Genomic DNA, 121,896 nt, shown 5'->3' with positions numbered 1-121,896 from the left:
ACGAAAAAAGCTCTCGATGTTGACGGCGATAGGCCATAATCTGCAACTGTGGATCGCTCGAGTTACAAACAGTTGTTTTGTTCCTATGTACCTTGTCATCAATGGTAAATACATATGTACATGTATTGTTGCCGCTGCGTTTGTTGTCCCATTATTGTAATTTGTGGTGTTGCGCAGGTCCGCTACCTTCTACTATTAAACAAACAACCATATCGCCTTCGAACACTTCAATTTTCAAGCATATGGGCGCCGTTGTGGGCGTGGGCAAAACGTTTTTTTTTTTATTTTGTGGTATCCCAACGAGTTCTTTTGTTTTCTGATCAAACCTGTGACAAAATAATTGAACATTCAAGTAAATGAACGAACTGTAGACCATGCTTCTCGCTGTGTGCTTGGCATAATCCACCGTATCACATACCTTGAAACTCTTTTAAGACTTTCCCGTCTTTGTTTTTCCAAACAGTTGCCGTTTTTATCACACTGTGCATGCGAGTAAGTCCTCCCTCAACCGAGTGAACAAGGATTGAGGCGAGAAGAGGAGCGGAGCGGAGTTTGAGCGGAGCGGAAGCAGGAAGGTTCAAAAGGCAATCCCCACCGCCAAACTGGCCACCACAAGCTATCGGCTGGTCGTGGCGCCGGCGGGCAGCCAAAGGAGCTCGACTGGAAATGTGGTTGTCACCACCACCTCCTCGGGCACCCACTCCTCGAATGGGGCTAACGGAGGATCAGGAGGAACTTCTGCCGGGAGCAGCACGTTGGGGAGCGGTCTCAACGTGACTACAATAACAGCGACCGGCGGTGGAGGAGGTCAGCTGCAAAGTGCCGGCAACAGTTCCCAGAGCAACGGAACCACCTACAAGATCGAAATGCTGGATGAGGATATCCAGAGCCTAGGTTCCGATGACGACGACGAGGATCTAATCAGCAGCGATGGCAGCTTATACGAAGGGGACCTGGGCTCCATGCCAGTGAATGATGATGTGGCCCACCAACTAGCGGCCGCAGGACCAGTGGGCGTGGCGGCAGCGGCGGCAATAGCGAGTTCCAAAAAGCGAAAGAGACCTCATTGCTTCGAAACAAATCCCTCGGTTAGAAAACGGCAACAGAATCGATTGCTGCGCAAGCTGAGAGGGATTATCTATGAGTTCACGGGCAGAGTGGGCAAACAGGCGGTAGTTCTGGTGGCCACACCGGGTAAACCCAACACTAGCTATAAGGTTTTTGGAGCCAAACCCCTGGAAGATGTGCTGCGCAACCTAAAGAACATTGTAATGGATGAACTGGACAATGCACTGGCCCAGCAAGCGCCACCTCCGCCCCAAGATGATCCATCGCTCTTCGAACTGCCTGGCTTGGTTATCGATGGTATACCCACTCCCGTAGAGAAGATGACCCAAGCGCAGCTGAGAGCCTTCATCCCGCTGATGCTCAAGTATTCTACGGGACGAGGAAAGCCGGGATGGGGCAGGGAGTCTACCAGACCGCCCTGGTGGCCAAAGGAGCTGCCCTGGGCCAATGTGAGGATGGATGCGCGTTCCGAGGACGACAAGCAGAAGGTGGGTGGGGTGGGTGTTCCAACAGCCGCCCCCGATCTCCTTTGAATCGTATTAACTCTATGCGTCCCTATTCAGATCAGCTGGACACATGCACTACGCAAGATTGTGATCAATTGCTACAAGTACCATGGAAGGGAGGATCTGCTGCCTACCTTTGCCGATGACGAGGACAAGGTTAACGCCTTGATTTCGCAGTCGGGCGACGAAGACGAGGACATGGAGCTTTCAAATCCTCCTACCATCCACACGGTGACTACAATGACGCCGCCGACGGGCAACAGCAATGTAAGTATTGCACAGGTCACAGGTCACAGGTCCCATTCAAGGTAATGGTTTCAGCTTGTTTTTGTTTCTGCTTGGATTTAACCGTGTTGGGTTGAATGCAAACAAGTGAAGAGCACTTTTACTTAATCGAAAAGTGTTTCCACATTTTGGGTTTCAAATAAATGTAAACACATTCTAAATGTATTTTAAAATAGTTCCTTAGGCTACCATATTTTACACGAACATAATTTGCAATAGTCGAATGCGACGAACTACTCTGTGATAAGTCACGCCCATTATTTATCCGCAACCGACATATATCGTCTTACTAATCCATCAACCAATCCACATCGAATCATCATCACAGCAACCGCAGCAGGTGAACGTTGTGAAAATCAATAGTGCTGGAACAGTGATCACCACCCACACGGCCCAAAGCAACACTCCTGCTCCGACAATCATCCAGAGTACCAATAACCAGCACGTGACCACGACGGCTACGCTGCCCGCCTCCACGAAGATTGAGATCTGCCAGGCGCCGGCTCAGAATCAGCAGCACCAGCAGCACCATCAGCACCACCAGACGCACTTACCCAACGCCGTGCATATTCAGCCAGTGGCCGGAGGACAGCCGCAAACAATCCAGTTGACCACTGCCAGTGGAACGGCGACCGCCACAGCGGTTCAGACGACAGCCGCCGCCGTAAGTGCGGCGCAGGCTCACGCGCATTCGCAGTCCCAGGCTCACTCCCAGTCGAATGCTAACCAGACGGTCACTGCCCAGCAGATCGCCAATGCTCAAGTCTGCATCGAGCCCATTACGCTCAGCGATGTTGATGTTCGTACTAATCCGGATGAAATGCCCCTTAAATTGCTGTTGTGCTTCCCAACCGAGCCAGGACTAGGGTCCAGACTTGTCAGACTTGCACACTAGAATAGCACATTACCGATTCATTGTGATTCATACCGACAAGTAGCTTAAACCGCGTTCTGTAATATGCTGTACTGGCTTCCTACTTTGCCATGTTTTCTCTTAATTGCACACTGCGATTGGGTTGCATTAGGTGAATTGGAGTAACGCAGATTGTAAGACCAATAGCTATCTTATTTAAATTGCATACTGATTCAAAGATTTAAATGTATCAGCCCATTGTTAATTGTTAGTTGTTAATTGGATAAAAGGGAGTAGGAAAATGGAAAAGAACAGATAATATTGTGAAACTTTTGTGCATAGCTTACAAGTCTTACACCCTTTTCCTGAAACTTGCATTAACTGAATGATGTTTGGCTCAATCTTTCGTTTTTATTGATATTACTTTTCGTTTATTCTTCGTGTTGTTGGTCCCGATGATTCTCTTATTTTATTTAAGTCAACCTAATATGACCTGATTTTTTGTTTCGTCTGTTTGTGTTCTGTTGCAGCTGATTGTTATCGAGTTATTGGTTATTTTCATCATTATTTGCATCCGCCACAAACCGAAAAATCACACCCACATGTAAATACGACTTCTGTCACTCTAAAAACACAAACAAAACATTTTTATCTTTATTTTAAGAATTATCAGTAGTGCTTGCTTAATATGCATTTCGGTAGTTTTATTCTTAAATTCAATTACTTTGTTTTGGCTTAGTCATATGCACATTTAAACAGTTAGTAACGATTGTAATTTACCATTTATACACAGTACACCACGCAAACGGTCCTCTCACAGAATGCCGATGGTACCGTCTCGCTAATCCAGGTGGACCCCAATAATCCTATTATCACATTACCGGATGGGACAACTGCCCAGGTTCAAGGTGTTGCCACGGTAAGTACATTTAGTGATCCGTGCATCCTCGTTTGAGTCCTTACCTGCAACTCTTGTTTCAGCTCCACCAAGGTGAAGGCGGTGCTACCATTCAGACAGTCCAGAGTCTCACTGATGTGAATGGTCATGAGAACATGACCGTAGATCTTACCGAGACGCAGGATGGACAAATATATATTACAACGGAGGATGGCCAAGGTACATATATATTATCGCTGAGTACTCCGAGTTGAAGTTACCCGTATCATTGCTATACGCACTTACCAAACGCATTTTTACTTTGTCTTAGGTTATCCCGTTTCGGTGAGCAATGTGATCTCAGTTCCCGTCTCTATGTACCAATCGGTGATGGCCAACGTGCAGCAGATCCAAACGAACAGCGATGGAACAGTGTGCCTCGCGCCGATGCAGGTAGATACAAGTGTCAATCGCTCCACCAGTACCGCAAACAGTTCCTCATCCTCTTTGGGAAATGGCGGCGTTCAATGCTACTCGCTGATCTCGGCGGGATCGTCAGTCCTGGGCCGTCGCAGTGGCGCGATGATTGGGCATCCGGTCACTCCCGGGGAACGTTTCTACCTAGCCACATCCACCTCCACGTCCAGCAGTTTAGGGCACCACAACAACAATAATAGCACCCTAGCAAATAACAATAATAGCGTAAAGATGCCCATGCCCTTGCCCATAGTGCTGGCCACTCCTAGCAGTGCCCAGGTGGCCAACAAGAGAACTACCAGGAGATCCACCGGGGTTAGTGGGGGAGGGGAGCCAGTGATGGTTCAGAAACGTGGGAGACCCAATTCCTCAGCAAAAAACAAATCCCAACTAAATGCCAATGAAAATTGCCACTCCTCCGCCGGTACTTCCTCTTCCATCCGTTGTGTGGACAGCGCCAGTTTAACCAGTGTGCAGCTCCAACTGCCGGCCATCAAGCTGGAGCATTTGGGGTAGAGTCTCCCAATTAATAATCCATATTATCTCGAATCTAGTCAATTGCGGCTTTCCACAAACAGAAAAATAAGAAACGCACAACTGCACTTGCCATTTAAACTTAGACGCGCACATATTGTGAATGCCAAATAACCGAAATAGTTACAGCCAAAGGAAATTCCTCAGTTACTAACTATATAAATTGAATTTAGTGCCGAGAGTAGAAAACCAAAAAATTTGTTGAAAATTAAACCAAAAATCAATTCTAAATTAAAAGTTAAAGTTGTTCCTAGTTTACAGAGCTACAAAACATAATAATTTATAGTTTTAGCCATTTGTTTAGTTGTTAAATTGTGGAGTACATATATTTATGCGCATAATCTTGCTAAAAGCGCGAATCAAACCAAATATTAACAAATTTAAGTTGTACAATTAGGTTAGTTCTAGCCTGTAAGTTATACAGCAAACAGGGACCAGCCAGCCTAAAGTTAGACGTACCTGTAACCCCGTGAGTCTTTGCTCCGTAACCCACCATGCAATCCCTTAAACGTAGTCAATGCGCATTAAGAATGCGCAAAGGCGGGAAAATGAGTTTATCATTGGAGGTATTCACCTTTAGTCGGGAGATAAAAATGTGCTATATATATATATATATATGTGGAGGGATATTTAATATATATTCTCCAGAAAGTGGGTGCAAAATGAATTTTATGTTGATCTAGTACTGTTTCCATTATTGCTATTGTGTTTCAATGAAATCAATATTGCTTTTACCATAATTATTGTGTTTACATGTTTGATTTTCATATTAATCGCATATTAAATTGTTTTAGACAAAATTTTGTTTTTAATGAAGCCAAGTCAATTGCGAAAGGAAGAAAATGAAAATGCAACAAATTTTATTAAAAAAAAAAAGTGATTGTTGTGATTTTATTATAATTTTATTTTTAAATATTTGCTTATATATTGTGTAAACTGAAATGCTAAAAATAAAGCCAGCAATTTACCTTCAAAATCATTTTTTATTTTTAATTATTGTTGGTCTCAGAATATACATTTTTTGCTTGTCCTGATTTTTTATTGAGTTAATAAGTATAGTAAGTATATTTTGCTATTATACATTTTATCTTATAATTTTATACTTTATTTTCTTTTCCTTTTAACTAGATAGAAAAAGTGGACAATTTTCGAGGACCCCTTGATCTGTAAAGAAATATTATGAATTTGCTCTTCTACTAACTAAGATAACCTCTTTTTTCAAATTCTGAAAGGTGGAAAATGGCGACCAGCTGGAGACCATCACCATGTCGCCTGGAATGCACCAGATGATGATCCAGGGAGGTCCTGGCCAAGAACCCCAGCTGGTACAGGTGGTCAGCTTAAAGGACGCCACTCTGCTCAGCAAGGCCATGGAGGCCATTAATTCCGGCAACGTGAAGTCTGAAGACACGATTATTATGGAACAATAGCTGGAGCCCATAGAAGGCATGATCTCGCCTGAGTTGAGCGATTGACGTGCCGTATTCTCTGGGCCTCGAAGCTCTCCTGACTGACTACCCGTCTATAACTTAGGGTTCCTTTTGCCCCACCAAAAGAATGTTTTCCAAGTACCTGAAAGGTGTTGCTAACGGAGACAGAAGCAATAGGAACCCCATGGTCCCGTCTACCCAAGTATAAACCATCTAGTCATCTCATGTCTAGTCAAGAGTGCTTTCTCTGTATAAAGCGCGCAAGCAGTTCAGACTTTGCATAGATAAATATCTTTAACTACACGTAACACCCTTATTCCTACTATTTTTTGTGCGTTTTTTTTTGCTCTATAACTAATTTAAATCTAAATTATATTAGCTATACAATTGTAACAAACGTATGCCAAGGTGTAAACATTATAAGCGTTACTTCTACGTGGCACTATATATATATGATAGATATACTTGTGCAACATTCGCTATAACTAACCAATAAATATTTAACGAAGAAGAAGGGTTTATAAATTATACAATTGACTTAGGACAACTGATAAAGAACGCAATGCAATGTAACCAGAGAGCATCACTTTAAACTTAAATATATTACCTAATAGCTAACGATAATGAATACTATTCATAATTAATAAATAAACCAAAGAGTGTACGACATAATCAACCTTTTTTTATATAACTTTGGTCAGAATAAGCGATTGTACATTTTTTTCCGGCCCATATCAGCATATAGTGCAGTGATGTAACAATTCGGAAATCGCAAAAAGTTTGCCCACCGAACCCACGTCTCTTGTTTAATTCACTGATCGCTTTTGTCTCGCTGACTAAACCCCAGCCTAAACCCAAAATATACACTAGGGGGAGGAGAGGACACACACGCCAAAAGTATTATAAGTTCATGGAGGCAGCAAACACGTTTTCTCTGCGCCGCATCGCAGCTTAAGCCGAGCCCACGGGACGTTGACCCGCTGATCCACTACACTACAAATGATGCCGGCACTGGTGGAGACCGAAATGAAACTGTAACTGCAGCCTACCTGCAATAGGTGGGGAATGCTAAGCAGAAAAAGCCATGCTAAAAGTCAATTTATATTTACAGGTATGTAGTTTTATAATATATAGTTTTAAAATTAAAAAATAATAATCATTTTATGGGAAGGCATTTGCCTGCAACGTAAAGAAATGATGTGACTAATGAATTTATATAGTCAATCTGTTTTTGTTTGGATTTTAGCTTGCACATCTATTGGAAGGGATATTTGCAATATGCCACGACTGCATATTTTTATAATAATCAAATTGTGCACTTGTGCAACAGCTTATAAAAGGACTATTTCCATTCTTAAATCATCATCCATATCCCGCTATGGCAAATTAGTCTTATAGTCATTTTGTTGTAGTTCGTTGGTGTTTCGCGATTTGAGCGACGTCATCGTGATTGCCTCTGAGGGATTTTGTCAAAGTTTTAGACCAAATTACCATCGATACCCCCAGATGCAAATCCAATAACCGCACAACGTCACAAGTTGCAAGTTGGACTGAAGTTGCTATTGTGACCGGCAATGTTGCGGATTATGCAATGGGAAAGGTGCACCATCAACTTGTCTGTTGGGAGATGTGCATTTACTATACAAACAAATCTTTGGCTGACTACAAAACTATTGCAGATGCAGCAATCGGATGGAGTTGCAGTTATGAGTTGTCTGCAGCTTTCGCCCGCTATCTTTTTCACCCCATCCATTGGGATTTCAAAACTAATGCCCATTGTTGAATCCTCCCCCTGACGATGATGCGGCACCATTTGGCCCATATTGCAACAATAACACGGAAAAAAAATCAATGGTAATACCAAATTCTTTTATTGTAGTTATTTAGGATAATATAATTAAAGTTGTAGTTGCATACAAACTATATTACGGTTATAGGTCTATTTTGTAGATAAACCTATTTTATATATATATAATATAATATAATATTTTTATATATAATATATATATATATATAATATAATATTTTTATACCACCTTATTCTTAGCAGTGCCTCGGTAGCACCTTCAATATCTGCCAACCCCACAGTAAGCGTTAAAAAATGTTTTTCCTTTTGCCATCTGGCAGAGCCAAGCTTTTCCGGTTAAAGTTATGTCGCGTCTGGTTTGGTATAAAAACTCTCGCTGCCATCTGTGGTCGTGTCAGTTGTGGATTTGCACTAAACCCACTAGTTAACCCAAGCGGAGTGTTTTAAGCTATGAAAGTACGGTTCGTCGTTCGCCAGGATAACTACTAAATTATCCTGAATTATCCTAAATTATTGCGCTGGCTCCCGTGCTGGCCATTTTTTTTTAAGTGATTCTAATAAAGTGTTTATGCTTTTCAGGCCTTTGTGTGTCTCCTGCTCATCGGAGTGGCCAGTGTGACGGCTAAGCCTAAGCCCGGCGGAGGAGGTGGCTGGTCCTCTGGAGGAGGTGGAGGCGGATGGTCATCAGGAGGTGGTGGCGGTGGTGGTGGTCATGGAGGCGGAGGAGACGTGCAAATTATTAAAGTGATTACGGAGAGTGGATCTTCTGGAGGCGGCGGAGGAGGAGGTGGCTGGTCCTCAGGGGGTGGCGGCGGGGGCGGAGGTGGATGGTCTTCTGGAGGTGGCGGCGGTGGCTGGTCCTCAGGTGGAGGCGGCGGAAGCGGAGGCGATGTTAAACTCATCAAAATCATAAGTCTCGGAGGCGGCGGAGGAGGACATGGTGGTGGTGGAGGAGGCTGGTCTTCTGGAGGAGGAGGAGGAGGTGGCGGTTGGTCATCAGGCGGAGGTGGTGGTCACGGAAGCAGCGGAGGTGGCGGCACCAAGGTTATAAAAATCATCAAACTGAGCTCTGGCGGCGGCGGCGGCGGCCATGGAGGCGGCGGTGGCGGCGGTTGGCAGCCGGCTGGAGGTTGGGCCTAAAATCTTAGTCCAATCCTAGAAAGTTGTCAAATCAATCTTTAACCACTTTTGTAAATACTGTACATACATATGTATCCAAAATAAAATTTTTTTTGTTATTACGTTACTTACCTAATTGATGTAGCAAATGGCACATGCTTGTTAAATCAATAAATGTACCCCAGTACAAATAGCAATACAAAAGAGGAAATGAAAGAGCCCATATTCCGAAATTATTTTATGCCAAAAAATGTAATTTCTCAATTTTTGTTAGCTGGCGATCATGATCAGTAGCAGTTTTATTGAAATAAACTACCAACTGAGCGTTGGTCGCCTTTTGGAAATTCTGTTTTCCAGGTGTTTTAAATATAAAAATCACCCAATTTGCCCTAAAAAATTCAGACTTGCATGATAAATTTGTAGTTTTCTACTGTTACCAAAAAAAAAGTTTAATGTTATAGGGAAAATTTTGTGATTTTTCGGTTTTAAACACCTGGCAGCACACGTTCCAAAAGGCTGTGCCTACAAGTACACAATCGTTTTCAGGAGCTGAGTTTTAGAACGCTGCACAAAAGTAGGTAATACATTAACTTAAGCTTTGAGTTTCCAGATAACGAAGTTGGAATATGCTTCTAATGTAATAGCTTGGTAAAAATATATACAATATTATCAACATTCTAAACCATTCTCTAACATCCACTTGTGTGTTACTGGTTTTATTCTACTGTTTTTCCTTTTTTCCAATTAAGAGGGATTTTCCAATGGATGTCATGCAAATAATTGCTACTACTCTAAGTGAGAAGTATCATCGGGTATACTCCGGTATACCCAATGTATTTCCATTAAGCTTGATATTCCGATTTTTCAACGAGAGCGGTACATCTGCTTATCCTGTTAATGAAATAAAAGAAACAATTTCATTTAGATGAACTACATTCTTAATCATATTATGGGCAATGTGTTTGTTATAGCTATTGGTAATATAACCGCTTTCTTAAACATTTTTTTTTTAAATTTGTAAACCTTTTTTTTTATTATTTCCACTAATCAATTAAATAAAGAATCTTTAATGTCCGTCGGCCACGTAATTATTGTATAAATCATTGCAATCCATGAGAAAATTCGTTGGCTCCCAGTGTTGACGACCGATCGAACAGTAAACAATGGGTGTTCATATATAAAGATGCAATTTACAGTTGACGAATAATTACCCATCTGTTTTAGCGCCAATAAAATCCGGAAGACCAATTGCAAATAGTCAAGTAAAATGAGGAGTTGGCAGCATGTTGCCTTCTGGCTTCTTGTATTAACCAGCTGCGTGAGCGTCACCACTCCAAGTTTACTCGCCTTAAAAAGGAAGCTGCTTTTCGGAAGTAGAGGTGGAGGGGAAGGCTACAACGGCGACAGTGGGGCATATCATAGTGGCGGCTACAATGAGAGATATGGATACCACAGAGCATCAGAAGGTGGTGGTTATATCAACGGAGGAGGCAGCACCATAAGACTCTTTGTCGATTACCCAGCCTATAGCGGTTACCACGGAGGAGGTGGTGGTAACAACGGAAGAGGAGGTGGTTACCATGAAGGAGCACCCCATTCGTACGCCATCAGCAGTGCTAGTAGTTGGGCATCCGGAAGAGGTGGTACTGGCGCATATGCCTCTGCTAATGCTTACGCAGGAAGTTGGTAAAAGTTTATATTTAAAATATATTTGTTAATATTTACTAAATGAAAATAAAGCAAGAACAATGTTTAATATTTTGCATTACAATGCAACAAAATTCTCCAAATATGGAGATTTTATTATGAGGCCAAACAACAGTGCTGCGGGCCAAAATTTATAAAAACAACTAAGATTTTGAAATCTTGCAATAAAGCAAGGAGGAGTACTGAGAAGAAACTCAATCAGTATTTTTTCGATAGCAATAAAAATAGTTGTCCAAAAGTGGAATGTCATACCTTGTTGCATTCGTAACAAATTTCCCTATCCATCTGCGTTCAAAAAAGAATATGCTAATTTTTTGCCATTTTTCGTACATTTAAATTTGTATTATAATAATTATATTCCAAAACACAAATTAAATGTTCTTCTGTAGTATAAGCGCTGTAGACAAGAAATAAAATAACTACCAGGCAAACAGAAATGTCAGGAAGTGGCCAACGATCTTCGATTTCTTGAAAATTTCAGCCGCCCGGATATTATTTTAGCTGCTAAATCGGCCATTTTTTCGTTTCGTTGCCAGTTTTTCGTTGCTTGTCCATTGGCTTGTTTTTGTATTTCGCTGCAGCTACGATGATGGAGAAGAAGTCAATTAAGCCAAACGCTAAAAGGCCACGAAAGATAAATGACAAATGACAAATGACGTGTCTTAAACTGAGCTCAGTACCCATCTTTAACTAAAGAGAACGCAGATCCCGACTCTTTCGTATTCCATCCACTGTGGCCGTGTGTAATTTCCAGCAAAGAAATATCGCACAACAAGTGCAAATGCAATTAGTCGCGGGCTTTATTTGTTTAAAACGAATGCCGACTTGCACTGACATACACACGATCAGCGACATATAGTGATCATGATGATCTAGATCCGATCCTCGTCTTCCTCTTCCTGGAACTTGTTGCATTCGGATCAAAAGCAGCTAGCAGCAAACAGCAAGCAGCATGTTGCAACTGCTACTCCTCTTCGTCATCGGACCAACATTTAGATGCCTTATAATTGCTCCAATGATTTTCGCTGTATTTGGCCTGCTCAGCCCATTAAGATGGCTCAAATGCCCGACTGTCTGTCTCTTGTTGTGCTTCTCTTGCTTCTGCAATGGTGCTGGGAAATTTCAAAATCCCATCGAAATCGGATAACAATTAAAAGAGTATTTTATTTATTTACTATACATCTGGTTAAGGAGAAAGCTAGTTCTGCGCTTAAGGCGTAGATCCTAGGATCAGCATGGTCATCAATTATTTTCGCACGTTCGCAGGAATCTTTTATTAAAATTGTATAATGCATTTAATTGCATTTTAAACCTAGCTTAAGTTTTTTTGGGGCTTTGACTTTGCCTGAGAGTATGCAGCGTTTTTCTTACATATTTCAAGCAATAAACAAAGCGTAGACAGTATCCGTTGCATACTTTCAGGCTGCTGATTGCAAGCGTTACAGCGTATTGCATACTTTTGGGCCGCGACATTTATGGTCGTCATCTGCTGGAAAACAACCGTTAGTTAGGTTGCACCATCGAACTGATCGCCGGTCACCTACTGACATTTCTGTTCGCCTGGTACTTCAAATCGAAAAATCACCAATTTCCTTCATTTTGGAGCGCCTCAACCAATTTCTTCGGCCAAAATTGTCAGTTTTACCGATGCTGAATACCAGGCGAACAGAAACAGATAGCAGGTGGAAACGAACAGCTGATCGCTGAAAGTAAAGCTTACTTAGGGATGGGCGATTCAAATGAACGGAGAGCTTTCGTGTCTATCGGATCAAAGCTCGTGACACGTCCATAAAAACGAAGAATTCATTTGAATCGCCCATCCCTAAGTAAGCTTTAGTTTCAGCGATCAGCTGTTCGTTTCCACCTGCTATTCGATTCTGTTCGCCTGGTACTTCAAATCGAAAAATCACCAATTTCCTTCATTTTGGAGCGCCTCAACCAATTTCTTCGGCCAAAATTGTCAGTTTTACCGATGCTGAATACCAGGCGAACAGAAACAGATAGCAGGTGGAAACGAACAGCTGATCGCTGAAAGTAAAGCTTACTTAGGGATGGGCGATTCAAATGAACGGAGAGCTTTCGTGTCTATCGGATCAAAGCTCGTGACACGTCCATAAAAACGAAGAATTCATTTGAATCGCCCATCCCTAAGTAAGCTTTAGTTTCAGCGATCAGCTGTTCGTTTCCACCTGCTATTCGATTCTGTTCGCCTGGTACTTCAAATCGAAAAATCACCAATTTCCTTCATTTTGGAGCGCCTCAACCAATTTCTTCGGCCAAAATTGTCAGTTTTACCGATGCTGAATACCAGGCGAACAGAAACAGATAGCAGGTGGAAACGAACAGCTGATCGCTGAAAGTAAAGCTTACTTAGGGATGGGCGATTCAAATGAACGGAGAGCTTTCGTGTCTATCGGATCAAAGCTCGTGACACGTCCATAAAAACGAAGAATTCATTTGAATCGCCCATCCCTAAGTAAGCTTTAGTTTCAGCGATCAGCTGTTCGTTTCCACCTGCTATTCGATTCTGTTCGCCTGGTACTTCAAATCGAAAAATCACCAATTTCCTTCATTTTGGAGCGCCTCAACCAATTTTTTCGGCCAAAATTGTCAGTTTTACCGATGCTGAATACCAGGTGAACAGAAACAGGAAGCAGGTCGCCGTCGATTGCTCCGAGTAAATATAATCAGCTGTTCTAGGCTGCTCTCCTAGAGATGGGCGATCGCGCTGTTCTTGTGGACGTGTCACGAGCTTTACACCGATAGACACGGAAGCTCTCCGTTCATTTGAATCGCCCATCCCTAAGTAAGCTTTAGTTTCAGCGATCAGCTGTTCGTTTCCACCTGCTATTCGATTCTGTTCGCCTGGTACTTCAAATCGAAAAATCACCAATTTCCTTCATTTTGGAGCGCCTCAACCAATTTCTTCGGCCAAAATTGTCAGTTTTACCGATGCTGAATACCAGGCGAACAGAAACAGATAGCAGGTGGAAACGAACAGCTGATCGCTGAAAGTAAAGCTTACTTAGGGATGGGCGATTCAAATGAACGGAGAGAGCTTTCGTGTCTATCGGATCAAAGCTCGTGACACGTCCATAAAAACGAAGAATTCATTTGAATCGCCCATCCCTAAGTAAGCTTTAGTTTCAGCGATCAGCTGTTCGTTTCCACCTGCTATTCGATTCTGTTCGCCTGGTACTTCAAATCGAAAAATCACCAATTTCCTTCATTTTGGAGCGCCTCAACCAATTTCTTCGGCCAAAATTGTCAGTTTTACCGATGCTGAATACCAGGCGAACAGAAACAGATAGCAGGTGGAAACGAACAGCTGATCGCTGAAAGTAAAGCTTACTTAGGGATGGGCGATTCAAATGCACGGAGAGCTTTCGTGTCTATCGGATCAAAGCTCGTGACACGTCCATAAAAACGAAGAATTCATTTGAATCGCCCATCCCTAAGTAAGCTTTAGTTTCAGCGATCAGCTGTTCGTTTCCACCTGCTATTCGATTCTGTTCGCCTGGTACTTCAAATCGAAAAATCACCAATTTCCTTCATTTTGGAGCGCCTCAACCAATTTTTTCGGCCAAAATTGTCAGTTTTACCGATGCTGAATACCAGGCGAACAGAAACAGGAAGCAGGTCGCCGTCGATTGCTCCGAGTAAATATAATCAGCTGTTCTAGGCTGCTCTCCTAGAGATGGGCGATCGCGCTGTTCTTGTGGACGTGTCACGAGCTTTACACCGATAGACACGGAAGCTCTCCGTTCATTTGAATCGCCCATCCCTAAGTAAGCTTTAGTTTCAGCGATCAGCTGTTCGTTTCCACCTGCTATTCGATTCTGTTCGCCTGGTACTTCAAATCGAAAAATCACCAATTTCCTTCATTTTGGAGCGCCTCAACCAATTTCTTCGGCCAAAATTGTCAGTTTTACCGATGCTGAATACCAGGCGAACAGAAACAGATAGCAGGTGGAAACGAACCGGATCAAAGCTCGTGACACGTCCATAAAAACGAAGAATTCATTTGAATCGCCCATCCCTAAGTAAGCTTTAGTTTCAGCGATCAGCTGTTCGTTTCCACCTGCTATTCGATTCTGTTCGCCTGGTACTTCAAATCGAAAAATCACCAATTTCCTTCATTTTGGAGCGCCTTAACCAATTTTTTCGGCCAAAATTGTCAGTTTTACCGATGCTGAATACCAGGCGAACAGAAACAGGAAGCAGGTCGCCGTCGATTGCTCCGAGTAAATATAATCAGCTGTTCTAGGCTGCTCTCCTAGAGATGGGCGATCGCGCTGTTCTTGTGGACGTGTCACGAGCTTTACACCGATAGACACGGAAGCTCTCCGTTCATTTGAATCGCCCATCCCTAAGTAAGCTTTAGTTTCAGCGATCAGCTGTTCGTTTCCACCTGCTATTCGATTCTGTTCGCCTGGTACTTCAAATCGAAAAATCACCAATTTCCTTCATTTTGGAGCGCCTCAACCAATTTCTTCGGCCAAAATTGTCAGTTTTACCGATGCTGAATACCAGGCGAACAGAAACAGATAGCAGGTGGAAACGAACAGCTGATCGCTGAAAGTAAAGCTTACTTAGGGATGGGCGATTCAAATGAACGGAGAGCTTTCGTGTCTATCGGATCAAAGCTCGTGACACGTCCATAAAAACGAAGAATTCATTTGAATCGCCCATCCCTAAGTAAGCTTTAGTTTCAGCGATCAGCTGTTCGTTTCCACCTGCTATTCGATTCTGTTCGCCTGGTACTTCAAATCGAAAAATCACCAATTTCCTTCATTTTGGAGCGCCTCAACCAATTTTGTCGGCCAAAATTGTCAGTTTTACCGATGCTGAATACCAGGCGAACAGAAACAGGAAGCAGGTCGCCGTCGATTGCTCCGAGTAAATATAATCAGCTGTTCTAGGCTGCTCTCCTAGAGATGGGCGATCGCGCTGTTCTTGTGGACGTGTCACGAGCTTTACACCGATAGACACGGAAGCTCTCCGTTCATTTGAATCGCCCATCCCTAAGTAAGCTTTAGTTTCAGCGATCAGCTGTTCGTTTCCACCTGCTATCTGTTTCTGTTCGCCTGGTATTCAGCATCGGTAAAACTGACAATTTTGGCCGAAGAAATTGGTTGAGGCGCTCCAAAATGAAGGAAATTGGTGATTTTTCGATTTGAAGTACCAGGCGAACAGAATCGAATAGCAGCTGGAAACGAACAGCTGATCGCTGAAACTAAACATTACATAGGGATGGGCGATTTAAATGAACTGGGAGCTTTCGTGTCTATCGGATCAAAGCTCGTGACACGTCCACAAGAACGACCGATTCATTTGAATCGCCCATCCCTAAGTAAGCTCTACTTTCAGCGATCAGCTGTTCGTTTCCACCTGCTATCTGTTTCTGTTCGCCTGGTATTCAGCATCGGTAAAACTGACAATTTTGGCCGAAGAAATTGGTTGAGGCGCTCCAAAATGAAGGAAATTGGTGATTTTTCGATTTGAAGTACCAGGCGAACAGAATCGAATAGCAGGTGAAAACGAACAGCTGATCGCTGAAACTAAAGCTTACTTAGGGATGGGCGATTCAAATGAATTCTTCGTTTTTATGGACGTGTCACGAGCTTTGATCCGATAGACACGAAAGCTCTCCGTTCATTTGAATCGCCCATCCCTAAGTAAGCTTTACACTGATAGACACGGAAGCTCCCAGTTCATTTGAATCGCCCATCTCTAAGTAAGCTTTACTTTCAGCGATCAGCTGTTCGTTTCCACCTGCTATCTGTTTCTGTTCGCCTGGTATTCAGCATCGGTAAAACTGACAATTTTGGCCGAAGAAATTGGTTGAGGCGCTCCAAAATGAAGGAAATTGGTGATTTTTCGATTTGAAGTACCAGGCGAACAGAATCGAATAGCAGGTGGAAACGAACAGCTGATCGCTGAAACTAAAGCTTACTTAGGGATGGGCGATTCAAATGAACGGAGAGCTTCCGTGTCTATCGGTGTAAAGCTCGTGACACGTCCACAAGAACAGCGCGATCGCCCATCTCTAGGAGAGCAGCCTAGAACAGCTGATTATATTTACTCGGAGCAATCGACGGCGACCTGCTTCCTGTTTCTGTTCGCCTGGTATTCAGCATCGGTAAAACTGAAAATTTTGGCCGAAGAAATTGGTTGAGGCGCTCCAAAATGAAGGAAATTGGTGATTTTTCGGTTTGAAGTACCAGGCGAACAGAATCGAATAGCAGGTGGAAACGAACAGCTGATCGCTGAAACTAAAGCTTACTTAGGGATGGGCGATTCAAATGAATCGGTCGTTCTTGTGGACGTTTCACGAGCTTTGATCGGATAGACACGAAAGCTCCCAGTTCATTTGAATCGCCCATCCCTAAGTACGGTTGTACGGTTGTAAGTAAGTTGGCCACGTCCTGACATTTCTGTTCGCCTGGTATATGGAATCCAGAATCTCTAAATTTGCCCAACAAAACTCTGGTTTTCGGCACATTTCATTACTTTATGCACCAGGCGATCATAATTAGCAGTAGGTGTCTACTAGAAACGAAATAATCGTTAGCCACTTTCTGACATTTTTGTTTGCTTGGTAATTATTTTATTTTTTGTCTAAAAGAACATTTAATTTGTGTTTTAGAATATAATTATTATAACACCATTTTAAATGTGAAAAAATGGCAAAAAAAAAAAATGCATCAAAAAATAGTGCCAATAACTTGATTATTTCAATCGGCGTTTTAACCATAACCTGGCCAAAAACGGCGGCAGAGCTAAAATAAAGACTGTTTTATAATGCCAATTTACATAGCTAACTATCCCTATCACTACTTTTATGATTTTCGAAAAATAAAATTTTAACAAATTTTTCTCATTTTTGATAAGGGGTACCATCATCAAAATTTGAGTAAAAATTGCAAAAATTTAGCATTTCCTTTTTTAACACAGGTGGATAGGAAATTTTGTTAGGAATGCAACGAGGTATGGCATTCCACTTTTGGACAACTTTTTTGATAGCTATCGAGAAAATACTGATTATTTTGTATCAAAAAAACGTATAGGTAGGTAACGAGCAACGGGTATAGAACGGTTTTTTAAAATTATTTTTCGGTGTGATATTCTTGAGTATTCTCTAATTTGTCCTGCCTTTTTTGTAAATTTTTCTGTCTTTTGGCAATCGTCTACAGAAGAGCCAGATTACTCTGACTTCTACTGGAAAAACTTGTTTCGCGCTTTTCTCGAGCGTTGAACTAAAATACTCCTTTAACTAAGGGGAAATATCTGAAAGAGGATTTCACTAGAGGGAGGCAACGAATGTCTGCCTTTTCATCAACTGGATAATATTTGGACAATTGGAAAAATTGTATATAAAATCGTTTGCCTCTATTTTCGCTACATTTACATATTTATCATGGTCTGTACATGATTGTTTTCCTAAAGCATCAACAAGTTTTCAATCGACTTGGCCGATTGCAGTTTAAGCCAAACCGCTTTTTACACCCTTTCCTGTCAAGCTTACAATTTTTTCTCGTGTTTCAGGTTTTCCTTAGTGCGAAATTGAACGGAAAATCGCGGCCTATTTCCTCCCAGTATACATTCATATTTTCATTTTTCAACCATTGGGAATTACAAGAGAAATTTCAATATTTCCACAAGAAGCTTCATCGACGGAATTGGTATGCTCGCACATTCATAGTTTAAGTAACTGTTGGTGTAATAAGGTGTATTAAAAAAACACCCACATTTGTTAGTCACTGGTCCTAACAATAAAGCCAGATTCCAGCAGGTTGTGCGCCCTCAATATGTGAAATGTAAATATAGTGGCTCGGGAGTATTATTTACATTCATGACTACGGACTGCAGACTTAAAAACCAGTTAAGGATCACCAGCTATCGTTTGACATTTTTTCGCCTGACACACGATCGCAAAAGCGTGTTTAAAAGAAGGCATTTAGGCAAGGTGGTGGGGGGGCACGACTTTGCGTGATGGGGCCGAAAGACCTCGTCTACGCCGCCTGATCTTCGTCTTTTTTTGTTCGGTAAAACAAACCCGAATTTCAAGCCACCAGTCTTGAGTTTCAGCTCAGTCGATACAGTCGCAGTGCGGAAAAATATCGCTGACTCAAAGAAGTAAAAACAACAACAAATAAGTAGCATAATACTCTCTCTGTCGCACTTAAGCACACCTGGGCTATCGGCAGGCTGTGCGTTAAATTGGTAAACCGAAAACAACAAAAAATTAAATCAACCGTGAATTTAAAGTGAATACTTGATATCGCGTCGTGTGTTTTGTTTTTTTTTGTTTAATTTTTTGTTCCTATATAAAAGTGTAATTTTTTTTTAGCCAACCAGATTTAATTTTAAAATTGGACATATACCAAAAGGTGAGCTTCAAACGTGTCTTAGGGCCAAAACCTGCGCCTTCCCATGACAACATCCCCTCACTCCCCCCTTTGCATACCGACTTTATCTTAGCTTTAACTGCACATTCTTTAGATCTCTTTAAATACATTTTAGCTCGTGCCAAATCTTCTTTATACCAAGAGATACAATAATGCGCAAGATACAATTATTCAAAAGAATGTACACAGTAATTTCCTCAAGATATTATTTTAGATATTTACTGAATAAGCACTTGGGAATAAAATAAGCAATGGCTTGAATGCAAAAAAAAGGCTAATTTAGCGGGCATTCCTGAAATGGAAAGCTGTTCTGAATAACTCTCCCTTAAGCTCGCACACAAAATTAATGTGGATCCTATTGCTCAATACATTTAACATTCTGTCAGGTTCTAGCCTTTCACTTCAAACTTCGGATGCATTTACCGACGGAATTTCAAGAACGTTCAGTGCCAGATGCGTTTTTGAGAGTGACCCAATAGAAAGCAAGGTATGGCATCAACCACTCTTGCTGTGAAATTGGACGAAAACTACAATTATTCAATACAAAAGTACAAAAACGCTCGACACCTGTTACTTAGCCCTTAACTCATTGCACACAAACTTCACCTAAAATTTTCAAAAAGAACAAAAAATCTAAATTTTTTTTTAAGTGTGTATGTATAGATATTTCGTTGTGGATTCTTCGTCAGCTGCAGTAAGCCGTAAGCACAAAGAAATGGAAACGGCGCATGCGCAACTACAAATTATTAGGCATGTCCGAACAGAGAAAAATGATTAAAATTCCCGAGGCATACGCAGATCACCCCATCGGAAAACCTCCATTATAAAGTGGCAACACCGAAAAAGGAAAGCTCGTTTCATGGCAACGTCTTATATGTTCGCAATTACACTGAAAGTGTTTTTTATTTTATCGGTTGTGATGTGCCAGCCAACGAGGGTTGAAAAGAGATGGTTGAGGAATTTAACTGGTGTTAAATTGGCAGAAATTGTTAATTATCGTTTCTATGCCCTCCCATCTGATGCTTTGCGACCTTCCTCCAGACAACGATACGTGCACGGTTATATACCTGGGAGCACTTTTAACTATCAATTGATTTGGTTCCACGTGTTTTGGTGTCTGTTGCCAATAAGAAAAGAGCTTAAAAGTGCATAGGAGGCATTCCAAATGCTTGCAAATAGAAAATAAGAAATAGTTAAAACCAAACACAGTAGAAAAAAAAACAAAGTTAGAGAAGCAGTTGCTTTTGTTGCAGTAGAAATAGCTTTGAAAGTGGCACAAAGCAATTTTAATGCTGAATGGAGCGTAAAGTTGTTCAGCTGCAAACGCAATGCATTTTTTAGTTTTTATTTTCGCTTTTTGGGCCAACAAAAGCAGACATCTAAATTTAAAACAAAGTTAAATTGTACACGATAATTCACTAAATGGTTCACAAACTAAATATATAAAATACAAATTTGTACATCGAAAAAAATGTTTACAAATAAAACTAAATAAAGCTTTCAATTGTTATATTTTACGTAAGTTTCACTCAGACTTATACCATAGATGCACATAGTCATGTGTATTGACTCAACTTTCATCACTAATTTAGATTATATATGTATACTTCAAAGGGTCTCATCACATGCTTCGTTCCTTGCGTAGAAAATATTCCATAGGGAATAGTGCTGTCAAAAGCCATGGTAGATTATCGTTTATAGGTTCTCTCTTACCACTCCCACTTCATAAGACCACATATTGATGGTCGCCAAAATGATGTCATCCGATCCCAAAATCTCGGAGTAAAGCGTCTTTATGCCCGTTCTTAGCTCACTTGACTGAAAGACGATGAGCTAATCTTAAATGAGGAAAAGCAAGATCAAACAAACAAATTCCAATTTGAGGAGCATAAAATATTTTATCAGAAATTCATTTTGTGGCATTCGACTACTAAATATCTTTAAAAAGAATAATTTTTACAAAACATGAATAAACAAAGTAAAATGTTCAATTTTTTTCCACAGTTGAAGTGAAAATTAATTAGGGCTACAAGATTTGCTTTGTTTTGGTTTTGTTTTGCATACTTTTTCTGTCGTGACTATTGTTTTTATCGGCGTTTTTCTTCCATTTCTTCTATCGCATCATCAATTATGGCAATCAGACAATAATTTCGCTTTGCATTTGCGTTCAAGCTACGAAGGGGAAAAGGCCGAGCCCAAAAATAGTTTAAGCGATTGAGACGATATTGAATATAGCATCTTACATTTATTTATCGTTTCGTTGCACTTTAACTTTTAAAACCAGCTTTACCCCACAAGTCCAGATATTAAATTGTTCATAACATAATTTAAATATTCATATAATTATATTGAATTTATCGCTTATTTAAAAAGGTTTACACTTTTTTTTAGAATCACACTTTAAAAATTGCGTCAACTTGCCTGCCAACCTGAGTATTCGGATATCTTCTTGAATTTTGAACAATACACGTATGTGTTAGATATACATAAGTAATGTCTTATGCCTTTCGAAATGTGTAACCGAGAAACAGAAAATAAAAGCCAGTCAAACAAAGTTATTGGTATTTACCCGAATTGCCTCGTACTCAATGCGAGTAAAACAAAAATCGTGGGCCGAACTAACAACAAGAGAGAACGCAATTGGCGATTTATACTTCTTACTCTATACTTTGGATACCCGTCACTCAGCTAGACGGAGAGCTGGAAAGATATTTGAAAAATGTATTGTCTTAACGATTAAAATTGACAAGAAAAGTTGTAAAATTCAAAAAAATTTTAAATTGCAAAAGTTTAAGTGTTTAGGTCAAATTCTAAAAAGATTTTGGACCAACCTCCCTAAATTGGACGCTTAATTTATCTGTATAAAGGTACTGCTTTGAAAATTGCACACGAGGTGACATCTACCGGCTATTTATGATTAATAGTAATTGATTATTAGCAAACCCGCGCCGCAGGCATATAAGAGTCCGTTCTAAGATTCGTTAGAGCTGTCAGGCAGTTGATAACTGACTCAGAAAACTGTTTTATAATCTTTATACAACACGTCTACACATATCATAACAGCTCTTGAAACAACCTAATCAAAAAAAAAATGTAATACAAGTATGACACCTAAACGATAGAGTTTTACAAATGTATATAAATGTAAATATATATAGAATGAAAGTAATGTACTTTACATCGTTGCTCAGATTTGAAAACCATAACTGAAATTTATATTAATCGGCATAGGATCAAGTTGGTCTTTAGACCATGTCCGATATATTTTCCAAAAAACTGGCAGATACCAAAACTGCTCTCTAAGTTTTCTCAAATTTCCTCGTATTGTTTGATTGCCATTATGCATTTGTTTTTTTCCGCCGTTTGTTTGTCTTATTACGCAACCGGTGGCGGATGCAGTACCGCTGAAGTGGAAGTTTGACCAAAAGCACCGTACATTCCGTTTACCCTACACTTAAATTCCACGATTAAACCCAAAATGCAGCAAATATGGCAAACCCATTTCCGCGTGTCGACTTCTTTCAGCTTAACGATGAAGGGAAACGCCGGTTCCACCAGCCGCAGAAAGTGTACTTTGGGGGACAAACAATTTGTTTTCAAGTCAGAGTATATAAATTTAACAGCTAGTTCCAGGATAAGATATAAATATCATTATGCTTTACGAGTAACGAATATTTGAAATGGCAAAAATTATGATTAAAGCAACGCACTTACCCAACCCCAAACCTCCTCCTTTTCTTCATCAGAAGTGGAAAGTCAAGAAAACGTAGGCATAGTTTATTTCCAAATGGTTGGCCACGCCTCGCTGGACACGTTCGTTTGTCGTGTCCATGGATCCAAAGATACTTGGTTAGCTATGTATCTATATGCCGTTACCCCACTTGAAAAATTTTCGATTTCTTCGAGAGACCATATATTTTTTACAGGCGTCGAAAAATGTGCGATAATTAAATCATAATAAATAGAAAGAAAGGAAATAGTGCAAGACAAGCGTAAAGTTGTTATTCGATGCGTCGGCAACCTGAAGAGTCTTAACGTAAGTAAAAATGTTAAAAGACTAAGATATACATATTTATACGTCAGTAGGTATATCCAAGCTAAATATAAATATACACTTCATATACTCTGCAAGTGCAATCTCTGGTTACCCAACTCTAGAGGGTGATTAAACTCCTCGTTTGGAAGAGAAAGTGTCCATTAGTGTATAATAGGTTTCTTACACATTTTCGTTATAAAACGTTTATAAAGTTCTTCATGTTGATCATAATATATCAAAGCTACATATATAAAAATATACACTTCATATACTGCAAATGTAATCTCTGGTTACCGAAATCTAAAATTCATTAAACTCCTCGTTTAGATGAAAAAGTTTCGATTAGTGTATATTTGTTTCAGACACGCTTTTGTTATAAAACCTCTATAGGGTTCCTAATGTTTTTTTAGCTAAACTAATATATCTTAATATCATCTTAAGTGTTCGAACACACATTACCTTTACATTTCAATTTTATTAGGTTATTGTAATTAAATATACATATTTAAATTCGCGGAACTAGCACTTTTATTAAAAAAGTTGTACTTGCCGTGCTAGGAAGTTATTATAAAAAAATAAATAAATTGCCCCATTTCCAACAATTTTCAAATTAATCAGCTGATCTGCACAAGCAGACAAATAAAGCGATTTATTTAAAAATGTCTATATCACTCCGACGAAATGCACAGATCAAGTATGCGAATTCGATCACAACGACCCATCGCAAAACTAAAAAGGATTTCGTACCAAGATTTTAAATGGTTTAGGAGAAAGTTTGGTGAAAGTAAAAATAGTAAAACGATAAAATTAAATTCGAAATAAAATTTTGAGTCTGTTTGTCTCTAATCGTTAATTCTTGAAATTACAATCCACACATTCTTAATACCATAATTTAAAAACAAGAGAGAACGCTGTAGTCGAGTTTCTCGACTATCTGATACCCGTTACTCAGCTGGGTGAAGTGCAAGGAGAAATTTCCACACTGATAGTTTTTGGTGCGGGGTGCTAAATGCTAAAAATATTATTCTAAAATACTTTTTATAATTATATTTTATAATTAAATAATATGCAAAATAATATTAAAATAAGAGACAAGAAATTTCGTGCGGGGTGCGGGGTGTTCCGAATTCAACGAGATATGGCATTCCACTTTTGGGCAAATATTTTGCTATCGAAAAAAACGGATTATTTTTTGTCAATTTTTATGCCGGGTGCGGGATATACGGTGAGCGGGGTGCGGGGTGCGTGGTGCGGGGTGCATATGATTAAATACATGTTTTTTGGCAAAACGATAGAAATTTACAAGACCAATACCAAAATGAAAAAATATCAAAACATTTTTCAAAAGTGTGGGCGTGGCAGTCTTGGGCGGTTTGTGGGCGTTAGAGTGGGCGTGGCAACACGAATCGACAATCTTGCGCTGCGTCTATGTCTTTGGGGTCTGTATGCTTAATCTGAACTTTCTAGCTTTTGTAGTTTCTCAGATCGCGACGTTCATACGGACGGACAGACGGACATGGCCAGATCGACTCGGCTATTGATCCTGATCAAGAATATATATACTTTATATGGTCGGAAACGCTTCCTTCTGCCTGTTACATACTTTTCAACGAATCTAGTATACCCTTTTACTCTACGATTAACGGGTATAGTTAACCTGCAAAGATTTTAAGGTTTGTGCTACTCTCGCAACTGTATAGCACTTTAGATAGCTTATCTATTTATATGCAAATATGACTTTTGGAAATTCGTCTATATAAATACATGATCTAAAATGTATTAACTTAATACACTACAAAATAAGTGAGCTTTACATTTTTTATAGAGCGTACCAAATGAGTAAATATAAAAAAGTATATTTATTACGGAAATTCAAGTCATCGTCGTCACAAAAGTTCATATCAGAAATTTTGTATGTTAAAGTCGCGGTCGTCTCTAGTTGTTACTTGTTTAATTGATTATAATATTAAATGGATCTTCTCAAAACTATTATACTAACAAATTACATTCTCAGTGCTACCAGACCGCTCACCTGCATCTCATCATTTTATTCTATTCCAGCGATGTTATAATGGAGGCAATGACCATGCTGGTGTTGGGCTTCCAGTTGCTGGCGCTTTTTTCGATCGCCGGCGCGTTGCTTATCTACCTGATCTGTAAGGTGCGCGAGGATAGCGTCTCTGTTAGTGCGGGTAGTCATCCCAGTCGCGTGGTCTTGATAACCAGTGCGGATACCGCTTTGGGTCTTCAGTTGTGCACCCATTTGGCCAACAAAGGATGTCGGGTTTTCGCTGGAATGAAAGAGGCCCAAGACTCGCTACCCGCCAAACTTCTTTGCGGTTGGATGAAGATCCGAGAGTACAGTGAGGAACCCATTGCAGGCACTATTATTCCGATGAGACTGGATGTTACCCGAGAGGATGTGCTTCGCGAGGCTACCGTTGTAATGGGCGCCAACTTAAATGCCGATGAGCGCGGGATTGCGGCCGTAATTAACACGAGTGGCAGTGTTTTCCGGGGCCAGGTTGAATCCCAGGATGTCCAGCAGTGGGAGCACATGCTCAGAACCAACATCCTGGGCACGTTGCGTGTAGCCAAGGCCTTTGTGGGCTTCCTGCGTCCGACACGTGGAAGACTCCTTTACTTGGGAGGAGTTGGCGGAGGTGGAAGTGCTGGAAACGGAGGTGATGGACTGGTTGCCTTTAATGCCTCACGAGTTGCCGTAGACAAGTGTGCCGAAGAGCTGCGCAAGGAGCTGCATCCCTATGGCGTCAGCGTAGTTGCGTTGGATACCTGCGGCATGACGGCAGAGTCATTGTACAAGGCACCAGTGGCACAAAGTAAGGTTTTCCATCAGGTTTAAGAAATCAGTTATATACAACTTTTTCACTTTGTTTCAGCCATGTCCTTGGCCGTTGGGGCTCCTACGCAGTATACAGCAGATGTGCTCAGTCCGGACGCCCTTCATGTGATCGAGCGGGCGTTGTGGGACTTTGCTCCGCAGCAACGCTATGCGCTCCTGAGTCACAACAAGTACCAATTCGCGTTGCCATGTCGCTCCTCGCTGCGACTTCAGAGGCCAGTAGCTTCAACAGTCGGCGAGAACGGCAGTCAGTCGGTTTAAGATTCGTCTTCTTTCATTTCCTGTATATATGGTCCTGATCCTGCTCCCATTTACAATATCGCTTCTGATCCTGCTCCATTCTCTAATTGGTATGTTTACCAATTATGCTCTGATTGATAATATTTCTTTTGTTCTTTTCGGAAGGCTTTTATAACATTTACTTTTTAATCAGTTTTGTTCACAATGCTAACGGTTTAATTGTTGAACATTATATTTAATGTTACCATACATGAAAGAATAAAGCTTTATGCTAATGTATCTGTGCTGTCTGAGTTTTGTATTATATTATGTTAATGTAGTTTTTATTCGTACTTGGAGATAAAGTCAAAGCGCAACACGGAGGCCGGGAAAACTTCACCAGCTTTCGCCAATGGGCGATCAGTGGTACGTGCTGGAAGGTGTATTAAAACATCGGCACCCACAATGCTCTGCAAGCGACTACTAATCTAGGAAAAGAGCAGGAAGAAGGTCATACTATGGGGCTTATTTTAGGAAAAGTGGCTTACTTGATTTCCATTGACGCTGGCGTATAATTCCCCAGATTTTGAAATCACTGAAGCCCGAACGAACTCCGGGCGGCTATCTAAGCTGAAGTCATTGAGCAACTGAAATAAAAATTTATCAAGGAATTGTCTTCTTCTTATTATTACATATACGTATATGGATACTTTAATGTAATACATTAACGATTGGGGTATCACGATTTTTGCTTTTAATTGCAATATTAAAAAAAACGTACGCATTATATTAATAGGTACCAAAGAGATAAGGCGACAGATAAGATTCAGCAAAGCAAAGAAGATCGAAATCAATCTATATTCTGCACTATTTTAATTGATTACCAAGATAAAACTATCATCAATCATAACAGTCCGTCGCCACTCACAATTTCACAATGTGATTAAATTGGATTGAAACTCACCTTCACGTTAAGCACAGATAGGGAGCACTTGCAGCGATCCCAGCCAGCAGCAAAGCGGATGGCGGGCAGGGCGAACAGGTGAAAAGTAACAAATGCTGACACTGGATTTCCGGGCAGGCCAAAGAAGTACTTATCGTTCCGGCTGGCGAAGGTCATGGGCTTGCTGAAGGACACAAGATAAGTGATAATGGACATATAGCATTAGGGCTTGAGAAAAACAATATTACCCTGGTTTTATGTTCACTCTGCCGCAGTGGATCTTAAATTGAAGGTCTTCCAACACGGACTTTATGAAATCCTTATCGCCCATTGAGACACCACCGCTGCAAATGACAAAGTCTACCACCTCGAAGATATCTAACAGAGATTCCTTAGTCTGTTCAAAACTGTCGCAAAGCACACTCGTGTGCATGCAGTTATAACCAAAGTAAACCAGTAGCTCCGTCAACATGGTGGTATTTGAGTCGAAGATCTTTCCCGGAGTAAGCTGATCGCGCGGTGAAAGGAGCTCACTTCCAGTGGACACTATAGCCACCCTGGGGTTGGGTATAACCAACTTATTGCCTACAGAGGCCAGCAACGATTTGACCACCACGGGAGAAGGATCTAGAGCAGGAAAAATGTGATCATTGGTGCTTAGATCGTAACCCACAGGCCTAAAGAAATAAAATAAATGTTTAATTTGGGCCCTCTTTGGTATTTCGCACAACATACCGAACATCTAATCCAGCTTGTGGCTCCAACATTATGTCCACGAGGCATTCCTGGCCGTTTTTATCTAACTGCAGCAACTTGGTGTCCTCCACTTGCACTACGCAATCTGCCTCCAGGGGTAGCGGTGCCCCTGTGTTAATTTTGTAGCACTCATCCTCCGCCAGCGGCAAAGAATTAGGCTGAAACCAAGTGGAAGTGCGTTTAAAAACAGAAGCAGAATTCCATTCATCCATTAAACATTTTTAAATTATTATCGTTTCTACCTGCCAATATCGATTGCCACTATAAATATATGCGAAACTTACTGAATCTCCGGCGGCTATGCATCCCAAAACACGCTTACTGCCAGAAAACCCAGTGGACTTCATGGCATAGCCATCCTTGATGGAAGCCCTGAAGGGAGGTATGTTAACCGGCGCTTTCATTTCCAGGAGAATCTTGTTCAGATTGGTCGTCTTCTGCACGGTGTTAAAGATTATTGAAAGCACCTCTTTAACGGCCAGCATTGGATAGGGTGAATTTCGATCGGAATCTGTGCCAGTTCCCGTTTTGTTGGGGCATATGTGACCCTTGGGTGCAGAACCTTGGACCTCTTCATGTGTTTTCCGCACCAGGGACACATCGTTACCTATAAGGTGAACAGCATGGGGTAAGAGTTCCCTAATGGTCTGGAAACACTCTTTAACGGCCTTTTCGCTTCCAGGAAGGTTTAAGATGAGGGTATTTCCTGCAATGCCACAGAGTCCTCGGGAAAGAGCCGCATATTGGGTTTGTTTAATGGACTCTAGTGTAATAAACATCGAAAGTTGTGGACATTCCTTTTCCAGCAACTGCTTAGTGGCCTCTGGGGTCACATCCCGTGGTGCAAATCCCGTTCCTCCGGTAGTCAAAATTACTCGCAACTCCTCCCGATTGATCCACTTACGTAGCTCTTGCTGTATGAGATCCTTTTCATCCGGAACTATGTTTCCAATCACCTGGGTATTGGCAAAAGTTTCAACGATCAATTGTCTTAGTACAGGACCACTTGTGTCCTTTGCCGGCTCCCGCCAACATGTGTCACTAACTAGAGGTAAGAAGCCATGTAAAGCAGAATTCTCTTGGAGATGAAGGCCCACATACTAGTCAAAACTCCAAAGGTAACCGATTCCATTACGTAAACTATGACGCTTCTAACTGCTCCCACTGACGATACTCAATTAAATTATAAAATACAATACAAAAATTAGCGTGCAACCGGTTTCGTTTTATCGATAATTTATACTGAACTCTGGAGTGTAAACACTGATTACGGGAGCAGAAGCATTAACCCTACAATGGGCATGTCATGTCAATAAATAAATACAATTAAAAGACAGCTTTAAAATCTAATTGCACCTTATTTCCGAAGTGTAGATAAAATCAATTCAATTAATGGATATTTTGGGACATGCTTAGTGTCATCTTCCAAAAATATACATATGTATATATTGAAAATGTTTTTCGTTTGTAGTCATATATCTATGTTATTAGATAGTTTATTTATTTACTATAAAACAGTATACAAATACGGATATTAGGAGGCCAACAGTACTCCCAGAATCCTAGGCGGGATTAGGGTCAATTGGCCCGCTTTTCGGCCCTTGTACGTTCCTCCAATGGATCGTAACCCTGGGCCATTTTTTCCTTAAACTGGTCATAAGTGCGCTTGCGGTCAAAGTGCTTTACCCATTGGCCGGGGCAGGATTGCTCAAATGATTTGCGAAGACTCTGGCAGGGGGTGGGTATCTTTTCCCCACTGGTAGAACTGTGCTTTGGAGCGTGCTCCTCGAGACACTTCCAATACTCGTCCCGGTTGTTCCAGCACTTTGTGCGCGCCGCCTTGTCCGGAAAACTCATCTCCCAGATGGTTTAGCAATGAATTTTCGATGGTATGTCAATTGGGGCTTTAATAGACTTCCTCTAGAAGTTGAACTTGGCAAACGCTTTAAAGTAAAAAGTTCATATTTAATTTAATTTAATAAAAAAAATATCAGCCAACAAAACCAACCTCTATATTACAAAACTAAAATCAGCTGTTTATTTCGATAACCTAGTGTATCAACGTGTGGCAACACTGCAGGGCGGATATTTGGGCGGTTAAATTTAAAATGTAGGCTTCACCAAATCTGTTTTTCGTATTTAAACCCGTGACCAAACCATAAACACCACCTAAAAATGGAGCCGCAATAAAAAGTCAATCTTATGTGCACACTGATGATATTTGTTTATTGTTTGCACCGTTTCTGCTGTGCTCTTTTATAGTGAATTTAATCAATTTAATATCTTATGATTAAACGTTAAAGTAACTGCAACAAAAAAAATTCATCTTTACAAACGTATTCTTTCAAATTTGGGTGCAACTCACAAGTTAGTTTGCAAAAGAAAAACAAAACGTAAGAACACAAAAACCACTAAGATGACAGCCTTCACCGTCAGCTATAACAGTTAAAATTAAATACATTATTTTTCTGTGTCACTGTGTGGTACGCATATAATACCCCCGGCGACACTGAACTGTATACATACAATATTATTCTTGTCGTAGGTAAACAAATAAGGATGGAAATGCCAGCAGAAAATCACATAAGCGCCTTTGTGTGACCTTTGACCTAAGAGTCTTGACTTTGTGGCTGAAAGGAAAAATCTTGCGATTTAAATTACATATTGTCGTTTTAAACAGTTAAAGTTTATTATAGATACAAACTCCACATTAACGTTTACAGCCCGATGTTAAAGTCTATATAGCACAGTCGGGGATATACTACGTGGGTTGGGACTCTTATATATATGATCGAAATCGATAAATTCCCACAAAGAGTAATCAGCGCTCGGTCGCAATAATTCTCTGCTGACTATCAAAGGATCATGTCCCAAAAGTATTTGCATTGTGAAAGCGGAAAGATTGTTCCGATATAAAACTATATTGCTTTAAAGCCAAATTAGGGTTTTCCTAGAGGGCAAACGGGTTAGGTATAATTTTCTTTCAGGCACTTGTGGCTTGGCTTGCTTAGCAAACTGAACAATTTTGATACGAGATATATTCCAGATTCGATGGGATTGGTAGAGTGCTAATCAATTGGGGGTGTGTGTCAGTACTTCACCCTGCAAAAAACATGTATATGTGTTATCCATAATATAGACAATGTTTGTTGCTAAATAATTCCTCCTTTACTTTTGGGTTTTCGTAACATTTATGTGCCTATTACAGTGCAGATTAAACGATTATTGCACCGTCTAATTTTCATGGTTAAAGGTAAAATCATGAGCATGCTAATAAAACATAAAATAAATTTACTACTTCTATAAAAAAAAATGTGGTCTCTTTCCTATTGAAATACTCCGTCTCCTTCATTCTTATGACTAGATGGACTTTTCCGCTATTACGATTCTATATAACACTGGTAATGTCCAAGTCTAATTTTAAGTTTGAAACATTTACGTTTCGGAAACACACACCCACAATCTCGGGAAGCAATTTTGATTTGCCCTTCTTATTTGATTAGTTTGTCTCTTACAGGTTCTAATAATAAAAACATTAATGATAAGGGGTAATAAAATTAATACAAATCAAACGAAATTCATAATAATAAACAAACACTATTTGTATACGTAAAAATAGATAAAAAAATTTCTTAACCATGAAACATTTGGCAGTCAAAAAAGAAAGGCCCGGTCGGACGATTCAGCGTTCATACGATAAATATTACACACATGGTTATCGAATCTGTTGATGCTGTGATGTCAGGTGTCTGTCTTATCTGGTTGCTGATGGTTTTGGTGGGTATTTTGTTTGTCGAATAAAAATGAGGAATCTGCAATCATTTCTGGTTGAGGTGGTTTTCGTCTACGCCTGCTCAATTTTTTCCGCATTTGTAGACGTTCCCGTTCCAGGTTCCGTTGCAGTTGTTGCATCCGTGGGCGAGGCATTTGTGCTTGAGGATTGGGAGGCGTACTTGCAGGTTGATGTCAGGCATCGACATCCCACACAGGAGCGATGTTCCACGCGCCAGAATTTTTCTCCGTAGTCAAAGCTAAGAAGAAACAACAAAGAGTAATAGAGAAACCCACAGGAGCTTTGGAAATTATATAGCTACAATTAAACGTTGAGTTACCAATTGAATAACCATACAAGAACCCATCAAACCACTACACCACTTCTTCCTCATTCCTAATTCTAAAAATTCATGAGGGCTCAACATTAATTTTTGCAGACAGTCGGAAAAACAATTAGACAAGGATATTTGCAAACCCTAATCATAGACAACAAATTTTTAAAGGCTCGAAAATGCATATTTTCGATTTTACATACTATTATTTATTTTATATATTTATTTTATATATTTTATTTTAGCAGCATCATAATTAAAAAAAGAAGAAATGGCTTATTTAATGTTTCTGTTTTATGTCTTTATACTTAACCTTAAAATATTTATCGTTTGACTATCTAACATGTTTACTCTAATATCGTTGAATCAACTTACCATATCTCCTCTCCGGCATCGATGTCGCGGCAGGCAAAAAAGGCAATCTTGGGGAATCTGTAGTCCTGATGTTCGTAGAAAACACGAACGGGCAAAACATTCGGTTCACACGAGTGGTTAAAAAACCGGGTTACATTGCCATAATAGTTGGCATCGATGCAGTGACCGTTGTCCAGGTCAAAGTAGTAGCTGTCATCGGTGCGTCGATCTGCCTCCATTGCGGTCAAAATCTCACCTGTATAACTGGCCACAAAAGTGCCCTTAGGGACATTGGCCAGCGCCCGTACTCCCCAGCCCTTCGCCTGCTCGTCGCACTCGACAATCTGTAGCGGTGTCCTTGTGCCATTCTGTACTACACGGTTTTTGCAGGACAGCTATTGCAAAAATTTGAAAAATTAAAAAGAGTTTAGTTTAAAATGGATTAATTCCGATGCCCAAATCTCTAACCTGATTGCAACCGCAGACGTCGTTGCATTCAAAGATTACCGCAGGATCCTCGTAGTTAAAGTCGGCGGTTAGTCGACTTTCGGCAGTGTACCAATTCTGCGAGGAGGCTCCATTGCACTGACACCGATCGCTACTGCAACTATCCAGGCAGGAGCAGATGCGCATTTGTGAAACGCGTCGGTCAATCTGGACCGAGTTCTGCTGGATGATGCATTGCGTTACATAGCGAAAATCCGGCCACATAAGCGAATCTGCCTCATCCTCATTTTCAGACATCGCCAGTTCGTTTCGAACCGCCTGGATTGGTCGCGCCTCCCTGCCATTCGAGGCATCTGCACAAACCACAAAAGTACGGAGGCCTAGAGGTCGAAAACTGCGCATCTGCATATTAAAACCTACAGTGCGACCGCATTCAGACTCCTCGTTCGGGATGCAATCAAAGGGCAGCTGTTCCGCCTTGTTCTTAATCATTAGATCAGCTCCATTAGCTATTAATGCGATGCACATGCGGGTAACAGAATGACGGCAAGCAATGTGCCTAAAAATTACATATTTGTTATCACTACTCAATAAATTTGTTGGTTAATAAACTCACAGAGGCGTGTCGCCCTCCACATTCTGTACATTGCAGTCCGCCCCTGCCTGTAACAGAACCGTAATCGTGTCCAGACCATCATTGTGCAGCGTGGACCAGTGCAGCACCGTATTGTTGTCATTGTCGGAGATGTTAGGATCAGCCTCCTGGTTTAGCAGAAAGCTAATGAAGGGAAAAATATTAATCAGCTTTAAGAGAACCTCTAAGAGCAGAGGAACCCACCTAACTATATCCGTGTGTCCCAGCTCTGCGGCCCAGACCATGGCCGTCCAACCGCCCTCATCCTGCGCATTAATAAAACTTAAAAAGCTGGTAATATTTTGAGAAGTCCGGTAGCTGTCTATAATCAACTGAGTGGCTTCTAAGTTGCCTAACTGGGCAGCAATATGCAGACTCGTCTTGCCATCGGGACCCTTTTGAAAGTACAGAGTTTTTAATCAATATTTGCAATAATTTGGAATAAGGAGGCATAAATACCCTAATGGCCACATCCGCGCCACATTGCAGAAAAAGATTTAGCATGTCGCACTTCTCGTTCATCACCGCACACATTAAAGCTGTCCGCAGTTCATAATCCACAATGTTAACGAAATCCGGTGAACTTGCTCCTTTGCAGAGCAGCAGATATGCCATCTGAAGTGTGCCCGAGTGGGCCACCAAATGCAGGCAGGTGCCATTTAAGTATTCCCGTATGGGAGTCAGCACGTTGAAGTCAGCAGCTATTTCAAAAACATTAAACCTTTATAAGATAACTGTTGAGTGCAAACAAACATACCCAGAATCTCCGCTACGCGCTCCAAGTCATCGTTTTGGACTGCATAGTACATATCCCGCGACGTAAATTCTGTGGTCACGCGACCACTGGCAGAAACCACATGACCCCGCAGAACTACATTCATTACGGACTCGGGTATAAGTTGAGCAAAGTTTATCGAATTAAGAGCATGGCCGGAGTTAGAATTGGAGCTGCCCGCCCTGCCTCTCTGGTTTCCATTTGTTTTTGAGGCAGAGCATGATGATGCGCTTAAGGTTACGGCGGTGGAAGGTGCCCCCTTGTTTCTGGCCTTGGCTCCTGGAGTATTGACTTTCCCAACGGTTCCAAATTGAGCTAGGTTCGGGGAGGTTGTCAACCTGGCAGGTTTGCTGCGTTTTTAAACAATTTATTTATAAAACATGTTGACAATAATAGATCAGAATTAAATGTAAGAAACACTGAATATGCGGTAAAATTTACTCACATCTTGTATTTTTGGGTGCGCAGAAAGACAGGGAGGGTCTGACACTTCATGGTCACCGTAGAGGTCCGCTCTGGTGTATCCAATCCACAGTGGGGGCACTTAAGCACCAACACGGGACTGCTGAATTTGACTCCCGGATCTCCCATATCGACGAGTTCTTTGTCGTATGAAGTGTTTAGAATAAATCGCTGGGCACAATCGGGATGAAAGAAGTGCTGCTGCTTGCATAACACAAATTTTCCCTGAATTAAAATAAAAATATTTGATTGCGGTTAACAATAATGTTTCTGTCCTTACCTGTGTACAAAATATGCCACATCCCGCGCAGCAATTGTGTGAGTTTAGACGCTTTTTGTGTTCGTCGCAAAGGACCATATAGCTAACGCGTTGGCTGGGTCTGAGTAGATTGTGAACCTCCGAGGACAGTTCGTTGCAGCAGCCAATTTTCTGCTCGTCGATGTGATCGATGGCACAGCAGTATGATGAATCCGGGGCATTCCTGGCATAGTACTGGGAAGTCTTCTGGCATAGACAAATAAACTTCGCCACTCTAGAGGTGCTGGGCCTCATATCTAAGTCTCTTATGGGCGTAACATCAGATTGAATCGATGTGTTCAACGAGTGAAGCTGCTCCGCATCTAGTGTAGAAATGGACACACCTGCTCGGGTTGCCAAAGTAACTTCTCCGGCTCCTCTCGCCCCTATTCTTCTCGTGAGTTTCGCTGCCTGCACGACTGGATTCCGCGATTTCTGAGCGGCAGTGGGTGTTGTGGGCAGATCTTTGGTAACACTATTCCTCACTCTCAAAGTAACACTTGGTTTTCCCACCTGCACTCTTGTAGTAGGTAAAAATTCATTGTCCGTATTGGAACTGTCGTTATCCGAGGGCTCATTTCTGTGGTTTTTTTGCAGTCCCAAATGCTTCAGGTGCTTCTCCTTCTGTTTGGCCAGTTTTCGTTGCTGTTTTTTGTTTAATTTTCTTTCTTCTGGTGATCGATTTGCATTAATTCGGGATGCCTTGATGTCGCTTAGAAACTGTTCGACATCCGGACATGGACGTAATTTGCTTTTAGCTAACATTGCAGCACCATAGTTCTCAATGTCCCGCTGGGACTTTGAGAAGAGTCGTTTTTTTATGGCACTTGTGCCCGCTGGATGTCCTGGACCACCGTCGAAGTTGCTCCCGTCAGACTTGTCGCTCTTTTGCCTTGAGGTCGAGGAATTCGAGCCATTACCGCCAGTTGTTGGCGTTTCAAAATCCCCATTTACTGCTGCAGCACTTTCCCAGTGGGTCATACGCTCAATGTGCTTTGTTTCGAACTCGCAGCGCAGCTCGTCATTTTCTAATATCTTTGGCGTTGGTTTAATTCTTCTTTTTGAACGCTTGGGCAGCTGAAGTTCGGATCCACCAGTGGAATTCGATTTCTTGGTGCCATTAGCAATGGGTAGCACGGAGGATGTTTCTGATTCTAACTTTACACCGGGCGGAATTTTTGCCTTCCGCCCTCTCTTTTTGGGTGGGGTCTTCTCATCTAGCACGGCTAGAGGCAAGATTTCAGAAGTGACCTCCGTCAAGGAAAGCTCTGTAGAAGGCTGAGGGGGGAGTGGCTCCGTCTTTACCTCCTCCCAGGTGCTTCCATCGGCGAGTAATCGATTTCCCAATCGGACACTACGACGCATTCTCTTGACATCTCCCAAGGAAGCTTCACCCAATTCCTCCTGCTCTGTTTTCACCACTACAAAGTCGCTTATTTGCTGCTGATCTAGAGGTTCATCCGGGAGTTTCCTTTTGCGTCCCGGTTTCTTCTCGCCTAATGAATACTCGCAGGGTAAAGTAACTTCAATGGTGTCCACCTCGGCATCGATTCTTATTTTTCTGGCTCGACCCCTTCCTCGTTTGGGAGCAGGAGTCAAGTTTTCTTCAGGTGATGATGTAGTCGGTGACGGTTTCTCCGGTTCACTCTTCAGCTGCAATCTAACAATAGCCGTATTTTCGTCCAGTGTAAATCTCTCCAGATGGCTATTGCAATCCGTATGCTGCTCCGACTTTTCCAGTTTTTTATTGTCCACCTGAACATGTTCATCGGTAGCTGAAGTGGGCGTGTCAGTGGGTCGGGGTGTTCTTCGAGAGCGTCGCGTTCCACCCGGCGAAGCTTGTTCCTGCAAAATACAGACACTCATTGAATTTGCCGACTGAAGAAGTCCTCGCTATTATATATACATATGCATATGTAATACTCACATATACTTATATAGACATACTGTATAAAAGTACCAACACTGAAAGAAAGCTTTAAATGGCTTCATCGGTTGCCTAGACAACGCGTTCTACCAAACACACGAGGTCTGTTGAACAAGAGGATAAATGAATGGATGGTTTAACCCCCCTTGTCTTGGACATAGCCCAACGAAACGTGTATGCAAATCCCTCTTATATTATGACGAACTGCTCATTGTATGGGATGTGTATATATTATCAACTAAAAATGGCTATTAGGTTTTGCAATATTCATGAGAGTATTAAAATACATAAATCTTTAAATAATTTGTACAGTAAATTAATTATACAAATTGTTTCTATGCTAAGAATTTTTAAGTTACTAATCTACGGATTTAAACATTTTTAATGAAATTAAACTTAAAGTTTTTCTCTTTGTCGAGTGCATGGTATTAAGCAGTGACGACTTAAATTACTAGTTAATACAAAAGTCTTTAATTTGTATGACATATCAACAAGTTGAGAAATAAAGGAACTCCCTAACCTTTGTTATGATTCTGCTGCACAAAAACGATGGCTCACATTAAGAAACTGATGTACAATCATATGAAACAATTGAAAGAAACGAACTCAACAGTCAAGGGCTAACAACTTCTAAATTAATGAAAAAATAAAAGAAACAGCTAGAATTTCGAAGCTGATACACACACTAACATGTACACTTACATTTTTATCAGCTAATGTCGCTGCCCCTGCCGACGTCGCTGCTTGCTGCTCTCCGTTTATACTGGCATTTGGGTTTGGGTTGGTTGCGTCAGCAGTGATTTTGACGCTAGCAGAACTAACAACAAGTGGAGATGCTGCTGCTGCCTCAGCTGTTGTTGTTGTCCGTAATTCTGCAATTGCCACCGGTTTTTGTGTTGCTGCTAGCATGACTTCTTCTTGCCCTGCTGCTTCTTTATTTTGCTGCTCAATTTTAAAGCTTTCGCTCTGCCATCTCTCTGTCGACGTCGTTGCACTTTCCGTTGCGTTGTTCTCTGCACGCTCATTGCTTTCCAGCTTTACTGTTATGGATGTCGCTTTGTCATTCTTCAGCTTTTCTTCCTTTTCGGAGTCTAGTTTCGCGACATCTTGGCCGTACTCCACTTCCTTCCTACTTTCTTCCTCCTCTTTTTCTCTTTTTGTATTTTGTTCGACTTTTTCTGCATTCTGCGCTTCTTCTTCTTCCAGCTTGACAGCAGCCGCATCGACAACATCTGCCAAAAGTGCTTTAATATCTTCTATTTCCTCTCGATTCCTTGCCTCTTTGCGCTCCTCCTCCTTGTCCTTTTGCTTCTTCTCTTTACTGGCGAACTGGTTATTGGCCAAATTACGCCACTTGAGGGTTTTATCCTCCGCCAAGTTCAGATTTAGCAACGTACCACCCTCCTCTGTTGAAGTAGCACAGTCGCTATTGAACGTACTAGACATGCTGTTCATCAGCTCAACAAAGTCCGTCATCTTGTCTTAGTTGTCACTATTTTTTACTTGGCTTATTAGTTTCTTCGATTTTTCTGATTTCAGAATCAATAATACATCGCTAAACAAAAAAAAACATAATTTGGGCTCCGGGACACTTTTTTCCCCGATAAGATTGGTGCCTCGGTCGAAGCCAGCAGCAGCTTTTGTAGTTGCTTTGCTGTTCTGAATTTTCAACTATTTTGGCACCTTGTTTTTTTTTAGTGTAAATGGGCAAACATAAGACAAACAACGAAATATTCAATCTTTAAAATTTAGGTTTTTCAATCAGGTTAATCTGCTTTTTATTTTGCTTCTTCTTTTTCTTCGTTCTGCCGGCAGAGAAGTCGACTGCGTTTCTTGGTGGTCACAACTCAATGTTTTTTCTCCTCTCTTTTTTATGTTTACCCTATTGTTTTATTGACTTAAGAACAGAATGTAACTATAAGAAATTTGTTACTATAATATTTATACGTTTTCCCACTTTTTCGTTTATTAATTGCCTTTAAGAAGCACAAAGTGTTTGCAGAAATCGCTGCTTTGCTGATTAGCTCACATGCTGTCAAATATTACACTCTCTCTCTCTCATCGCTTCATCACCACGATTGTTGTTCTTGTAGTTACTCTGCCGACGTCGCTGCTACTGCGTTTTTGTTGGTGTTGCATTCAGTGTTTTGAGATTTTGGAATTGTTAAGCTGGAAATTTTAAGCGAAATTCTGCGACGAATCTGCAAATGCTTGTACTTTTTGTGGCGTTCTCTTCATTAAGCCAACCAGTTCAATAAAATTATTTTAGAAAAATAAGAGGAAAAGCACACGCACACACACACAACTGCGTATTGGACGCACGCACACGCACGCACTCCGTGCTGAAAACTGTTATCCGCAAAGAACAGCAACAACACAACAACTAGAGCTGGCACGGCACAAAAATCGATGTTTATCGGACCTGGCAACGCTGCTGGGAGAGTGTACTCGCTAAAAGAAAATAGGGTGACACGGTTCCCGATTTTGCTAACGCTTATTTGATGTGTGTTAGCACTGGCAAAGGCGTGAAAATAATTGTTATTAACACATCTCTTCATTTTTATTTTTATTTTCTTTTCATAATATATACTCGTTCTAAGCATTGTGTTTATTAAAGTTTATCAAGTTGAAGCCAGCCACATATACTTAGACACGGCATAGTGCGAGGGGAATCCCACGTAGAATGTGAGAAAAATGCGCATGCGCGGACGAAGATTGCTTCCGATTATCCTGTCGCTTCTTTTGATCGTCCTGCTGAGTCTCTGTTACTTTTCGGGTTACCTGAGGGATTCAAGGCAGTCCCCTGACGACGGTTTCTTGCTGCACTTAGCGCCCGAAACTAAGGAAGATCCACCTAACCCTAATACCCCGTCAAGTAATCCTCTTCTGAATCTCTCGGATTTTCGGTACTTGCTGGCCAGTAATGTGTGTCGAAAGACGAAGAGAGAACTCTTAGGTGAGTTCGTCACTTTAAATCAACCATTGTGAGGCATCCGTAATCATTTTTGTAATCCCCGTTAAGCCGTTTTAATAGTCACATCGTATGCGGGACACGATGCCTTGCGATCAGCTCACCGACAGGCGATTCCCCAAAGCAAGCTGGCAGAGATGGGCCTTCGAAGAGTCTTTCTCTTAGCAGCCCTGCCTTCAAGAGAGCTTTTTATCAGCCAGGATCAATTGACCAGCGAACAGCAGCGTTTCGGGGACCTTCTCCAGGGGAATTTTATCGAGGATTATCGCAATTTGAGCTACAAACACGTAATGGGATTAAAATGGGCCTCTGAAGAGTGCAAAAAGCAGGCCAAGTTTATAATTAAACTAGATGACGACATCATCTACGATGTATTTCATCTGCGCAGGTATTTAGAGACACTCGAGGTACGCCAACCCGGACTGGCCACATCGAGCACATTGTTATCCGGCTACGTACTGGATGCCAAGCCTCCCATTCGTCTGCGAGCCAACAAGTGGTACGTTAGCAAAAAGGAATATCCACATGCTCTATATCCCGCTTATTTGTCGGGCTGGCTTTACGTGACCAACGTGCCAACGGCCGAGAGGATTGTAGCGGAGGCGGAGAGGGTGTCCTTTTTTTGGATTGATGACACCTGGTTGACTGGAGTAGTAAGGACGCGTTTGGGTATTCCCCTTGAGCGTCACAACGACTGGTTTTCTGCCAATGCAGAGTTCATTGACTGCTGTGTTCGAGATCTCAAGCAGCATAGCTACGAGTGCGAGTACTCCGTGGGACCCAATGGCGGCGATGACCGACTACTGGTGGAATTTCTGCATAACGTGGAGAAGTGCTACTTTGACGAATGCGTCAAACGGCCAGTTGGCAAGTCGCTTAAAGAGACCTGTTTAGCGGCGGCCAAGTCTCGACCCCCTAAGCATGGTTTTGCTGAAATAAAAGCATTGCGGCTGAGGTGACATCGGTTTAAGGACACGTAGGCTTTATCTTTCAGTAACTAGTATGTAAGGACTTTTTTATAAAAGGGGGTGGTGAAGATAGAGTCTTATCCCTCCGAAGGGATATGACTTAGGTACTCATCCTAGCATATGTATAACAATAAATATTTGCCCAGAACTCTTTTTCAACTAAATTACTGTACACCTGTTTTTTAATTATTTATAATTTCTGGTTTAAATTGATTAATTGATGGCTTTCATATATTTGCCAGAGGATCAGTTGCATACAGAGCATACGATTTGTTGTTTTTATATTGTTTTGATATTTTAACCAGAATATTGGCCTAGCGCGGTTGAAAAGAGATCAGGAATGTCCGCAAAATATTGTCACAATAAAACCTGGATGGTAGTGCTTTGTACAAAAGAAGTGTTTTCTTCCATATTTGGAAATACATTAGGAAAATTTTTAAAATATGTTATTTTTTCTTTATTATCATAAATAATTTAAATTAAATAAATGCAATACAATTAAGCACAATTCCATTAATGTGCCATTTTCTTGTTTCTGGTTTTTTGATCAGTTATTCTTATTTGCGCATTCTTGCTTTTGTTTGATGTTTATTGCGTTCCGTTTGTATTATTTATTGTATTAAATAAATGTAGACTCGTGTGAGTACGTAAATAATTGTGGAATTGTGTGAGTGTATAAGTGAGTGTGTTTATGTGCGAGTGTGTGCGGCTGCAGTCTCTATAGAAGTTACAAAAGGGATCATGATCCATCGTTTTATCTCTCTCACTTATTGCCAAGGACCTTTTTTGTTGTGTCCTTTTGTAACTTTATAGAAAGTACGCGCTCGCAATTTTTTTTCCTTTTACTAATTCGCAACGAAAATGTGATGATGTGCGATTGTGTCTCTACTAGGACGTTTTTTTTCTTTTCTTTGCTCTCTAGAAAATGATGTGTTTTACGCTTTAAGTCTAAATAAATATTAATAAATAAATTGTAGTTTAAGTTAATAATTTATATGAATATCAAAAAAAAAAACAAAAAATTATACGGTTGTCAATTATTTGTGAGTGAGACAGAGATAGTTAAATGTGTGTGTGTGAGAGAGAGCGGATGTGAGTGACAATCGTGTTGTGTACTTCCTTTTTGTTTTTTTTTTCTTTTTTTCCTACTTTTTCTCGATCGCTCCAATTATGCTACGATCTTGTGGGGCTGCATCCACTTCTTCATGTAGTAGCAAAATAAAGTCGAAATGTAGAGCAGGATCATCAGCGCGCAGGTGACCGCGAGAGCTAGCACCGATGTCTTTGTGGGGCACGGCTCGATGATGGTAACAGTTTTGTCTAGATGCAATATCAAGTTCATAAGGCGCTGACAAAACGATTTCGTTTTTCCATACTCACCTTTTGCGAAGTCTGTGCTGGGATCTGCCTTGAAGAACTCGCGCTTTTCATCGCCAAAGTCCAAAACGAGGATCTCCTGCGAGATGTTCATATCGTCCTCGCTCTTTGTATCGTTGCTGCAAAAAAAAAAAAAAAATTTATCGATGTAATGTTGCATATATTTCAGTCCATATAGAATTTTGAGGATAACTCGGGTACCCTAAGAGTCCGCATACCTCTCGATAGAGCGACGACGCCTTCTGCCCAAAGATTCGAATGACTCCATGTTCCATTCGCACACAGCCGGCTCACATGGACCCAAGCAGTACTTGACATTGCATTGGAAGATCACGCCGTAGCTCTCCGTGAATCGGAAAGCCTCATACGTGGATTGCAGAGCGTTACCGTCAGCGGTGAAGCCGGGGAAGATGGTGGGATCAGTGGGGCAACCGTCGTCGTCGATGATCTTAAAGCTGGTGCGGGCATCCTTGGCCATTGCCACACAAGACCGAGCAAAAATGCCATAGGGAGCTATACATAATAGACATTATTAATAAAGGAGCCGAGGGAAATTCACGTTAGACCACTCTTACTATCTTCAGGAATCTCTATGCGGAAATTAAGTCGATCTCCAATACGCACAGTCTCCACCTCGCGCTGTCGTGTGTCCAGGATGCGGATCCTTGGTGGTGGAGCCTCCGGTGACGAATTTATGTGGATCATCTCCGGATCACGGATCGGCATCATACCGAAGGTGATATTCTTTGAGCTCATATCGTAAGTGCACTTAACCTTATAGATCTTGTCGGCCTTGGTCATTACCACGCTGTGATGCTGCAAAACCACAGTGTTGGAGTAAACACCGGTCTGGAAAACGGGGAAATGTCATTACAATAGTAAATCATATATATTTTTCCTCATTTACCACACTCTGTGTGTTACAATCCTGCCCAGCCATGGTCAGATCCAACCGAAAAGCGTCTGAGTTAATAACATCGATGTTACAGGTCTCCGAGCGTCCCAAAGCATATATGCGTCCATTGAACGGCTTGTTGGTGCGGACCTGCACGGCAATTCTAGTGTCCTTGCAGTGCACAGACACTTAGGGAGGAAAAGATACTATCAGCTATCAGATGTCTTCTTATATTTAAATAAGCTTACCATCATAGCATGTACCGGTCTTGTCACAGTTAACGTCATTGCGGGTTAAGTTGGTCAGGTTTGGATCTTCAATGGTGTCTAGACTAACGGGTAGAGTATCGATTTTATCGAGAGTTCCCGGTGGTGATCCAGCTGCCAAGCTAGCGGTCTTTTCGCACTGATTTTCAAAGTACTGACCGATGGGTTCACCATGATCGATCAGGGGGCGCTCATGGTTCAAATAGGTGGATGGACCATCGGGCAGGGTCTTATGATCCAAATGATATAGCCTACAGTTGTACTGCGCTCCTTGGGGTTGACCCAGGTACAGGAAGGAGCGGCAGAGGAACTCAGATTCAATTTCACATGCTAAGCGGCAGGCGGATTCTGAGGTCACTTGGAGTTCCTTGTCAGTATAGTAGTGCAGGCCAACGTATTGGGCCACCTTCTCTTCGGAGACGCCCATTTTTTGGGAATTGCCAAACGAGCGGTTGTTCTTACAGGCCTGAGCCGGCTTCAAGCAGAGATTCTCAAAGTAATCCGTACCTTGAGCATCCACCAGTTGAACAAACTGTCCAGAGCTGCGTCTATCCGAATCACTGAGTACACATTTCATGTTGTTATAATCATACTCCACCGATCGGCATACGAATCGCCTTTCGTTGAGGCAAGCTGATAAACAGGCCTCCTTTGTACTGGTGTATATTAGTGCATTGTCCAGGCCCCGAATCACCTTGTTCGGAACCCTCTCGAAACTCCACGGTCGGTGGCACACATTTTCGCTGCGCAGCTGCAATTTTACCATGTAGTACATGTTTGCGCTTCTTTGCGGAGCCGCCGAAGGATTGGCTGCGGAGGAGTCGTTCTGCAATTGACAGTGGGTTTCTTGCGAGGGCGACAGGGGGTTTACCACAAAACTAAAGGCCGCCGCTTGGCAATCTGCCTCCTCGCGACACCATCCTTGACACTCATACAAGGAGAGGTTTTTCACGCTGTAGTACGTGTTGCCCGGAAAATCAAAATCCGTTAGCTTTTCAAAGGCCATACGGGCATTAATTTGGACAGGCAAAGTCACCAGGACGACCATCACGGCGCAGAGAAGTAGCGGACCCATGTGCGTCGAAGATCGATCTCTCTTACTGTGGGTTGACTGCATTGCGACCTGTAAAACGAAGAACTTAGGGCTTTAAAAATGGGGAATATATATGAAATAAGAACGTGCGATTTTTAATAATATGTATGGTAAAAAAAGGTTTCTGGATACTATAATCTTTATTCCCAGATGTGAAGGGATAGGTACCACAGCATTTGCTGCTAACCTTTCTCGATATATGTATACTTTCAAATCTTCCGTTCCACATCTCTAACTTGTAGTGCTGACAGCCTCAATTTATATGAAGAAGTGGTTGTTCAAAAAGGGGGATTATAATTAATGCAGGGGCAAAGAAGTTAGTACTTTTTGGGTAAGGTAGTGCATTGACTACTACTTCCGACCTTAGACTGGCCCATTACACGCTTAACTAAGCGCCAAACCACTGAATCACCGAACCAACAAAATGTAAGCCTCAATAGCTCTTCCTCGTTTTTATGCAGACCCAGAACAGTACTTCAGCCAAGTAATGACCACAGACATCTTCCCACATCCCTGCCTACAAACAACTCTAACTTTCTAGAAACTTAAATGAGCTGTACAAGGGGAAAGGAGATTCATTTTATTGACGATTTGCGGTCAGAGCTCCTAGCCGCCGACTCTATTTCGCAAATTCTATTATTCGGACTACCAGCAGCAACTACAACACAAGTCTCAGGCAAAACAACTTTTTAGCATTCCTGTGGTTTTCGATGGTGCAGGCAGCAGCAAATTGCTTTTTGCGGACAAATAGCTCATCCAAGAAATCCCAACCAATTAAGCTCGGATGTGCATGACGGTTCAGGGGGTTGACATGCAGGTGTACAAGGAGCTAAAGTGCAATGTGCTCCATATTATTATATATATTCATATGTATGGTATGTATATATGGTCTTCATTATGGCAATGAAGATAAATTTCACATACTAATTCTGTACGCAAAAGGATCAATGATAATATTTAATCGTTCCAGATAAGTTACGAAACAGAATATCTGGTTTTCAAGCAGTGTTATTCATCAGATGGCTCGAAACTCAACCAAGTCATTACCCTATTAACACGAAACATATTACAACTATTTCTTGCTGTGCGTAGAGAATTTGGAACGGAAAATGAAAAACGATAAAGTCAGGGCACCGAATTCTTGTTCGCAAGGTTCAGATGTTGCCCGTTGTAGGCGAGCCCGATTGCAGGGCAGAATTAGCAACATCGACAGCAACATCAGCAGTCATAGCAGCTATTCTGAGTGCAACATCGTTAACCAGGGACAAGAAAGGTTCTGCAAGCTGTACGAAATAAGTGGCAAAGACAGCGCGGAATGCCGGCTGATGTTGCAACATAAGATCCCCCTCGAAGCCACCACAGCATCAGCTTCGAGAGCGACCTGAGCAACTGAAACAAGAGCAATAACAGCGCTGCAGGCAGCAGCACTGCTAGCTGCAACCCAACGGGAGCTATTTGTCGTTGCTGCAGCTGCAAAACGAGTAGTTTTCTGCAGCAGCAGCAACATATGCGGTTGCTTTCATGTTCCTCGCCTAAAAAAATGTAAGAGAAAACTATATAGCCGAGTGCCATGACTATTAAATAGCCGTTACTCGGCTAATCAATTTTAAAATTAGAATAACTTCAGATATGTACATACATGGAGGCAAATGATATTATAGTCTTATGTTCGGTGTTAGGGGTTCGGCTTTGCGTCTTAGACTATTTACCAGTCGAGTGTCTTAATATTTTTGGGATTTTCCCACTATAGGTACCTTTCAAGGTTTAGAAAGGTCACAAGCCTACAATAAAAACTCTTCTGTTTGTGCTGCAAATTATAATTATATGGCAATGGCAAGGTACTGGAGATCGATGGACTGCAGGGTTTCTCATCAGCTGGTGCCTGGCCCATCTCGTCGCTTCTCTGCTGTTCTCTTCGGTCAATTCTTGCGGCCAGTGGCGCGTACTTGACTACCCAGTAATCAAGAAAATTTGCAGTTACGACAGAAATCGCGAAAGGAAGAGAAGGAGAGGAACGGGAACGGGAATGGAAACGGGAATGAGATAGAATTGAATCGAATCGTATATAAAGGGGAAGTGAAGTCTCTAGCAGAGTGGTCTTTGAAAGGTTATCATTAGGCACGCCTTCTACCATCTTAATCTGCCCATTCTTATTCTTGGCTAAGACCCCTAATTGCGCCACAAAGGGAAGTCGGAGAACAACGCATGCATGACCAGATACAAATATTACAAATACAATAATAATGAAAAAAGATTGCACACATTCGCTAATTATTTAAGAGTATATGCAAAAACAAAGGGTCAATGGGAATTAGCTTGGATTATTGACAATGATCGCTTTTTCATATATACAAAAGATCAGATATCAATAAGATACATATGCGCCAAAAAATGAATTTACACTTTTCTTTATAAATACACTATAAAGCATTTACTTATTCGGTTACAAATAAAAATTTTCAAAATGTTTTTTTTGAATTCTTTACGTTATGCTGGGCATCTCTCTCGCTGCATTTTGCAATTATGTAATTTTCAATCACCGCGGCATCTTTAACCGTCTGTAAAACGTGCAACCAACCAAAGTTGAAGCACCTGGCATGAACTATGCGTGTCGCAACTCCCCTTTTTCTATGTATTTCTTTTATCTGTATGTGTATGCATACGTATATAGATGAAGTTTTTTAATAGAAGTGCGAAGCGGCAATAATTGCTATCGAACAATGGAAGCGTTGATCATCTTTTTCGTGGCCAGCTCAGTTTAACCAACCAAAGTTTCCATTTTCCCAGGGCATTTCCATTCATACTCTTAGTTTTGGCATTGCATTAAAGCTTGTAAACGAAAATAATGGGCGCTAGAACAATTCAAAGTCGATGGTGATCTGAAATTGTAAAGCTTAAAATTTCTGGCTCATGCTCTCTTCGTTTTGTGGCTGCCCGTTGTTGTAATTTCTTTTAGTTAGAACCGGATATTTATTGCATAACAAGTTAGCAGGAACGATATCCCCTTCTGGAGAAGCTTCCTCAAGGTTGATGCAGCGCACACATAACAACATGTGGAGAGTTATTTAAAAGTGCTGCTCAATCGCCGATGAAGGCAACAAGATATGCAACACGGCAATTTAGAAGAGGATCCGGGCAATCTATGTATGGCACACGGTTCAAAACCACGTGGTCAAGCGATATATTCAGCAGGACACAAAAACAAAAAAATTCGCCACGGTATACATATATAGTTCTTATGTTCTTCTGTTTTCGTAAATCCGCTCTAGAAGAAGCACATATAAAACCCCGTCTACGCCCTCACTCAGTTTGCTAGTGGTCTCATCAATCGCTTTTTCACCAGAAACCACAGAAAAACAAAATGTTAACATAAAACGGATGAATTCTGGAATAGGTGAAACATAGGCTAAGAAAATGGTAAGAATACAAATACACTTTTCAATCAGATTTTCTAATATATTTGAAACCACAGAAAAACAAAATGTTAACATAAAACGGATGAATTCTGGAATAGGTGAAACATAGGCTAAGAAAATGGTAAGAATACAAATACACTTTTCAATCAGATTTTCTAATATATTTGAAACCTTTTTTGAACAGTGCAGCAAGTGGGCAAAGTAGACTTTATTCTTGGAATCAGGATGGGATAGAGGGCATTTTGGTCTCGGGTCTTTCGCGGAAGTTAAGCAACAAAAGCCATTAACCAAAGAGAATGGGAATGAATTCAAGTTGGCTTGAAAGACGGATATGGGAAGATAGGCTTGCAGAAAGAGGCTGAGAGTCTGAAACTAAAGATGAGAATGAGGAGGAGTAGAGAATTGAGGTTGGCAACAAAGAGCAGGAGTCATTAGAGGCGCATTGGAGGCCTTGGAATGTGTCTGATCCGAAGAAGCCCAAGAAACTCTCTCTTGGAAGACCGAAAGCTGAAGACTTCAATCTCATCTGCAGCTTTAAAAGCAGGTTTCTAGTGGCGGGCATAAGAACGTTGCATGATTTATGGCAATTATGAGCAGCAACTACGCCAGAAAAGAAATGATGATGACACAGGAGAAAGGAGCAGAAAACAGCAAAGCGCAAGTTTTAAAACATTACAAGTAATTGCAATTGTGGCCCCTAAAATGTGGGCATGGCCAGGAAAATTAACACTGGAATGCCTAGCGAATAGTGAAAAAAAAATCGACGTCATAACCATGGCTATCCAACAGATCACTCGGGTATTTATTTGCGGTGGACATCTTTGTTCGATGTTCCCTGTTTGGGTTTCTAGTATGCTGCACATATTTTTAGCCATTTATTTTTGCCCCGAGGAACAAGCTCATTACTTGACCAGCAAGTAACACATCTGCATATGGAATACGCATTTGGATGTGGGCATTTGACAAGCAAGCGCTGCTTGTCTCCGTTCATTGAAGCTATGCGTCGTCTCGATGAGAATGGTGAAGCAAATCGGCAAATTGGCAAATTGGCAAATTGTAGCGGCTGAAGATTAACAATTTGATGCAATACTCACCAAGGAGTCTGTTAAATGTACTATTGTTTCTCATTTTGTAGGTTGTGCATTAATAGGACTTCTTAATTATTGCGAGGGGAAGTGGAAGTACATTAGTTACGTGCACCTAGACGAGGTATTTTATTCGGTGTCTTTTTTGACTTCCCGTAGTTTTTATTGGTAGTCTGTATGGGGAAAACTTGGGTTTCGTCTAATTTCCCCAACGTTCTGCTCACTTGATGCCTTTGAGAAAGTGTAACTACGCCAACAATTTGTCCCACTGCTATAGGCGATTAGGCCAAATTACCATTGATTATGGACTATTATGGAAAAGATTAAATATCAGCGGGCAAATTAAACGTAAGCGTAAAAGAGTCAAATGCATAATTATGCATTGCAGGTGAAAATAAGATAACTTCGAGGAAGCAGCAGGTAAATAAACAAGCCAAACGAAAAGATGCCGGCCAAAAGAATTCAGCTAAGTAGGTCGGACGGGAAGAGCTATTTGTTTAAGTGGGTTATAACCGCATGCGAATGCGAGCCGTTAGTTGACCTGCTTACTTGTCATTTGCATGAGCAATAGAGCAACAGGATTGCGGTCTGTGGTAACCGCAATTTGATCTATATAAAGGTATCTTTCTTTCCGGGCGCAGCACCAACAAACTTTCATAAAACTTTTCACACATTTTACATAGGTTTTAGAAAACTTGGATGTGTGATTGGGAAAGTGTTTTGCCGTTATCGGTGCCGTTATTTCGATTAATCACACTCAATTTCTGTAGAAGTTGAGTGGCTTGGAAGCGCGTGAAATTGGTGCATGAGTCCGGAATGCGGTCACGTACACACAAATTAATCGTACATAACGACATTTTACTAATTAAAACCAACATTACAGACATTTTTATACCCGTTACTCGTAGAGTAAAAGGGTATACTAGATTCGTTGAAAAGTATGTAACAGGCAGAAGGAAGCGTTTCCGACCATATAAAGTATATATATTCTTGATCAGGACCAATAGCCGAGTCGATATGACCATGTCCGTCTGTCCGTCTGTCTGTCCGTCCGTATGAACGCTGTGATCTCAGGAACTACAAAAGCTAGAAAGTTGAGATTAAGCATACAGACTCCAGAGACATAGACGCAGCGCAAGTTTGTCGATTCATGTTGCCACGCCCACTCTAACTGCCACGCCCACACTTTTGAAAAATGTTTTTATATTGTTTAATTTTCGTATTGGTCTTGTAAATTTCTATCGATTTGCCAAAAAACTTTCTGCCACGCCTACTATAACGCCTACAAACCGCCAATAACTGTGTTTAAGACTCTCCTCCCTTCCACTAGCTGAGTAACGGGAATCAGATAGTCGGGGAACTCGACTATAGCGTTCTCTCTTGTTTTTTATTATATTCACGAAACTTTCATAATGACTATAGTAGCTATATGATAGACTCGTCCGACTTTGATCAATATAAATCTGAAATTATATATACCGAATTAAAACGCTCTTCCTATTCATAATATTAACCATGGAATCTGCAGTATTTATGTTTGGCTTTACTCGGTTGAAAGTGTTTACCTCAACTATGTTTTCTTTTGTGACGAATAATTATTAAATTTTCTTGTTTTTCGGCGACCTAATCCAAAATAGTGCCAGCTGTCTTACCCCAGTGCACCTCCCGACTACGTGCCTTGTCAACTTTTTTCCACCACGTTTGTCGCTTGAGATCTTTTCTTTTTTATTTATTATGCGCATCGCTGTTTGCACGACCTAAGACAATCTGGCCAAGAGAGACCCCCGAGTACAAAATTTCCAACCGAGAAACAACCTCATTCACATGCCACTCAGGCTATTTGGACTTGAAATTGGATATGGCTTTGGACATAGCCAGAGGAGGTGAAGAATGGGAGGTGATGGTGGGATGAGGTGAAATCGCAGGAAGCCAACATGCGACCGCGATCTTCAGGAGCTATAACTTTATGGTCACAATTGTACAACAAATTTCTTCTCTCTTTACTTCTAAATAAGAGAGAACGCTAGAATCCGGTTCCTCGTCTATTAGATACACCCTGCTAGTGATCCTGATCAAGAATATATATTCTGTGTCGATACAGCCATGTCAGTCCGTTAGGACGGAAAATGGTCTCTCAGACTTTAATTTGTATAACTACGTATCTACACAAGACTTTCCTAAAAGTTATCTTTAAGTCCTCTTTTTATTACATATACATATGCACATACATATGTAGGTCGGAAGGAAAATAGGAAAAAATTTACCTCGTCGGTTTTAATAAAGTGTTCTAATCGGTATACAGCAGTTTTTCTTGAATATTAAATGTTGGACTACATTTAATTAAAATCGTAATCACTTAAATAAATAAAATTGGCAGGGATAGTAATGGTGATTAAAAATTTATATACTTCTTGCAGTTGAAAACGTTGCTCCCACTTATCACTTAAATGTCAACAAAAACAGTATGCCCTTTTTGTCAAAGAGTAACATGTATAAATAGAAAAAAGAAATCGGAGTACACCTTTTCAGTTAGCTACATATGACATATCGACGAGCATGTTTTGCTTTGATTCGTGAAAGCGTGCACGACATGCAGAGAATTCAATAATTAAAATACTATACATTTGGTGAAAGCGAGATCTTTGTGCGGAAAAGTGAGGTGACGCCACCTCAGCAGAAGTTTTGTTGCTGCATGGCCTTCCCTGCGCCACTCACAATTCTGACATGGTTTTTCTTTCGCTATTTTCTATTGATCTCATTTCGCCGCAAAACTGGTTGTCATAAATCAATCATAAAAAAGCAAAATAGTAAACACCTATTAAGACAAACAAAAGCGCCTTTAAGCAAAACAAAAACTAATTTAGTCATCGAAATTTTTGATTCCTTACCTGGTTTTTGTTTTCGATTTGTCTTGTGTCTTTAACGTCTTCTTCTGAAAGAACAAACAGAAAGTGAAAGTAAGCATCCAAAAGAAAATAAAAATAAATAATAATAAATAAATATAAATGAGTAAAGATAAATGGCTAACAATTATTTAGCTTTTATAGTTCCTTAGATCTCGTCGTATAAACGGACGGGCATGGCCAGATGGACTCGGGCAGTCACCCTGATCAAAATTATATACAATCCAACGAATCTAGTATACCTTTATACTCTACGAGTAACGGGTATAAACACTAAATTGTTTTTGCTCTGCATACATTGCGGTCCAAAAAAGTCTTCCTTTGGCCTCTTACAAGTGTAAATTATAATAGGCAAAAAAAAAAAAAAATTTTCGAAAAAACAGAAATTCTTTTTTGACATCTAATGTCATTTACCACCCGAGAAAGGTAAACAAAAAACTGTAGAGACCAGAGTCCACGTCAAGGCCACCTTTTGTGGGCAGGGCAGGGCGTTAACTTGAAGTGAAATATATAAACACCAAATCGTGTCTTTGCTTGAGATATAAACAAAGCAGCAGGTATGGAAAGCAGCTGCAGAAGGTAATAAGCATATTTTGTAAGGCAATGCAAATTTCGCAGTTGCCCCGAGGAGGGATCTTTTTTGTTCAGCCTTCTCATGTATGCAAATTTTGCAAATGTAATGGTAGACGAATACGAATATGTCGGTTATACGGTGGCTAGAAAGTTATATTCATGCGTTAGAATCACTTTAATTACACAACGAAGACCCTAGATATTAGAGGGAAATTGATGAGGATAAAGTAAGCACCTAGTCATAACCTCGAACAATACTGAAATCAATTTGGTTGACAAAGAAAAAAGTTATACTTTACACTTAATTTATTCACTTTACTTTAGTTATGAAAAAACAATTCAAGAACATGACGAGATTAAAATAACATTTTTTGTCGAATACTCTCTTTTTTATCAAAACTGTTGGATTAACATCAAAAATTGTAAAACATGTTACATACTTAAGTGGATGCGTTTCATATCTACATATATTATTATATATTAATATTATATATTAAAGACATCCCTCAAGCTTATGTAAATATTTTTTTAGATTCCTTATATTTGTCTAGCTGCTGTTCATTCTGACTTTAACTTGACCATGTATTTCCAGCAGCGGCGACTTTATCTAAACGGCTAGCATGGTCGGGGCATGGTGTTCATGGATCTAGGATCTGGAGACCGGAATAAGGGGACCTGATTGAAATTTTCCTCAGGGATAGCTTGCGCGATCTCTTTGTTGTTTGTTGTGTTGGCTTTTTCTAAGTGTTGCTTTTCTTTGTTCTTTTGGCGTTTGCGTGTGTGATGGGTCAGTATGTATACGTATGCCTATATAATGACATCAGATCTTCTGGCCCCTTCGGTTTGGGTGTTTAACTACAATTTGAGTCACGTTTCATTACTCGTGATGCCAGACAGTAATCACTTGATTTCGCAAGCAGCTTTCTTGTGCCAAGGAGTTGCTAGTTGCTCTTTGTGTAGCTGTTCCTGGTACTGCTGGCAGATTAGACACGAAAAGCCGGCCAACTGGTTGGTCAACAGACCTTGGCCAAATGGTGCTCCTAAAAGAAGGAGTAAGATGGCAAACAAATCTTGTTAGGCAAGTACAACAGTAAGATCACGGTAGCAACAGCTGCAACATGGCTTTTTCGGTGGACTAGGGCGTATTATTTAGGGAAGTCAAAAAATAAGAGACGATCGCAACTTCAACATATAAAAAATCGAATAACATTTTGTGTAACTACTCAGTGGGATTACGAGGGAGAAATTTAACTATTTTATTTTCAAATATTCTGAGCCGCGAATGTGCTACTAGAATCTTTATGCTTTATCTCAAATCGCTAGCTTTTATATTTCAAAGACCACATACAGCCATGATTTGTTTTGCACTGTGCAGCTATTTTTTGGTGGCTTCGCTCCTGCTCGCACAAAGTGGAGAGCGGAAAGAACTAAAAATAGAATGCACTTGCTTGTGTTAGTAAACACAACCGCATCAATTCATTGTGCAAAATGCATAAGGATATATGTATGTACACACACACAAGTCGGATGTCGCTGCATGCGCACGGTTGGCTCTAGAGAGATCCCACTGGCTTTTGAATGCAGAAAGAGCCTGGAGCCAGCACGAAAAAATGATGTGCAAAAAACCGCATGGTCTGCGCTACGCAACTTCATATTCTAATGTTTTTGGACAGAGGGAATGACCAGATCGACATCGTTAGTGATTGCAAAAAATTGCATAAAATGTGAAAAAAATTTAATTTTTTTTGAAAACACAGTTCAATTGGAAATTTAATTACGAATTCAACGAGGTATGACATTCCATATTTGGACCAGTATTTCGAATGCTGTGATCAAAATACTGATAATTACTTACGCAGAAAAACAGAAAATCGATTTTCGCCAAAATTGCAATATTTACGATTGGTAATTTCGGTATAACTTGGCTAAAAGTGGTTAGAAAGTTAAAAGAATTAAATTTTTGTACTCCTAATAACCAATTCTAACCAACAAAATCACTTTTTGACCGACTCTTTTAAAATAATTTTTGGCCAAATTGTCGCATTTTTTTGTAAGGGGTAACATCATCAAAAATTGCATAAAATGTGAACAAAATTTAATTTTTTTTTGAAAACACAGTTCAATTGGAAATTTAATTACGAATTCAACGAGGTATGACATTCCATATTTGGACCAGTATTTCGAATGTTGTGATCAAAATACTGATAATTACTTACGAAAAAAAAAGAAAATCGATTTTCGCCAAAATTGCAATATTTACGATTGGTAATTTCGGTATAACTTGGCTAAAAGTGGTTAGAAAGTTAAAAGAATTAAATTTTTGTACTAATAACCAATTCTAACCAACAAAATCACTTTTTGACCGACTCTTTTAAAATAATTTTTGGCCAAATCTTCGCATTTTTTGCAAAAAATTTATATATATGAATAACTTTAATTTTATATTAATCAATAATATGTACGTTTATAATTAAATATGTATTGAGAATAAATATGTAAGCCCGTATCAAAGCGCACGTGAACATGAAAACATAATTTAATAAACTAGCTCCTAGTGTGGAACATACCAGGTCAGGTCCATGATGCACTGCATCCAGAATGAGGACAGGATACCAATATGGCCTCAGGAACCACTATCGCACACACCGACACACAAACTACTACTTTTCCTATCACATCATAACTTCCGGTCAACTGATTTATGTCCTGTCATAGCGCCTATCCCATGAGGATTGAGTCAGAACTGATTGGGAATTATAAGTATTGGTGGACGAAATGTTGTTTACATTACATTAACTATGTAAATTAAGTAAATTACAATGTATACAAAATAACTTTTGATATGTTTAATGTTTTGCGTTGAATGTTACCTATGTTTCAATGTTGCAAATTTATTGTTGCACATTCAATGTTGCACATTCAATGTTGCACATTCAATGTTGCAAATTCAATGTTGCAAATTCAATGTTGCAAATTTAATATTGCGTGTTTAATGTTGCCAAACCGCAGCAGTTCATTTTCTGTGGCTAAAACAAATATTGAGATAAGTCAGTGGGGACTATAATTTGAGTTATTCAAATGAAATAAATCCGCTAAACCAAACGAGCTGCTAATTTTACGTTGGACGCGCTTTAATTTCACGCTGCCATTTGTGGCTTCCGTTTCGTACGTTTGGGTCGATAATTTTTAGAATTAGCATTTTCAATTTGAATATAAAAAACAGCCGCCACAGTTTTGCAGCCTTAAAAGTGATCCGCCAAATCTACGCAATCTCATTTCTAGAGAGTCGTAAGAGTAAAGGCTAAAAGGAAAGAAAAGAACAGAAGTGGCTACGAAATTAAGTAAAACCGAATATTTATGCCATCGTCAAGTTTCTCGCCATTTCCCGTTCAAAATAAAAATAATTATTAATGGCCCCATGGTTTTCTTAGTGTACATGACTTACAAGTTCGTGCCCTCTGAGAATTTAATGTTACCAATGGACTTAATTTGGTTTTATGCTGTGATCTCGTGACGCTTGTCATTTAACCACTTAAATGGGGAAAAAGAGGGGTATAAGAGAAAAGAAGAGGATGACCAAGAGGGGCCAGTGCTTAAATTGTCAGGGACGCCAAGAGTAATCAATTAACCTGGCTCCCTGGGCAGTTGCCTTCGGATGTGGCCGAAATATTGCGGTTGTTTATATTGCACGTCCTTCGATGCTACGGGAATAACCACAAATGGACCCACCGCTGGAGTCTCCTCTCTACTAGTTTCCGATACTGTCTAAGATTGCGGTTGGATTATCATCGCAATATTTTCTTCCAAGTGGCTTTTTCCAATTCTCCTGTTTTGCGGTTAACCCCGAAATGAGATCCGAAGAAAATTTATCAAAAAACACAAAGCACATTTACACTTCTGTGTTCCTTTCTTATTTAAAATTTGTTATATTTTTGTAGGTCCACAAATATTTCATAAAAGGTCATGCGGTCATTTAAGCTCCCTTACTAGCTTTTAACAAAATTGGAACCAATAACAATGTTCTAAAGTACATCTCAATTGCCATATAATTGATATTTGTCGATTGATTGCAACGTCCATTCTAACGTGATTTTATGTATATTTTTTAAATATGTAATATTGCAATTTTTTTCTTACACACCCACTAGCTGAGTAATGAAGCAACGAGAAGTTCAACTATAGCGTATTTTCTTGTTAGCCTTCTGGGAATAATTAGCGTAAACTCGCCTTTCTTCTCCTTTCTTCACTTTTAAATTTTACACGGCACGTACCACAGCATCAGTTGTTAGGTTACTTTTTTTACAATTTGTAGTATTTTTTTCTGGTTTTTGGCAGAACAAAAAAGGAAAATTCAAAGACCCCGAAAAGACAACAGTCGGTCGAGTCAAGTCATCCAAGTTGGCCTCCACTTTTAAGTAGGTTAATTTTGACCGGTTTGTATTCTTGTTGTCTCCATCTCTTTCTTTAAGCGGCAGTAGAAAAACTTCTTCGTTTGTCCGTGGTCGCTGATGTTCCAGATTGACTGACGACTTGAGACCGTAGCTGTTTTTTGATTAACGGAAGTTTAATTTGGTTTAATGCGGCCATATGTTGTCTGTTTTCCCCCTTTTATGTTTTATTTTTAATCTTTTGTTTGTTCTTTCAATTTATAAGATAGAAATGTTTTAAAATTAGAAAACGTTAAAAGGTTTAATAGAAGTGTGTTTGTTGTTTTTAATCAGCAAACATTTCCCTTTTCCAAAGAGGGCAGATAACTACGGTGAAAGAAAAGACAAGACATCTGAAAATATATTTTTTCTGATGGTAGTTTATGACGCTCATACATTGTACATATGAACATGATCAGCACAGCGTGGAAATGGAACATACTGTAACGGAAGGGAGCTTTTGTCGTTTTGAATCACGCTAGAAATTTGATTCAAATTGCTTTCTATTTTGTTGTAATCCAATGGCGAATGTAATAAGAACGGAATATCAAACAAGGGAGAACAATATAGTCGAATTTCTCGACTATTAGATACCCGTTACTTAGCTAGTAAGAGTGAAAGTGGGAACTTTAAATCAATAAAATAACAAAAAATTCACCTATTTTGTTGCGTCTATGTTTTTAGAATATGCTTTCTTAATCTTTTTAGCTTCTGTAGACAGACGGACAAGCAAGCTGTAATAAATGCTTTCGCAGGCAGTAAGAAGACGACTCTCCAATAAAATTATAGCTAACTTTCAGTAGGCTTCTAATTTTAGGAACGTAAATAAATATTAATCACTTAAACAAAATGCCAAACAGTGTTTAGCGTTATGGGTGTTTGTGGACGTTATAGATGGTGTGGCAAAGTTTTAAAATAAATCTGATAGGAGGGATCAATTGACAAATATTTATAATGAAACCATCACTCAAACCGATCACTTAATAAAATACTTCATTGATGTAAGTTTTCGATACTTTTTATCGAGTACTGGCCAAAATAGGTAGATATACTACATACATAATGGGAATGATAGACGAATGGACCTTGATGACAGGACAAAGCAATCATTCTATTTAGTACTTTAAGCATCCCCTGACATAACTTTGGCTTTGGTCCGCATCTGAATGTGATGTTTTTGGCCGCGCTGCTTGGAAGGGGGAAAACGGCCCAAGCTAATACGCACTAAAAGAAAGAATACCTTAATACTATATTTTAAATAATTTCCTTCACATTTTTTAAAATTAAAGAGTAACGTAAAAATCGTGGGCTTGTTATAAAGCTCGAAAAAATGTTATTAAGGATTAGTATTTATATTTTATAAATTTTAAGCATATTTTATTAATTAGTTTTTGCTGTCTTGTTTATGCCGAACTTTCGCCAAGTGCACTTTCTATAGAGGTCCGTATATTCAGTCAGTGGTACCTTCGTATTGGTCGCTCCTTTAGCATAAAACATAAATAGCAACTGCACTGAAATGGGCCTGACAATCAAACTGAGAAACCGGAGGGCTGAATGGCGTGCATGAAAAATGCAAATGGTAGGCCATTTTGGGTTTGAGATGTCGGTTTCTGTTTCTGGAGTGGCTAACCCACGTAGGGAGCTCCATAAATGGCAATCCCATCTCAGACGATGACGATGTCCTTTAACCGAATTTGATTTGTAAAATAGCTTCGGCCCCCTTTTGGATACCGGATATTTAACATCGTTGAAAATAGTGACAGCTGACCGCAGCAATATTTATAAATCGCAATTATTTCTTATCCATCAGGATTGATTTCTTTTCACAAGTAAAACTTCCAGTTAGCAATTTTGACCGTCGTTTATGGCCTGATTGCTAAATGTGGCTCTGTTAAAGCTGGTCTTAACCTAAATATTATTGAACATTTTGATCTTTAGTAACATTCTAATTCTCAGTAAAAATGTTATCCCTGCATTCAAAGGATTGCAAAGGAATAAACCATTTTGTATCAATTCTCTATTGTAAATTGTTAAAAGTTGGAGAATTGATGTTTAATATTAAAAAAAATCAGATGACTGTATCCTGTACCATTCATACTGGAAAAATGTCTATATATTTGAAGCCGGTTTTAGATTTAAACGCTTTTATTTCACTTGACCCTTACTCAACATAGACGTTAACTGATCAAAGTTATTTTCCGGTCTCATTGAACTTTACATTTACATTTCAACGTATTTTTCTTTTTTATATTTATCTTTCATACTTTCTATACAACAAACCTATTTAACTATCGCCACGTCTGTCTAAAGCAAACCACATCTGTCTGCAGCTGTAGGTAAGAAGAATAAACTCCATACCTCCATCACGAAGAGTGGAAAAAGAGTGATGAGAGTCCAAAACATTGACTGACGAACACTAAGTAACTAAATTTGCATAAATCGTCATGTCTCGATACCTTTCCTATATTATTAGTATTTCCTCTTTTTAGTTTCTTTTGCCTTGGCTTAATGTTAATCGAATGTCCTCCTCCTAGATGATAATTTTTTGGCCCCCAGCCGCCTGTCTGTCAGTCAAAGAATTTTTTCTGGTAAGCTTAGATGAACCTTCACTTTGACTCAGTTTTTAAAAAACTAAGTAAATAAATGAAAGCTGCCAGCCGCTGGTGCTCCTGGTACACCAATAGACTACTTTTTTTCTTAAAAGAAAAAATTTCTGCGGTTGAGTACTTCTGTAAGATATTTTAAAAATGTTACTAGTTGCAAAAATACTTATTACAAATAGCTGGACTTTCTCTGGTAAGAATTAAACTGTTTTTTATTACTAAATAGCAGTCTTAAAAGCATTGTTTTTCCTGCTTAAACCTATACTTTACTATTTAGTTTATTGTTGTTGGTATCACCGTATATAGACAAAGTTCTCATAACATACTCTTATCAACGTTCCATCTAAATATTTTTTCTTTGCTTTCTACGTCTGCCTTTACATTCGTGCTCAGCTCAGCTGTAGGTTTTCTATTGCCGCTAGTGTGTTGATGTTTTTTTATTTTGCTGACTTCCGTATTAGGAAAAATTCTCTTACAGAGGTTTTTAAAAAAGGGGTTAGATCTTAGAAAGGGGAACAGGGGAACAAGATGTGACGCTGTGTGACAATTTGTAGCGAACAATGCCTGCTTTGTTGAACCTTTACCGCTACTTTGCTTGCCTTTCCAGTTTTTTTTTTGTGTTTTCTTTGTTATTATACCCATTTTTTAGATTTAAAGAGTATACTAGAATTGTTAAAAAGTATGTAACGTGTGTGTAAAAGAAAGCGGTTACGAATATGTACATACGATATATGCACAATCCAATATGTATTGGTCGTGATTTTTTAATCTTTTTGCGTGTCTGTCCTATGAACGCATGCAGTGGAAACTGCAACACCTTTGTCAGTTTGAGGCATTACTCAAAGTCATCAAAGGGAGTCAAAAAATAGGCGGCGGCAAAAGCGTTTTGTGTTTATCGCCAAATAGTTTCACTTATGGCAACCCAATGGCATAAAGGCTGCTGATAAGGAAGTTTAAGGTGCTCATAAAGGTTAAAACTAGACTACCAAAGTCTAGATGTTCCAATAGGGAATATACAAACTGTTGCGTTTAAAAAAACAACTAAAAATGGACAATTCTAAGGGCCTTGAAACCGTATGCTTATGTCTTTGTACTCCTTACACGTACAATAAAAGTGTATACTAAATTCTTGGAATATTATGTAACGGATAGAAGGAAGTGTTTCCGAGCCTATAGAGTATATTTTCTTGGTCAGGACCACTAGGCCAGTCGATCTGGTCTGTATGAGCGCTGTGATCTTAGAAAATATAAAAGCTAATAAATTGCTTGGTTAAATGGACAGTTTGATGGTCTTCCATCTGAGGTACTAATTGACACTTGGAGATTACCTTCTGCATCTAAACTATAAATAGAAGCGAAAACCAGAAAAGTAAAATCGAACATAGAGCAAGGCAACAATAAGGAATCCACTAAGATTGGATGCCCTTTATCGCCTTATTTGGTCTGTGTGCGTAATAATAACGGTAACAACAACGGACAACGGAAGACATTAAGTACACAAATTCAAGTTGAAAAGTGCCAGAGTTAAGCGGAGAAAAAAATTCTTTCTGTTTTGATAATGTCTAGTTAAATAGTACTTTTCTTTAAGAACATGTGTTTATGCACAGTTAAGCACCAACTTAATGCAATAAGCTTAACTAAGCTTCACCAAATTTATTGGAGGAGAAAGAAAACAAATGTTATTGTTGTTAAAAGTATAAATTTTTTTTAAAGTTTACCAAGTGTAATGATGGTATATTCAAATTTAAAGGAATTTCTACACTTTAAGATCGGTTTGGGATCTAACGGATCACACATTTTACTCTATCTAAGCTTAATGCCATTCGTTTATATTAACTACATAAAATGCACTTTCCAGTCAATGGTGTGAAAAACGAGTTTTCAATCGATTTAAACTGATGCTTTGCATATTTTTCTTGGCGGCCGTTTACTGTTAGTTTCTTCTTTCGCTTTATTTAATTATTGACACTTCCAAGATATGTATGTGCACCTTTTTATATAAATATTTTTTTAATATATATGAATATTTCTTCCACTGGCCATTTACAATAAGTTGATCTATCACTATAGTTGAAAATTCTAGTTGCAGCATTAAGCGCATCTCAGTGATCATTTTCTATTCTCTAATTCTGGTTCTATAAAAACATGTTTTCTCCGGCATCTGCGTAACGGTAACTACTAGTAGGTAGATACAGAGATACAAAGATACACGGCCTTTGCTTTTTTAACTAATACTTATAGAAGGTTAATGTACAGGCCCGCCGAACATAGAACTATATAGCATGTTGCCACACCCACATAGGGGTTAAAATCGTTCGGTTTGTGAATTTCCAGCGACGAAAAGATTTGCATGCAATATGCTGAGGCAAAAATCAGCGGTGCACCATGCCAGCAATTAAGGTACAGAATAAATGATTACTTTACCATATTGGCAGTCGCCATTTTAAGACCCAGAAAACAAAATGCTCGAGATACAAACGCGAATGAAAATAGCTTGAGAAAGCGAAGAAGTAACTCAAACTTTCCTATTAAACTGAATGGCTTTTGCTATGGAAATGCAAAGTGCACTGCATGGTTGGATTTTCTTCGTGTTTCAAATTCCGGGGGAGCGTAGAATCCAGATGGAGATAAACCTCGTGTTGCAAAGTAAATGATCATTCGCACACTCCAGAAACACACTTTCCATCGCTTTACCCTCCTTCAGTAGCCATTTGCATACGCATGACGTTCGTAATTAACTCTTTTTCGTTGTGAACTCATTAAAACAAGTACCAAGTATAGTGAACCCGAGCCCAACCCACCAGAACCGGAAAATAAAGAACAGAGAACAAGGTGTATGAACCTTATGGGCGGCACTCACGCACCCAAGAAAAACTCATGTCTTGGCCAACTCGTTTTCCCCTGAATGTTCGTACACCAAAAAACATTTGGAATGCGTCGAAGTGGGAACTTGAAATTGATACTGGAGCCGAGAAAAATAAAATGGGAACACTTTCACACGTTCACCGGTTATATTTTTTATGTTTATTATGATAAATTAAACCTTTCATTCAGGATCTCACCAATAAATTGAAATGGTCATGTTTTCGTTATTTACACCGATTAAAAAAAGAACAAGAAAGAAAGCTAGAAAAGCTTCAGTTTACATAACCTTGCAGAAATAATATATTAAAAAAGAGAGATATTTAAGAACTTGTCTGCCATTTACATAGAAATTGGCAAATAAACCAGTACAAAAAAAACATTTTTTAAAAGTGTGACAGGTTAGGTCGGTTTTTTTTCACAGGCTTATGTGATTATCAATAGAGACTTGCAAAAAATAATACAATTAAAAAATCAAAACATTTTTCAAACAAGTATGCCAAGTGTTTTTGACATATGTATCTATAGAAATTGGCAAGACTAATAGACTGATTGAAAATATTTTTAATAAAATTAAAAAATTGTTATATTAACTCGAATATTGATACTGAATATATGAAAATATATATACTTTATACATCTCCATCTTTGTTGCATAGCAAACTTGACAGAAATAAATTGGCCCTCTACATGGTTATAAACGGACGCAGTTAATTGGCTGTAATTATAAGGTGGTCTTTTCGTGCTTTCGGTAAATAAATTCGTGAAAGTTATAAATGCAAGAGAAAACTTTCTATCTAAATTTGTTTATTTTCCCAATCCTTATTTGTCAATAGCAAGAAAACTATATATTGTCATATACGTACATACATATGTATATATGTATATTGCCGCAATAATAGCCTTTAGGTCATATTACATAGTACCCTTTAGAACATATTAGTTCGCGTAGAAGAAGACAGACGGACATTGCGATGTAGACTCGTCTAGTAATAGCACATATTTCGTTTAGTGCTTTGCGCACTTCTGACCAAACATACGACATCTTGAACAGGTGTTGAATAATTACTGTTTATAATAAATATTTATTTATAGTAATAAAGGACACATTTTATATGTTGTATATTTTTTTGTATAATAATTATGTATTATTAAAATTATAATTTTATATTATTATAATTATGATTTTATGGCCTGATATGTATCTACGACAAAACACAAACACAACACGCAAAAATACCAAAACAAATCTCACATTTCGTTTTTTTTCTGTGCCGCAAAGAAACATCTGGATGTGTTCCAACTAAAAATCATTTCGTTTTAATCATAAGGTCAATTATGGGGTTGAGGCCAAAACAAAAAAAAACCGTTGGAATAACATAGATTCTTTAGCGAGATCTTCGCTGCCTTTGAGGTAGCACAGTTATTACAGTGTTTTCGTTTTGTTTCCATCAAAAACAACAAAATTCGTCTGGAACGACGGCACAAGTGCTAGATCATCGTCGTCATCATCATCATGATGATCACGCGTATATTTGCTGTAATAACCATGACCAAACGACGGTCACAATTTGATTTGGAACAGTTTTCCTTTTATTTTCTAAATAGAACGGAGAAAATATGAAAAGCGAATGACCACAGACCCAGTTCTTTAGAATCCCTTGTCGTGTGCATTAAAGCCAGTTGGTCCTACATATTAAAATGAAATTTAGTAAATTTAGTGATTCTTGTCAGTTTTAGTAATTAGTAAATCACTATATAAATTCGATGTCTACCAGAACAATATTATAAACGTCAATACCCTTGAACATAGCAACTCAGAAAACTCTTTCGCAGGTTTTGGCCAGTCTAAGTACCCTTAAGCCAATCTCTTCAGAATCCACTTTCGTCATCTTTCGTCACTAATACTCACTCCAGCTTCTATCGTTTTATCATTCTTCAACAGCTCCTCAAAACTCCAAGTGTTTAGTGAGAGTGTACGCTCGTTTTGCTCATTCGCCTAGCAAATTCCTAACTCCATTTGTGTAGTGTCATGCGTATGGATGAACAAGTGCCACCAATTGAATCTAAGGCGACCCACATAGGAAGAAAATATGGGGGAGAGCAAATCTGTGCCAAGCCAAGCGGCACAAGCCAAAAACAAGGCCACCAAAGTGGGGCGCTAATAAAATCTAAGATGTTAGTGCTGGAAGTCTAGGATCACTTGTTAAGTAGGTAATAATGTGTCAAATCTTCTTTAATCAAGGTTGGGAACGAAAATTGTGTTTAACAAAAGTTACGATATATTATTTTATTTGACCTCTTGGGTAATCATTCGATTCATTTGAATTTTAAAATACTCAAGCTATTTCCTTTTATCTGAGTTAAGTTAATAACGGTAGTTGGCGTTTAGCGTTTTACATTATTGTTTTTTATACCCGTTACTCATAAGGAACGAAGCTAATATTGTTGCCAAAGCCTAGGCGAAGTTCGAAATTTATCTTAAATGATTTAAGGTGGTTTTAATTTCGTTGCATTCAATAACATTTTTGATTGTGGATGATTAAATACATATGTCGATATGTTGAATATCACCGGGAGTATATCGGAAAGCAAAAATAGTTAGATTGGTATGAGGTATCTCACAGTCGAGGTACTTGACTTCGGCGTTTTTCTTGTTTTTCTTTTCTTTTTGGGTCAACTTTGAACACGCATTGGAAAGGAGAAATGTGCCGAGTAAGTTGAGGGTTTAAAGTGGAAATCCGTCTTTAATGAGGAGAAATTTTTTCCTGCCTCCATTGATGGATTGCAAGACTGGTTTAATGGCGCTGTCGCTGATTTGCATCGCGGCAAGACATTAAATGATGTTGGATGCTAATGTCTACCCCTTGGGGTCTGCATTTCGGTTCTTTGATTGCCGCTTTTTTTTTGCTAAAGTGCCGAAGTTTTTTCTGCCTGCAGGTTCTAGGTTCCATTTCCCAAATCACGTTTAATGACTCCTGTGTTTTATGTTATATGTTCTGTATTTTCTCCGCCACATTTTGTTTTTTTACTTAACAATACTTTGCCATTCTAGTTCAAATGTGTATTAATACAAAGGCGAGGGCACTCTAATGTCAGATTAATACGTTATTTCCGGGGCGCTGAAAACAATAAAGTTTTCATTCGAACCGAGTTCGTTTTATTACTAGGAACCTATTAAAACAAATGCCAGGTACACTATCTGAGAGCTCACTAAAAATGAGGATTGGGTTTTTACGTTGTGTCCGGTATATTTATTTGTTTCTTCAAATTTCCAAACACAACGCTCTTCTGCTTTTCTCTTGGCTGCGCTTTTATGCGTTTCTCATGCTCTCGGGGCCGTTGCTTTATTTTTTCTGTCCACACGCACAAGAACATGGGCCACTAAATGCTTGCTTAATGAATGGGGTGACCATACCGCTGGGTAATAACGGTTAAATGCGTTAACGGTTTAGCAGAAAAATTAAAAACAGTCAACATCTTAAAATCTAACTTAAGGAGTTACACACCACTTGCCACTTTAAAATTTCATTTTTGCATAGTTTTAAGTCTTTTATACAATTTAGTACCACTTTAAAATGTCATAATGCAAAATGTCTTTTTGACAATTTGGTAAATCTTAACTAGTTAACTGTCATCTAAATTTGTTGGTTCCACTGAAATCCTCTTCAAAATATAGTAGGTGGGCAACCTAATGTAACTTGCAGTACATTAAAAATATTAATTATATTAACACTATTTATTTCAAACTACTATTGAAAAAGTTTTTATATGTATTAATTTTTTCTTTCAACTTTTTCAACGAAACTGAAATCGTTGCTGGCGCATTTGTCTTTTTAAAGTTTTTTGCCTAAGTCTTTCGTTGGCCGGACAAATATAATATTATATATGTTATAGATGTAACAAAAAAGAATATAATAAAATATCTTTTATTTTTATTTCTTCTCGACGTTTATACGGACAAACAGACAGACATGGCCGGATTAAATCGGCAAGTAAATGCACTTTTGACTATTCCGTTCTCTGTTTGCTTTTATTTTAATTTCAATTATATATACATATTCTTCGTATAACTTTTAAATTTTTTTTATTCACTTTTGTTGAACTAATATTGCTTTTAGGTTTCTGGCTTCAGATCCTGATCTTACCTCAGTAATATATATTGCACGATATTTCTGGCTTGTAGCCTTAATCCTCTAACGAATGTTTGTCAGTGTGTTTTTGCACTTTCACAGTTTGTGTTTTGTATTTTTTTTGTGATTATTCACTTGGGATCGTGTTCACTTGATAAACTCGCAGCTGCAAGGAATCGGATTTTTCACACACGCGATTAACCAAAAAAAAAATAAGTACAGAATGTTGCTACGCTGCTGATGCCTCCGCTGGTGACTGGCGATGACCTTCTGGTTGAAAACTCGAGCGGTGCGAGGTGTTAGCACTTCAATTGCATCACGCGCAATGGCTGCTGTTGACGCTTGAGCCTCACTTTTATGCCTTTTCCAGCGGTCCGATCTATCCAAGAAGAAGAACCACCCAAGCCCATACAGAAACCCGAATACGAATCCAACACACGAAGAGCGGAAAAGAACGGATGGAGAAAGCAGCAGCACAGCATAGCACAAACCCCATTTCCACGGCCATCACACATACACACAAGAGTGCACTCACACGCTTCGGCGATCGTACACTAAAACACAAGAATTATTAATTGATTTTTACCATATAACCCCAAAGATTATTTGGACAATGAAGTTTTGATATAGGGCAATCAGTGTAAAAAAGTTTACATTTTAGTATATAGCTAGGAGAAAAATGTATATTTAACACTCCTAAACAGGTTATCTTAGACAAATTAGTTCTATAAAAACCACTTGAAAGAAGATAAAAAAATATGTTTTTCTCTGTGTGCTTAAGAAGTGAGAGAGCGATTTGAAAGAAGCCCCTCGAATGTTTAAACTCTCTTTTTTTAAGCGGACGGTGAACTGGTAGGTTTGAAGGGGAATGTGTGAGGCTTTTGTAGCATTGAACTTGAAGGAGAGACAGGCACAGAGCGACCTTCTTCTTCTTTTACAACGGCACCTGTTAACAAAGTTATTTCTTTTTAGAGTGACTAACGCTAATAAACAAAAAAAAATTCAAGACTTGAACATATAGTAAAATTAAAAACAAGAGAGAACGCTCTAATCGAGCCTCTCGACTATCAGGTACCCGTTACTCAGCAAGTGGGATTACGAAAAACCAATTTGACAGTTTCTTTGGCAAATCGATAGAAATGGGCAAAAAAAAATAATAAAATCAAAATAAAATAAAAAATTCAAAAGCGTGGGCGTGGCAGATTCGGGTGGTATGTGGGCGTTAGAAAAGCCGTGGCCAAATTATTTGGTATTCCGATTGAATTTGACAAAACTAACAATAAAGATATATATATTTAAACATTTTTTGTAAACTAACATGTGCATATGTATGTCTCTGGAATATGCATGGTATTATTACCATGGTATTGGTATTAACCAACTTTCAACGGACAGACACACGGACGGACATGGCCAGATCGACTTGGCTATTGACCCTGATTAAGAATAAGTATTTTTTATATGGCCGGAAAAGCATCCTTCTATCTCTTACATCATTTTCGAAGAACCATACCATTTTACTTGACGACTGACTGGTATAAAAATAAATTGTCAATACTTTAGTAGATTCTTTTTAGAAAATAAAAACTATTAGTTTAGTTATTTATTTTATATTGCGAGAATGGTCTCTATGCAACATTTGAAACATAAAGTACTTTATTTTAAAGTAATATTTTAACATTTTAAGATGTATATTAAGATGTCCTTAGTTAGTTATTATTGGGGAAAAGTATTCTCCCATAAGAAGGATAATTTTTCGATAATTCCTGCGAAACCAGACAGACCGATATTTTTGGCGATGGCACCAGCATGAGCTTAACACGCTTATTAAAACTGGGTCATTATGTTCCGATTTTGATCACCGCGTTAAAAGTGCAAAACGGATGAGACTAAACCAAGCAGCACTATATTTGAACTTGCTCGGTAAAATAGGTTTTGTGGCGTTGGGAGCACGAAAAAAGTCGATATACAACACATATTTGCATTGGACGTTAACAGTTGCCCTAGTCGATAGGGCAGGGGCAATGAGGAATATCTGAACGGGTAAAGCGGGATATCAAGAAAATAAATAATAATGCTGGTTGTTGTGGCGTTGGAAAGAAGTTCGTGCACTTGGAAAATTATCTCGAAATTATTTATTTATATTTTTTTGTTATAGCAATCTTTGGAAAAATATTAAAAATAAATCCTTTTTCATTTTTAATAAACGGCCCAATCTTAACCGAAATTAAAAAGAAATTTGAAATTTTAAGAAATCTGATTGTATTAAATATACTGTAGCACCCTCAGAGGATAGAATGATTCGAGTCAAAAATTGGCAAAGCAGTACAGAAGACATTTGCTACCATATAAGGTACATATATTTTAGATCAGTATCAGTAGATTCAGTAGAATCAGTATCAGTATCAACAGTCGAGTCGGTATAGCAAAATTCGTCTGTCCGTTTATTTGTTTCTACGTAAAATAGTCTCAGTTATCTGCTATCAGACATCTGTATTAAACATTAAAATATTTCTTTCTGTACATTAATAAACAAACAAAAAACAAGAACTTATCATAAGTCCCCCACTCTCTCAGGTCGCTGGCAACGCTGTTGTTGCCTAACTTTGTCCAACTGTTAAAAGTGAGCGCTAACAGTAAGCTAGCAGAGAAATTTAATTTACCTTTTCTCTTCAGTGAAATTACTCACTCCCCTTTTCAATTCGTTTAATTATAGAATAAATTATAACTATCAAGCAATATGAATGGTTTTCATAATCAAGTCTGGCTTACATCAAATGTTTAACAGTAAGCGCTTAGACTTAGCTAACATAGTAATCTTACCTTCCTCTAGCTCTAAGCCGGAATATATCTTTCCTTGTTTCACTCATGCAATCATTGTTTTAATCATTCTTCTATCGTTATCAGAACAATCATTCATAATAAATGGGTATCAAAATTAATCTTAACGCACAGAAAAAAAAATATATAAAATCCAATTAAAATAAATTTATGAAACAAAAATAAACAAATTTTCAAATTAAAAGTTAAAACCTATTTTTGGGGCTAATTATTGAAGTCATTTATTGTTGTGAAAATAAACGGAATAAATGAGAATTAATTCTGGCCTAACGATAGGAACCAAATTCGGAGCAAAATAGAAAGAAGTTTGAAATCACTTCAGTTGCCTCTAAAAGACATTCCGATTTAGTTTGCGGCCCTTCTATATTCGTAAATTGACAGCTTTTTGATTGAACACCAATTTATTATAATTAACTTAACCGAACTTAACTTAACTTTAGTCAAAATATATTTCAGCTTCAACTCCCAGAACCACAGCATCGTTTAATCTTGTCCTCTTAAGAAGACCCCGAGTTCTTTAATTAATATTAATGCTAATAAATAACGCTTAAAAATCCCCACAAGCATTGCTAATCTGCGTCAAAAATCGAATCTCTGCTTGTAGACCGCTTCTAGGTGTCTACCATGACATTGCTCAAGTCTTCTTCTGTCGGTTACCACTTTCTTTGCCATTCCTCACACCTTAGCGCTAAGTACCGGCAATTCCGTTTTTCTGAAAACAAAACGGCCAAAAAGCCATTACCAACACAATCAGCCAACGTGGCTAATTAGCGCCTTAAAGGCAGTGGAAAATGCGGACAAGCATGAATGCACTGGGAAAAATAGGGCCTAGAGGTTTTGAATATATAAAGGATAAAGAAGAAAAAGATCTAACCATAGGTCTGTAGTAATATTTCAGTTTAGAAAGTTACAATCAGTACGGGCCAGACTAATACTTTCAGACACTTTAAGCTTACTGGCATACTAAAGCCATTTACTTTCAGTGCTTACAGGGAGCGCGATGAAGACGCCAGAATGGTGGGTTGCGAGGATCAAAATTAGGAATTGTTTAATATGGGTAATGCCCATCATTTATCACGCCTGACTCTAAACCAATCCAAGTTATTAGCAAGGATTAGGAACTCGGACTTATTTGAGCCGCAGATCAGGAAGTATTATAGGGGCCTGAGTGGCAGACGTGGCCCCTTTAGGGACTTAATTAATTTGCTTGGACAATTACCTTTATATTTTAAATATCACTTCTTGGCAAGATTGCGACATGATGAAAGTAAGGAGCAGACAGTGATTGCAGTTTCACATTTTACCAATTATACTGCAAATTCCGGAGACATGCGAAGCGCACATCGATCATCATTTGCCACATGATAAAAAAAGCTTAGACGCGAAGAAAAATCAGCACAAGATGAGGAAAAAAGTGAAATGCCCTGGAATTCATGGAGGCGGTACGGAAAAGGAGAAGGAGTAGGAAGAAGCTCGCTGGTCAATTGCTGGACAAGATAATGATGATGATGATGTTCAACCATGACTTGCAGAGACTGTCTTTTGCACCCTGGGCATTAGAATTAAGTTGTAACTTCGTATCAAAATTAGATTTATACCTCTGCAAGACAGCCAAAGAAAACTCAGAAAAAAACAAGAGAGAACGCTATAGTCGAGTTTTCCGACTATTAGATACCTGTTGCTCAGCTAATGGAAGTGCAAACAAGAAGTTTTAATATTTTTCTGGCACATCGATAGAAATGGAAAAAAAAAACAATAATAAAATGACAAAAAATTGCTTCAAAAGTGTGGGCGTGGCAGTTTTGGGCGCTCAGTGGGTGTAAGAGTAGGCACATTCTGTCAGCAAGCGAAACAACTGCAAGACCATTACACCCAGATTATTATTCGTAATTGTTATTATAATAATATAAAGCGACAGCTGCAGAGCACATCAAAAATCAGTTAACTCCTAAGTAACTATACGACGCTTTCATTTACGTTAATTTTCAATGTGAATCACTGGCGGTCAGCAGAAGCAGCACAGAACCAATTTAATGTCCCTTTATTGAAACGGATAAAGATGAAACGAAAATTGGTGAATGTTTTTACTTTATCCTAGGGGGCTACAATTTAATGATTTAAATTGTTAAATGACCTATCAATAAAATTAGTGCTAAAAAGCTGATAAGATACTAGCTCTGGTGGTGACCACAAATAGAAATACATATGCATTAAGTCAATTAAGTATTTTGCCCTAATAATATAACGCGACTTCGCAAAGTATTTCTATACCATTTGTGAGCCGAAGTGTTGACTATACCATTACTATTTGGGCATTGGACTTCGGTATGCCATTAAGGCCACAAACACAAAATGGCACAAGACCTCTTGGTTGACGGTTTGACCAGGCGGCAACAATTGACCGATTTCCATTTTACTTTAGCCTCCGCCATCCACCCCAATCTCAATCTTTATTTTCCAGCTGCAGAACTCAACATTCAAGACACCACGCTCCCGGGTTTTGGCCCGTTCTGCAAGACAACTGATAACTGAATGAGACGTTGACCAACAACATGCCACAAAATACAGGGAAAAAGGTTATTTTAAAAACTTATTGATTTAGTGCTAATTTGGTTTTGAATAGTATGTTGTAGAAATATACTTTTGGAAAAATATTTGTATTAACGTGAGTTTCGAAGGAAACAATAATAGTTTTGCTTAATTTCTTTTCAAAGTTAATTATTGATAAGTAATTTTGGAATATAATTATACCCGTTACTCGTAGAGTAAAAGGGTTTACTAGATTCGTTGAAAAGTATGTAACAGGCAGAAGGTCGTTTCCGACCATATAAAGTATTTATATTCTTGATCAGGATCAATAGCCGAGTCGATCTGGCCATGTCCGTCTGTCCGTCCGTATGAACGTCGAGATCTCAGGAACTACAAAAGCTAGAAAGTTGAGATTAAGCATACAGACTCCCAAGACATAGAAGCAGCGCAAGTTTGTCGATTCATATTGCCTCGCCCACTCTAACGCCCACAAATCGCCAAAAACTGTTGAAGACTCTCCTTCGCACTTCCACTAGCTGAGTAACGGGTATCAGATAGTCGGGGAACTCGACTATAGCGTTCTCTCTTGTTTTTGAATATGGTTTCCTTATTTTTAAAATGAGTTAGCGTTATGCTGCACTTCGGCCTGGCCTGCTCTTAGTAGTTGATGACCTAGAATGCAGACTCCGCTTTAACTTGCGTCGACGTCTCAGCAGCATCAGAGTAAGACTCGAATTCAGCTTCAGCTTTTACTGTTGTCTTATTGTGTCTGACGTTCCGTTGTTGCTGTTCTGCAAACTGTTGCAAGTTGTAGTTGCTGCTGTTGTGAATGGTGACTACGTAGTTGTGGCCTATGTTTTTATACCCTGCGCAGGGGTGGTGGTGATCAAATCTATTACTGAAGCTTTTTCACTATTAAACAGAGTTTAATTAACCATACCTCAATTCTAATAAAAAATATGGTTTTTATGATGTTATATGATAGCTAAAAAAAATAAATTCTATCTATTTGGTAAGAAATTGTTTTAGAAGTTTGTAGGAGCTTTTAACAAGCCTTAATATCATCGTATTTATATATTTTGTATTTCAGAGTATTACAGTCTTTGGTTATTTAGGCCAACCAAAGAGTTGGGTTACCAATACCGTTTCAACTAGCAAAACGCGGCAGCTCCAACTTATTAACATAATCTCAGGCATTGCCATCTCTTTCGTCTGGGTCTCTCATTATGCCTGCCGGTTTAGAGTCTTGGGCAAAAGCCGAAGTTTTGGCCACGGTCTTAGTCAGAATCTTAGTCTATGTCGTAGGCTTACTACGACTGACTGGCAGCTCATCATCGGCGGCATCAATTCGCTGCTTGCTGCCGGTTGGCGTGTGAAGGCGAGCTGTTGTGCACTTGGAAAAATCTTTACCAAATAAGGCGCAGAGAAAGCTGTTTCAGAATTTCAGAGGTGGAAACAGTCTCCAGAGTTGACAATCCACTTTTAGTTTGTTCGTTATAGTTACCATTTTGAATTCCCCCAATTGTTCTGATCCCGAAGTGGTAAAGAGATAACTTATACATATGAATCACCTAATAAGATATTATAATATAATATTATATTATATTATAAAATCTTTTTAACATTCGTAAAAATAATTTTTTTTATACTGTCAAAATGAAACCACAAAAAATCAATATGACAATACCGCATAAATATTAAGAAAAAAATTTAATTCTTAGTGTACCCGCATGTTTGTAATTTTTGTGCCAGTGCAACGCAGTTCCATGATGGAATTCTTTCTCTGACTTTTCTCTCTTTGTACTTTACAGTAATTTCTGACTTAATGGCGACTGCCTTGATGCCAGGTAACGGCATTTATAACCTTTTCATTAGCTTTTGGTTTAAAGCTAAAATTTGTCTGCTATTGTGATGCGTTTCTCCCCCGATTTCCAGTAACATTTTATTTGTTCTATCCGACTTGCTTTTGCCAACTCTTTTATTTCGACCATGTTTAGTCAGCCGATTTCAAATGGGGGCGACCTCTTTTTGCCAATTCTCTTGGCTAATTTCTAGTTCAAACAAATCTGGATTGATGTAGAAAATCAGCAATCGGCTATTGTAGATTGTTTTTTCCCCATTTTATTATTTGTCTTGTCAATTTCTATTTAAATTTATATATCAAAATTTTTTTTGCCACGCCTTCAAACCGCCCAAAATTGCCACGACTTATATAAAAGAATAAAATGTATTTTCTCTTGATATTACACATTTGTCAAATTGGTAGAAACAATTATGAATGTATCACATTAAAAACATGTTTTTTATCCGTGTACCCTTATAACGCCTAGAAGAATACTTAAAACAAGAGAGAACGCTATATCAAATATCAGTTACTCAGTTAGTGACAGTGGGTGAAAAAATCAGATACCCACCGACAGGAAGTTTTTGTTTTTAAATTTAATAATACAAACATTCAGTGTTCGGGGAAAGGTCTTATCGAAAATATCTTCAATTATTTTTTTCGGGTTATAGAAAAATTGTTAGACTCAGCTTGTTTTTATCTCCCAATGGAGGTAAAATTGCTCGCCTTTTTGTGGCGAGGGCCTCTTTTGTCGACTTAGTGGTATTGATGAAAATTTCACTTTGAAAAATGGGCACAGGCCGCTTTTACGACTTGGATTTGTGCTCAGACTTCCATTATTTTTCTATTACCTTTCTTTTCGGAACTTCTCTTCGTTTAACAATTATTTCTTTCTTTAGCTTTTGTTTGCACTTACTTGATTTTATTTTAATGTCTGGCGTGTTTACCTGCTTTCTTGCTACGGTCATCACCACCACCAGCCAGACTTACTTTCATTGCGCCAAAATGTCGAATATAACTAATGGCTCCTCCAGTTGATTTCACTCAAGTTTTCGTGTTTTGGCCTGAAACGCAATGTTCTTCTTTGGCCAAGATAAACTTCCCACCAACTTCGTAAAGCTTTAAAAACAGAAGGCTTATGAAAGGCAATTGATTTATAGCTCAAAGCTCAGTTGGGGTTCTTAGACAAGAATTCCAAATAAATGGGTGAAAGTGGTTAAAGGTAAACAGACAAAGAAAAAACTCTTTTTCTAAAATGCAGATAAAGTAGATATTTATATGTTCCACAAATGAAGGGCCAAATTAATTGACTGTGTGATGTTAGTTAAGCCAAGATAGGAATCTTTCCCTTTAGACAATTTGGAATTTCTGCAAAGTAATGGCTTCTAAGTAATAGCAGAACAGTTTCAGGTTCTGGACTTTGAACACCGGAAATGCGAGACCAACAAAAGACAAAAGACGACGAACAAAAAATTACAAAACGAAAAGAACTATAAATCCAAAGAGCGCGGCAAAACGTCTGTGAAGAAAGTGAGAACAGTTATGTAGTGTAACCGATGCCGTTAGATAGCTCCCAACTCTGACTTAGATCCAGAACCGAAATCCCACCGGAAACAACAAGAATGAGCGCTATAAGCCTCCACTAAGAGATACCCGTCAGATAATCAACTAGATGACGCAAGATAATATTATATATGCATAAGTTTTAATCTACCGATAACATTACAAACTGTTATTTTTGAAATAAAATTCAAATTTTGGTACGGGCATGTTAAATAAATTCCATTTTATGTTTGGAAACTATTCCTTCATTCTTTTCATTACCAAACATAATTTTTGCCGAACTTAGTGTAACTTTTTACGACTAACATATAGGTTTAAGCCAGACAGGACGAAACAAGAAAAATAAAGAAAAATAAAGACAGCGCTGAGACGAAAGTCCAGATCTATGGGCCATATTTTTGAGTGGGCGAAAAACTTTCTTTTCCAATAGAGAATGCAAGAAAAGCGATACTTGTAACGAGTAGATAAGTCTCCGCTGTCCCCTGACGAAGGTTCTCTCCCACAAACAGCATTTGTCGCCATCGGCGATCGGATTCCATCTCTCTGACCATTGCCACTTTTTGCTAAGGCTGAGAAAAATAGTTGGATGTTCGTTATGGTTTCTGTTTTTGTTTCTGTGACCAAAGGAACGCGCACAGATAGGAGGATCGACCCCAGATGTGGTTACGAAAATTTAAATTTTAAACGTCTTTTTTTTAATATGACAATAAATTTGATTGCAATTTTATAAACACGAACTTCCAATATTTAAAGCTCAAGTAGGATTCGATCATACGATTATATTATAAGAATTAAAAGATAAGATGGTTGACAATAAAAACAATTGATATGTAATATGTACATATGTACGCATATACATATATATTAAAAAATTATAATATTACTGGATAAATATAACGTCTATAATTTTCGACTACAGTTCCACTAAAAAATTAAAATAAAAAAATATAACAACATATTAAAAAAAAATTAATTTTATACGAAGCATTTAATATTTATTTATGAACAGGAATCTCCGAAGTCCAGTCAAATAGTGTAGAAAATGGCAACAAAAAGCAACCAAATACATACAAAAATCGATTGATGGCTGACGAGATCTCGTCGCTGAATCACGTTTTATGTTCTACCTTGTGATTTTGTTTGCCTTCTGTTAAACAGATTTTCCCATCATCACATTTCACCCACTTGGAGAATGAGGAATGGGCACAAACCAAGCTAGCAAGCTGAAGTTGCGAAAAGAGCCACGAGATGAAAAAGTTTCCGATCACCAATCAACAAATGAAAGTGATTTCTTAAACATCAATTACATGGGTTTGGGAGCTTGGTAAATTATATTTCATTTTAATGTTTTAAGTGTGTTTAAATCTAACTCAGCTAGTAGGAGTGAAAGGACAAATTGAAAAATTCGTTTGAAAAATAAAATTTTTGCAGACCCTCATTATATTTTAAATCAGTATATTTCAATTCCCATGTTAAATCGAATTTTTTTTTTTGTTGAGGAAATATACTTTCCCAAGGAGGCGAGCGAATTTAATATTTGTAGTTATGACTTTAATAAGCGATTTCCATTCGAGGAGAAGACCCAAGACCCCAAGATTCTTTGCGGTTTTAGTTTACATACCCCACAGACAGGATGAGAACCCGTACACGAATCTGCTTGACTACGCCTTGAGTATTCGGTAAACTTGGAATTGTGTGCGGTGCATCTCTTATCTCTTTGTGGGTCTCCTCCGACAATTTTCTTGTGCTTTGAGACGAAACTTGCTGCGATCTGCGATAAATGACAGAAAAAGAAAAAACACTTTGAATCACTCTGAAGCATGAAGATTGAGGTGGTATTCAAGCCATCCCTTCTATTTCCTGTCCTCCAATCAGAGCACAAGTGTTTATGAACTGTTAGAGTTAACTAACTAAATCGGAGCACTAACACTTAAAAATGATGATGAATTGGATAGATATTTTATCAATTTACTGACTCAACGAAGGTTAAAGAACCCATCTTCTACCTGTGCTCCTGTTTTCATTCTTTCAACGATTACGACGTAATCAAGAATGTTCTCTGTGATCTCGGATATACACATGGTTTTAGTTCTATGCAATTTGTCTACATTTGCAATAGCAAAGTCTTCACATGACCCATTTTCATTTCATCCTTCCGATTTTCCGGGATTTTGATTTCCCTTTTTCGAGTATCCACCGCCTTTTACAGACGCAGTGTATACAAGCCGTTTTTAAGATGCAAAAAAAAAATTAACACAGAAACGGGAAGCTCCAAATAAGGATGGACTTTTAAATCCCCAAGCAAACCTTTTCTTTAATAACTAGTACACCGTTTACAGAACAATGTTTTTGCCGCAGGATAACAATTAACAGAAATTAACGAAAAACAAGTTAGAACGCTATAGTCGAGTTCCCCGACTATCTGATACCCGTTACTCAGCTAGTGGAAGTGCGAAGAAGAGTCTTCAACTCTGACAGTTTATGGCAATTTGTGGGCGTTAGGGTGGGCGTGGAAAAGTTTTTTCGTCATAACTTGGCCAAAAATGGCCGCACAGCTAAAATAAAGACTGTTTTGTGCTGCTAATAAACATAACTAACTATGTCTTTCCATACTTTTTCGATTTTGGAAAAAAAAATTGACAAATTTTTGCGTGCGGGGTGCGGGGTTTTGTGTGCGGGGTGCGGGGTCTGTGTCCTTTTTCGTCATAACTTGGCCAAAAATGGCCGCACAGCTAAAATAAAGACTATTTTGTGCTGCTAATAAACATAGCTAACTATGTCTATCCATACTTTTTCGATTTTCAAAAAAAAAACATAAGAGATCGCTATAGTCGAGTTCCCCGACTATCTGATACCCGTTACTCAGCTAGTGGAAATATTAAAACATTTTTCAAAAGTGTGGGCTTGGCAGCTTTGTGCGGTTTGTGGGCGTTAGAGTGGGCGTGGCAACATGAATCGATAAACTTGCGCTGCTTCTATGTCTTGGGAGTCTGTATGCTTAATCTCAACTTTCTAGCTTTTGTAGTTCCTGAGATCTCGACGTTCATACGGACGGACAGACGGACATGGCCAGATCGACTCGGCTATTGATCCTGATCAAGAATATATATACTTTATATGGTCGGAAACGCATCCTTCTGCCTGTTACATACTTTTCAATGAATCTAGTATACCCTTTTACTCTACAAGTAACGGGTATAAAAAATGTTGAAGCTAAGTTGCAATTATTATTTACAAGTCTCATTTGTCAGACGCGAGAGTCCATAAAGTTATATACATAGATATTGGCCAAATATTTTTTCATGTATCTATTCAATTTGGATGTTTTAGGTTTGAATTTGAACGACATCCCGACATTGTACAGGGCGTAATCTGCTTTAAACACCACAGGATCTATCTTTCCATAGATTATTAATGAGAGTTCGCTGACGGCTAAGGTTTATCTTCTGGTAACAAATAATAGATTCCGCAGCAACTTCCGTTTGGCTACCAGTAGTATGTAAAACATTACCAGAACTCGGTCATCGTCGTCATCACTGTTTTTTAGGTTATAGTAATATGTTGAGTAAAACAAGAGAGAACTCTATAGTCGATTGCCTCGACTATTGGACTGAGTTAGTGGGAGTGAGAGGGAGAAATTTCTAAACTGTTTAGTTATATGTATAGCATTTAGAAAGTAAAATGTTATTGTGCGTCAGAGTGGGCGGACAATATATTTTTGGTATACAGATAGAAATTGGGAAAACAAATTATAGAGCGCTGCGTTTACGTCTCTAAAGTCTGCTTGCTGATTAGGAATGTGAATACTTTACCAGGTCTGATACACATCTCTCTACCTTTCACGTCTTCTAACGAATCTAGTATACCCTTTTATTCTACAAGCAACGGATAAATTTGATTGCCTCTCGGGTGCCACATATAGTGAACGTCGGAATTTAAGTAAATATGCGCATCAGGGCATACAGACTGCCGTCTAACCAACCTCCTGATCTCATAAGTATCCACAATTCACTGAGGAAAAATATGGTGACACAGTTAAAACGGTAAGAAAAAAAATTCCAGTCCAAAAATATAAATATTGACGAAGAGTCAGGTGGATTTTAGGACATTTTATCAAATACATATGTACATAGCTTACAACGGCATGAGAAACACGCAAATTATCTGATGGATAACTTTTTGTTGTGTGTCGCATTTATACATTTCTCGATCTTATTATGCGCGCTTGTATTATAACGGTCCGCAATTACCATTCACCGCTACCAACTCGAGCAGCGCCCGCTGCTAATGTGGATCGTTCGGATAGTCCGATGTCGTAGTACCCCGTTCCGGGTAATTCCCTTGGCCCCGCTAAGCCCCTTCCTTTACCACTAACCCACTCGGAACCTCGGGCCGTTTGCCAACAAGTAATTAGTCATTTCCATGGAGCACCTCCCGCACCATTGCTGCAAAGTCTCTCTGCTAACTTGGCATAGTGTCGTTGTTCTCGTTTTAATATTATGTGTATTATTATTATCTCGTTGCCTGGCTTTGTTTAAGTTGAAGCCCCCGTTCTTTACACGCCTCCAGAAATGTTCACTGAGAAAATGATTATGGTTTAAAATGATTTAATAAAAAAATCTCGAATGCCGTAGAATTGAGACTAATGATTCATTTTTTTTATTTTTTTTCTTTCCGTATAAAAGTCCAATTAACACACATACAGTTTTAAACACCACGAGATCTTTACTCAAAGCGAGTTTTCATAAAATCTCCTTTTTTCTATCTGTTGTATTAGTAAAAGGCAGGGCAGCAGCTTCAAAAACCGCAACAGTTGTGGGTCTCAATTGGCTCAATTGCAGTCTTCAAGCGTGACGGAAATGGAACACAAAACTACTCGGGACAAAATGAGACAAAGGTGGAAATGGGGGTGGAGCTGGGAATTTCAGGTTAGAGACCCCAGCAAAAGAAGTGCTGTTGTAGCGGATTTAGAGGCGCTGCGACAAGTTTTAGACATTAGCCGTTGCACATTTTCTGCCTGTAATAAAATAATTTATCATATTTTTATTAAGTATTGATTAAGGTGTAATGAATTCTTCGGTTACTAATGGTTTGAAATATAAAGATGAATTTTATGTCTAAATGTTCTTCGCAATCATTTAACGTACTCGCCCAAGGCTTTTTAATAGGGCTTATTGGTTAAACATCAAATTATGGGGGTTCAACATTGGCAGCTTGCATGTCTGGGTGGGAAAAATTGTAGACTTTGTTTTCTTCTTAAATATCTTATAAATAAATGTTTATCCGTTCACATATTTCCAGAAAAATAAGCAAAGGCTATGAAAGCTGTGATCATGGAAACGTTGCCACGGCCACTCTAACACCTACAAACCGCACATACTTTTATGCTTTAATTTATTTGTAGAATAATATTTGCCCTATTTTGATTAAAAAAAAACCTATTTTACACAAACTTAACTTTCAGCAAGTTTCTGGTCCTTAAAAATAGCCTTGAATTCCGCGCCCATTTCGCTTATGACAGTTCCAGTTAAGATACTCATCAAAATCAGAAGGCTTTTTAAATTATACGTCTGTCTAGATAAAATTTGATTGATTCTGAATGACTCAGGCAGCAACCTCTTCACATACATTCTGCTAAGCAGATGGGCAGAAAACTTGGCCACCATTAAAGCTAATCAATTTCAACTGCTTGCCGTCCATCAAAATTTGTAACAAGCACCGCGGGGCGTTTGCACAGCAGATGAAGATCAGGAATAACTTTGCTTGTGATTTTATTTGTCGATTGGTTGGCTGACGCTAGCCAGAAGATAAACAACAGAAAAAATAGCAGAAGAAGCTCAACTGAGGCAGTATGATCTTGTTTGACATGGCCTGATGCCCGACATGATTAACATGTTTCAGTCTTGCTAGCTCGCGAACACGGGTTAGCTGGAAGTCAAGTGGGGCCGACAACTTGGCGTGACGAAATCAGTCATATAAAAGAAGGATCAGAAAGGCCCTAGCTCGGATCCTTGGCTTAGCTTACATAGGAAATTGTTTGGCAAAGGTGGATGCCAGGTGGGTTGTAATGGATCGTTATCCGTGTTAACAAAAAAAAACTTTTTTAAAATTTCCATAAAAAAATGCACAAATTCCAAATCTAAAAACAACCAAAAAAAGTACATACATTCCCCGTTCTTCAAAATTGAAAGTCAACGAAAATGTCAATACGGATGGTTCCCCGGACTCATGCTTTGCACTCCGCTCGAGAAACGTCGGCGAGCACCTTTGAGGAACCTTCTTTGAGTGTGGTTTGACCAGCACGAATATTCAATTAGGGCAAATTACAAACTTTAGCACAGGAAAGTGAATGAATGCCAGCGGCAATTTCCACGCTTAACGAGGAACCCCATGATTGCGACCGGGTTTAGTTGTCAAAAGGTTGAAATTAGCCTTGACCTCTCTTTTCTGATGGGTAATGACCGATGGGGATTGTAGATGCCGGTAACAGCAATATGTCCAGTACCTCAGAGATAAATAAGAAAGAACTGTATAGTCAAAGTTGTCAAATATCAGATACTTGTTACTCAGCTTGTGGGAAGAATAAAATACTATTTTTCGATTAGAGCAACCAAAACGCAATCAACGCCCGTCCAAAACCGTCTAAAACATCATTTTTAAATATATTTCTAGCACTCCCACTAGTGCAAAAGTGAAGTTTTGATATACATATATACCATAGAGTTAAAGGGTATGTTCGATTCGTTGAACAGTATGTCACAAGTAGAAAGAAGCGTTCCCGAGCTATAAAGTATATATATTCGTCATCAGGATTACCAGCCGGGTCCATCTGGCCGTGCCCGTCTGTTATCGACTTGGCAGAGTTACGTATAATTAAAAGTCCAAGCACTCTACTATAGCGTTCTTTGGTGTACTAAATATTACCTTTTTATTAACATGTTCCTCCTGTGCATTACATCTGTTAGCCACCCCCAGTCCCTGACTCTCACTTTTAAACGCCGAGCAGTTACATTAAACTTAAGTATAATTACCGGGTATAGGCAGGCACTCTAAACAAGATTGTCCCGCTATGGGCACAACCAAGCAAAATAGAATCGGGGAAGTCTTCCCAATTAATGGGAAAAGAAATGGGAATGCGATATGGATTATGATGAAACGAAGCCACTATCCAACGCGTTCCGCATTTAGTTTTTTACAAATGAAAGTTACCTTGACGAACGACCCATATAGCTACAATACCAAAAAGGGTCAAAGAAAAAATGAAGACACGGAGGCATTGGACTGCATGTTTTCCTTCAATATTAAATTATTCTCCTCATCTCTTGCTTTCTTTGGTCTGTGTTCTGAAGTGAATTATGTCTTTATGGGCATAGTGGAAGCCACAGCAAAACGGAAAAAAAAACTTTAAAAAACGTAACTCAACTAGACCGAATCCAAAAGCTCAAGTGTTTTACCCCGTATAAACGCAATCACCAAGATTAGAAATCAATATCAGAAATGTCTACGCTGTATAACCCAGATTTGGGAATCTGGCAATGAAAAATTACACATAAATTTGCCCCTGTGTAAAACCATCGATTTTAGTTTTGAACAATATAATTTTACATGAAATTCAAATTAAATTATTGAACATTTAGAAAATGTATAAGTACAAATTCTTAAAGCCCGAGAGACCGAAAATCTACGATAGGTAAGTAAATGATGTGCCTCGGTTTCCATTACCGGGTTGGAAAAAAAATACTGGAACTTATTACATTATACTCATATTATAAGCTTATATTGAAAATAAAAAACCTGAACTCAATTTCTATTGAAAGAACCTGAGTCGTGGGATGTCCAAAAATATTCGCCATCAGATTTCAGAAGGAACCCATTTATACCCATTTCTTGTAAAGTAGATTTACCCATTTACTAGATACCCATTTCACTAGATTTGTTGAAAAGTATAAAACATGTAGAATAAATAAAGTTAAATAAATATCGTAAAGCTAATTTTTTGTAAATTAAAAACAAATTTACATTTTCAATGTATTCTTTTTAGGTATTAGTATGAAATGTAACTATTTAATTTTCTGGGATTTTTGGAAACGGACAAATGAATCTCCAATAATGTGTTTGACCAGTGCACACATGTTAAATATGTGCACCCACAGAAAAGGATTTCAGATTCGATAAGACACTATATTGAAACTGAAATCTTTTGAAAAATGTTTGTTCTTAAACCCTTCTGGTAAGCCCTTTGGTTTAGTTTCTACGCTTTTGGGTCTTCAGCTGGCAAAATATCGTCGTCATTAAGATCGGAGATTATATACTGTGCTCCAGTCCGCTCGCAAATTATGATATTTTTGTTGTATCGAGTGTTCCCCACTAAAATGGGCAAAAGCTTAAATTCGCTTAATGATAATTACTACACCTGCACCTTCCTCTACTCAATCTTTAGGTGGCCTGTACCAGACAGTTTTCTGTTAATGTCTTCTGGTGTACCGTTAGAAGTCGTTAAGCGGTTAAATCTTAATAAGAACGATAATTTTGGCAAAGCACTACGAATTTGTCTATCTGCCATCTACGAAACTGCCTTTACATTCGGTACATTAACATTTTTAAATTTACTGAAGTTCGCGTTATTTAACAGTTAAAGGCGGTTTGATTGCGTAGGGTAGGCATAACTAAGTTCCAAATCAAACTTGCACAGTGTAGGCATTACTACAATTTGCTTGACTAATCCAAATATAATTAAATATTTTGACCTACTTAAAGTTCGTATAAATGTGTTAAGAACTTACGATGTTATGAATGTTAATCAAATGCGTACCCGATAGTATACAAATATTTTCACACAGAGCCCCATAAATATGCTTATTTTTTCTTCCCCACGCTGCCCAAAAGTGAGCAACTCCAAATACCGGCACGTTTCTTAATGGTAGTAGTAGGAATAGTAGGAATTAGATTGCTGACGTACCGAATTTCAAAATACTTTGTAATTTTATCGACAGCTGTAATAACTTCAGTATTTTATTTTAAAAAAATATGCGAATGATGTAGGATTCTAAGATAATATTGTCGATTACCTTACACCACTAAGTTTTAATACGGCCTTTAACAAAGAAAAAACCAATTATTTGTCCTGGTATTGCAAAGGAAAATACGTAACTTGTTTCGGCTATAAATTTTGTATTCGGTTCGTTTTTCTTCTTGGGCTAGCTGCTTTGTTCCACCACTTGGTCAGCATAACCATGGCGTTTCTGGAAAATTGCATCACAAATACGGAGCGGCGTATGCCAAGCGACACTCGCTGGCACACTCACTCAATGGTGGCGACTATCACCCTGTTCATAGATTAACCAGTTCTCAGGGCCGCTTGCTCTTAGCACAATGATAAAAAACATGAACAATATGTCGATTTGGTTAGGACTATTTTAAACATCATTTGGGACCATATATTTAACGCAAAGCAGTGGCAAAGAAATCACATATCATTTACAAGGTACATTTTCTCATATAACGATAATGCACTTTAATGCAATATTGACTATCCCATTTGCACGCCAACCGAATGTGTTTCAAGAAGCGTGCATCCCAGTTTATTCAATGGATATAGACTTTAATCCGAATGAATGGAGTTTTGATTATTGCGACAGTTTTATACCAGGTGTTTGCCGTAGTGCAGCCACTATTATTTTGGTAATTGTTTATGCCATGCATATGAAAGCGAGTTCTGCCAGTTATCCGATCCGGTTACCCCACTCTTGACCAGGCTTTACTGCAGTCCAATCCAAAATCCAAGCCCAGATCACCTCTCCTTTGCGGCACTAACACAAACTTTCAGCTTTGCTGTATAAAATTGATCATCAAAAGCATTCGTTTGGTTTCATATAGACAGTTGCTTTTGGAGTTGGTCGTTTGCAATTGCAGTTGCTAGGTTTTTGCGAGTGCATATAATATGACTACTTCTTGTTTGCTTCATGCCGCTATTTCACACACTTCGGCTGTACGATTTAGAGACTGTGGAAGTCTCTACTCCAATGGTTTAAACATTATGTAGCCACGAATCCGAGTCCGAATCCAAGACCGAGCTCCAGCTACCAGAGTTCCCACTCATGGAAGCCAACGTTGGCGGCGCTTGATCAGTTGCGGTTTTTACTTTCATCGGTTCGGTTGTCGTCGTAGTCTAGCCCAACAAATCAGAAGAGACCTGCCTCCCAAGAAAACACACTTTTAGGTTTGCTTTTTCTTTGCATAGGCTTGGTTTTGCTTGAATTGGCCTGTCTGACTTGGCACAAATGTTTGTCCATCCAATTGCCACTTGGATTGTTATTTTTTTTTTTTGTTCGGTTGGTGCTCTTTTGTTTCGAAACAAGGAATTGCAAAGGCGCGCACTGAAGAGAAAAGTGTGTTGATATTTATAACTATTGAGGGACTGACCTATCTTCTATTGGAGAGATCATCGCCCCACACGATATATGTACATATGAGTTTTATATCGCTCAAATAAATAAAAACTGTGTTTATACTCTGTATGATTAAGAACTATCAAAAATTGCAAAGATATATAATTTATGTGGAATTATAAAAGCTAAAGAGTTTAGATTAAGCATGCAAATTCTAGTGACGTCTACGATGTACAAAATTGATTCAGAATGCCCCTCTAACGGCCAGAAACTGTCGAAACCTGACACGCCCACAATGAAAAATAAAAAAGGAATTTTTTTTATTTTATTATTTGATTTCCCAATTTATATCACTTTTTTTCACTTTGTTGAGTAAAACCCGAATTGCATAATATGGTGGAAAGTAAGCAGGCAGTGGCTGTGATCATTGTCACACCATCTTGGCGAATTGATACGCGGAAGTTATATAAACAATGGTACCAATAACCTCCCGCTGCATCGACGCTTTTCCAGTTGGCCACAACCACGACTGGTTGTGGGCACAACACGTTTAACAAGTTTTTCTCTTTTGGTTTACAGGAAGTTTTGCAGATTTCCTTTAGCCGGTTAGCTGGTCTGCACAAAACAAATTTAAACAAAAATCGAATCATAAATAAGTGAAAACTACATCAACAAAACTTTAAGATTAACCAAGTCCTCAGCCGAGCCCAACGAGTCTTTTCGCGGTCACCGAAATCCTTGGCAATCCGTTTCAGTCGATAACCACAATCATGCCAATGAGCGAACTGATCAAAATATAATATTGCGACAATGTCAGCGGAGGAACACGAGGCAGTAATCAACAGTGCGCACAACTGCGTTCCTCGGATAAACCAGCAAAATACCTAAAACCATGAAGGGTAGAAACTAGTCAAATAAAGCTAAAGAGAGTTAACAGCGACCGGCAGTTTAGCACTAGATTTTTGAAATTAGTTTAAAGTAGCAAAGTGGAGACTAGTGGGGAAAGCAAAACAGTGCCCCATACTTATTGGCAAATATGTCAAGCCTCAGCATAGCCTTATTGGCTGTTCTACTGGTCAGCGTCAACTGTGTCAGCAAGTGCTCAAATGAGACTAAAAAACTTGAAGCAGTGCCCTTGACAGGACATCAGTTTGTTAACAGGAATGGTAACACCACCATTTTGCATGAAGTGCAGAAAACGGAAACAGAGTTGCCACTATTACTAAACACACACGAGGTCCTGCCGCTTAAGCCGCCGAAAAAGAAGCCTTACTTGCCCCTTGAGAAGATCATACCGATCATTGAGTATGTAAAGCCACCGCAACCACTCAAGGAGTTTGAATTGCATCCGGTTACCTTTGACTTTAATTTGGGTGATTTAGAGGATCTGGAACACGAGGTTATTAAGAAGGGTGATCTCAACAACCAAGAGCAGCGTGTCCTGGCCTTAGACACTAGCTACAATCCCTCCAATCCCGATGAGAACGATACTGTGGATGTAGACATCGCCGAGTTATCCACAGAGCCCGCCACAGGCACTTTGCCGGGAACGACGACGACTCTCTCGTCGATGACCAGCAGCACTTCCAGTACTCACATTTTAAAGATCCTGGGTAGTAAGCCGCCAATGGCACCAAAACTTAGTCGCGATCTGCTTAAGCAAAGTGGAGACGATGAAATGCAACTAAAAACCTTGGGCAGTACTATAAATAGCATCCATCGTTATCTGGGGACAAACGCGAATGGAACAGGAAACGGCAGCGCAGTTGAGAGTCTTTATGGCCAGGCCAACTATTTTCAACTGGTGGCAAATCTCTATGACCACTTCTACTGGCAAATTTCTGAAATCAGAACAAATGTTCGCACAGGCTGCGGGCTCGAGATGCAAGCCTATTTGACGGCACTCCATTCTAGCTATGAGTGGGCCCAAAAGGGTAAGTCACTGCATGAGAGTATCCATTGTTTAATTTCTAATCTGATTCCGATCTGAACCCTTCTAGCTTATGATTCATCTGGGCGCTACCGTGGCCAGCTGCTCTTTGGAAACGATAAGTGGCTGGGTCAGCTTTCATTCTGCTATGAGCTCAATCGCAAAAGTTTAACTGAGGAGCGCCAGCACTTTGATTTGGAGTTCTATGTGGCGGATGTTGCACTTCATCTGCCCAGGCTTAATCGATCGGTTGGTTTTTGATTTAAACTTAATATTATTAGTATTTATAAGCCACAAATCCTGTTCCTTCTTTAGATACTTTTGAGTCTGGGAGAGTGTTTGCCCAAATCCTGTTCTGACATTGATGTCAAATCTATCTTGTCCCTTGATCCATATGCTCGAATGCTGACTGTATTGGGCGCACACAATACCTCAATACAACAACTTCCGCTTCAGATCCTGCATGTTCGCACTGTGCCCGGACTTTATACGCACTGGCGTCAGTTAAAGTTTCAGGTGTTCATGTAGGTTCTCATCTCAGAAAAGCTCTGCAACTTATTCAAATTGTTATCCCACTGTAGCAGCTTTATGCTCACTCTTTTTCTGGTGATTTTGGTTGCTTCCTATTATCAGCTCAAAATCGACGAACGTCGCTTAGTGGTGGCTCCTATTGCAGCCATTAGTGGCAAATGCGATAGAACCTCTGCCAAAAACCATGGATTTTATGGCAAGTCCTTCGAGCTATTTCAAATGCGGCCCTTGGGCTGTACAAGTGCTTCCACGGATGTTCCCGAAGTAGATGTCAATGGAAACAGACAAAGATGTGAGGACTCATCTGACACGGAAAATGGTGTTCAACGAGAATTCGGTGACCCCAACACTTCCACGTCAGTTGGTGAAAAGTCAGAAATGGCCGATTATCAAGTGGAAACTGGGAGCTGTGCTGGAGGCACTGGAACTTATGAGGCGAAGCAATCTGTCGGTGAGCATTAAACCATAAAATTGTTCATATATTTAATACCATTCACCCTCCTCCTAATACTCATCACCCTTCACAGCTTTGCACCAACAAATACTATTGTGCTTCGCCTTGCAAACTAATGCCAAGGCGATTCTAAACATCAACAAAACCAAGGAGGTAAGTTTAGAGGTAAATTATCTACAAATATCAATTAATCTGCTACTGCTGGCATCCCTTAGCAGACCCACACTGCATGCCTGCATGGATTAAGAGTATTCTCTGTTCTTTGGACCATGATGGTGCACACCTATCTCCAAATGTTTGCAATTGGTGAAAATAAAGTAAGTTCAATTCTATATAAAAAAGAATCGCACCGTATTAACCAAGCAAAACACCAGTTTGAAAGGATCATCACAGAGCGCTCTTTTTGGTATCAGGTGATTGGCAATGCCACCTTCTCAGTAGACTCATTCTTCTTTATCAGCGGCCTGCTGGTCACTTTGCTCTACCTCAAGCAGGATCGTAAACATCCGACTGAAACATGCCTTTTTATTAAAAGAAGCTTTTCGGAAACGCTTATGATGCTGCTTTATCGCTACCTACGACTTACACCAGTTTATCTCTTTGTAGTCATCTTTAATGACTTTGCCGTAAGGTAAGCTATATTTATTGTAGACCTTCATAATACTTTCCCCTAACATGCATTTATTTTGGCAGACAGGGCCTAGACACTTCGGTATTTCAACCTGCCAAAATCGAACACAACACTTGTCGCATTTATTGGTGGCGCAATATTTTGTATATAAACAACTATTTTCCGCAAACAGAAATGTGCATGATGTGGAGCTGGTATATGGCCAACGAAATGCAGTTTTATGTGATGGCTGCTCTGCTTTTGGCTTTGGCCAGAAAGTGAGTGAAAGCTTCTCTATTTTACTTGCCTTAGAACTTAAAACTTATTGTTTTCAGGTACTTCAAAGCCGTGGCTATTACACTTTTCGTTATTCTACTTAGCTCGTGGAGCATTTCTGGTATAATATCCTTAACACATCAGTACACCCACAAAGTTTCCCTGCCCTTCGAGTCTTTTGACTTCCTGTATGACAAACCATGGCAACGAGTGGGTTCTTATATAGTAGGTGAGTAAACACTTAACAAACAACGAATCGGACAGTCGGACGGACATGGCTATATCGATACTGATGCTCTACATTGATGCAAATTTCGCATCTAAAACGTTACAAAATTCTAACTTAAATGAATATACCTCTTGCAAGAATATAAAAACATTCCAACACTATACATTATAAGTTTAAAATCCGTGAAACGTATCCCACCGATTGATTTAGAAATAATATTTGAACTACACATTGCATTATATGAGTACATAGTTGAAAATGTGAATTTAATTCTTGACTTACCCTAATCATTCACTTCATCATTTTATTTACAGGAATGTGCGCTGGATACGTTTTGTACAAGATGAAGACTCCGCCACTGATTTCTAGGCGTTTAAACCTAAGCCTTTGGGCTTGCAGCCTGTTTGTGCTTCTGATCGTGGTCTTTGGGGTTTGGGAAGGACAATTAGGCACCGCCAGCAGCGCCTTTTACGTGGGCGTAGCCCACACAGCCTTTGGATGCGGGCTAGTGTGGATCGTCTTATCCTGCTGTTGGGGGCTTGCGCCGACCGTAAATGCAATCCTCTCGTATCGCGTTATGTGGCCACTTTCGCGACTCACATACTGTGCCTATCTGATTCATCCCATCATAATGTTCATATGCTCCTCGCACATGAGCGGAACTGTCCACCTAAGCAACCCTCTCATACTGACCTTGTTTTTAGGCAACGCCGTCGTGTCCTTCGGCTCCGCCTTTGTCATATCCGCATTTTTCGAAGCACCCGTCATCCGGATACTTAAAATCTGTTTTAAAAAGTGATCGAATCTTTTCGCAACCAATTTGTTTAATTGTTAGTTTCGCTCCCACATATGTATCTTCGAAGTGTAGTTGGTTTTTCTTCCCTTTTTTTGTGTCTGCAACGAAGTAATGCACAATCAGATGACAGCTGATGCTTATATATCTATAAGCTTAAATATGTTATATATTTTTATAAATGAAGAGGGCTTCCTCAGTGGAAGTTAAGCGTTTTTTAATAAAATATTCCTTAAACCAAAGATAATCAGCATTTAATTTTACTCAATTGTTATACATGGCGTTGAGTTTTTTGTTAAATAAACTTGACCTAGTTCATGACAATATATAGTCTGTGCCTTAACGTCAGCACTATTTCAAACAGTAACATAAATATATTTTATTTATACAGAGAAAATGGTTGATGTTTTTCTTTTCACAATAGTTTTGATGGTACTCGTGGTACTCATTGTAAATACATGCAAGATACAATGGGCCGTATCAAAACGCCGATGTCATATCAATAAGTTAAAGGAAATGCAGTTCGAAGTACAAATAGTTCTGCATGAGGAACAAAAAGCTATTGATTCAGTAGCATGGATGATGCGATCAGAAATGACCACGATTGATGACGGTTCTGATGAGTTCAATGCAGAACTGGATAACTTGCAAAGGATTTTCTGGAACGCAACAAATGAATTGAAAAGGTTGGATACAAAGCTGCTTGAGTTTAAACAAAATGAAAATAAATGTAAGGCGCATTTATAAATGTTTAAGTAAAAAATGTTCTTAAATTGTTGAATATTTTAAATTTCTCAATTGAATCATTTAAATTAAAGTCTTTGTTAGTCATTTTATTTTTTTTATAACCAAAGAAAAAGTTATGGTATTGAATCCCAGGCATAAAACGCATTTTACTATGGCGACTATCTAAGACATATCGATGTTGGTGACCGGGGTACTATCGATAATACTATCGTATTTTTGCAGGTCTATTGCATGGGTTGTAATATTTTTTTTTTTTTAATTCGATTAAATTAATTATACTCAGTGAAAGTAACTACAGAAAATGCGTCGAATTTTTATAGAGCAGCTCCCTAAGCGTTGTTCTAGCAAGAGCATATCAAGTCGACAAAAATCTACAACGTGTCATTTAAGCCGAAGGATCCTTAAGATTCTTAAACTGCTGTATCATCCGTAAACCGTTTGCCTGTCTAGCTAAAAAACGGCTAATGCTACGTGGATTTCATCAATCCATTCATTGCTTCACGAAAGACAAGCATGTTTTTTCATCGAGAACAAGATGACTAAAGCGAGCCATAGTGAACAACAAGTGACACCCCCGTCGATGCGCAAATGAGAAGTAGAAGGGAAGATAAAGTGGTAAAGTGGTACAGTACCGTCGAAAAGCTGCGCTAGTTTTTTTAGTACCTTGGTCCTGTGCCTATGCTGAATTGGCAGCTTTGTAAGCTCAACCAAGAGATAGAAGGCTTTAAAAAGATAGAATTTCATGATATACTATATTAAATTGCCGGCAGTCACTGAGCTTTCGGAGCTCGCCCTCATCCTTAGTCTATTTTCTGGGGATTGTCAGGATTGGACTGGAGAGATAGTGATTTCGAAACGACAATCCTTGGGGAGAAGCAAAAAAAAAACTAAAAGTTAATAAAGAACCAGTTCCGACATTTAGGTAGCATTCACACCGTCTAAATTGCCAAGGGAAATAATCCTAATAATCCCCGGAATTTAAACATTCTGCTGAAGTAAATTACGTGACTCAAAAATAAATTTTCTGTTGGTTAACGCTTAGATCGTTTTCAAGGCTCAAGATAGTGAAGACAGTCAACGTTTGTCTCGAAAGAAAAAAAAAAAACGGGCAAAAAAAATTCGAGACGTTTGAGACATATTGAAGTATGTATTGGTCATACCTGTTAAGGATTTTTAAATACTATTTCTAATCCGTGTTCTGAGAGCCTTTGTCGAGCTGCATTCCTTACGTATTCCCTCGTATTTGTATCGTTCGGCTTTGTTATCTTCATCTTCAAGGCGCCTTTAACGCTTTCAATTGCTACTTCAGTGGAGCGCCAATGAAGACAACCAGGACGAGGAGCCGCTTTGCAAACAGACGGCGATTGAATTGGTCACGAGTCTGGGCAGCCCCTTCGCCGAAACGCAGTAAAAACTTCTTCATCGATGTAGAGGGAAATGTGCAGACAAATCAAGATGAAGAGGAAACGCAATAGTCTCCATGCCCAGCTTGAAAATGTATAAAGTACACGATATAATTTTTAATTACTGATATAAAAAACTTCTCTAAATTATAATTACATTGCCTGAATAATAATGTCGAAGTTCTATAGCAATATCTAAATAGATTATATTTTATTTTACGTTCTTTTTTTATATAAAACCTAATTAAATAAAAAAAAAATGTTAGGCAGACATATTTTATATCAATCAGCCGGAAAAACTCACTAACAATACTTCTGTAAATTAAAGTATTAATAAGTGGTAGTGTAAATATAAGTATATATATTTTTATATGAGTATATAAATATATATACAATTACATGCGCATATGTATATATATATATATATAAGCATGTATATTTAGTATATATACCTATATATTTGTTTTAAAAGTATACATATACATATACAAGTATCTGCGCATATGTACATATATATACAAATAGTAGAATATATATATATATTTATATGTATATGTATACCTATGTTAATTAGCGAAAATATTTTCAATTTTCTGTTTTCCTTTTTTTTTGCAATTGTTGCAGTAAGCAGAAGTCGCATCCAAATGTAAATAAGACAGCCTACAGATCTAGGCAAGCATGTGTAATACATGGGATTAGTTTTTAGTGAACGGAGACGCAGTGGATGTACAAGTGTTTAACACTCGGTAGTTCCAGGTGTGCGATGTGCGTGGGTGACCCGACATTGAGCTGATATGTTGTCATCCCTGGGCCCTTGAATTTATCTTGGTGTTTCCCTTTTTCTCGTCCTTTCATCATATTCGGTTTATAATTGCAGTTTCGGATTCTGGTATATACAGTAGGCAGCAACAGCGTGTTATGGGGTTTAAAGAATTTTAAGGCCTTTTCCGTAGCTTCAAGGGAGTTTGGTGGTTTCTTGTATAATATAGGGGATGTTAGAAAGATTGGGAGGTGGTGTATGCGTAGGCTATCCATCAACTTCGCTCTTATAACTGCTTTTGTTTGTAAAAAAAATATCTATAATTTTGATACATATATATTTCCATATGTAACTGTGTAAACGGCTCACGAAGTCCTAATCCTTCTTGATGCGTGCCTGAAGAAAGCAGTATAGGATTCCTGCCTGAGCCATAACGTCGACAGTGCTGGCTGCCAGTGGATCCTTTTGCTTCACCTGCGTTTGGCCCGGCCTAAGCAAGGTTGGTCCAAACACCATTGCCAGATTGTGCAACGACATCTTGTTGTCTGCCTCCTTTTCGTGGACTCTACAATAAGGCATGTCAAATAAGTATATTTTTGACATCAATGTAGCTAAAAGAAACTAACCTTATTAAATGATCTAATATCGAAGTGATGGAGGCTTTGTTGGCCTGTGGCAACTCCTCAAAAACTTTGAGAAGCTCGTTGATTCGTGTGGATTCGTTGTTGTTGCTAAAGGCGCTGAATGTGTCAAAAAATCGTGGATATAGCTGATCCGTGAATAGGGCCTCGGGGAGCTCTCTTAGAAAAGTCTTCAAAATGCCAGTGACCGAATGGATGTCCACCTCGCGTAGCAACTGCTCCGCCTCATAGGCATCTGAAGAATATAAAGTAAAACGACAAATTAGTAATAAGACATGGTTACCGATCAGAGCCGTCAATTTACCAGATTCAAAGGCCTTCTTAAGCTTCGCCAAATCAGAAGCGGAACCGCTGACGCGGTAGCAGCCAACCTCCAGCATCCCACGCCGCTCTACTTCCCGAATGCAGGCGCCTATGATGAACGGAATGTCGCGTTTCTCACGTCTGAATAAACCAGAATAAACAATTATTAATTAATAATTTAAATTGCTCACAAAGTTGAATAGTATATCGAATTTATTTTAAAATCAAGATCTTCACTAGGTTCATTTCACGAAAAGAAGTGCTTTTATTTTTAATATATAGAACTATTATTTACTTTAATACTTGACTCATTTTGGCACCAAAGAGGGCTCCTGGCTTAGTGTTGCCGCGGCAGAGCTCGCCTGGAATAAAACGGAAGCTACAGCCGAGCTCTAAGGTATCACTAAGTTTAATTGACTTCGGCTGCGTCGTTTCTGTCAGCCAACTAAGACTCAACTATAGAATCAAAAGGGAATTATTATTGATGTAGAATTTAATCACAAAATTAAACTATAAACTCCTACCTTAAGTATGTGCTTGGCTCTAAGAAGTGGCCGCTCCTTGGCCTCATACAGAAGAATGCGCACATTCTGGCTGCCCTCTAATTCTAGCATAAAGCTCTCGTTCCAAAGCGGCGTTTGACTGCGACATATCATCTTGGTGGTGGCCTTGCGGAAATAGTGGCCATATGAGTCCACCTCGACGCAGATGTACAGGTCGTCCGCCTGCTCCAGTCCCTCCAATCCGTGGACACCCATGTACAGGTCTCCAACCAGCAAACTCTCATCGTTGGTGTTACGCATAAGATATGAACCCATTTCAGTTTTCATGCCCTTCTGCATGGCCACAATGAAGGCGGTAACCTCCAATGAATTAATAGTATTTGCCCCAGGCAGGTTGCACTTTTGCTAAATAAACATGTAAGTATGTACTATCTCCTTACTAAGCTGAGGTAGGTCACAGTAACTAACCTTAAGGGATGAGATTGAGTCGATCCACTGTGTCCTCTCGAAATCCGAGCTAAGAAAGAAGGTTATGGTTTTATTATTCGCCTTGTTTCCCAGGCGGAACACCAAATTGGGCGTTGCCAGCACCAGCTGTGATTCCAGATCCGCCAGCTTGCGGCGATATTTTTCGCCGGACCGGAAGCCCCCATTTCCACTGTTAGCCACCTCCATGGCCAATTGATCTCGAACGGAACGTAAATTGCGTTTAACTTGCGAAATGTTCGCTGGACTAGATTCCTTAAGCTCGATCGCCGAATCTGCTTCCTCATAAATGGATACGTCCTTTAGCGGAATGAACCACTTGAGCTCATAGTCGATACGATCGCGGCCTAATGCCTTGTACTTGGCACATGCGATGACATCATTAAAAAGAAAGAGATGCCGCAGCTTGCGATGCCCATCGACAAGTTCCACAATAAAAGAATTACGCACCATGCGTCTCAAATTCCGATTTGATTCAATTGGCAGCCGCTGATTGACCACATTGAACTGATTGAGGAACATCTGAATAATCTTTTGTGCCTGCCTTAATGGCTGGTGATCCGGATGTGCATTTGGGGTTTCGCGCAGCAAATCGTTGAAGACCAACGCATTTATTTGCACTCTCGCCACTGGTTTGTGCAATAGATCCTCGAGAGTAAGTGATTGCTCCGTTTGCAAATTGAGCACAATGGTGGAGACGATCTTTTTGAACTGGGGATTATTTGCACTGCACTTCTTCACCGTTTCTATAGCATTTTTGTAGTTGTGCAAAAAGGCACTGTATAAGTCAAACATATCCGCCAGACGACGAAACGGCTCACCGATCAGCACATCACCGCCCTCGTGAGACACAATGGTCTTTAAGTCAGATAAGAAGGCGGTATGCAGATCGTGCAGCTCATCGATTTTAAAGAAAATTGTGTTCTCCTCCTCCTCCCTGATCACAGGCTGCGAAGTTGTTAGGGTTGCGTGGATGGCCTTCTTGTACTGTATTTGGTAGAAATAGGAATTATTCATATTAGCAATATTACCACCTTATATAAATCACGTTGTAACTCCTTTGTTATACCCTTGCGAGGTTATATAAATTTAAGTAAAAGCTTACGAAGCAGTAAAGGAGAACCATATGAAGTATTTATAGTCTTGATCAATATCAACATGTATTTAATCATACGCACCCCGCAAAAGGTTTTTGGCAAATCGATAGAAATGACGGACGGACAGACGGACATGGCCAAATCGACTCGGCTATTGATCCTGATCAAGAATATATATACTTTATATGGTCGGAAACGCTTCCTTCTGCCTGATCTTGATCCTGATCAAGAATATATATACTTTATATGGTCGGAAACGCTTCCTTCTGCCTGATCCTGATCCTGATCAAGAATATATATACTTTATATGGTCGGAAACGCTTCCTTCTGTCTGTTACATACTTTTTAACGAATCTAGTATACCCTTTTACTCTACGAGTAACGGGTATAATTATTTTAGAATATTTTTAGCATTTAGCACCCCGCACCAAAAACTGTCAGTGTGGAAATTTCTCCTCTGCACTTCCAACAGCTGAGTAACGGGTATCAGATAGTCGAGAAACTCGACTACAGCGTTCTCTCTTGTTTTAGTTGTAAATTAATACAAATCGGACGACTGTATTATAGTGCTGCCATGTGAATTAATAATATTAGAATAAAATTCATAGTTTTGTTGTTTCTGATTAATTAGTTCATATTGGGTATACTCTAGTTTGTTTTTAATTATATCATTTTTGCAAGGGCATGTTTTTGCTTGTCGAAGTTTTTTTTTCATTACTAATTTTTTTGGTTAAAAACTTTTCAATTTAATAGCAAATAATATCCCGTGATTTTTATATGAAATTAAAATGTCTTGAGAAAATAACGGGTGTTTTTTTTAGAGGTATAGAACTTTAAGTTGGCATTACTGTTCAAGATGGCGACCGATTTAACAGCTGTCAAGTGATTTATTCTCAGTTTGGTTTGGCAATTCGTCATGCGTGCTTACAAAATCCAACTCGTGCAAGAATTGAAACCAAACGATCATCAAGCAAGGCGTAGATTCGTCGAATGGGCCCAAAACGAGATTGCTGTTGTTCCCGATTTTTCATAAGCCTCCAAGATCTTGTGATTTAACACCGCTAGACTACTTTTTGTGGGGCTATGTAAAGTCATTGGTCTATGCGGATAAGCCACAAACGCTAAACCATTTGGAAGACAACATTCGCCGTGTTATTGCCGATATACGGCCAAATGTTGGAAAAAGTCATTGCAAATTGGACGTCCAGATTGGACTACATCCGAGCCAGCCGTGGCGGTCATATGCCAGAAATCATATTTAAAATGTAATGCCACAAGATTATCTTTCATGTCAATAAAATTCATGTCAATCGAATAATCCATCGTTGTTTTATTGCAATTTAAAGTTCTATACCTCTAAAAAAAACACCCTATATAAGGAAGCTATAAACTTCCCACAAAACAAAATTTATAAGATCTGCATTACTCACCTGCATCATTTTGTTAAGACATTCCACGTAGATCGTTTCACTCTGAATAATTGAGCTGAGTATGGATCGTATTTTAGCACCGCGTGCATTTCCACAAACCTAGGAAAAAACGAACCACTTGGATAAGATGTGTAGTTGTAAGGGGTTTAAGTACATATAAAACGTGGTAGATGAGGTCAACATTTTCCTAATTCCAATCCAAAGGCGTTTCCACAACTAAATACAAATGATGTTAAATAACTTATTATATAGTGTCGTCGCGCCGATACAGTTAGCCAAAAATGTACAACATTGTCTTTTTGTAAGACTACGTAAACAGTAGGAACACGCCCAAACTGGCATGAATGAGACAGAGAAAGGAATACTGTGATTAATGGACAATACGGGGGAGCAACCAGGAAGAAATGATATATGAAAATCTATCACTAGAATGTGCGCAAAAAATAATTGTGGGCGTGAGTTTAAGCACAAGCGAAGGCAGAACTTAAATGGGAAACATAGACATTATATACGTTAGAAACAAGCAAAAAAAAAATGTACAGATATGCCGAAACGTATGGAAAGATGAATAGACTATACCACATTATAAAGCATCTACTGTTGGTAAATTAAATTCTACGAAGTCAATGTAAGAACCTTTGAATGATAATTATCCGTATCCGGTACTTACAAGTATCGCCGAAACTAAGTTCTGTTGGGGAAAGAAAACAGAAACGAATAATCTTCGTTAGTTCGGTGTTAGTATTAAAAGTCAGCTTTTAGAGTATTGATGGTTATACATTTCGTTAAGGTAGCGTTTTATGCTGACAGTAAATGTTTGTGGACTTTTATTAAAGTTATAAACTTTTCCTTTTTGATTTCGAACTTTTACATACATTAATGCCTTGGTTAATGAAATACATAATTCATGATTTTTGCCACACTGTTTTGTTTTTAATGGGAATAAAATCATAAAAAACGAAAAAAAATTGTAATTATTTAAAAAAATCTGGGTTTTTTGGTTCTGAAGTTCTCCGTTTTAGAGCACTGAAAAGTTTGTTGCAATAAATGGCACATGCATTATAAGCCGAGGTCTCTAATTTATTGGCGCTTGGAATGCCTAAGACTACTTGTTAGCTTTTAGATGCCTTGCATGTAGATGTATTATGATCGAGGGTAGGTGGTTATGTACAACGACAAAATGACAAAAATAAATAAGTTTGCTTGGGCACTAAGTAACCGGATAACGAACCACAGAGGACTGCAGCAGGGGCGGTCTTCAGTGAACTGACAACGAACCTTGCGAATTGCTCCCGGGGTAGTTTGTGTTGTGGTTTGATCGTCGTGCGAAATCGTGCGCAATATGGGCGGACCCTCGTACTCCCCGTCACTGTCTAGCGAACTGGATCGCGTCTCATTGCTTTGCCTTTAAAATGAATAAGCAAAATGTAAAGATCAATAATTTGAGTGATTAAATTTATCGGAATCTTAAGCTTACTGTAGAAAGTAGTCGATGTTGACGTAGTTTGAGGTCCTGCCTGGAGATTCGGGATCCGCTACATTAGCCAAAGGTAACATGCTGCTGCCAGGCGTCGACAAATCATCGCGACTGGATGAGGATCCGGTGCGTCCGGGCTTGATAAACACGTATTCTCCGTCGCCGTTGTCTAGCGGTACGCTATCATAATACGGCTCATTGTCCGCTGAAGCTCCGCCTGCTGGCACCGACTGCTGGTTTGCAACCGCCTTTGCACTTTCCGAACTAAGCGAAGATACGCTTTCGTAGCTTTTGATCTGCTTGGAAAAAAACTGGCTATTATAAGATTACTTATAAACAGAGAAATCAATTCCGTGGTGTCCCACACAGTAAGTTACCAAAATGAGATAGCTTTGGAAAAAATATTTCTTACAGCCTACTTAAAGTCTTAAGACCTGCTAAAAAATCTTAACTTACCACCTCCGATATGCCTTGTGATGTCAGAGACTCCTTGGACCCTACACTACGCTGGTTGGCACCCGATTCTCGCGATTCCGTTCCATTGTCCGCATCGCTAGCCTGCAGGCAGGTGCGCGATCTCCTTTCCAGGCTGCTAGTGGAGCTGCTGTCCGCCATTGCCAGCTTTCCGGTTTTACTTAAACTACCTGTTGGCGAGGCACCAACTCCAGTTCTTCCAGGAGTCAATGATCGCCCGGGCGTGGAGGCAGTGCGTCCTAGGCTACCACCGCCAGAAGGCGAGGAGTCGTTCCTCCTTGTCTGTTCCAGGCTGTCTGTCTTGCTTACCATCTTGCGACCGAGCTCTTCCATTAATTCCGGATTATTTACGTTCACAAATTTAGAAAGCTCCGGTGTGGTTTTTCGATTTGCCGAGTACTTGGAATCCAAATTATCAGATGACTTTTGACGCAATATATCAGACGGCTTAATGTTCCGCTCCAGCGAATTGCCCATACTGTCGAAGGCGAGATTGCCGCTTGAACTGCTCGGCATCGTGTTGATCAGATATGTTTCCCTTTTGGGTGAAGACGACAGCTGCTGGCTGGGAATGGTAGGGGGCTCAACTCGCCGAATGTTCTTCGGCGGAGGTCTGGCAAAAGAAGAAGAAAGTGACATTAGTAGGAAAACTATGCAATTATAAGAATTAAGATTTTACTTTTAACTTGGCAGGATATGTTTATTTTACTTAGTTCTCTCACCTGGGTGGCATTTTCTTTTTCGCCTCTACGTGGGCAGCGTACGAAGTGAGCGATGGCGAAAGCGGTGGAGCGGTGGCTTCCGAATATCGAGAAAATGTAGATGGTGGCGTAGGTTGTTGCTGCGGTTCACTAGTCCCCGATGACGAGGTAGTTCCATCATCGCCTTCCTTGTCTTTGGCCTCTTTGACCTGAATGACGGTAACGTATTGGGACGTCGATTTGCGCAGCGGCTTGTCGGTATCGCCATCGTTTCCTAAACGCCCTCCTGCCACGTTATCCGGCTGGGCTTTAATAGATGCCGCCAATTCCGTGATGCACTGCTGGAGGGCTCCATTGGTGTCCCCACTACTACTTTCCTTGCCTATGTCTTCCCGCTTCAAATTTAACTCTTCTGTTCGTTTGCCGTCCGCCGTGGTCGTGGTGGAGGGCAGAGGTCCGCTCACCACTTCCGATCCTAAACAATTCCCACCTATGACGGCATTTGGGTGTGTTGTGTATTTGTTGTCCGGCTTGAGCGACAGGCGATCCTTGTCCTTGGCGCCAGTTGAAGAAGAAGATTCGCGCAAATTTAAACTAGATTTCTGTGTATAAATAAAAGAGAAAGTGACCAAGTCAGTGAATTAGTAACCTTTAAACCAATCATAACCGATTTTAGTTAACTTAATTAGGGAGAGTGAACCTTAATGTATTTGCATCGTAGAAAAGATAAATACAGAAATAAGAAATAAGGTATGCGGTGGTCTGTTTTTTAGTATGCGAGAATTGACAGTAGGTTTAGATATATTTATTTCCTCTTAAAGGTGAATATTCCATTATTAGGATTCCATTATTAGATTTTGGGCAGTTTCCTCTGTCTGGTGGTAATATGGTGGTGAACAAATATATTCCCATAAAATAGCACAAACTCTTTTATAACTACATTATTTTACAATATAAAGTAAAACAAAATATTAGGATTGGTTAAAAACTAAAAAAAAAAGTAAAACGAAATATTAGGATTGGTTAAAAAGTATTTAATTGGTAGAAGAGGTCATATCCTATCTTGATCAGGATCACTAGCCCAGTTTATGTGGGCTATATCTTGCCACGCCTACTTAACCGCCCAAAATTGTCACGACTAACCTTTTTTTAATTTTGTAATTTGTAACTTTTTCTTATTTGTTTTACCAAAATTACAACACATTTTTCAAAAGTGTAGGCGTGTATACTCTTCATATGGTCGGAAACGCTTTCCTCTACCTGTTACGTATTTTTTAAGGAATATAGTAAAATCTTTTACTTTACGAGTAACGAGTATAAAACTACACGGGTGAGCAGCAGAAACAAACGGATAACGGAACAAAAAAAATTAATAAGTGAAGAATGCAGAGGCCAGACTAGGCGCTAATTGCCAAGAAGTGAAAAATGTCCAAACAAAAACTTTCTGGTTACCGATGTCGACATCCAAGTGGGTGCTGACTTAAATGAGAGTGAAGAAAGCGTGCCCCAGTGGAACTAAAAGGCCAAAAAGGTTGAGAGTTAGAGATAAAAGTGGAAACTCCCTTTTTTGCTGCTATCGCTCAACTCTTTGATTACAAGATTGTATATACACTTAAAGATAAATGAGACCTAAAGATATAACATAGGCACGGATTCTATGTGTATACGCGTTGTTTTATAGAATGTTGCGATAAGTATTTTATTGATTTCGACTTGTCATAATACTAATAAAATTGTTGTGTTTTAATTTTATTATGTTGAATATATGTTATTGGCAGTAGAGATGTCGTTCTCAACCAATTACTTTTACGCACCCCTCTGGACCATAATTTAAACTTCTCTTTAAAAGAAGCCATGCTTAAAAATCAGCGCCACTTTGTTGAGCTATTATTCCTTTGGTGTAGCTTAGAAATTGAGTTTACAGATTTAGTGAAATTTGCTGTGTAAAAGGAAATATAGGGGTAAACATTAACGTAGTGACTATGACTGGGCGATAGGATTTCTATCAACTGCAAATACGTAAAAAAAAAACACACACTTGCGCGAAAATGAAAAACGAAATGCCGAGCTCTAAGAACGTACAAAAATTATTAATAGTTTACGTAATTGGTTCTTATTGTTTGCCCTTGGTTTTTTATTTTGGCTATTCAACAGGCGGCTTTTTGTAACACAAATATAATTGGAACTCTTTCTTTAACTATATTCACAGTTATTTATATATTTTATGTATATTATGAATGACGCGTATCCGTCCGTTTGTCCCGGCACTGATATTCACCCCAAAACTATACTGACGACAATATCTGTGGCGACGCCAGCACCAACGCTAAAAACCTTAAAAAAAATAAAACGCACACACCCGACAATCCCGCGTTCTGTAAAAAAAAACTGCTGGTGTGGGTAGATAAGGGGCCACCATTTGAGATATCGAAACGAGTGCTATAAGTGGTAGAGCCCATGGACAAAGCACACGTAACCGCAACTTTTCTAACTAAGCAGATCAAATATTGTACTCTAATGTTTAAAAGAGTTATAATTTATACACAGAACAAGTTGGAGTCATTTCTAAACTAATTAAAAATGCGACATTTAAGGTCAATCTAGATTTGACCACATATTTTCTTATAGTATTTCCTACAGTTCGCGTTATCAAAGTTTTACCGTACCTACAAAGGTTGCAGGAAAGGGTCTGATCAGTCTGACAACTTTGATTTAATTACTCAACGATCAAAACCCCTCGAGGTTATAGAACTCAGAGTAAAAACAAGAGAGAACGCTATAGTCGAGTTCCCCGACTATCTGATACCCGTTACTCAGCTGGTGGAAGTGCGAAGGAGAGTCTTAAACACTGTCAGTTTTTGGCAATTTGTGGGCGTTAGGGTGGGCGTGGCAAAAAGTTTTTTGGCAAATCGATAGAAATTTAAAAGACCAATATAAAAATGAAAAAATATCAAAACATTTTTCAAAAGTGTGGGCGTGGCAACATGAACTTGCGCTGCGTCTATGTCCCTGAAGTCTGTATGCTTAATCTCAACTTTCTAGCTTTTGTAGTTCCTGGGATCTCGACGTTCATACGGACAGACAGACGGACAGACGGACGGACAGACGGACATGGCCAGATCGACTCGGCTATTGATCCTGATCAAGAATATATATACTTTATATGGTCGGAAACGCTTCCTTCTGCCTGTTACATACTTTTCAACGAATCTAGTATACCCTTTTACTCTACGAGTAACGGGTATAAAAATCAAAATATTTTTCTAACGTATCGGCGTTAGAGTGGGCTTTTGTAGTTTCTAAAATCTCGACTTTCATACGAACGGACGGACAGGCGGACATGGCCAGATCGACACGGCTAGTAATCCCAATGAAGAATATATATATACTTCATCGGCTCGGAAAAGCTTCCTTCTACCAGTTACATACTTTTTCAGAGAATGTAGTATACACATTTACTCTACGAGTAGCGGGTATTAAAATAATAATCTTTTGTGGTTGTCTGATAATAATGAGTGATACACCAATAAAAAGTTGCCGCAGAACTAAAATTGCATCACATTTTGCACGTTTTACAAACATTTTTCTCTAAACATCCAATATTTTCCTACCAAGGAATAATTATTCTTGGTGACTAAAATGTTTAGTGTCGATTTTATGGTTGCACTAGCTTTTATCTTCATTAAAACGTATTTCGTTTTATTTAATAGTACTTAAATATTTCATTATATAAAATAAGTTTTAGTCGATATATATATACTTACAAATTCCTCGTCTACGTTGGTGTTGTTTTCTTCTGGTGGAGCTCCATTGATGCGGCTGCTGCTGGCACAACTACCGCTCGCAGCCTCAAAGAGTGCCTTTGGATCACCGCCAGAAGCGCGATACCTTTCCACGTCGGACAGCAGACGCTCTAGATACTCCACATAAAGTGTCTCCTGCTCAAGCTCCTTGCTTAGCTCAATGATTCGCACCTTGTGTCGCTCGAGACTAGCCCGAACATCCTGTTCCCAGGCATCGGATAGAGAGCTTTGTGGAAATCGCTGCATCCACAGACGTTGGAAGTCATCGAAAACGCTCATGGTGGCCCAAGCTTCTTCGGGTGCTTGCTTTTATCTTAACCGTTTTCTTTATTAATTCTAAAGATGATGATGATTATTCAAGATGATGACGCAGAGAGGGTGGGTTGCCTTTTATGTAACAACAAGCACCAGTTGTGCGTTGTCGCCTTTATCCCCTGCAAAAAATTGTGTGTGATTCGTAAATGTGTCTATTGAAATCTCAAATATCCTTTCAGATAAGCAGCACATACAACCACAGGAGGAGTACCTCTATGAGTGTGCCTTTAAGGGGCATTTGTGGAAAACTTCAGTCTGTTGGGAATCCTGGATTCTAGAGCATTTAATATAATTAAGCTACCATGAAAACCGCGTGTGAAGCAACCCATATTGGTTTAAGTATTAAACAAGTATCGAAAATGCATTACAATAAGTTCATTTCTCTGACTTTCTTATGAATATTTAATGTGTTTTATGAACCTTAAATTATTTGCAATCCTCTTTTAAAAAGGAAAGGAGAGCTTTAGTTTGTATCGCATATAATATTGGTCGAACCCTACCCTGAACTGTGATTCTTTGTACCCGATACTCGTAAATCAAAAAGGGTATACAAGATTCATTCCCATATCCATAGTACTATCTGAGTAAGGGATATCTGACAGTCAAAGAATTCTAATATAACGTTCTCTTGGTATTGAAATGTTTGATGTTATTAGTTTTAAATATTCTAGGCATAAACCTTTTGATTTAACATGAAACCCAAAACGTATGTATTTAACATGGGAAGGACAGTTAGGAAAATTCTTAGCCGCCTTTAGAAATATACTTAAAAAATATGTTTAAACATAAAAACCAATTTTAATTTAAAAAAATGTATAGGTTTGAGAATCAAAAATGTGAGATTTAAATTAATATCCGGAAAGGAAGTTACCGCTTCCTAGTTTGGGGAAGAATAAAAACAACGCTGTTAAACAATTTTAACAATTTATTGCACTTGCACTTGCTTCTTTATTTTATTTTTTTTGTTGTGCAAATTGGCCAATGCACTTGTAATACTGTTGCTTTTCTGATTCCATTATTTTTATGCCAAAATTGTTTTTTCCTGAATATTTTATTGTTTGCAAGTTCAGTCACAATGACTTTGGGAGATTTTCTCGGTTTTTGTTTTTAATTAAAACTCAAACTAAAGCGTAACACACACACACATAAAATGCACTCACGCACACAAAAGAGAGGGGGATCCCTTCGATAATTGTTGTATTTGCTTTGTGGGTAATTCCTAACCTACTCCTCTTACACTTTGTTTCTTTTGTCTTTTCTCTTTCAAGAAACAAAATCAGTGGGCGTTGCAGCCACCAAAAAAGCAATTAACACATGTTCCACTTAAAAAAAGTTGTGCTTTAACACACTCAAACTTGTCCAATTGTTTTCTATCCCGTTTTACATAAAATTAAATTTTGCTTAAAACCAATTTGGGTACACATAACTATATTTAATTTACTTTAAGCGAACACACAAATACATTTGCATATGTACAGCATAAGCGCGTTTTTGCATTGGTGTGCGTAAAACTCGGCTTTGCCTTTTCGTTTAGAACTTCTTGTTTTCCCAGTCACCACTTACGTTTCATTTTCGAACACGGCTTTCATTCACCAGTCGCACGATTTACTTTCACATTGATTAGACTTTAACAAGTAGACAATACAGAATTATATTCCCAGATTTCCAGCCGAGCGGATTTTACATCAAAATATCGCTTATCGATTGTATGTGGATATTGGAGGTGGACTAGCCACTATCGCTTCTATCGATGTGTGCTATGAAAAATACTAAAACAGCAGCCATATATGAACACCAAAACAGAATATTTATAATTTGAATGAACAAAATATTTGTTAAATAATAATTAGTTTATTTTAGCTTTTGTATTTTAATAATCTTGAAAGTAATTGCTTGTACAAATACCAATGAAAGACAAGCTGCTTATATACTGAATGACGTTTCCAGAATACTATACATGATTTTTAAGTACCCAATTTAAAAAGGAATCTTATTTAATTACACTACAAAGTACAAGTCTAGCAGACTTTCTATTGAGATATGTAATTGGTAATTTATATAAATTAGTTCTCATACACGGTTTCCCATATTTTGCGTTTTTCATTTTACGTTTTACAATTAAATCGCTACTTGTAATTTTAGACCACACATTCTACTTCGACGTTTTACAGTTTTTGATATGGATTTTTAACAGCTGACATTAAGACGATGGACTCTTGTCTTATCTTAAATTGAAGCAGATTATTGAGCTTCTATCGTTCGTCGCATTATTTTCGCTTCCTTGGCCTCTTTTTTTTTAGAAACTTCTGGATATTGTTGGGCAGCCGCTTTGACTCCATAGACTCCTTGTCCGAGTCTTGCAGCCACCAGTAGCTTCTAAATTCATATGCTTGTTTGCTGCCAACTTTGGACAAACAATACCACACCTCAGCTGGGCAATTATCTTTCGTTATCTAAGCTCATTTTCCTCGCGCTCACTCTATTTTCTACTCTCGCGCTTGCACACTTGGCTTAGCGTTCTGCTTTCGCTCTACACCTTTCGCAAACTATGTATGCGAGCTTCTGTCGTCCCTCGCATTTATTTCGCTTCTTTGGCCTCATATTTTTAAGAAACTTCCGGATATTGTTGGACAGCTGCATTGAATGCGTAGACTCCTTGTCGGGTCTCGCAGCCGCCAGCAGTTCCTAAATTCATTTGTTTGTTTTGCTGCTAGAGCTGGAAGAAAAATCGGCGATGTATTGATACATCGATGTTTTTTTACGAAATCTGAAACATCGGTATTTTCAACCATCGATGTTCGATGTTTACGTTTTACCCATAACAATAAGATCATATTAACAATCTTATTTGTGTGTATTTGCACCATGTATTTAATTATTTAATCATATTTAATCATATGCACCCCGCACACCATACCGCGCACCCCGCACCACTCACCCGCACCCCAGGGTTGATAAAAAATATTCCGTTTTTTTTCGAATAATAATAATAACAATTATTTTAGAATATTTAATCTCAGGAACTACAAAAGCTAGAAAGCATACAGACCCCAGAGACATAGACGCAGCGCAAGTTTGTCGATTCGTGTTGCCACGCCCACTCTAACGCCCACAAACCGCCCAAAACTGACACGCACACACTTTTGAAAAATGTTTGGATATTTTTTCATTTTTGTTTTGGTCTTGTAAATTTCTATCGTTTTGCCAAAAAACTTTTTACCACGCCCACTCTAACGCCCAAAAACGATAGTATTCGTTAATTCCTGTAGTATTATTCGTGCTAGTCTTGGTCACGTTATCGTTTATTATAATTCAAAACTTATATCCATTATGTTTACAAATAATTGCCAACTTGTTTTGGATTAATTTTAATTAGATGTATTTAATCATATTTAATCATATGCACCCCGCACATCGCACACCACACCCCACAACCCTCACCACGGGGTTGATAAAAAATAATCCGTTTTTTTCGAATAATAATAATACAAATTATTTTAGATTAATATTTAATCATATGCACCCCGCACCCCGGGGTTGATAAAAAATAATCCGTTTTTTTTTCGAATAATAATAATAAAAATTATTTTAGAATAATATTTTTAGCATTTAGCACCCCGCACCAAAAACTGTTAGTGTGGAAATTTCTCCTTTGCACTTCCACCAGCTGAGTAACGGGTATCAGATAGTCGAGAAACTCGACAAGAGCGTTCTCTCTTGTTTTATTTTATTTTCATCCTCGATGCACTTGGATATAAGGTTTCTCAGGATGTCAAGTTTCTTCACACGATTAGTTAAATTAGTGTTGGGGTCGTCAGAAGACCTTGCTTGTGGAAATGAATGCGTATCTATGGCGGTGGGGGAGTCCTCTGCGATTACTCTGGGCTTGAAATAAGCTCTGGCAGCTAGGCTAGTTGCCAGTGGGCTTTCCCGTCTGGGAATAGTCCATTTATTCGGCGAGTCCTGGTCTTCGCGTGTTTTCCTTTCCTTGGCATTTTACCAAGTGTTTAGCGGCCACGTTCTTAGCCTTGTTTAGTAATTGCGGCTTTAAATTGCCTTTTTTGGATGGCCGCGTCATGAATGGATTTTCAGGGTTTGTCGACCGTCGACATCTTGTTATAAGTGCAGAAGGTTTGCGCCACTCTCGCCTTGGGGCATCTTGGCGAGTGTTTGCGGGAGATTGACTAAGAAAAGCTTTACCGGTGGCGTCGAGGCGTCGCAAGCAGGGGCAAAATTCAAAACAGTTTAGTTATCGGTGGTATTTTGGGAAACAGCTGGACTCGTTTTGGAGAAAAAAGATAAACTCACGTGTCGGTTTATTATTATGAATTGAGATAATTCCGGAGGCAGTTGGACTCGCTTTGGAAAACGAAGATATCAGGACATCAGCGACGGCAACGCGCCAGTTTGCCAGGGCTGGATTTTAAAAAAGAAAACAAAGGTACCAGGACATCAGAAGCAGCATAATGCCAGTTGGCCAGGAATGAAATTTGAGAAGAAATTAATAAAAATGTGGAGAAATTAATACTAATAATTATCTTCCTCTTTCAGGGTCTAGTGTTGGTATGTCTCTGTAACAATTATTCAACGAGCAGGACTGCGCGCAGGCATCAGTTGGCACAGTTGCGAATCGTCATTTCTGTGGTCTTCATCACGCGGAAGGAGAGCGCATCGGCGGTATTTCCGGAAACAGCTGGAATAGCTTTGGAAGAACAGAGATACCAGGACAAAGGCGACGGCAGAGCGCCAGTTGGCCAGGAATGAGATTTTAGAAGAGCCATCTGTGGAGAAGATAGAACTAATCCTTGTCTCTTTCCTTTCCTTTCAGGGTATATCGTCGGTGTGTCGCTGTAAGGATTATTCATGTCTCTTTTGCTACTAATTTGGCCGGTTTGCTTACAAATATTTGAGTTTCAAAATTTTTATAATTTAATATCAGCAGAAAAAGCTGACAAAAATGTTAAAATGTTTTTTTGGAGCAGAAAATGGTCGCGTAAAAAGAGGCTGCATCTCATAAGGTTCTTACATGACCGCAAACGCAAAACGGTAGTAAAGGGAAGACAGACATAAATAAATTAATCTTATTTTCAATTAATTGGCATTTTTGATACCATCATCAAAATTTGCTAAAAGTGGCAAAAAGTTATAACTTCCTTTTTTGAAAACAGATGTATAGGAAATTTTGTTCCATTCCACTTTTGGACAACTATTTTATTGCTATCGGAAAATACGAAATATTTTGTATTAAAAATATAACCAATAATAAGTTGTCAAAAACCTGATTATTTCCATCGGCGTTTTCCCCATAACACGGCCACAAACGGTGGCAAAGCTAAAATAAAGAACATTTTGCACTGCCAATAAACATAGCTAACTATCCCCATTACTACTTTTATTAAAAAAAAATATATACAATTTTAACATATTCCCGCATTTTTGATAACAGTATCAAAATCTGGGAAAAATGGCAAAAAATGATAACTTCCCTTTTTGAACACAGATGGATAGGGAATTTTGTTACGAATGCAACGAGGTATGGCATTCCACTTTTCGACAACTATTTTTATTTCTATCGAGAAATTACTGATTATTTTCTATACAAAAAAACAAGAGAGAACGCTGTAGTCAAATTTCTCGACTATCTGATACCCGTTGCTCAGCTGGTGGAAGTGCAAAGGAGAAATTTTCACACTGACAGTTTTTGGTGCGGGGTGCTAAATGCTAAAAATATTATTCTAAAATAATTTTTATTATTATTATTCGAAAAAAACGGATTATTTTTTATCAACCCCTGGGTGCGGGATGCGGGCTTAATAATGCTGTGATCAAAATACTGATAATTATTTACGCAAAAAAACAGAAAATCGATTTTCGCCAAATTGCAATATTTACGATTGGTAATTTCGGTATAACTTGGCTAAAAGTGATTAAAAAATTAAAATAATTAAATTTTTGTACTCCTAATAACCAATTCTAACCAACCAAATCACTTTTTGACCGACTCTGTTAAAAAAATGTTAGGCCAAATTGTCGCATTTTTTTGTAAGGGGTAACCACATCAGAAACTGCAAAAAATGTGAAAAAAATTTTTTTTTTTTTGAAAACACAGTTCGATTGGAAATTTAATTACGAACTCAACGAGGTATGACATTCCATATTATTTTTATTTATTTGTGCTTTATCCCTTATATATATATGTACATTTCATTAAAGCTAATGGTATAATTAGGTATTTACAGTGTTTAGCTAAGGCTTTCATCTGAAATATTTATTAATTATGTCTAGTTGACCTGTTTTAGTTTTTTGTATAACAATATTAATTATTTATTAAGGAAAACAAGGGAGAAGAAAACCTTAATTGACTTACAACTAACTTAAAAACTAAGACTTGAAACAAAGATTGTTAATATTGTATTTTTTTTTGTTGAACTTTTGTACACCTGCTTTTATATGTAGGTACTTAGTGTTTGTGTAATAAGGTAAGTTCATTATTAATTTTAACAGCTTGTTTTGGCATATTTGAAGTTTTTTGATATGAGTTTGAGCACATCTACCCCAAACAGGTGACCCATACATTAATATTGGATTAAAAATTGTTTTAAAAATTATGATCTTATTGGATATTGATAATTTAGATTTACGATTTATTAGAGGATACAGTGTGCAAATAATTTTATTAACTTTCATAATTGTGTTGTTGATGTGGTATTTAAATGTTAGTTTTTTATCAAAAATTATACCCAAATATCGAATGTTGTCAACCCATTGTATTGGAGAGTCTAGTATTCGCAACTGTCTATCAGGAAGATAACGAGGTTTCCTTCTTTTTGTAAAAAATATAGCATTCGTTTTATTAGGGTTAATTTTAATTTTCCATTTTTTGTAATATATGTCTAATTCATTTAAGTAACTCTGCATGGATTGATTTATCTCGCTGTACGAGAAACCAGCACTGTAGACAGCGGCGTCGTCAGCAAACAGTGAAAGTACACAGTTTGTAGCTTGTGGAATATCGTGTGTAAAAATATTAAACAATGTAGGTCCTAAGACAGAACCCTGTGGCACACCTGCATTTAAAATTCGTCTAGCAGATTGACTACTGTCCAAATTAACGCTAAAGTATCGATGTGTCAAAAAATTTTGAACTATTTTAATGAGGTATATGGGAGTTCCAATCATCTTTAGTTTGTGCAACAGTCCGTCATGCCATACAGTATCAAATGCAGCCTCAATATCAAGTGTAACCAGCCCTACAGATTGTTTGGATTGGATACTTTCTTTAATATAATTTCTTAGTTTTAAGGTCGGCAGTATGGTATTTAGACCATTTCTAAAACCATACTGTACCGTTGGTAGTGTGTTGTGTATGTCCAAAAATTTCACCAATCTCAATTTAATTAATTTTTCCAGAATCTTGGACAATCCGCTTAATAGGCTTATTGGTCGGTAGCTTTCAGGGTTATCAGGAGGTTTTCCTGGTTTGAGAATTGGAACTATTTTTGCTATCTTCCAATCCCGTGGGAAATAGCCTGCCTGAAGACAGTGATTGGCAATGTTAACAATATGATTAATGGCGCTTGTAGGAAGGTTTTTCAAGGATATATTAGGTATTCCATCAATTCCAGGAGATTTTCTAGTATGGAGAGCTTTTACAATTGAAAAAACCTCTGGATAAGTGACTCTACAAATTTCTGCGATGTTGTTTGGGGTTTCAGCTATAGATTGTAAAGATATTTTGACTTGGTCAATTGTATTTTGGTTTGAATATGAATGTGTCAGATTATGCTTCAGTTGAAAGACATCAGCAAGAATATTCGCTTTTTCTTTTCCAGAAGCGTATATTTCATCAGCTTTACTTAGACACGGAACAATTTGTTTTCTTTTTTTAATTGCTTTGGTTATATTCCAAAAGGGTTTGCTGCATTTATCCAGCTTTTGAAGTTTATTGTTCCATTTTGCATTATTATAAATGAAAAGCTCTTTTCGTATGATGTAATTTAAATGATCACATCTTGATTTTAATAATGGATGACGTGACCTAAACCATTGTCTTTGGATAATATTTCTTGTTTTAAATAATTCAGTTATATGTCAGTTATTCAGTTATTGTCGCATTTTTTTGTAAGGGGTAACATCATCAAAAATTGCAAAAAAAAAGTGAAAAAAATTTAATTTTTTTTGAAAAGACAGTTCGGTTGGAAATTTAATTACGAACTCAACAAGGTATGACACTCCATATTTGGACCAATATTTCGAATGTTCTGATCAAAATACTCATATTTATAATCGCAGAAACAAAATTTTCGGCAACAATTCAAAAATCATCATCAAAAATTGCAAAAAAATTTGAAAAAAAATTTAATTTTTTTGAAAACACAGTTCGATTGGAAATTTAATTACGAACTCAACGAGGTATGACATTCCATATTTGGACCAGCATTTCGAATGCTGTGATCAAAATACTGATAATTACTTACGAAAAAAAAAGAAAATCGATTTTCGCCAAAATTGCAATATTTACGATTGGTAATTTCGGTATAACTTGGCTAAAAGTGGTTAGAAAGTTAAAAGAATTACATTTTTGTACTCCTAATTACCAATTCTAACCAACAAAATCAATTTTTAACCGACTCTGTTAAAATAATTTTTGGCCAAATTTTCGCAGTTTTTGCAAAAAATGTATATATATGAATAACTTTAATTTTATATTAATCAATAATATGTACGTTTATAATTAAATATGTATTGAGAATAAATATGTAAGCCCGTATCAAAGCGCCGCACGTGAACATGAAAACATAATTTAATAAACTAGCTCCTAGTGTGGAACATACCAGGTCAGGTCCATGATGCACTGCATCCAGAATGAGGACAGGATACCAATATGGCCTCAGGAACCACTATCGCACACACCGACACACAAACTACTACTTTTCCTATCACATCATAACTTCCGGTCAACTGATTTATGTCCTGTCATAGCGCCTATCCCATGAGGATTGAGTCAGAACTGATTGGGAATTATAAGTATTGGTGGACGAAATGTTGTTTACTTACATTAACTATGTAAATTAAGTAAGTTACAATGTATACAAAATAACTTTTGATATGTTTAATGTTTTGCGTTGAATGTTACCTATGTTTCAATGTTACAAGTTTATTGTTGCACAGTCAATGTTGCAAATTCAATGTTGCACATTCAATGTTGCATATTCAATGTTGCAAATTCAATGATGCATATTCAATGTTGCAAATTTAATGTTGCGTGTTTAATGTTGCCAAACCGCAGCAGTTCATTCAAATTTAAATAAATCGAAACATTTTGTGTAACTACTCAGTTAGTGGGATTACGAGGGAGAAATTGAACTATTTTATTTTCAAATATTCTGAGCTGCGAATGTGCTACTAGAATCTTTATGCTTTATCTCAAATCGCTAGCTTTTATATTTCAAAGACCACATCCAGCCATGATTTGTTTTGCACTGTGCAGGTATTTTTTGGTGGCTTCGCTCCTGCTCGCACAAAGTGGAGAGCGGAAAGAACTAAAAATATAATGCACTTGCTTGCATTAGTAAACACAACCGCATCAATTCATTGTGCAAAATGCATAAGGATATATGTATGTACACACACACAAGTCGGATGTCGCTGCATGCGCACGGTTGGCTCTAGAGAGATCCCACTGGCTTTTGAATGCAGAAAGAGCCTGGAGCCAGCACGAAAAAATGATGTGCAAAAAACCGCATGGTCTGCGCTACGCAACTTCATATTCTAATGTTTTTGGACAGAGGGAATGACCAGATCGACATCGTTAGTGATTGCAAAAAATTGCATAAAATGTGAAAAAAATTTAATTTTTTTTGAAAACACAGTTCAATTGGAAATTTAATTACGAATTCAACGAGGTATGACATTCCATATTTGGACCAGTATTTCGAATGCTGTGATCAAAATACTGATAATTACTTACGCAGAAAAACAGAAAATCGATTTTCGCCAAAATTGCAATATTTACGATTGGTAATTTCGGTATAACTTGGCTAAAAGTGGTTAGAAAGTTAAAAGAATTACATTTTTGTACTCCTAATTACCAATTCTAACCAACAAAATCAATTTTTAACCGACTCTGTTAAAATAATTTTTGGCCAAATTTTCGCAGTTTTTGCAAAAAATGTATATATATGAATAACTTTAATTTTATATTAATCAATAATATGTACGTTTATAATTAAATATGTATTGAGAATAAATATGTAAGCCCGTATCAAAGCGCCGCACGTGAACATGAAAACATAATTTAATAAACTAGCTCCTAGTGTGGAACATACCAGGTCAGGTCCATGATGCACTGCATCCAGAATGAGGACAGGATACCAATATGGCCTCAGGAACCACTATCGCACACACCGACACACAAACTACTACTTTTCCTATCACATCATAACTTCCGGTCAACTGATTTATGTCCTGTCATAGCGCCTATCCCATGAGGATTGAGTCAGAACTGATTGGGAATTATAAGTATTGGTGGACGAAATGTTGTTTACTTACATTAACTATGTAAATTAAGTAAGTTACAATGTATACAAAATAACTTTTGATATGTTTAATGTTTTGCGTTGAATGTTACCTATGTTTCAATGTTACAAGTTTATTGTTGCACAGTCAATGTTGCAAATTCAATGTTGCACATTCAATGTTGCATATTCAATGTTGCAAATTCAATGATGCATATTCAATGTTGCAAATTTAATGTTGCGTGTTTAATGTTGCCAAACCGCAGCAGTTCATTCAAATTTAAATAAATCGAAACATTTTGTGTAACTACTCAGTTAGTGGGATTACGAGGGAGAAATTGAACTATTTTATTTTCAAATATTCTGAGCTGCGAATGTGCTACTAGAATCTTTATGCTTTATCTCAAATCGCTAGCTTTTATATTTCAAAGACCACATCCAGCCATGATTTGTTTTGCACTGTGCAGGTATTTTTTGGTGGCTTCGCTCCTGCTCGCACAAAGTGGAGAGCGGAAAGAACTAAAAATATAATGCACTTGCTTGCATTAGTAAACACAACCGCATCAATTCATTGTGCAAAATGCATAAGGATATATGTATGTACACACACACAAGTCGGATGTCGCTGCATGCGCACGGTTGGCTCTAGAGAGATCCCACTGGCTTTTGAATGCAGAAAGAGCCTGGAGCCAGCACGAAAAAATGATGTGCAAAAAACCGCATGGTCTGTGTTACGCAACTTCATATTCTAATGTTTTTGGACAGAGGGAATGACCAGATCAACTTCGTTAGTGATTGCAAAAAAATGCATAAAATGTGAAAAAAATTTAATTTTTTTTTGAAAACACAGTTCAATTGGAAATTTAATTACGAACTCAACAAGGTATGACACTCCATATTTGGACCAATATTTCGAATGTTCTGATCAAAATACTCATATTTATAATCGCAGAAACAAAATTTTCGGCAACAATTCAAAAATCATCATCAAAAATTGCAAAAAAATTTGAAAAAAAATTTAATTTTTTTTGAAAACACAGTTCGATTGGAAATTTAATTACGAACTCAACGAGGTATGACATTCTATATTTGGACCAGTATTTCGAATGCTGTGATCAAAATACTGATAATTATTTACGCAAAAAAACTGAAAATCGATTATCGCCAAAATTGCAATATTTACGATTGGTATTTTCGGTATAAATGGTTGGCTAAAAATGGTCAGGAAGTTAAAGGAATTACATTTTTGTACTCCTTATTACAAATACTAACCAACCAAATCACTTTTTGACCGACTCTGTTAAAAAAATTTTAGGCCAAATTTTCGCATTTTTTTGTAAGGGGTAACATCATCAAAAATTGCAAAAAAAAAGTGAAAAAAATTTAATTTTTTTTGAAAAGACAGTTCGGTTGGAAATTTAATTACGAACTCAACAAGGTATGACACTCCATATTTGGACCAATATTTCGAATGTTCTGATCAAAATACTCATATTTATAATCGCAGAAACAAAATTTTCGGCAACAATTCAAAAATCATCATCAAAAATTGCAAAAAAATTTGAAAAAAAATTTAATTTTTTTTGAAAACACAGTTCGATTGGAAATTTAATTACGAACTCAACGAGGTATGACATTCCATATTTGGACCAGCATTTCGAATGCTGTGATCAAAATACTGATAATTACTTACGAAAAAAAAAGAAAATCGATTTTCGCCAAAATTGCAATATTTACGATTGGTAATTTCGGTATAACTTGGCTAAAAGTGGTTAGAAAGTTAAAAGAATTACATTTTTGTACTCCTAATTACCAATTCTAACCAACAAAATCAATTTTTAACCGACTCTGTTAAAATAATTTTTGGCCAAATTTTCGCAGTTTTTGCAAAAAATGTATATATATGAATAACTTTAATTTTATATTAATCAATAATATGTACGTTTATAATTAAATATGTATTGAGAATAAATATGTAAGCCCGTATCAAAGCGCCGCACGTGAACATGAAAACATAATTTAATAAACTAGCTCCTAGTGTGGAACATACCAGGTCAGGTCCATGATGCACTGCATCCAGAATGAGGACAGGATACCAATATGGCCTCAGGAACCACTATCGCACACACCGACACACAAACTACTACTTTTCCTATCACATCATAACTTCCGGTCAACTGATTTATGTCCTGTCATAGCGCCTATCCCATGAGGATTGAGTCAGAACTGATTGGGAATTATAAGTATTGGTGGACGAAATGTTGTTTACTTACATTAACTATGTAAATTAAGTAAGTTACAATGTATACAAAATAACTTTTGATATGTTTAATGTTTTGCGTTGAATGTTACCTATGTTTCAATGTTACAAGTTTATTGTTGCACAGTCAATGTTGCAAATTCAATGTTGCACATTCAATGTTGCATATTCAATGTTGCAAATTCAATGATGCATATTCAATGTTGCAAATTTAATGTTGCGTGTTTAATGTTGCCAAACCGCAGCAGTTCATTCAAATTTAAATAAATCGAAACATTTTGTGTAACTACTCAGTTAGTGGGATTACGAGGGAGAAATTGAACTATTTTATTTTCAAATATTCTGAGCTGCGAATGTGCTACTAGAATCTTTATGCTTTATCTCAAATCGCTAGCTTTTATATTTCAAAGACCACATCCAGCCATGATTTGTTTTGCACTGTGCAGGTATTTTTTGGTGGCTTCGCTCCTGCTCGCACAAAGTGGAGAGCGGAAAGAACTAAAAATATAATGCACTTGCTTGCATTAGTAAACACAACCGCATCAATTCATTGTGCAAAATGCATAAGGATATATGTATGTACACACACACAAGTCGGATGTCGCTGCATGCGCACGGTTGGCTCTAGAGAGATCCCACTGGCTTTTGAATGCAGAAAGAGCCTGGAGCCAGCACGAAAAAATGATGTGCAAAAAACCGCATGGTCTGCGCTACGCAACTTCATATTCTAATGTTTTTGGACAGAGGGAATGACCAGATCGACATCGTTAGTGATTGCAAAAAATTGCATAAAATGTGAAAAAAATTTAATTTTTTTTGAAAACACAGTTCAATTGGAAATTTAATTACGAATTCAACGAGGTATGACATTCCATATTTGGACCAGTATTTCGAATGCTGTGATCAAAATACTGATAATTACTTACGCAGAAAAACAGAAAATCGATTTTCGCCAAAATTGCAATATTTACGATTGGTAATTTCGGTATAACTTGGCTAAAAGTGGTTAGAAAGTTAAAAGAATTACATTTTTGTACTCCTAATTACCAATTCTAACCAACAAAATCAATTTTTAACCGACTCTGTTAAAATAATTTTTGGCCAAATTTTCGCAGTTTTTGCAAAAAATGTATATATATGAATAACTTTAATTTTATATTAATCAATAATATGTACGTTTATAATTAAATATGTATTGAGAATAAATATGTAAGCCCGTATCAAAGCGCCGCACGTGAACATGAAAACATAATTTAATAAACTAGCTCCTAGTGTGGAACATACCAGGTCAGGTCCATGATGCACTGCATCCAGAATGAGGACAGGATACCAATATGGCCTCAGGAACCACTATCGCACACACCGACACACAAACTACTACTTTTCCTATCACATCATAACTTCCGGTCAACTGATTTATGTCCTGTCATAGCGCCTATCCCATGAGGATTGAGTCAGAACTGATTGGGAATTATAAGTATTGGTGGACGAAATGTTGTTTACTTACATTAACTATGTAAATTAAGTAAGTTACAATGTATACAAAATAACTTTTGATATGTTTAATGTTTTGCGTTGAATGTTACCTATGTTTCAATGTTACAAGTTTATTGTTGCACAGTCAATGTTGCAAATTCAATGTTGCACATTCAATGTTGCATATTCAATGTTGCAAATTCAATGATGCATATTCAATGTTGCAAATTTAATGTTGCGTGTTTAATGTTGCCAAACCGCAGCAGTTCATTCAAATTTAAATAAATCGAAACATTTTGTGTAACTACTCAGTTAGTGGGATTACGAGGGAGAAATTGAACTATTTTATTTTCAAATATTCTGAGCTGCGAATGTGCTACTAGAATCTTTATGCTTTATCTCAAATCGCTAGCTTTTATATTTCAAAGACCACATCCAGCCATGATTTGTTTTGCACTGTGCAGGTATTTTTTGGTGGCTTCGCTCCTGCTCGCACAAAGTGGAGAGCGGAAAGAACTAAAAATATAATGCACTTGCTTGCATTAGTAAACACAACCGCATCAATTCATTGTGCAAAATGCATAAGGATATATGTATGTACACACACACAAGTCGGATGTCGCTGCATGCGCACGGTTGGCTCTAGAGAGATCCCACTGGCTTTTGAATGCAGAAAGAGCCTGGAGCCAGCACGAAAAAATGATGTGCAAAAAACCGCATGGTCTGTGTTACGCAACTTCATATTCTAATGTTTTTGGACAGAGGGAATGACCAGATCAACTTCGTTAGTGATTGCAAAAAAATGCATAAAATGTGAAAAAAATTTAATTTTTTTTTGAAAACACAGTTCAATTGGAAATTTAATTACGAACTCAACAAGGTATGACACTCCATATTTGGACCAATATTTCGAATGTTCTGATCAAAATACTCATATTTATAATCGCAGAAACAAAATTTTCGGCAACAATTCAAAAATCATCATCAAAAATTGCAAAAAAATTTGAAAAAAAATTTAATTTTTTTTGAAAACACAGTTCGATTGGAAATTTAATTACGAACTCAACGAGGTATGACATTCTATATTTGGACCAGTATTTCGAATGCTGTGATCAAAATACTGATAATTATTTACGCAAAAAAACTGAAAATCGATTATCGCCAAAATTGCAATATTTACGATTGGTATTTTCGGTATAAATGGTTGGCTAAAAATGGTCAGGAAGTTAAAGGAATTACATTTTTGTACTCCTTATTACAAATACTAACCAACCAAATCACTTTTTGACCGACTCTGTTAAAAAAATTTTAGGCCAAATTTTCGCATTTTTTTGTAAGGGGTAACATCATCAAAAATTGCAAAAAAAAAGTGAAAAAAATTTAATTTTTTTTGAAAAGACAGTTCGGTTGGAAATTTAATTACGAACTCAACAAGGTATGACACTCCATATTTGGACCAATATTTCGAATGTTCTGATCAAAATACTCATATTTATAATCGCAGAAACAAAATTTTCGGCAACAATTCAAAAATCATCATCAAAAATTGCAAAAAAATTTGAAAAAAAATTTAATTTTTTTTGAAAACACAGTTCGATTGGAAATTTAATTACGAACTCAACGAGGTATGACATTCCATATTTGGACCAGCATTTCGAATGCTGTGATCAAAATACTGATAATTACTTACGAAAAAAAAAGAAAATCGATTTTCGCCAAAATTGCAATATTTACGATTGGTAATTTCGGTATAACTTGGCTAAAAGTGGTTAGAAAGTTAAAAGAATTACATTTTTGTACTCCTAATTACCAATTCTAACCAACAAAATCAATTTTTAACCGACTCTGTTAAAATAATTTTTGGCCAAATTTTCGCAGTTTTTGCAAAAAATGTATATATATGAATAACTTTAATTTTATATTAATCAATAATATGTACGTTTATAATTAAATATGTATTGAGAATAAATATGTAAGCCCGTATCAAAGCGCCGCACGTGAACATGAAAACATAATTTAATAAACTAGCTCCTAGTGTGGAACATACCAGGTCAGGTCCATGATGCACTGCATCCAGAATGAGGACAGGATACCAATATGGCCTCAGGAACCACTATCGCACACACCGACACACAAACTACTACTTTTCCTATCACATCATAACTTCCGGTCAACTGATTTATGTCCTGTCATAGCGCCTATCCCATGAGGATTGAGTCAGAACTGATTGGGAATTATAAGTATTGGTGGACGAAATGTTGTTTACTTACATTAACTATGTAAATTAAGTAAGTTACAATGTATACAAAATAACTTTTGATATGTTTAATGTTTTGCGTTGAATGTTACCTATGTTTCAATGTTACAAGTTTATTGTTGCACAGTCAATGTTGCAAATTCAATGTTGCACATTCAATGTTGCATATTCAATGTTGCAAATTCAATGATGCATATTCAATGTTGCAAATTTAATGTTGCGTGTTTAATGTTGCCAAACCGCAGCAGTTCATTCAAATTTAAATAAATCGAAACATTTTGTGTAACTACTCAGTTAGTGGGATTACGAGGGAGAAATTGAACTATTTTATTTTCAAATATTCTGAGCTGCGAATGTGCTACTAGAATCTTTATGCTTTATCTCAAATCGCTAGCTTTTATATTTCAAAGACCACATCCAGCCATGATTTGTTTTGCACTGTGCAGGTATTTTTTGGTGGCTTCGCTCCTGCTCGCACAAAGTGGAGAGCGGAAAGAACTAAAAATATAATGCACTTGCTTGCATTAGTAAACACAACCGCATCAATTCATTGTGCAAAATGCATAAGGATATATGTATGTACACACACACAAGTCGGATGTCGCTGCATGCGCACGGTTGGCTCTAGAGAGATCCCACTGGCTTTTGAATGCAGAAAGAGCCTGGAGCCAGCACGAAAAAATGATGTGCAAAAAACCGCATGGTCTGTGTTACGCAACTTCATATTCTAATGTTTTTGGACAGAGGGAATGACCAGATCAACTTCGTTAGTGATTGCAAAAAAATGCATAAA

At 38.5% G+C, this 121,896-nt stretch overlaps 11 protein-coding genes and 1 long non-coding RNA gene across 29 annotated transcripts; 6 read left to right on the top strand and 6 right to left on the bottom strand.

Annotated features, from left to right (window-relative positions):
* The first annotated feature begins 528 nt into the window (after positions 1-528).
* On the top strand, positions 529-5,400 carry LOC120455528 (DNA-binding protein Ewg). 3 transcript variants are annotated; one of them, XM_039641818.2, is made up of 6 exons: positions 529-1,556; positions 1,632-1,841; positions 2,188-2,658; positions 3,506-3,631; positions 3,694-3,829; positions 3,921-5,400. In XM_039641818.2, exons 1-6 carry the CDS (start codon positions 867-869, stop codon positions 4,580-4,582), a joined length of 2,295 nt encoding a protein of 764 aa, XP_039497752.1. In that variant the 5' UTR covers positions 529-866; the 3' UTR covers positions 4,583-5,400. The 3 variants fall into 3 exon arrangements, 1 of the variants encoding a protein (XP_039497752.1); XR_005616752.2 differs by lacking the exon at positions 3,921-5,400 and adding an exon at positions 3,243-3,316 and having other exon boundaries at positions 725-1,556; positions 2,188-2,523; XR_005616751.2 differs by lacking the exons at positions 3,694-3,829; positions 3,921-5,400 and having other exon boundaries at positions 725-1,556; positions 2,188-2,906; positions 3,506-3,627.
* Positions 5,401-7,813: 2,413 nt separating this feature from the next.
* Positions 7,814-9,083, top strand: LOC120456040 (putative glycine-rich cell wall structural protein 1). Of its 2 annotated transcripts, none has more exons than XM_039642612.1 (2): positions 7,814-7,884; positions 8,417-9,083. In XM_039642612.1, exons 1-2 carry the CDS (start codon positions 7,882-7,884, stop codon positions 8,975-8,977), a joined length of 564 nt encoding a protein of 187 aa, XP_039498546.1. In that variant the 5' UTR covers positions 7,814-7,881; the 3' UTR covers positions 8,978-9,083. The 2 variants fall into 2 exon arrangements, with proteins under 2 accessions (XP_039498546.1, XP_039498545.1); XM_039642611.1 differs by lacking the exon at positions 7,814-7,884 and adding an exon at positions 7,967-8,293.
* Positions 9,084-10,223: 1,140 nt separating this feature from the next.
* Positions 10,224-10,646, top strand: LOC120455593 (dormancy-associated protein 2-like). Its single transcript, XM_039641966.1, has one exon. The coding sequence runs from the start codon at positions 10,224-10,226 to the stop codon at positions 10,644-10,646; it is 423 nt and encodes a 140-aa protein (XP_039497900.1).
* Positions 10,647-18,753: 8,107 nt separating this feature from the next.
* LOC120455894 (uncharacterized oxidoreductase SSP0419) lies at positions 18,754-26,492 on the top strand. 2 transcript variants are annotated; one of them, XM_039642391.1, is made up of 4 exons: positions 18,754-18,889; positions 19,017-19,056; positions 25,172-25,950; positions 26,011-26,492. In XM_039642391.1, exons 3-4 carry the CDS (start codon positions 25,182-25,184, stop codon positions 26,232-26,234), a joined length of 993 nt encoding a protein of 330 aa, XP_039498325.1. In that variant the 5' UTR covers positions 18,754-18,889; positions 19,017-19,056; positions 25,172-25,181; the 3' UTR covers positions 26,235-26,492. The 2 variants fall into 2 exon arrangements, with proteins under 2 accessions (XP_039498325.1, XP_039498326.1); XM_039642392.1 differs by having other exon boundaries at positions 18,786-18,802.
* LOC120455895 lies at positions 19,737-25,281 on the bottom strand. 4 transcript variants are annotated; one of them, XR_006356526.1, is made up of 4 exons: positions 22,789-23,104; positions 21,644-21,774; positions 20,788-20,912; positions 19,737-20,710 (listed from the first exon to the last, which is right to left on the bottom strand). It is a non-coding gene; the product is annotated as an uncharacterized LOC120455895 (long non-coding RNA). The 4 variants fall into 4 exon arrangements; XR_005616777.1 differs by lacking the exon at positions 22,789-23,104 and adding an exon at positions 25,143-25,281 and having other exon boundaries at positions 19,737-20,912; XR_005616778.1 differs by having other exon boundaries at positions 19,737-20,912.
* A 30-nt stretch (positions 26,493-26,522) lies between the features above and the next one.
* LOC120455893 (molybdenum cofactor synthesis protein cinnamon) lies at positions 26,523-29,146 on the bottom strand. Its single transcript, XM_039642388.2, has 7 exons — positions 28,993-29,146; positions 28,176-28,936; positions 27,871-28,049; positions 27,384-27,812; positions 27,157-27,319; positions 26,741-26,839; positions 26,523-26,680 (listed from the first exon to the last, which is right to left on the bottom strand). Exons 1-7 carry the CDS (start codon positions 29,021-29,023, stop codon positions 26,537-26,539), a joined length of 1,806 nt encoding a protein of 601 aa, XP_039498322.1. The 5' UTR covers positions 29,024-29,146; the 3' UTR covers positions 26,523-26,536.
* A 225-nt stretch (positions 29,147-29,371) lies between these two features.
* Positions 29,372-29,947, bottom strand: LOC120455749 (cytochrome c oxidase assembly factor 6 homolog). The gene is made up of 2 exons (XM_039642173.2): positions 29,900-29,947; positions 29,372-29,834 (listed from the first exon to the last, which is right to left on the bottom strand). Exon 2 carries the CDS (start codon positions 29,746-29,748, stop codon positions 29,470-29,472), a length of 279 nt encoding a protein of 92 aa, XP_039498107.1. The 5' UTR covers positions 29,749-29,834; positions 29,900-29,947; the 3' UTR covers positions 29,372-29,469.
* A 611-nt stretch (positions 29,948-30,558) lies between these two features.
* On the bottom strand, positions 30,559-39,254 carry LOC120455197 (histone-lysine N-methyltransferase EHMT2). Of its 2 annotated transcripts, XM_039641141.2 has the most exons (10): positions 37,597-39,253; positions 34,950-36,812; positions 34,653-34,894; positions 34,190-34,557; positions 33,892-34,133; positions 33,637-33,827; positions 33,415-33,576; positions 32,820-33,357; positions 32,373-32,746; positions 30,559-31,922 (listed from the first exon to the last, which is right to left on the bottom strand). In XM_039641141.2, the coding sequence occupies exons 1-10, from the start codon at positions 38,368-38,370 to the stop codon at positions 31,736-31,738; spliced, it is 4,941 nt and encodes a 1,646-aa protein (XP_039497075.1). In that variant the 5' UTR covers positions 38,371-39,253; the 3' UTR covers positions 30,559-31,735. The 2 variants fall into 2 exon arrangements, with proteins under 2 accessions (XP_039497075.1, XP_039497074.1); XM_039641140.2 differs by having other exon boundaries at positions 33,415-33,827; positions 37,597-39,254.
* A 134-nt stretch (positions 39,255-39,388) lies between these two features.
* LOC120455201 (beta-1,3-galactosyltransferase brn) lies at positions 39,389-40,997 on the top strand. The gene is made up of 2 exons (XM_039641154.1): positions 39,389-39,850; positions 39,917-40,997. Exons 1-2 carry the CDS (start codon positions 39,589-39,591, stop codon positions 40,822-40,824), a joined length of 1,170 nt encoding a protein of 389 aa, XP_039497088.1. The 5' UTR covers positions 39,389-39,588; the 3' UTR covers positions 40,825-40,997.
* Positions 40,998-41,331: 334 nt separating this feature from the next.
* On the bottom strand, positions 41,332-90,079 carry LOC120455200. Of its 4 annotated transcripts, XM_039641150.2 has the most exons (8): positions 89,943-90,079; positions 76,864-77,013; positions 51,854-51,897; positions 43,354-44,494; positions 43,118-43,293; positions 42,786-43,059; positions 42,429-42,723; positions 41,332-42,329 (listed from the first exon to the last, which is right to left on the bottom strand). In XM_039641150.2, exons 4-8 carry the CDS (start codon positions 44,486-44,488, stop codon positions 42,002-42,004), a joined length of 2,208 nt encoding a protein of 735 aa, XP_039497084.1. In that variant the 5' UTR covers positions 44,489-44,494; positions 51,854-51,897; positions 76,864-77,013; positions 89,943-90,079; the 3' UTR covers positions 41,332-42,001. The 4 variants fall into 4 exon arrangements, with proteins under 4 accessions (XP_039497084.1, XP_039497086.1, XP_039497085.1 ...); XM_039641152.2 differs by lacking the exon at positions 76,864-77,013 and having other exon boundaries at positions 89,943-90,075; XM_039641151.2 differs by lacking the exons at positions 76,864-77,013; positions 89,943-90,079 and adding an exon at positions 66,482-66,782.
* Positions 80,500-92,349, top strand: LOC120455199. 2 transcript variants are annotated; one of them, XM_039641149.2, is made up of 12 exons: positions 80,500-81,091; positions 81,153-81,299; positions 86,210-87,564; positions 87,631-87,809; positions 87,876-88,084; positions 88,142-88,542; positions 88,619-88,698; positions 88,761-88,862; positions 88,920-89,176; positions 89,239-89,433; positions 89,491-89,660; positions 89,975-92,349. In XM_039641149.2, exons 3-12 carry the CDS (start codon positions 86,667-86,669, stop codon positions 90,457-90,459), a joined length of 2,976 nt encoding a protein of 991 aa, XP_039497083.1. In that variant the 5' UTR covers positions 80,500-81,091; positions 81,153-81,299; positions 86,210-86,666; the 3' UTR covers positions 90,460-92,349. The 2 variants fall into 2 exon arrangements, with proteins under 2 accessions (XP_039497083.1, XP_039497082.1); XM_039641148.2 differs by lacking the exons at positions 80,500-81,091; positions 81,153-81,299 and adding an exon at positions 84,744-85,461.
* An 11-nt stretch (positions 92,350-92,360) lies between these two features.
* LOC120455198 (active breakpoint cluster region-related protein) lies at positions 92,361-113,568 on the bottom strand. Of its 6 annotated transcripts, none has more exons than XM_039641143.2 (15): positions 113,428-113,568; positions 104,240-104,712; positions 100,497-101,077; positions 99,757-100,387; positions 99,301-99,599; positions 99,102-99,228; positions 98,494-98,514; positions 97,824-97,922; positions 95,279-96,283; positions 94,832-95,215; positions 94,603-94,763; positions 94,309-94,448; positions 93,990-94,239; positions 93,165-93,928; positions 92,361-92,688 (listed from the first exon to the last, which is right to left on the bottom strand). In XM_039641143.2, the coding sequence occupies exons 2-14, from the start codon at positions 104,555-104,557 to the stop codon at positions 93,739-93,741; spliced, it is 4,206 nt and encodes a 1,401-aa protein (XP_039497077.1). In that variant the 5' UTR covers positions 104,558-104,712; positions 113,428-113,568; the 3' UTR covers positions 92,361-92,688; positions 93,165-93,738. The 6 variants fall into 6 exon arrangements, with proteins under 6 accessions (XP_039497077.1, XP_039497076.1, XP_039497078.1 ...); XM_039641142.1 differs by lacking the exon at positions 113,428-113,568 and adding an exon at positions 106,157-106,312; XM_039641144.1 differs by lacking the exon at positions 113,428-113,568 and adding an exon at positions 106,157-106,312 and having other exon boundaries at positions 99,301-99,596.
* Positions 113,569-121,896: the final 8,328 nt, after the last annotated feature.

The sequence above is a fragment of the Drosophila santomea genome, chromosome X (assembly GCF_016746245.2).
Source record: "Drosophila santomea strain STO CAGO 1482 chromosome X, Prin_Dsan_1.1, whole genome shotgun sequence".
In the NCBI taxonomy this organism is placed as follows: domain Eukaryota; kingdom Metazoa; phylum Arthropoda; class Insecta; order Diptera; family Drosophilidae; genus Drosophila; species Drosophila santomea.
This window is presented reverse-complemented; position numbering and strand designations above follow the sequence as displayed.

Coding starts and splice junctions, on each gene's coding strand:
- LOC120455528 (XM_039641818.2), top strand. CDS start 867: ATGCTGGATGAGGATATCCAGAGCCTAGGTTCCGATGACGACGACGAG. Junction 1,557..1,631: donor CCGAGGACGACAAGCAGAAG/GTGGGTGGGGTG, acceptor GTCCCTATTCAG/ATCAGCTGGACACATGCACT. Junction 2,659..3,505: donor TTACGCTCAGCGATGTTGAT/GTTCGTACTAAT, acceptor ATTTATACACAG/TACACCACGCAAACGGTCCT.
- LOC120455593 (XM_039641966.1), top strand. CDS start 10,224: ATGAGGAGTTGGCAGCATGTTGCCTTCTGGCTTCTTGTATTAACCAGC.
- LOC120455894 (XM_039642391.1), top strand. CDS start 25,182: ATGGAGGCAATGACCATGCTGGTGTTGGGCTTCCAGTTGCTGGCGCTT. Junction 25,951..26,010: donor CAAGGCACCAGTGGCACAAA/GTAAGGTTTTCC, acceptor ACTTTGTTTCAG/CCATGTCCTTGGCCGTTGGG.
- LOC120455893 (XM_039642388.2), bottom strand. CDS start 29,023: ATGGAATCGGTTACCTTTGGAGTTTTGACTA. Junction 26,840..27,156: donor TATCTGTGCTTAACGTGAAG/GTGAGTTTCAAT, acceptor TTTTTATTTCAG/TTGCTCAATGACTTCAGCTT. Junction 26,681..26,740: donor CCAGCGTCAATGGAAATCAA/GTAAGCCACTTT, acceptor CTCTTTTCCTAG/ATTAGTAGTCGCTTGCAGAG.
- LOC120455749 (XM_039642173.2), bottom strand. CDS start 29,748: ATGAGTTTTCCGGACAAGGCGGCGCGCACAAAGTGCTGGAACAACCGG.
- LOC120455197 (XM_039641140.2), bottom strand. CDS start 38,370: ATGACGGACTTTGTTGAGCTGATGAACAGCATGTCTAGTACGTTCAAT. Junction 34,134..34,189: donor GCGCGTAGCGGAGATTCTGG/GTATGTTTGTTT, acceptor TTTTTGAAATAG/CTGCTGACTTCAACGTGCTG. Junction 33,358..33,414: donor GTGGAGGGCGACACGCCTCT/GTGAGTTTATTA, acceptor TGTAATTTTTAG/GCACATTGCTTGCCGTCATT.
- LOC120455201 (XM_039641154.1), top strand. CDS start 39,589: ATGCGCATGCGCGGACGAAGATTGCTTCCGATTATCCTGTCGCTTCTT. Junction 39,851..39,916: donor GACGAAGAGAGAACTCTTAG/GTGAGTTCGTCA, acceptor ATCCCCGTTAAG/CCGTTTTAATAGTCACATCG.
- LOC120455200 (XM_039641150.2), bottom strand. CDS start 44,488: ATGCAGTCAACCCACAGTAAGAGAGATCGATCTTCGACGCACATGGGT. Junction 43,294..43,353: donor GACCGGTACATGCTATGATG/GTAAGCTTATTT, acceptor TTCCTCCCTAAG/TGTCTGTGCACTGCAAGGAC. Junction 43,060..43,117: donor ATTGTAACACACAGAGTGTG/GTAAATGAGGAA, acceptor CCCGTTTTCCAG/ACCGGTGTTTACTCCAACAC.
- LOC120455199 (XM_039641149.2), top strand. CDS start 86,667: ATGTCAAGCCTCAGCATAGCCTTATTGGCTGTTCTACTGGTCAGCGTC. Junction 88,543..88,618: donor TGAGGCGAAGCAATCTGTCG/GTGAGCATTAAA, acceptor CACCCTTCACAG/CTTTGCACCAACAAATACTA. Junction 89,434..89,490: donor CTTTTGGCTTTGGCCAGAAA/GTGAGTGAAAGC, acceptor TATTGTTTTCAG/GTACTTCAAAGCCGTGGCTA.
- LOC120455198 (XM_039641143.2), bottom strand. CDS start 104,557: ATGAGCGTTTTCGATGACTTCCAACGTCTGTGGATGCAGCGATTTCCA. Junction 96,284..97,823: donor GTCTTAACAAAATGATGCAG/GTGAGTAATGCA, acceptor TACCAAATACAG/TACAAGAAGGCCATCCACGC. Junction 94,449..94,602: donor AAAATGAGTCAAGTATTAAA/GTAAATAATAGT, acceptor TGGTTTATTCAG/ACGTGAGAAACGCGACATTC.